The 144,179-nt window shown below is 34.2% G+C and overlaps 11 protein-coding genes across 15 annotated transcripts; 8 read left to right on the plus strand and 3 right to left on the minus strand.

Moving 5' to 3' along the window:
• Positions 1–5,305: 5,305 nt before the first annotated feature.
• LOC104904415 (glycerol-3-phosphate acyltransferase 7) lies at positions 5,306–7,840 on the plus strand. Its single transcript, XM_010692662.4, has 2 exons — positions 5,306–6,260; positions 6,537–7,840. Exons 1-2 carry the CDS (start codon positions 5,694–5,696, stop codon positions 7,479–7,481), a joined length of 1,512 nt encoding a protein of 503 aa, XP_010690964.2. The 5' UTR covers positions 5,306–5,693; the 3' UTR covers positions 7,482–7,840.
• Positions 7,841–22,686: 14,846 nt separating this feature from the next.
• On the plus strand, positions 22,687–24,795 carry LOC104904405 (probable E3 ubiquitin-protein ligase RHC2A). The gene has a single exon (XM_010692651.4). It carries the CDS (start codon positions 22,991–22,993, stop codon positions 24,368–24,370), a length of 1,380 nt encoding a protein of 459 aa, XP_010690953.2. The 5' UTR covers positions 22,687–22,990; the 3' UTR covers positions 24,371–24,795.
• Positions 24,796–51,085: 26,290 nt separating this feature from the next.
• LOC104883553 (aspartic proteinase PCS1) lies at positions 51,086–52,915 on the plus strand. The gene has a single exon (XM_048639586.1). It carries the CDS (start codon positions 51,256–51,258, stop codon positions 52,576–52,578), a length of 1,323 nt encoding a protein of 440 aa, XP_048495543.1. The 5' UTR covers positions 51,086–51,255; the 3' UTR covers positions 52,579–52,915.
• Positions 52,916–59,146: 6,231 nt separating this feature from the next.
• LOC104904394 (E3 ubiquitin-protein ligase SDIR1) lies at positions 59,147–64,801 on the plus strand. Of its 4 annotated transcripts, none has more exons than XM_010692630.3 (9): positions 59,148–59,444; positions 59,871–60,009; positions 60,238–60,292; positions 60,376–60,428; positions 60,528–60,756; positions 60,920–61,034; positions 61,963–62,008; positions 63,594–63,713; positions 64,230–64,801. In XM_010692630.3, the coding sequence occupies exons 2-9, from the start codon at positions 59,935–59,937 to the stop codon at positions 64,323–64,325; spliced, it is 789 nt and encodes a 262-aa protein (XP_010690932.1). In that variant the 5' UTR covers positions 59,148–59,444; positions 59,871–59,934; the 3' UTR covers positions 64,326–64,801. The 4 variants fall into 4 exon arrangements, with proteins under 4 accessions (XP_019107245.1, XP_010690932.1, XP_010690940.1 ...); XM_010692638.3 differs by having other exon boundaries at positions 59,151–59,444; positions 63,597–63,713; XM_019251698.3 differs by lacking the exon at positions 59,148–59,444 and having other exon boundaries at positions 59,451–60,009.
• A 3,080-nt stretch (positions 64,802–67,881) lies between these two features.
• On the plus strand, positions 67,882–70,816 carry LOC104904387 (laccase-17). Its single transcript, XM_010692622.3, has 6 exons — positions 67,882–68,065; positions 68,204–68,355; positions 68,569–68,813; positions 68,941–69,069; positions 69,212–70,189; positions 70,456–70,816. The coding sequence occupies exons 1-6, from the start codon at positions 67,952–67,954 to the stop codon at positions 70,584–70,586; spliced, it is 1,749 nt and encodes a 582-aa protein (XP_010690924.1). The 5' UTR covers positions 67,882–67,951; the 3' UTR covers positions 70,587–70,816.
• Positions 70,817–83,842: 13,026 nt separating this feature from the next.
• LOC130589372 (laccase-17-like) lies at positions 83,843–85,810 on the plus strand. Its single transcript, XM_019251696.3, has 4 exons — positions 83,843–83,956; positions 84,088–84,239; positions 85,064–85,308; positions 85,565–85,810. Exons 1-4 carry the CDS (start codon positions 83,843–83,845, stop codon positions 85,699–85,701), a joined length of 648 nt encoding a protein of 215 aa, XP_019107241.3. The 3' UTR covers positions 85,702–85,810.
• Positions 85,797–86,822, plus strand: LOC130590551 (laccase-17-like). Its single transcript, XM_057393055.1, has one exon. The coding sequence runs from the start codon at positions 85,797–85,799 to the stop codon at positions 86,820–86,822; it is 1,026 nt and encodes a 341-aa protein (XP_057249038.1).
• Positions 86,823–93,447: 6,625 nt separating this feature from the next.
• LOC104904359 (laccase-17) lies at positions 93,448–96,145 on the plus strand. The gene is made up of 6 exons (XM_010692589.4): positions 93,448–93,639; positions 93,770–93,921; positions 94,071–94,315; positions 94,442–94,570; positions 94,644–95,621; positions 95,725–96,145. The coding sequence occupies exons 1-6, from the start codon at positions 93,526–93,528 to the stop codon at positions 95,853–95,855; spliced, it is 1,749 nt and encodes a 582-aa protein (XP_010690891.1). The 5' UTR covers positions 93,448–93,525; the 3' UTR covers positions 95,856–96,145.
• LOC104904368 (peptidyl-prolyl cis-trans isomerase FKBP20-1) lies at positions 96,058–100,320 on the minus strand. The gene is made up of 6 exons (XM_010692600.4): positions 100,161–100,320; positions 98,246–98,382; positions 97,212–97,345; positions 97,041–97,120; positions 96,538–96,630; positions 96,058–96,441 (listed from the first exon to the last, which is right to left on the minus strand). The coding sequence occupies exons 2-6, from the start codon at positions 98,352–98,354 to the stop codon at positions 96,291–96,293; spliced, it is 567 nt and encodes a 188-aa protein (XP_010690902.1). The 5' UTR covers positions 98,355–98,382; positions 100,161–100,320; the 3' UTR covers positions 96,058–96,290.
• Positions 100,321–102,791: 2,471 nt separating this feature from the next.
• On the minus strand, positions 102,792–107,870 carry LOC104904344 (protein CHLOROPLAST IMPORT APPARATUS 2). Of its 2 annotated transcripts, none has more exons than XM_010692568.4 (3): positions 105,629–107,870; positions 104,886–105,062; positions 102,792–103,099 (listed from the first exon to the last, which is right to left on the minus strand). In XM_010692568.4, the coding sequence occupies exons 1-3, from the start codon at positions 106,706–106,708 to the stop codon at positions 103,049–103,051; spliced, it is 1,308 nt and encodes a 435-aa protein (XP_010690870.2). In that variant the 5' UTR covers positions 106,709–107,870; the 3' UTR covers positions 102,792–103,048. The 2 variants fall into 2 exon arrangements, with proteins under 2 accessions (XP_010690870.2, XP_010690879.2); XM_010692577.4 differs by having other exon boundaries at positions 104,907–105,062; positions 105,629–107,845.
• Positions 107,871–136,091: 28,221 nt separating this feature from the next.
• LOC104904325 (hypothetical protein) lies at positions 136,092–137,037 on the minus strand. The gene has a single exon (XM_010692548.4). It carries the CDS (start codon positions 136,760–136,762, stop codon positions 136,490–136,492), a length of 273 nt encoding a protein of 90 aa, XP_010690850.1. The 5' UTR covers positions 136,763–137,037; the 3' UTR covers positions 136,092–136,489.
• Between the last annotated feature and the right edge of the window lie 7,142 nt (positions 137,038–144,179).

Below are 144,179 nucleotides of genomic sequence, written 5' to 3' on the forward strand. Positions count from 1 at the left end.
AAAACTATATATTAAACAGCCATTTTCAGAGCTCTGAGTACTCTGCACAAACACTTTAAAGAAGAGAGCAGTAGAGATATTCTAAAATAACTTAGGCCTTAGCTTGTTTAAGTTCCTAGAACCTTGGTGCCACTTATAAAATGTTGAATAATACCTACTCTTTTTTTTTTTTTTTTTTTTTTTACTTTTGATTTTGATTTTCATGCTTATTAACATCGATAATATACAACTTTAACTATTAATTTGTCTTATTATATACATATAAAGATTATTAAAAGTTTCCATCACATTAAAAAAAAGTACTGGTTTGGGTGGCAATTTTCCGCTTCAGATTCCCAGATGAAGTGTGTGGCGTGGTATCCTAAAGCTCAAATTCTAAACCCTCGTTCGTGTGGATAAGGAAGTACCTTAATAAATTTTTAGTGTCTACAAATTGCCCCTCGAGAGTCGAGACTATGTCATGAACACGACTTGTTGTGGTTTGATATAATGGGTTCTCGAATTTGAGTTTAGCAATTAGGTGACAATCACCGTGTTGCTAAAATTTGTTGTCTATTTTGTGTATACACTATGAAATCTTGTAAATATATTGATATATCCAAGTCGATTTTTGGATTAGGCTAAAAGTACGTACGTCAAATATACTTTAAAACAATATCATTACCGAATAAAATAAATAGGTGAGGGTCAAATTCGGGCTATCTGAATTCAGGTCGCATTGAATTTGGATCAGGTAAGAAATCAGTAGCTCCGAGATTGAGTAGTATTATTGATTTCTTCTCCTAATAAAAAGACTAATAAACATCTTTTGTTCTCTTAAGCTCTTTCTATTTGTATTTGTATTTGGATGTTACAGCCCACTGATGATGAAGTGCATGATGGGTTAATATATAGCCAGTTGGGCCTAGTTTTAGAATAGTTCTGAATGGCTAATTTGCCGAGATTGGGCTTTAACAATGTGTGTTTGTCCCACATTCCAATAATGATGCCATTAGTAATTTAAGTGGACTTCATCGTTTCCCCACCAACTACATTGTAGTCCTGCCTAATGTAAAGGGTTTAGGCCCAATATACATACATAGTCTACTCGAGTTAAATATAATTTGTTAAAAGGCAGTTTCTTGAACCGGGTCAACATTTTTGATATCCGAATTCCGAAACCGACCCTAGTCCACTTCAATTTGAAAAAAAAATCCGAGTCAACTATGACGAAAAATAATCCGAATTCGACTCCGTTTAAAAAGTCCGACTCCGAGTCGGAGGAGGATCGTCGGAGTCGATAAAATAATCCGACATCTGAATCCTAATTCGACTTCGACTTTAGGTCAATTAATTTTTTTTCTTATTTATGATAAAGTATTATTTATGTATAACCTGACTTCGACTTTTAACCCAATTGTATTATATAAAATTTTCCCATTGAAGAAATGATCGTTAAAAATAATAGTAATATTTAGATTATTTGTACGACATAAGATTTCCATATGATAATTAGAAAAAATTATAATGATTAAATTATTGTATTATAGAAGACTAATCTATTATAAAAAATGGACGAAAAATAAGTCGGATCGGGTTCGGATTCGAATGTCCGAATTTTTAGTCGGCTTTTCGGGGTCGGATGTCGGAGTTGGAGCTGGACTCGGACTCGAATTCAAAATCCGACTTCTTATAGAGTCGGAGTCGGATTATGCATAATCCGATTTCCGGTCCAAGTCCCTCCTGTTGTCATCCCTACTTACAACCCTGCCAGACAAATTTTTTCTTTATTCAACCATTTGACTTTTAAGTTTTAACGTTGAAACCGTTTTCTCATTGCAAGTCAATATATCGAAGAACATTTCAAAACTATACGTACAAAATTCCCAACGACTGTACCAACCAGTTTTATAAAACTCTCCCCTAACATGTAAAGCTCGTAAAATGGAGTATAATAAGATACAAAATCACGGCAGATAAAAAGCTTTACTGAAGGGTTGAGCAAACTTTATAAGCTTCTTATTCCATGTTAAAGAGTGATGAATAAGACCAAAGAGGGTATTGCTTTTTCCAACCTAATTTGCATGGCATTTTAGAAAAAATGTTTCTCTAATAATGGACAACCAATTTGAAGCAGAAAATAGGTTGTGAAAGATTTCATGGGTACCAACTTTAGCCAATCAATGAATTTTCTAACCTACTCTGTCAATTTAATGTCTAAATGTCGGTTATTATAGTGAAATGTGAGATTTAAATTTGAAATTTATATTCGGAACTTGTCCACTAAACTACTCCCTCTGTCCCAAAATATAATTCCCATTTTCATATTTAATTCCACATTTTTCCGTAATTTGTCTAGAAAAACTGTGTTCCATCATTTATTTGCTTCTTGAATTTTGTTTTTTTCCTGTTTATTCAACCAAAACGTTACAATTGATGCTCTTTCACCAATTATTCTCCATTCTCTATCCTAAAATCATCTTTTTTTCATACAACATTTATTTAAATAAACAAAAAATCTTTATTATCCATCTTAGATTCTACTTGCATAAATTACCGATAAAAAAAGAAATGAGAACTATACTTTGAGACGGAGACGGAGGGAGTAATAGGAGTAATATTTATTTATTTGAGTGACAAGTCTTAGCTATCTTTGAGCATTGTGGGAATTTTTATATAGTTAGAGCTTACAAAGGGAGTATATACGTACTGCACTTATGCAATTACATGCATGGGCTATCGGGCTCCTAAAGATACAAACATGTAGATAATTAACTAAGTAACCAAAAGTTACGTTCCAAAAAAAAACAAAAAAAACAACTGTTAAGGTTAGTTTCACTCACAATAAATATTTGTTTATAGAAGTATAAGAAAAAGTAGCCATTGATTATCCACCTTCAATCATTAATTAACTTAACGGCTTTATTCAAGTCGTTATTTTTGGTGCGTTTGAGCAATTGAGGTCATGGTTGGAACGACCAACATATGATTCTATATCATTTAGCTATATCTGCACGTCAATAAATAAAATAATTTTGATAAATCAATACTTGATTGTGCATGGTTCTCAATTTCTCATATGCATCCATGTATTTATATCGGGAATTTTCTAATACAATTATTATACCACGTGGATCTTGATAGAATTTGTGGGGCACACGGAAGTTTTGATGGATCCGAATAGTATCATAAAATTGCATTTTCATTGATAATTAATTGTATAAGTGTGTTTGTGAGAGCTCATGTCTCTCATTCACCTTGGTAGAACTCTTTGAATCTACCTTTCCTAATATCTTGTGTGGGGTTCACTTGTTTGACTCGATTTCAACTCATGCACATACAACACATATTTATAGTTGTTGTAGTTCTAGTTTCTAGATTTCTCTACACTTACTTGTCTAATATCTTTGATTTGTAGTTTTGTACAAGATGTTTCTAGATACATCATTTCATGTTTCATTACACATCTAGATTTTTCTAGATTAACCTCTAACAGATCTATAAATCTTCTTATAACTTTGGAAAATAGGGAGAGTTTTGAAAATTAATGAAAAAAAAAATTATAACTTTTTAGATATTTTGATTGGTTGTAGGAGATATGATGGTAGCACATATCATTTACAATCATTGTCAAAGGACCAACTCAACCAAAAATGAAGTGTGGATGCAGCAACCAGGTCTCCCTCGTACCTGGCGCTAAATATTCCACTTAGAAAGGATCGAGGGGGTGGATGAGATCATTTGAATCTGTGACCTTTATGTCACACTGGCTTTGATACCATGATAAATTTGATATGATTGAAAATGGGCCTGTGTAACCCAGTACAGAGGAGGAGAGTTCGATCCATTTTATAAGCCCAAAGGAGGTTCCATACTAAAACCAATTGGTAATAGTAGGAGTAGCTTCTCTAGCTTATATTGTGGTACTTTCTCTTCACTTTCTCCAATGTGGGACATCTCACATGTGCACAACATACATGAGGTTCAACACTCCACCTCACATGTGAGTGTCCTTAGAATTAAGGCATACTGGTAAGACAATCCTTATTAGGAATGATCGTCCAATAGAGGGACTTATCCAGTTGCATGATAAATTGTCAATATGAATGGCCCAACAACCTTGGGCTCTGATACCATGACAAAGGATTAACTCAACCAAAACCTTAAGCTTATAGTTGGAGTCCCAGGAATAGTTTGATACTCGATCGACCATTCTAAGAGATGTATATTTGGATACTTATATATGGTCACAAGCAAGAATTCAAAGTTTTCCCAAACATTTTCCATGGACAGTAGTCCTTTTTTAATCATACTCCTCATGTTTGTATGCAATTGATAAGCTTTATATTTGGGATGACACAAAAAAAAAGTCTAGAAAAAAAGATTGAAAGAAAAACCGACTCCATTGTAGTAATAAGAAAGCAGGGAAATACAGAAACCAATTCAAAATGAAGTATAGATTAAACTTATTACGAAATAGAAAGAGTATGATCTGTATATACTTTCACGTTAATGAAAGACACTTTGTTAACAGTAAGTAAAAAAGATAATATTAATGGAAGACACTTATAAAAAAGATTTTTCTTTATTTAAAGTTAAATTTACGTCTTTGGATTGGATTATTATGAATTATAGCTAGCTTAAATGGTAACTTCTAAGGTGCTGTCTTTTCAATGTTTTTTTAACACTTGAATTCCAATCATATCAGTCATTTGTATATCCATGTAAATAATAAAAAAACTTATTATTTTTGGTTCCAAAGTCAAATATAATAATCAGCTCCTAGATATGTAATCTTGTATACTCCATATACATTTTTCTTTTTTTGGTAAGGAGAAGACGTCCTAACTGGATTGGAACCTCGCTCAGATCAACCCGATCCGGGTTTGTAGGCAAGGTTCCTTGGGAGTAGGGAGAATGGCAAGGGAAAATCCTCATCCCCAAAGTACCTCAGTGGAGTTTCACAAGACCAAGTACTATTTGGTTGTATACTCCATTTTTTTTTTGAGCCTCCATTGGGGACCCACTAGTAAGAAGGACCCTACTGGATCGCACAGGTCAGCCAACCCAGCTACACAGATCAACGCTTGAAAATAGGGGGAAAAAAGAGAATCCCTACTCCCAAGCATAAGTAGATAGTGATGTTCGAACTTATAACCTACAAGTCACAAGGTGAGTTCCCCACCACCTCTACCAAAAGAAGCTTGGTTTGGTTGTATACTTCATATACTAGTAACCTAATACTAGCTTCTATAGTTCTTCCTTTATACGTATAATACATACCCCTGAGCCACCACGTGGACTTAGATTTAATCAAATCAAATTTGATAATAATTAAACTATGGTTGTTGAAGTTAAGTAATCAATATATGTATGTTAGCGTGGCGTACTCTATTTTCATTCAATTCAAGCTCCAAAATCTTACCTAAGAAAACATGGAAATTTCATACTTAGAATTAATATCTTAAAAAAAAGTGGTGTGAAGAAGAATATATAAAAAGCAGGGGAGCCATGCAAGGAAAGATAAGAACCTAAGGTAGTTGCATACTGATGAACTGCCTCTTTTTTTTCAACAATTGAAAATTTTCTTACTTTCACACACCATTAAAAACCATCATTTTCATCAAATCTAGCCAAGAATTTAATCCCACATTTCTTCTTAGCTTAACAAAAGAAAAAAACCCTAAAAAAAAAAGTCTCTAACACAAAAAATTATGAAGTTTCTACCAATGGAGTCAGTAGTATCTGAGTTAGAAGGAACACTTGTAAAGGATCCGGACCCGTTTTCCTACTTCATGCTTATTGCATTCGAGGCGTCGGGTCTTATCCGATTCACTTTACTTCTCATTTTTTGGCCCATTATTCGTTTGCTTGATCTAATGGGTATGAATGAAGTCGGGTTCAAACTTACCATTTTTATCGCGGTTGTAGGGCTCCGGATACCCGATATTGAATCCGTGGCTAGAGCGGTCTTACCCAAGTTCTATATGGATGATATTGATATAGATGCTTGGAGGGTTTTTTATCAATATGATAAAAAAGTTGTGGTTACCAAAACTCCTAGACTTATGGTGGAAAGGTTTGTTAAGGATCATTTGAAAGCTGATGAAGTTATAGGGAGTGAGCTGGTTGTGAACCGGTTTGGATATTTAACGGGTTTTGTATATGATTTCGGGTCAGATTCGGATCGAGTTTCTAAGTTGTTTGGCGATGAGAAACCTTCTTTAGGTTTGGGAAGGTCTAGTAGTAATGATTCTAACACATTCATGTCACTTTGCAAGGTAAGCATATAGTATAATACTAGTATAATTTAAGAGTAAATTAAATCAATGTTTCACCTTAGCTAGCTCATATTATCGATCATGTGGGTTCTAGATGTATTAGTACGTAAATATCTCTATTTTTTTTACTACTACTATTTTTGCATGGAATTTCATCCAGCTTAGTTTTAATTTACGTAACAAAAACATAGCTAACATATATACTATCATAAAATTTTCTAGCTAGATAGTTACAAAAATAAACAAATTGATGAATGTTACGTGACCATATTGCAGGAACAATGTCATTCACCATTCACCACAACAACACACAATCATGACCTAATTCGTCCACAACCGGTGATCTTCCACGACGGCCGCCTAGTAAAGCGGCCAAACCCCGCCATCGCCCTCCTAATCCTCTTATGGATACCAATTGGTATAGTACTAGCAATAATCCGGTTATCAATCGGTCTAGTGTTCCCATTTTGGTTGGTTCCTTACATGACGGCTATCTTTGGTGGCCGTGTAATAGTGAAAGGCAAGCCACCAACACCACCTTCCACCACCACCACCAGCACCACCACCACCACCAACGGCGGCTTCCTATTCGTATGCACACATCGAACCCTAATGGACCCCGTAATTGTTTCATACGTTCTAGGCAGGAGAATACCAGCTGTTACATATTCAATTTCAAGAGTATCAGAAATGCTTTCACCAATTCCAACCATTAGACTAACACGTGATCGCCACGTGGATGGCGAAAGAATAAAAAAGGAGTTAGAAAAAGGAGATTTGGTGGTTTGTCCTGAAGGAACAACTTGTAGGGAACCATTTTTATTAAGGTTTAGTGCCTTATTTGCTGAGTTAACGGATAAAATAGTACCCGTTGCTATGAATTATAGGGTCGGGTTATTCCATGCAACCACGGCCCGTGGGTGGAAGGGTTTGGACCCGTTTTTCTTCTTCATGAACCCTAGACCTATTTATGAGGTTACATTCTTGAACCAACTACCCGAAGAGGCTACCTGCTCAGCCGGTCAAAACCCTCATGACGTCGCGAATTACGTGCAACGTTTATTGGCTGCTACATTAGGGTTTGAATGTACTAACTTCACTAGGAAGGATAAGTATAGGTTGTTGGCTGGAAATGATGGAACGGTGTCGTCTCATGCTAGGAAACCATGGCTTGGTAGCTTCAACAAGGTTGTCACCACTTTCAAGCCTTTCATTCGCTAATATCTTTTGTTGGTGCAGAATCAGTTAGTTGACTTTGCAAACAAGTGAATGCACATTCAGTAGTAGATACTGAGCGCCACATGATCTGAAAATGGTAGTAACAACTTCTAAGAGATATTGTTTAATTACAACCTCTTATTCTATAAATCTTTATGTGCTCATTTTAATTGATTATGTACTGCTACTTAAGGCCTAAGGGGGATCATTAACATGGTTTGTACTTTGTATTGAGGATTTGGGAACTTTTTTTTTTCCTTTACACCTTTTTTCTCAAGAAAAAAAGTTCTTATTTAGATTTTTTTTTCTTTCTATTTCGATGTGAATCAATGAATGTATATTAATTAAGGTGTGTATTGTAAGGACGATGTTGGAGATGATTAGATGTTAATTTATTCATAATCCCATGTCGTTATTAATTTCATGCAATTTGAATTTTTTAAATTACATTAGCATTTTCCAGTAATATAACGAGATGGTAAAAAAAAAATACTTGAAGTCGTTGGAAAATGTGAATTTGTTGGAAATTTTTTAAATCTCGTAGTCCTTCAATGGAGGAAGTGGAAGGGATGAGAGAGAGAGTTAGAGATGAGAGGGAATGGAAGAGGTGAGGAAGGAGGGGGATGATAAGGGAATGGAAAGGAAAGAGAAGAAAAGGCTCTCGTATTTTTATACAAAAATACAGAACGTTAGTAGGAAAAAATAAAGCGATATATAGCAATCCAGTTTGGTTAAGGCAATCGAGAATAACATAACAATTGCCGCCTTCTCAAGGATCTTACCTTAGCTTAAACACAAAGCCAATGTAGCCATTCAATATAATGGCATTGTGGTGCCCTCAATTCGATGGGCTAGAGGGTAAAACAGACTATATTCTCTACTTGGGTCTCATGTTTGAAATTCTAAAAGAAGAGTTTCTCCCATACGGCTATCTTGATTTTATTATAGAAGTTACACGACTCTTCAAAATTACTATAATGACAAGAGATTTCATATAATATATATCATTATTTATCATTATTAAAATCGTCAAAAAATCGTCGAGCATACAATGTAATACATATGTAAAATTGTTGTCAAGTATACCTACCTTATTGTTCGTACTCAAGTGTACAACAATATCCATCATAAACAAAAAGGGTTACTAGTAAGATTTTGTTAAAATTGTACATGAACTTAGTTAATTTTTACTTCTATAAGAGATCATAAGTATATAATAATAATAATAATAATAATAATAATAATAATAATAATAATAATAATAATAATAATAATAATAATAATAATAATAATAATAAAGTATTAATTATTAATATAATTTTCAAGTATAATATAAAGCTAGTATTATAATGACATTGTAGATGAGACTTGAGATGATCAACGTATTAATTTTCTCCCTGGTTTGGTGAACAATACATGGAAGTTAAGAATTACAACGCCGTCACTTAATTAACTTATGTTTTAGCATATATTGTCGTTGGTGAAAGTAGCTATGACCGGCCGCAAGCATCATGTTGCGCAAGTTAGATTTTGGTATGACAAAAACAACAATATGAAAACAAAAGACAAAATAATCACCTTTTCTACTTCGATATATATATTTTTGTAGATGACCTAATTACATAATCAATTTACAAGTAGTATATAATCCCTTTATTTTATTTAAAATAAAGGCGAAGCCAAAAAAAATAAAGTCGAAGTCAAATAGTTTTCACAGGGGATCAATAAATAGTAATTCTTATACATCTATTGAAAAATAATAATATCCTATTATTAAATACGGGTGTGGACCGGTAGATCGCATTCATCATAAGGAGAGTAGTATCTTTGTACTATATAAATGAACTCAGCTCTCTTCTTTTATTTACACTCACATGTATTGTACAATATACATAATATAATAGCTTCAACACATATAAATACCAAACTTAGAAAAAAGAGGGGGAGGAGGAAGAGGAGCGAGGCCGCCGGCTTCGGCAATGATGTGGAATAAAGACTTTATTATTAGTCTTATGGTAACCTCGATGTGTGTTACTCTGATCAGCATATTTTTTCAGTTGCCTAACCTCTTTACGACACACAGCTATACAATTACCAAAATAGAACCTTATTTAAGGGATAGTGGTAGTTGAGACTTTAATTATATCAAATAATTTTTAACTTGTTTGATCAAAAGATGATAAATTGGTCGTGTCATCTAAATTATACAGTAGGTGCATAAAATATAATACTGTAATGAAAATATACCACAAACATGTGCTTTGATTGGATAGTTAATGTTGGCCATTTAGTTGATTCTAGCTTAAACTGTTTCACCTTGTACTTATTTCGCTACTTCATAAAATTATTGTAAACGATATGTTAGGATCCCCCTTCATGTGGAGGGGTTCCTAACCTCTTTTCTTCTTTCCTACATAAAAAATTATGCTTTTTTCCCATAAAATTGCGTTACCAATTTACCATCGAGACATCTATGATCATAATACTGAGTAGAATATTTTTTATTTGCAAATTTTCTACGCGAAGATTTCCCTACCGTTATAATCATTTTATACCACCTACCAAATTGATTGTTAGTATTGATGAAACTTATATTTGTCATACTCCCCTTAGAACTTAAAAAAAAAGGTTTCTATTAAACTTTTCACAGTGGATGCATTTGAGGAAACTTGCTCAGTGTATCTTCATAAATTATAAAAGAAACGGTCTAATTTTAATATAAAAGTAGACATAATCACTGAATGAATTAAACTAGTCACTGAAAGAAATTAACCTAATCATTATTGAGGTAATTCTCTTTTTGATATTGGACTTACCATTACCTAATTTTAATTTAAAAATAGACGGTCTTTTACAAGACAAACTCTTGTATCTTCTACTGGGACGAAGATTGTAAAAGCAAAGTCTAATGTAATACGGTCAAATATGGGCTAGACTTGTGCATTCAAAGCCCAAAAGATAACGCGGGTCCGCTAGTGTAAAGAAAAGGCTCTCGTCGAACGAGCTAAAGTCCTGTCAAGTCTCAAGTAGTGTTGATGGGCTTTTTCTCATTCAAACAATGAATTTCTCATACACCAAGTAGCTCATTCCAATCAAAGCAAATGATAAATATAGGCATATGACGTAGTTAATTAAAGATATTATTTATTTATTTATTATTTTCATAATAAATAAAAAAAATAAAAAAATTGAAGTACCAAGATAATTCTATAAAATACAAATTAAATATCAAAACCACCCAATAAGTAAACATATTTGCAGCAAAATATATTTCTATCAGCCTCAATAATCTTCATTTTGTACTGAATTATAGTATTAGGGTGTTAGTACTAAGCATGAAGGCCTTGAGTTACAATTGTAATCTTCTTGGTTGCACCACATAGATTCTACAACAATTGTAAAGAATATTTGTCTTGTGACAGACACTCAATTACATAACGGTTCGTTGATTTTATCTAAGGAAAAACATATTGTTGCGTTGTTGGGTAAGGTCCCGTTCTTTTGAACAGGAAAAATCTAAATTAAATTGAACTGAAAAAAATAAAATTGCAGAGAGAAATTGAACTAAACTGATGTGGACTAGAATAATTAAACTGCAGAGAGAAATTGAATTGAACTTAATTGAAATGGACTAGGAAAGATTGAACTGCAGAGAAAAACTGAATTGAACTCAAAATAAGTCCAAAAAAAACAGGGTCTAAATTTTACAATAAAACCAACTAAAATTCCGACTAACTGATTTTTTTTTAAAGAAAATATTTACCAAATATCCACTAATTTTGAGAAGTTAAAAAAAAGAATTAAGATAGGTGGCGCCAAGCAATCATTGAAAAATCCTCTAAAAAAAAACAACCATTCATAAATCACCACGAATGTATGAGTGATTCATTGTTTGAGAAATGTAAAACATAACACAACTTCTGTAATCTTTCATAATTGTGCACAAAATGCAACGTTTCATTCTTAGAGAAATGTTAAACATAACACAACCTCGAAAATTGATTGAGTAACCTTACGGGTTTCCAATCCTTTTATTATTGAATTTTCATTGCTTTTTCCCTCATTTATTACATACATATCTCTATTATATAAGGGAAGGGGGGAGCAATGGTGTCCTCTTTTGAAATGCCTATTTTGCCCCCCTTCCCTTTCTAAATTACAAAAGGAATGTCAAAATCATACTCCATCTGTCCCAATTTAGTTGCTACATTTGCTTTATTACAGTTTACGAGATGCAACTTCAAACACCAATATCTTGAGTTACATATATGAAAAAATTATAAAAATTATATATTTGAAAAACACAAATTGGGACGAATCAAACAAGATCCAACATGACTATGTTTTTTCTTATGTATATGGAGTAAAAGATAGTCAAAGTTATGACGTGAATAGTGTCTACGGTCAAAATGTAGCAATTAAATTGGGACGGAGGGAGTAATCGGCAGTAAAAAAAAAAACTACCGAAAATTAATTTACAACACTCACTCACATATCACTTAAAAGAAGACACTTTACAAATCACTCATGCAATTGAGAAAATCACGTTATAAAAATCACGCAAATCACTCAAATAATCAGGAAACTTTACTAAAACTTAAAATTAGCATACAAACTAAAACTAATAACCTAGAACGTCAATACATACAAAAACATTTACAAAAATTTACTTACAAATCACTATTCTCAAGAACCATTCACAATTAATGGTGGGTCATGATAAGAAAAATAGAGGTATATTTGTAGTGATATTGAAATTTAGAAGTTAGACAAGGATATAAATTATTTACTTTTTTATAGTGTTCCCTATATATAATGAAACTTTTACATATATTTGGACCTATCTTTTTCTATTATATAATAGCGATTAATTATCAAGGTAAAAAGGTTTATGTAAAATATCATTCAAGAATTAAAGTACAACATATCTCTATTATATAAAGGAAGGGGGAGCTATGGTGTCCCTGAATGAAGAGACTATGTTACCCCCTTCCCATTCTAAATTACAAATTCACTTACAAATCAAAGGGGGCTTCAAAAAAAAAAACAAAAATATAATTATAACAATCACTCACAAGTCAACTAAAAAAATTGCATAATTTACGGTATGCAAATCACTAAAATGAGAAAACTTTACAAAAACTTAAAAATTCACTTACAAACTACCACCTATGAAAAAATTGACTTGAAATCAAAGTGTCCACTTTCTTTACAATTTATGAAGTACTGTACTTAATTTAAAAATCAACTAAAAAATTATAATATTAGAAATAATAAATCAATTCAATAAAATTTATATTTTGTTCATAGAATTTAACTTTGAAAAGTAAAAAAAAAAAACAAAAAGATTGGTGAGAGAACTAAACCAATCAAAAACAATTATACTTCGTATCTCTAATGTTCAAATTTTGACTCTTATGCCGAAGAAAATCAAGTTTCTGTTTCGAAAAAATTCAAGCACGCATCGCGTGCGAAAAATTCTAGTCAATATTATATTTTAACGTGTCTAGTAGAGTTGACAACCCTAAGGATTACTCAAATATTTTCCCACGAATTCTATAATCTTTCATAATTCTGCACAAAATGCAATAAGTTTGAAATTTGAAGTCCTCACCTACACTACCCCCAATCACTTTGTTTAATGCTTCTTTTTGTGCATTATATTAATTCATATCAACAAAAGTATATAGCAAAGAAAAAACATTCAAAAGATGAGAAAAGTATTGTCAAACATATAATAAAGGTAGCATAAATTCCTTAAATGCTCCCATTCCCTCACACAAAGGGGACAATAATATCACATAAAAATAGATTCAAAAAAGATAATTGTAAAATAAATAATATTATTATTTTAAAATGTTCTTTTTTTTTTAGTGTGTCAGCAACTGAAGATTATATAGTTAGAACTTTCTAAGAGGGTCATACAAATTCATGAAATTCCAAAGAGAAAAAGACACCAAAATTTGTTGAGAAAGTGATAGACTTTGCAAAAATGTTGTAAACATATGATGAGTAATGGACCACACGGCCCAGTTCCCCGGGCTAATGGGCGTTGCCTCTACGTTGTATTTGCATTATGCAGTGCCGTTGTAAAGAATGATGACCACTTAAATTACATCTCAACAAAGTAAAGTATAAAGGGGTCGGACCACATTAAGTAAAGCATTCATACCACTTTTTCAAAAGTTGTTCTAGGACAAATTATTCATATTGTGATTTGGAGAATCAGCTCCCATCTTCCAACCTCATGATCGGGAGTTCGACTTCCATTGATTCCAAATTTAGGGTGTTTGTGTGGATATTTACTTGTGGGTATAAATTTTCACTTTCCAGTCTCTGGAAGTTTCCTTATGAGTTGGGATCCCCTTGTTACCCCCCTAACTCATGAGGGCTGAGCTTACTTGACCAGTTAATTACTGAATAAAAAAAATTCATAGAGTGATTTGATTGTATCTACAAAGAAAAAGGTGTAAATTATTTGGCTTAAGTAATTTTGTTAATTAGAGGAAGTTTCATGTGTAAAAAATTTTCTTGGGGTAAGTTTTTACAAAAGATGATATTGTGGTTTTAGGGGGTTCATTTTAGAAGGTTTATCGGACATCTTGAGAATTTAGGTGTAAAGTTGTTCATAATTAATATAGTTTTGCTTATCCGAAAAATGATATTGCCGTGAGTAAATTGTGTATGTATGTCAAAAACTTTCGTATAAGGACTGCACAAAAAGTTTGTTTAGAAGTTTGTTGAAACCCATTAAGTGCCCACTTGTGAGTGTCCCACATTGGAAAAAGAGGAGAGAATAAACCACTTTATAAGATAATGAGTTACTCCTCCTATCACCAATTGGTTTTAGGATGGAACCTCCTACCTTGTAAGTGGGCTAAACTTTCCTCCTCCTTAATGGGTTACCCAGACCCATTTTCATATAAATCTAAAAATTAACATGGTATCAGAGCCCGGGTTGCGGGTCTCGTCTAAACTGGGTGTTTGATAGCTACTGGATAAGGATTTACCTCGACATACAGGAAGTGCCCACTTGTGAGTGTCCCACATTGGAGAAAGAGGAGAGAATAAACCACTTTATCAGATAAGGAGTTACTCCTCCTATCACCAATTGGTTTTAGGATGGAACCTCTTAACTTGTAAGTGGGCTAAACTCTCCTCCTCCTTATTGGGTTACCCAGACCCATTTTCATATAAATTTAAAAATTAACAAAGTTGGATAGCAAAGAAGAATTTAATTGTAAAGTCGCTTTGACTCAATTTCATTGTCATTCTATTCTTCTTCAACATATAATAATTTTCGGTGAAGAAAAGCATATATTGGATTTTTGAAATTTTATCTAACACTTTTGAAAGTCGTTAGGTACATAATAAACTCCATATATATATAGTTGCTTTAACTTATTTCTCGACCCTTTATTTAAGAAATAACACCCTTGTAACTATATGATGATGATATTGTCAAATATCTTAGTGATTGATCATTGATGTTAATATTAATATGTGTACCAGAAACCTCGTTTAATTTTTGTTAATATTAACATGTGCAAGATGGTGAACTTATAGTATTAAACTAAGTCATTATACTCATATTTTAGAGGACAAAAATGTAATATCATTCAAGATACATCATAATGTTTTTTAATTGTCATGATCATAAAGCGAAAAGAGGGTAATTTGTTCAACAAGCTTGTAAGGCATATTTAAAAAAACTCTTTTCTCCAAATTATTGAAGAACAAATGAAATTGATTAATGACAATCTTTGATACTTAAACCAAAATCACATAATATAATGTCAATTCTAATTTATATTATCAATTTAACATATTTCAATAAAATCAAAACACCCCAAAATGTACAATATTACATTGCAATGAATCATGTATACTAGCTTATTGTAGATCACGTTAGAAACCTAGGATTGTCTTTGTGTGGCATGTCACACGGATTACTCTCATACTTAACAATGCTTCACAATTTGAGTATTATGATAGTTTCCACTTTTTTCCTCTCATAGACCGAAAGTCAAACAGACTACATGAATATTCTTTGATGAAGTTAAGCTGTGGAGCTACTAATACAACTCCATATATAGAAGTTCCTAACTCATAACATTTCTAAACAAAATATCAAACTATTCAATTTTTGTATATTTAAGCATAAATGTTATATATTCAACCACAAATGTTGTGTATAGAATATAGAATTAAGTTGTACATAAAAATCAATTACTATTTCATCAATATTAATAATATAAGACGGTAAATTTTTATATGCAATTAGCATTTGTTATTTGATGAACACATTAGAATTTTTTTAATAAGGTAAGGAGAAATCTTGACAAGTTTGGGGGAAATAAAGGGGATCCCGACTTGTTTAAGGTGAAAATCGATCCCAGTACCTCTTGGAATTGGGAGAGAAGCTCTAACCACTAGACTATCCCTCACTCTCAAACACATTAAGAGATATATATAATATTTATATGCTTTTGTACGGGAGCGTATAATCTCTTTGACTGGATGACCGAAAAGGATGGGCATACATGCCGATCTCCCATCGACTATAGGCAGCGTTCTGTCGACAAAATATCTGCGACCGACAAAGTCGTACTTACCGGCCTGACATGCATGCTGAACAATAACGCTTACATGTACAGATCTGATCATGATATCCACGTGTATGTAGTAGTAGATCCCATTTATGGAAACCGACCTATTGTTCAATGCTTATAAATAGACCGCCTACACTATTCTTAGGGTAAATTGACTAAATTCATTTTAACTCTAATTATCTTATATGCACTTTACCTTGACGTCTTGATGAATCTTGTCTAACTTAGGCATAGTAGTCGGTTTCCTCATCAACCCCCCAAGACTAATCATTCTTGTTACTTGTGCAAGTATACCAGCAAACGGACACCTTCAACTCTCAACGACGCCAAACCTAGTCATCCTCTTCACAATTGTCAACCCTTAACGTCTCTGTTTCACACCAAAAACAATTTTGAACGAAAATTGTTCATAACATCTCAAAATTAGGAATATCTAGACATCTCGTATAGTTGTTATTTCCATAGTCTAAAAACATAGCACCCCAGCCTCCCAAGTTCCCCTAAACCAAAAAAACGCATGCAATTTATGAAAATCATTGATTCATGAGTTGCTTCCAAATTGCCAACTTCTTATTCATCTATTTTAATGTTTAAGCACCCAAATCTCGCGTGCTAAAATTCGAGTGTCACTAGGAATTGACTAAACCAGGCAGTTCACCCCCACCGTGATCTTCCCGGTTTTCTTTTAGCCGTTTATACACGCTTTTGATGTCACATTGGTCCGACCATTTTTCTAATGCATTTATTTTGTCTTTACTCTCTATTCTTGCATTCTTGCTCTATTTTTTAATTTGGTAGGAAATTTTCTTGTAAATTTCTAGTAACTTTCGTCAAAACTTCCTTAGTCTTTGTCACGAAGATCCTTAACATGGATTATAACGCAAGAAAACGGATTAGTAAAATAAACAAATAACGTTGAACTTATATAAATTAAGAGTATTTTGACTCATGCATCATGTATGATGTATAATTTAGCTTATCTTAATTTAACAAATTATATCATTGTCAAACTTCTAATATAGTAGTAGGTTGCATGATGGCTTTCGCTTTTATCCACTCACCAATTTTTTTTGGGTACAATTGGTATACCACAAGAAAAGAAAACATACACAATTGTCAATAATCTCTTTTAATTCTCCTTGTTTATTTAGGAAAAATGGTAGTGAAGAACCGACCTAGCTATGTGTTATAGGTGAGAAATTAGGACATAATATCTTTAATAGAATAAGCTAAAGGGCAATTGTGTAATATAGATTGTAATCCGAAATATTTTTTTGTGTTTGCACCTGGTTCACCTTTCGGGCTACATCTGGATCGATGCCAAATTCGGGGTGGTTATGTTCAATTCCTCTTCCAAGGGTGTTGCGGGGATTCGAACATGGGTCCGTCCTATCAAAGCCTGTCCCCATCACCACTGGGTCAACACTCACTTGGTGTAATTCGAAATTTATAAATATAGTGTTAGGACTCCAATATTTGGTGAGTCGCCTCATTACTTTCACAATCTTCATTACATTCATTGTATTGACAATAATTAGTATCATATTTAGTATTTAGTATACTATTGGTGTGCGTTATATCAAAGACATGATATGGGCATTTTCTTACAATAGTAGTTTTGCACATGATTTCACATATTTTAAGGGGTATTCTTTTGTTGTATCCCTCATTTTGTTTTCCTTCTTTTTTATGACACATGCTAATAACTAATAAGCAAAAACCCTACTATCGAACTCTCACTTGTCATCGAAGGTTGTTGATATACTAATAATAAAGTCTACTATTCATTTTCACAATGAAAACAATGAAATACTCCATCCGTTTCCTAAAGATCTTCCCTCTTTCCGTTTAAGAATGTTTCCAAAAGATTTTCACTCTTTTGCTTTATTCCTTATTTGGCAAAAAAAAATTCCCTATTTACCCTCTCATGTCACTATCATATGGTCCACCATTACATTATTAATTCAATTTTACTCCCTTTCTCTCTCTCCTACTTTACTCACACCATGCCCCACACAACTTGATTGGTATCTGTAGGAACAGTAAGTGGGAAGATATTTAGGAAACGGAGGGAGTACTACATAGCTAGGTGTCTTTTTTAATTATGCCATCACTCTCCTAAATCCATCACTATTAGTTTGCTATAACATATCATTATGCTTAATTAATCTATATGTACAACAGTAAAAGTGTATAATAACAATATCACATTCTCGTTGGCTTATCCATAGTTATCAATGCTTCACACTTTAAATTTAATTTCTAGCTAATAAGTTCATAACTAAAAATCCGTTGAAGATAGATACCAACCTGACACGGATTGAAACCCACCCAGTGCACATTAAACACCTTACTTACAAGAACAAAAATCAAATATGTGCTTTGTTTTTTTAGTTACGAGGTTTTAACTTTTGACAATGTTTATATAATTCAAAATATTACTCCATCGATTTCAAAATATAAGGTCACACACGATGTTTGAGATCGAATTTTGACCGTTAATTGCTTTCAATATATATTGATAGAAAATTTTAGAAAATAATATTATTATAGTATTTTTCAAGATGAATCCAATGGAATAATTTTTATAATTTTTATTTATCATATTATAAGAGATATATGTGATCAAAGTAAATTTTCATAAAACGTAAATCCCTTATATTTTGAAACAGATGTAGTAATAATAATAAGGACCTACTAGGAACAATCTCATGTGTCCACTCATTTTTCCATCTCACCGTTAACGTTGTCCTTTTTTCTTAATGGCTATTCTTCTAAAGACAATGCAAGTGATGCAAGTGGATCTTACCTAATCATATGGGTTTAAGGCACGACCAAGGCACATGCATATATATATACAAGTCTAGCCAAGCCAACCATATATACGCTTTCAGATAATGTAACATTTCGAACCTGTATGTTATCTAATGCATTACTTTATGTATTAATATATTATCTATGTTAAAAAATTAGTATTATAAAAATATATATTAAGACGAATTAAATAAGACTACACTTGATTATATGTTTTTCTTATACATTTCATGAGAAAATATTAGATAAGGTTGGTAGATGAATGATGGTTCATGGTTACTATACAAATGTTTAAAATATGTACTTAGTAATGGAGGACGCTATGTATCGATCACCTTAACCACAATCAAACTAATAAAATTGGCTTCAACTGACATAAATCAAAAGATGATCAGCATATTTTTGCAGTAATAGTTGTGGAAGTACCTCTTGAATAAATGTATAGTTTTGGATTTCTTCAAGATGCTAAGTTAATAAATCTCTTGAGATATTTTTCTTTTTAAAGAATCTCTTGATGAGATATTAATTACTATAAACCGCCAAATGTTTAAAAAATATATTTTCTTACTTCATGAAATTATAATTGAACAATAATAATTACTAGTTTGTTTTAAATCCAATTTTAAAAACTAATGTTAGTATGATCATCTTTAAATCAAGCACAAATTTTATCTTACATTCAAATGTCTTGAAGAAAATACACTCTCGACAATTTTCTCAATAATACATGTATTCATGAACATGGTATATAATTAAAAATAGGGGGGGCTTGGGCATTAGAAGCCAAAGACTTATGAATAGAGCGTACATGGCTAAGCTGGGATGGAAATTAGCGCAAGACCGACCTAATCTCGCACACCAATGTATCCGATCTAAGTACATGCACAATAATCGGGTAACGAAGTTTCAGAATGGGTCAGTCATTTGGAGAACTATTGGCCAGGGCTGGGACCTGATTCAGGAAAATAGCTCTTGGAACCTGGGGGATGGAAAAAGTATTAGATTCTGGCACGATGACTGGCTTTCCATAGGCCCGCTTCGGGGTTGGGTTCAGGGTCCTCTGAGTGAGGAAGAGAGTGCTAGAAGGGTCCATAGCTTGGTCCAGCATGAGAGATGGGATTTATCCATGTTAACTCTTCTTATTCCTCAGGAACTCAAAAATCGTATCCTTAGTACTGTCGCCCCTACCCCTTCCTCACAGTCTGACCTCCTTATCCCTAAGTTTGTCGACCATAAAGGTTTTGTGTTACAGAAAGCATACATGGCCCAAATCCCCCAGGCTCCATGTCAGGAGGATACTTCCTGGATCTGGAAGAGTGACTGTGAACCAAAAATTAAGTTCTTCATTTGGCTCATGTGGCATGATAGACTCCCTCATAGATTTCTACTAGCGACTAGAGGAATGACCATTGATACTTCATGCCCTAGGTGCCATGACCACCCGGAGGACTCTATTCACGTTGTCCGTGACTGCCAATTAAGTAGAGATGTATGGGAGTATGTTGGGCGGGATCCTGACCCGGATGAGGACTTCAGACTTTGGACTAAGAAGAACCTGCATGCCACTGGACAATTTAGGGAGGTTGATTGGCCTTGTGTCTTCCCGTATATTTGTCATGAGATTTGGAAGGATAGGAACCAGTGTGTGTTTAAAAACCAGAAAGCCTCCACACCTCAGGTTATCTGTTGTAGGGCTCTTGGAAGAGTAAGGGAACTCACCCGTGCCATGGGTGAGAAGATCGGGAGCCATATCCCTCTGGCCTTCGTTCATCCTCGTGATTTTCTAATGATCCATGTTGATGCTTCCTTTGTTAATATTCTCCAGGGGGCTGGGATTGGAGGAGTTATTCGTAATGTTTCGGGACATTGGATTGGGGGGTTTGGTAAAAAGATATATACTAACAATTCTTTTGCAGCTGAGCTTTTAGCAATCTCGGAAGCACTTCGATATGCGGTGTTGTATAGCCTCCCCAAGGCTATTATTTACTCTGACTGTAAAGATGCAACGAACCTCCTCACAGGAGGACACTCTGATCTTTATTCAAATCTGATTAACATGTGCAGGCAGTGGCTCACCCAGAGACCGGATCTTCAGATTAAACACTGTAGCAGGAAGTTCAATCTAGTAGCTGATCGGATGGCAAAATCGTCTAGAATCATGGATGGAGATAGTGTTGTAACTAGGTTTTTCCCCAACCCCCCTAGTTATTGTTCGGAACAAATTCTCGCGGATTTTAATATGTTTGACTTTATTAATTAATGAATGAATGATTGGCTTTGTTTACCAAAAAAAAAAAATTAACGTGAGTGCAAATCACACTCTATTTAAATATTATATACTCGAATGTGCCATGTACGTATAATATATCATCACTTAAAAACGAGTTGATAAGATATGTTGAAAGAGAAAAAAAAAAAACAGGTAGAATCATTCATCTACGCATGGCTTTTTACATGTCCTATTCAAAAATGTCATCCCACCGCAAAAGCTCTCTAACAATGCCAACTTTTCCATGATGTATTGTATCCCAAGTATTTTTTACCACTACTAGATCAAATCCATGTTTGTCTTGTAATTTTGTTCGGCAAATTTTGGTAAATTGGACCCAGTGGAGCGCCAAACAGTCCCTCTAAAAAAAATAACTACCATACTCTCAGTCTACCAACACGTGTCCTGCAATCGCTCCTTTTTAATACTTTTTCTTTCCTCTTCTTTCGGCTCTCAATCTATTCCTCTTTTAACAGCACACCACTAACGCCCTTAATAAAAAGCTTAAGGCCTTATTTGGTAATTAATGGATATTTGTCAGCTGTTAGCTGTTAGTTGATTATACTAGCTAATGTTAATACTTCATCCGTTTCATAATATAATATTTGTTTCTTTTTAACACGGTCTTCAAGACGTATCTTTGACCTTTAATAGCTTCAATTTCGTATTAATATAAAATATAAAAGGTTTATATTATGAAACTACACATTGAGATGAATCTAACAAGATCTCACATGAATACGTTTTTTTTATATATACAAATGAGAATATTCAGTCAAAAAATTTGAAGTTGGACCCACCAAAAATGAAGTAGGCACTATATTATGGGACGGAGGGAGTACTTGTTAGCTGATTTTACTAACCGATGATATTAACAATTTATATAAAGGTGTTTGATGAGTAGTTGATAACTGACCAATAAGCACGTGTGCATAATCTATTATTCTATCTTTTATTATTTATTAATGTAATTTTTAACAATTTCAAGACATAAAAGTCTGTGTCCCACTCATTCCAAACTTATGATGTTAAAAAACTCATCCGTCAACTTTTTCAAAAAAAACTTTTCGAGCTCAACAAGCTATTTGAAACCTCTTTTTTTTTTTACCAAATACTCAAATTAGAGGATTGATATGAGCTCAAACCTTTATTTTTGTCCCAAAGATCTCTTTACCAAACAAAGCCTACATGAATCTGGTTTACAATATTATACACCAAAAATTATATGATTTTTACAATTTCATTTGATATAGTAAGTTATTATATTTATATAGTCAGTTGTTTTAATGATATAATCAATTTTCTAATATCGTCTGTCAATGTTATCTTAAAAGTACTTTGGGTGCGCAATAAATTATTATAAATTCGGACATTTTAACGCCGTTAACCCCCTTCTCTAGTTACATCTCACCACGTATTCTTCTTACGTCGTGTTTGTCACGCTCACGCGTTTACTATAGTCAAAGTGTCAAACTCTCATCCTCTAGTCTTCTTCTTTCTCCTTCTTCAACCTTTCATTTTTATTCTCACATTTCATTTCTACTTCTCTCTCCTCCAACCACCTCTTTCTCTCTCCTCATTTCTCCCCCCCCCCCTCTTTCTCTCTCATCGCCGGGATCTCTCTCTTCCCGGCGTTTTTCTCTCTCTCCTCAATTTTCCACCAATTTCTAGGGTTTCATTTTCAAAATCAAGAACTTCATCTCCTTCATTTCAATCCAATCGAACTTTTTTTTGATTTCGATTTCAGTTTTTCTGGATCTGGTTCCATTGAATTGAGGAAATTCAATTCGATTAAATTAAACTAGATTAAAATTCCGATGTCATCGGCAACGATTACATCGTCACCTCTTACATCATACTGGTGTTACAGATGCAACAGATTTGTTAGGGTTTCTTCAAATCCTTTATCGATAATCTCTTCAATCTCTTGCCCAGACTGCCATGGCGGATTTCTTGAAGAAATCGATTCTCCACCTGCACCTCCACCTCCTCTTCCTTCTCACCTATCTTCCTCCCCTCTTTCCGACTCCCGACGACGTCGTTTTCCTACCGCCGCCATGTACATGGTCGGAAACACAAATTCAACCACAAACAACACAACCAACACAAACTCAAACACAACTTCATCTCGAGATTCTCTCTCCTCTAGCCCTAGGCTTCGTCGTAGTAGGCGAAATGGAGGTGACCGGTCACCGTTTAATCCGGTAATCGTGTTGCGGGCCCCGTCGGAGTCGGAAAATGGTGGTGCTGTAGGTGTTGGAGGTGGTGGTGGTGGTGGTGGAGGGAGTTACGAGCTTTACTATGATGATGGTGGAGGATCTGGTCTTCGTCCTTTACCTGCTAGTGTATCTGAGTTTTTGCTTGGTTCTGGTTTTGATCGTTTATTGGATCAGCTTGCTCAGATTGAGATTAATGGGATTGGTAGAGCAGAACAGCCACCTGCTTCGAAAGCGGCTATCGAATCGATGCCAACGATTGAGATCGTTGAGGATCATATTGAAGGAGAGTGTTATTGTGCTGTTTGTAAAGAGGCATTTGAGTTGGGTTCAGAAGCAAGAGAAATGCCATGTAAGCATATTTATCATCATGATTGTATTTTGCCTTGGTTGTCTTTGAGAAATTCTTGCCCAGTTTGTAGGCATGAGTTGCCTTCTGATAATAATAATACTAGGGTTGATCCCAATTCACCTGACTTCAATTTGGGTTTAAATAGTAATAGTACTACTACTGCTCAAACTAATAATGCTCAACCTGGTGGTGGTGGTGGTGGTGGTGGTGGTGGTGGTGGTGTGGTTGAGAGTAATGAGGATGAGACTGTTGGGTTGACGATTTGGAGGTTGCCCGGTGGAGGATTTGCCGTGGGGCGGTTTTCGGGTGGGAGGAGAGGGGAGAGGGAATTGCCTGTTGTTTATACTGAAATGGATGGTGGGTTTAATCAAGGTGGTGTGCCGAGAAGGATTTCTTGGGGTTCTAGAGGCGGAAGGTCGAGGGAAACTGGCGGAATTCGAAGGGTTTTCAGGAGTTTGTTCTCTTGTTTTGGTGGGAATAGGCATCGATCCTCGATGGAGGATTCAACTAGCTCGAGCTCTGATTCGAGAGGTGCTAGCCGGAGGAGTCGATCAACATCGTTTTTTAGTGCCTCTTCGAGAACACGAAGCAGGGGTTTGGGTATGGGGAGTCGGATAAGAAGATGGTGATGTTGAAAGTTTGGTTCAAGGGGATTCAATGATGATAATTGCCAATGTGGGGGTTTAGATTGGGGGCTACTTTTTGTACATAAAACATGGGATTGAAGGAGAGTCAGGAACTGGATTAGGAGATGAAGTTATATAGGAAATGAGGGGGAAAAAAAGAGAGGTTGAGAAAGGAGAGGGGGGAGGGGGGGGGGGGGGAAGAAAGTGGAGACCTTGGAGAAGTATATTGCAATTTGGATTGCATACTTGGTTAAATTGTAATGTCATGTAATCCAATATAAATCTGTTTATTTTCATCATTCTGAGGTACCCTTTTTTGATAATTTGTATTTAGTTGCTTATTACTTATCATTGTTTTATCTTGAATCAAATTTTTGTTTAGAAAGAATCAAGTTAGTTCAATAATATGTTTAATTGTTTAGATATCATCATCCCATCTCCAATTTGCTCTATTTCATCCAAGTTTGCATCTTTTTGCTTGGGGGAAGAGGGGTACCTAATTGTGCTTTGAATTACTTGGGAAATTCTTTGATCACAAATTCAAGTTTGCATCTTTTTGCTTTGGGGGAAAAGGGGTATCTAATTGTTCTTTGAATTATACATGGAAATTTGGCTCACTGAATTGGTACATTGGCTTTTCTGTTGGAATACATGTCAGGAAGATATTTTGGCATTGCTAAGTTAGAACACAGTGTTTGAACTTCAATTGAAGCATGTCTTGTTTTATTTTGCAGCTTATAGGTAAGTTGTCAGATCACTTATGTTTGGCATTCTTTTGTAGATGTGTACTGTTTTCTAGTTTTTGATATGGTCCAACTGTCATCAATATCATGCTATATATACTGACAATCATACATGTGCAATAATCACCTTTATACCTGTTCATGATCCTTTCCCCCTTCGTTTTTATCCTTCTTTTGGCCTCATTATAACAATGAGTGAATAGTTACTTGAATTATCCATCTTTCACTCACCCTGATTGTTATAGGTTCATCCTTACTCTAGGAGGTGGAATGTGTTTTCCTATTGTGTTTGTTACAATAATTAAACCCTGTTCCTGTACGCAATTGAATTTGCGGTAAGCTTGTTTCTACAACTGTTATATTTGTGGTATTAGCTTGCTGTCTTGAGCTGATCAGATTATATTAGCACTTCTACATGTTTGTTTCTTGCTGTTGTCTCGACGGTAGCTGATTTCTGAAGAATCAGCTATCGACGATACAACTTACCGCAGAGGTTGGATGCTCTAACTACGAAATGAAAGGATAACTGATAACACGAACCTTACTCAACCTGATGATTCTCGATTTCTCGTTGGCCCCTACTCAATCTGATTTGGTCCTTGCTTTATGTTTCTACATGACAGCTGCTTCCAGAAAGAGTAGTTCCATGCTTAAGTATTTTTCATCAAATAATTGAACCTACATTTTTCTTGGTAAGTGTCACTTTAATATGCATTTCTGTTATTAGACTGATAGTGATTTAGAGGCTGAAGCAGTCATAGGGAGGTGGTTGGTACCAGATCAGCGCCTTTTGTGATGATCTGACTGTTTAATAGAGTATTGTGATTTCATTGGATTTATGATTTGGTCTTTAATTAATTTGCTAAGACAGAGCTAGGTGATAATCAGATCAGCCACCTATGTTAGCTCATTTTTTCTTGTTCTTTTATCATAATATCTTTCTGATTACTCTTTACCAATTACTTTATTTAGGAGTAGTTAGCAGTGAAATAATACACATTACTTTAGCTATATATATATATATATATATATATATATATATTTGTTTTTTGGATGACGAGGATCCATCCACTTAGTCAATGGTAAATCACGGGCTACATGGGTGAAACCCACACCCCATGTAATCGGGCCAGTATGGAGTGCAAGGAGATAGCAACTATCACATGGATATATTGCTATGGCGACAAATCTCGAACTCGAGACCTGATATATCATTTGTGACGCTCAAACCATCTTGTTGTGGCCCTTGTTCAGGATGGTTACTTTAGGAGAAAGGCTTGGTAACCAACGGTTTGAGTCCAAAAAAGACTCAAACACCCAAAATAAAACACAATGGTACCATTATAACCTGACATTGGTATCAAATTGTTATCAGGACTGGTACCAAGGTATCAATATTTTCGGAGAATGGTACCATTATAACCTAGCATTGGTACCAAGCAAATGTCAGCCACACGCGCGTGAAATCTTCCAACGCATAAAATGACCAAATTACCCCCGTTTGAGTCCCCTAAGAGACTCAAACGGTTGGTTGCCAAGACAAGCTCGTTACTTTAGCTATATCATCTTTGGCAACCAATTATACATTATACTGCAGTATGGGAAGTGGTACCCTTTTCCAAGAATGGGAAGGAATCCTAGCACTTTGCATTGTTTCGTTCTAGATATAGACATATAGTCCTGCATTTTTTTGACGTATTATACTCGAAAATTCCATGTATTTTTAGAGACCTGTGCATTTTGGGAATGGGGGGTTATTTTTTTTTCTTTCTTTTTGATGGGTTGGGTGGGTGCGAGGAGCTGTAGGTCTTATTAAATTAAACAAATTCTGAAACTACACGTTTTTATGTAATTTTTAAGAGAGTTGGTAAGATAACTTAAGAATTAATGTTTCTCACAGACCTTTAAATCCTGAAACCCTTTCTAATGAGTTCGAGTCCTTGACCAATATGATACAAGTTGGATTTTACCTTACATTAAATTATTCTTTACGGAACTATCCTTTTAACCCTAAGAACATGATACCGAAAGAAGGAAAGAATAGCCGCTCTAGGGTAAAATATGTATTCTAACTTGTAAAATGCTATTGTAGTTCAGCTCAGTTTAGTTCCGTTCGGTTTTGTTCCGTTTTTCTCAGTTCATTTCAATTTCTCTTGGTCCGAAAGAACGGGGTCGAGTAGTAGGTAAGTTGCAAATTGGAATAATGCGGAATTGATTGAGTCCAGCATATATTAGGTGAGATATATATTATTGAAAATTGATGAATGTGGCCTGGATACATTAACTTAAAGAGCACGTATTATAAATTGTTGTGACAGTATATATTGATTCTACAAAGGGGAACCAACTGCCTTCAATTACTCCTCTGTATGTGCCTGTTAGATTCTTCGTTTATTAGCTTTTTTGGGTCATCTCGTCTGATCTCATGGCAATATGGTCCCTTTTAGGCGAATGTGACTCATATCATATCTTCAATTTGCATATTTTGAATTTAGTGTTGTATAATTGTAAGAAATGCCAGCTAAGTTGGTCGATACATACATGGATCATTTTAGTTGGATGTATATTGTGATAATGAAAGATTTCCAAGTATTATTGTGATTTTTCGTCTTGTTGTGTATAGTTTTGTATAAAGTAACTTGTAACTTATTGTGTATAGTCCACTACTGTTTATAATATTGCTTGTAGTGTAGAGGTTTGATTCCAACCTGTCGTGAAGTGTGGTTCTTGGGGAGTTTTTTCTTATTATATTTCTGTTTTCTTAAGTAGAGGTATAGATTTAAGAAATTTTTTGGATTGAAGAAAATGTAGGGAACGAAAGGGGGGAGAAATGGGAGATTGAAGGATGGATTTTCCTCTATCTGAATACCAAATGATGAGGGAAGAGAATTGGAGAGGAGGGAAATGGAGGGACGGATTTTATGAGAAAGAAGTCTCTTCGATAATGGAAAGATTTAGGCATGGTTCTGTTCAACTTATGTTAACTTATTTAAGATTTTATAAGATCGGATAAGATAATATGTTTGTTTAACTTGTATCAACTCATTTCAGAATAGAAAAAATCAGATGAGATAAGATCAGATAAGATAAAATCAGTTCGATTACGATAAGATAAGACAAAATAAGTTGAATTAAACGGATTTTTAGAAGGAAAATTCATTATTCTTCTCCCTCCTTTAATTTCCTTTTCCTTCCTCTTTCTCTATCAAAACAAATCCTAGTACTTTGCATTTTTTCGTTGTAGATAATAAGTTGGATTTTATTTGGACTTCTTCTTTGAAATTGGATTTTGAGATTTGATTTTAAGTCCTATTTTTCAAAAATTTAAACTTCTATATTGGATAAAGATACGACGTTCAAAGTCTCAAAGAAAGTTGAAATTATATTTAACCTTTTAATCGAGGGTTATTTATATGGATAAAGATTACGATGTTCGAATTGGAAAATTAAAATCATATTTGAACCTTTAATCATGAGTCATTTCTATAAATTTAGCACATATGTATATATAATCTTCATTGTTATTTAAACATGTTTTGACCTTGTCACCCGTCACCACATTCTTATCGAAGTTGAATTTTTGAATATTTGATCCGGTTTAACTTATTAGACGTTGACGTCAAGTTTTGAGACTTAAAAAAAAATATTAGTGATATGGTTATATATTAAGTGTTAAATGTTGCAATACGGCATACGGTACTACATGGTTAAGATTTGTTTAACTCCAGTTTTTTTAAAGCTAGAACTTGTAAAAAAAATTACATTGGATATTTTAGGTTGGTAGTTCTTATCTGAGTAAGGCTAATAGATTTCCAAACTCATAATATGAAAGGAGTATAATCACTCATCAGCTCAATCTTGTAGCTTGCATTACTAAATCATTGTGAGATACTATTATATCCTTACATTAATCACTAACATTGATAATTCTTCCACCATTCCCCCCAAAAAATTAAAACCATAGTTTATAACAAGGAAAGCAACATAGTACAAATAATTTTTGTAATATATTTAAGAAAAGAAGCTCCAATGTTATGTTTCACATGAGGAGGTGATCAGCAAAGCCATATCTAATGGAATATATGGTACAACATGATTGATTTTATAACCAAAACTATGTTATAAGTTATGCTTTTCCAATACTTAGCAATGTTTGTTTGAAGATCCACTTTAAAAGTTAGTTGGAAATTGTTTCTTGTGTACATCGAAATTAATTTATGGCATGTGATATGTCCAATATTCGACAAAGGGAACATGCAAAATCTATTATCAGTTCATCACTATGGCAACTTTCTAGAGCTGATAAAAGAGCCCGGCTCAACCCGAATTTTGGGCGGGTTTGGGCAGAATTTTTTTGTCTCGTGGTTGGGTCCAGCCGGGTTCAAATTTTTCTTTGCTTTCAGACGGATATTGGATAAGTCAAAAATGTCTTTTTAGTCTAATTTTTAACCCGACCCCCTATTTGGCCCGAAATGACGGGATTTAGGCACAAAAAAAAAATTTGATATCCGATTCCACCAATGGGCGATTTTTAAAGTTCGATCCGACCTGGCTCATGATCACCTCTAAAACTTTTAGAACGCTGCATTTAGGATTTTAGACTTTATTATCAGTTTATCACTATGGGAACTTTAAGAAGGCTGCATTTAGAATTTTAGACTTTAACCAAGTTGTATGGGTCATTGGGAGTTTGCGTGAATTACAGTGTTGGGCAACCATGAGTTACCTTGTGAGCGTCAAAAAAACTTATATGTACTTGTGGACCTAAATATCTAATGTTAGTAAATGTGATATAAAAAAAAGTTTACTATGTTAAAAAACACTAGATATTAAAGAGTAGCTATAAATTGTAATGGTTATTATGTGACAAAAAAGAAGTTATTGTATTTTTCATTATAATAAACTAGTATAAGAAATGGTAACTATATGAAAAGAAAACTATCACTATATTGGATAATGGTAGATTAGTGTAATTTTAGATTGTAAAACGTGACTATATGACAAAAAAAAAGGTTACTATATCGTATGTGTGACCATGCTAATATTATTGTGGACCAGGTACATGCAAGACTGAAAATTACAAGAGCTTTTAAATTCAATTATATTTTGATTCATTGTGGGGATTCAGATTTCAGGAATTATAAGTTTTTGACAGAAGGTGTATGTATCACATATTAACTTATTTGGTAAAACCAAAACTAAATAATCAAAAGTAAAATAGGAAAATAGAAGAAAAAATTTCTTTCTTTTTTGTGTAAAATTTGTAAGGATGCGTCTAATGCAATGTTATAAACTCTTCTCTATTTTATAATCGAAAATTCTGGTGTATGTTTCCCTAAAATGCCTAAAATACCTCTATATAATTAATAATTAAATTTTTAACAATGGTCATTGTTTTAATGACGAAATAGAATTTTAAAGCTATTCTCAACCAATTATCGTTTTTGTATATCAATTTATGTGTTGCGTGTATATAAGACTAGTACACTGTATTCTACGGTGTTAGGAGGAGTCCTGCTTGTGGAGGGATTGGGCATATTAGTGTGTAGCGTATTGGGTCTATTTGTGCTATCTTAAGTATTGGGCCAAATAATATGATATCCACTTGTTAAGAACTTGAGCAAGAGACTTTAGTCGAGGAAAGAGACAAAATATCAAGATGACAAGATCTAAGCAAAGTTGTCTATTTTTCGGTGCCTATGAAAGGGGGGACAAAAGACCCTAAACGAGAAACAACTAAACGGTAGTAGGTTCCTCTTTATCATCACCCATCAGTATATGTGGGTCCATTATAATTTACAAGTTTAGCCAAATATAAGAGGTTTACCACCTCAAGGCTCAAGTCCTTAAGCTTGTTAGTTGTTATTAATGCTTACCGTTTTTTCACCAAATATCCCAAGTTTTTAAAAATTTACGAATATCCCTCAATTTTAATATAGTACATCCAAATGCCCTTACTAACTTAACCGTTATAAGTCATTAATTTTAATTTTCTATTTTAAACCCTAATTAACCACTAATCCTAAATCCTAACCCTAACCCTCTCCCGCCCTCCCACCACCCCCTCCCCTAACAACCCCCTCCTTCCACCACCCAGCAGCCCCCTTCCCCAACCCCTGCATCCCCTCCCCTCCCTTACCCCAGCACCCCCGTCGCTTTCCCAACACCCACATCACCTCGTCGATTTCCCCACCCTTGTCGATTTTCGCACTCAAACCCCTCACCCTCGTCGATTTTTGGGCTCGCGTGGGCTTCTGGGTTGTTCCACTTCACAAATATTGACGGGGGTGGGGGGTTTGGGTGCGGAAGTTGACTGGGGTAGGGGAGGGTGCGAAAATCGACGGGGGTGGGGGAGGGGTAGGGAAATCGACGGGGTACTACGGGAGGTAGAGGTGGAGGTGGGGGAGGGGGATAGGCTGCAGGGGTTGGGGAGGGGGGATGTTGGGCGGTGGTGGGGTGGGGATGTGGGGCTGCTGGGAGGGTGGTGGGGAAGGTTATGGTTATGGTTTAGGGTTAGAAGTTAAATTTTACATATGTTAATTAAGGCTAATTAGGGTCTAATTAGGGTTAAGACAAGCGACGGTTAATGTCGTTAGTCAATAAGGGTATTTAGGTGTATTATGTTGAAACCGAGGGGTAACAAATGTATTTTCAAAAGTGCAAGGGTACACGGTGAATTTCGTGAAAACTCAGGGATATTTGGTGAAAAAACCGTAATACTTACTACTAATTAGAAGTAATATTTCAAGTTTTAGTGTTTTTTTTTTTTTGCTTTGAGAGCTATATATATTAATTTTTAGGAGAAATTCACAAGATAGGGTCCAACTATTACCCATTTTCTTTTATAGGTCCCAATTATGAATTATTCTTTGTAGGTCCCAAGTTTACCATATTGTGATTTTTATAAGTCCTGAATTAATTATAAACGATTTAAAAGGTAATATTTTTAAATGTTCGCCCCATTTTATAGGACTTTGTCACTTGCTGAAAGTGTTCGAAGATGATAAACATTTAAAAATCTTACCTTTTAAACCGATTATAAGTAATTCAGGACCTATGAAAATCACAAGATAGTAAACTTGGGACCTGTAAAGAATAATTCATAGTTGAGACTTATAAAAGAAAATGGGTAATAATTGAGCTCTCTCTTATAAATTTTTCCTAATTTTTAACTTTAAACTCATATATTGCCTTTTTAAGATAGAATTATATTATCGTCTAACAGCCATATGTTTTCAGATAGCTTCCAGTAGTGTTACATTCTAAAATATAATTATACATCTACTTTAGATACTTAGGCTATCTTTTTTTTTTTTGGACTGAATTTATAATATGTTCAGTTTAGTTTAAACTATTTCACTCTAGATCAGTTTAATTCAATAAAGTTAGTTTCCTCTAACAATTTTAATTTAGTTTTGTACAATTCAGTCCAGACGAACTAAGTTTAGTTCAATTTCGTCTAGAAGAACAAAGAGACTGATTTTAAAAGGCGAGAAAGTTATATTCCCTCCGTCTCAAAATATAGTCCCCATTTCTATCTTTTCATGAGAATTAAGGTAAGTAGAATTTAAGAGGGGTATTCAAGTTTTTTGTTTATTTAAGTAAATGTTTTTAGGAGAAAGAATGGTGAACTATTGGTGAAAGAACTTTAATTGTAACACTTGGATTGAAGAAACAAAGCAAAAAAACAAAATTCAAGAAACAAATAAAAAATGGAGACATGATTTTTCTAGACAAATTACGGAAAATCTGAAACTAAATATAAAAACGAGAATTATATTTTAGGACACCTAAAATAGAAATGAGAACTATATTTTAGAACGGAGGAAATATTATATCGAAGAAAAAAATATATGATATGCGATTGTTTGCTATTTAGAGGCTTTAGAGCAAGTGACACCTTCCGGTATGTTGGAATCTCAGGCATGTTTTAAGTAATCAAGATATGAGAAAGAATTTAGTCGGTGTGAAGTTGTTTACCTCTTAAAAAAACGTGTTTGGATCCTCTAGAGTTGTAAATTAACTCTACAAGGTAGAGTTTGAGCAATATCAACTATTGAATAAAAAATCAATGACTCATATATTCTCTTTCCAAAATCCCCCTATTTTATCTCATCAAAATCTATTCCTAAATCTTTTCATTCCACCAATATAAGCCTTTGATTTTAAAATGTATGGCTCAGATACAACTCTACCTTGTAGAGTTTCACTATAATTCCAGAAGATCCGGACTAAAAAAAACAGACTACTCGTGGTAGTTATAACCTAAAAAGGAATGATAGCAGAAAGTTGAATATTATTTAATTACAACTTAATTAAGTAATCAATTCAATAAAAAGATCAGTGTCAACAACCACCTCCATTAATCTCCAAGTTATACTATAATACAACAGTGTAGTGGACTTAAACGCGGTTCTATCTAAGACAATACTAAAAACTGTACCTTCGACTTTCGGCCACCTTTTTAGTCCAATAATAGTGGCCCTTTAGAAGTTAGCAATTCCGATAAGTTTTTTTTTTTTTTTGACATCGAGAAAACTTGCATTGAGTAAAAGAAGAAAGTACAACCTAATACTAATACAAAGAAATAGAAAACAAAGCAACCAAAGTGAAAGGTGCTTCGGTTGCTCTTACATACCCTATGAAACGAAAACAAACTATTACAAGTCTAGTCCAACTTGTCGCTGACTCGATATGAGAGGGAACCTGTTGCGGGACAAAACCAAGACGATCTTCAGGAATGAATTGCCGTAACCTATCTAACAGACACCAATGGCTGCTAGGCGTCAAATCCCAAGGTCCTTGATCGAAAACAACTTCCTGGGATTCTATTGATTGAAGTAACAAGGAAGCCTGTAATGACTCCAAAAGTTTAGTCTCATAAGACTGAAACTCAAAATGCGTGGAGGTCGTAACATGCCCTAAATTAAATAGGAGAGCCTCCCACAAGATGCATTTTTGAACTGTAATGACTCCAAAAGTCATTACATGAACTGAGGGCAAATTAGAATGAAAAAATTCACCCGAACTACGATACTTAAAATCCAACCTTGCAATCTCTAAACCAGAAGATCGAACCACAATAGAGAGAAAATGACAACCGCCTCTCGTCGGACCCAACACTCGAACCTCTACCGAAGCATAATTAGTTGTGGAGAAAACAAAACTAAATCGAAACCAGATAACGAAAAGGAAACAAACTAAACAAACTACCACCTGAGTCATAACACCACAACTGCAACAATTCCGTTAAAATCAGAAATACGACACCGTAGCTTTCACGAACCCAACGAACACTTACTGGGCCAACTAACCAAACAAACTTCGACTAACACTAGGGGGAACGAGGAAGGGGAACTTAAACTAAACTTGAACCTAAACAGGGGGACGGGAAAGGGGAAATTAAGAGTTAACCACCTTGAACCTAGACTAGGGGGGCGGGGAAGGGGAACCAAGACCTAAAACACCTTGAAAAACCTGGAATCCGGGGACGGGGAGGGGAAACCTAGATCTAGAACCACTAAACCTAAACAGGGGAGGGGAAACACTTGGCCAAGTAATCTGGGGAGTGGGTGTCGCGCTAGCCTAACAGGGGTGGGGAACTAGGACGCTAAACAAACCGACGGTAGGGGAGGAGGAAGACAACGGACAGGGTGAAGAACACGAGAAGGGGACGAAAAGCAAACGACGAGGGGGGGGGGGGTTAACAGACCCGAAAAGCAAACGACGGAGAGGAGGGGAGCAGGCTTGCCGGCAACCCGGTGAGCTGCGCGCGCTCTGGCCGGCCACCGGCAAGCCTGCTCTGGAGCGGCGCTTGAAGAAAAAGGTTTTAGGTTTAGGGTTTGTAGAGAGGGTTTTTTTAGAAAGAAGTTGATATTTGTCTAGTGTTTTTTGGTACGATAAGTATTTAAGGTCAACATTCAAGTCATGAAATTAAGATACCAAGGATGTTTTTGCCTAGTGGTTAAGATTGAGGTGTTGTGAATGATATGTCACAGGTTCGAATCCCCTATCCCCTTAGGTTCAAAATATGCAAGGTCGATTCAACAAGAGATACTATAACGTAACATAGTCACGTATATACTCCTGACCTCTTAATATTATACATGACACAATTACCATTTCAACAAACTTTTAATTATGCTTTAAGTATCCACATTATTATATTTGTACCTTTTAAATGTTTAATATTTAGTTTCTAGACGAGTAGCATCATTAGTTATGCAACGTGTTACAAACACTTCTATGGAATAAAAGTCTTATAATTCTAAGCAAGTAGTAGTTTTTTTTGCAAATAATCGAAGTGATTAGCATCAAGCTCGGGTATTATATGCTCCATCATGTTCTGCTAGCTAGAAGGAAAAAAAAGTAGGGTATGGGAATGCTTTGTGTTAATTAAAAACTCATTTGCTAAATCCCGCCCTAGATTTTCCTACTAACGCCCTGTATAAGTACATATACATGTATATATACTTTAACACTCACTATCCCACTCTCTTTCACTCTCCCTCACTCTTTATAACTCCTTCACTACATCTCTTTCATCAACAAGGATCTCCCTTTAAAAACTCCGGCAATTTTTCCGGCGACAATCCCGCCCTAGATTTTCCTACTAACGCCCTGTATAAATACATATACATGTATATATACTTTAACACTCACTATCCCACTCTCTTTCACTCTCCCTCACTCTTTATAACTCCTTCACTACATCTCTTTCATCAACAAGGATCTCCCTTTAAAAACTCCGGCAATTTTTCCGGCGACAATAACTCCGACAACTTTTCCGACTACTTTTCCGGCCACTTTATTGCATTATTAATATTAATGAAATTTTTAATTCTTTTAGTACACAAAAATCGGACTATATTAAAAAAAAAAAGTGTCCAGGCACCTAAATTAGGTGCCCAAACCTGTGGTCAGGCACCTAAATTAGGTGCCTGTACCTGTGGTTGGGCGCCTAATTTAGGTGCCTGACCACAGGTTTGGGCACCTAATTTAGGTGCTTGTACCTGTGGTTGGGCGCCTAATTTAGGCGCCTGACCACAGGTTCGAGCACCTAATTTAGGTGCCCGACCACAGGTTCAGGCACCTAATTTAGGCGCCTGTACCTGTGGTTGGGCACCTAATTTAGGCGCCTGACCACAGGTTCGGGCACGTAATTTAGGTGCTTGGACACTTTTTTTTTAAGTCAATATAGTACCATTTTGTGTATTATAAGAATTATAAAATTTAATTAATATTAATAATGTGGCCGGAAAAGTTGCCGGAGATATTGTCGTCGAAAGTTAGCCGGAAAAATTGTCGGAGACTTGATGGGAAAGTTAGCCGGAATAATTGCCGGAGTCATCTCCATCACTCCCTCACTACATCTCTTTCATCAACAAGGATCTCCTATCAAAAACTCCGGCAATTTTTCCGGCGACAACAATTCCGACAACTTTTCCGACTAATTTTCCAGCCACATTATTGCATTATTAATATTAATGAAATTTTATCATTCTTTCAATACACAAAATCGGACTCTATTGACTTAAAAAAAAAAGTGTCCAGGCACCTAAATTAGGTGCCTGAACCTGTGGTCAGGCACCTAAATTAGGCGCCCAACCACAGGTACAGGCACCTAAATTAGGCGCCCAACCACAGGTACAGGCACCTAAATTAGGTGCCTGTACCTATGGTTGGGCGCCTAATTTAGGTGCCTGACCACAGGTTCGGGTACCTAAATTAGGTGCCTGTACCTGTGGTTGGGCGCCAAATTTAGGCGCCTGACCACAGGTTCGGGCACCTAATTTAGGTGCCTGGACATTTTTTTTTTAAAGTCAATATAGTCCAATTTTGTGTATTAAAAGAATTATAAAATTTAATTAATATTAATAATGCAATAATGTGGCCGGAAAAGTTGACGGTTTTATTTTGCAGGAGATATTGTCGTCGGAAAGTTAGCCGGAAAATTGCCGGAGTTCTTGATGGGAAAGTTAGCCGGAATAATTGCCGGAGTTATTGTGGATGAAAGAGATGTAGGGAGGGAAATACAACCCATGTATACAAATACAAAAATACAGGGCGTTAACTGGAAATTCTAGGGCGGCATTTAGCAAGACCCATTAAAAAGGGGCAGTAAAAATTAAAATGTCACGTAATCATCTTACCACCTTATATAAAAATAGTTGACAATACACAGTATATAGCTAGCTTGACGGAAATTGAAACGATTCTAAAATTAATTATACTAGTATAAATTAAGAAGATACTCATATTAATAATAGTATTATTTTTAAAAAAAAACTTTATACAAGAGTAGTATGGTAATTACTTATTAGAGAAACAAACAAGAAATCAGTACAAGTTTTGAAAAAGTTCAAAATTCATACATCAAGGAAATTTTGTCTAAATATAATTAACTTCGCAAAAAGATTACAATTTACAAGGTTGGATGTTTTGTCTTCAAAATTGCAATTTTACATCTTAAAATGGACTAAAATATTCCAACTTTATCCTAAATAGTTATCATAAACTGTACGTACCAATCATACATTAAATATAATTACATAATTAATTACTCATCACAAGAGTCAATTCCTCAGGAAATATTTATAAAGTAACCATTTAAGTCTTTAAGCCATTATTCTACATACGTCAAACTATCAAATGTCAATTAAGAATCATAATCATACAATGGACCCTATATATTATCGTCAACAAACACAAATCTGATAAGTTAATCAAAGGAAAAATGTCAAATCTCGACAAAAACATATCGTCATAAAATTCTACGTGTTAGAAATGCCGCCATTTAAGAATTCACTAAGTTCACCATCCCATATCTTGTATGTTTCCCCATGCAACTTTACCTTTTAATTTGCCGAGGGTAAATCTATGTCGAGAGCACAACCGACATCAAATTGTGTCAATTTTGCTTATTTGTCTGTTAATAATTTACAAAATTACAAGCAATATTCTTGTGATATATTATCAAAAAAAATATTCTTGTGATAAACATACTTTGTTTTTCTTATATTATGTGTAGCCGATTATGTTCTATTGGGATTAAATTAATACATTAATTATACTGTTGTTGCTACTTGCTACTGCTCTCTTATTTCGTGTATATGAAGTTTTTTTGTGGCATCAATTATATGGAGATATATTTGGAGTAGATATAGAGGTTTTGTGTAGGGAGTAAATAAGACGAAACAATTCGTAAGTTACTCGAGATCGACTCGGTTAAAGCTCGACTCGAGATATTAGCGAGTCGAGTTGAGCAACTCGATACTCGACTCCAGAACTCATGAGAAGCTTGATACCTAAAGACACTTAGGTCCATGGATCCATATTGTGGAAGACCTATTACTGGATAATTCATGGATGGAGCCAACAAGTTTGAACTATACAAGTTATCAATAAGATTCCGGAGATAAAAGGAAACTTTTGGAACACTAATAGGCATTAAATGAAATAAAAAATAATTAAGTACTCTATTTTACTTTGATGTAGAAATGTAATTATTAGGATTTATGATTATTTTCTTCATAATATCAACTTTCTTTTAATTCTATTTTTTGCATAGATTAGAAAGGTTTATTGAGTTGATTATTTTCTAACCTTCTAAAACCAAGTTGAAGTTGCAATTAATTTTTATTGAGTAGGGCCACAAGGATGATAATAGTGATGTACTTATATTAAAGTCCTATATCGATCATGATCAATGTGAATTCTTGCACGCTTAATTGGAAAATGAAGTTCAAATAGTAGAAATAGTACAAATGTTCTAGTAGATGATAGGCTTTAATTAATTCTGAGATGAACATGTATCACAGCTTCATATATCTCTCAATCAATCCCTACTAAACCCCCCCCCCAAAAAAAAAAAAAGATAAATCATTGTTATATGTATGGTTTTGTTTTGGAAATATTGACAAGGCCGGACGATCTCAGCTACATTCCCCTCCATATAACTTCCCAACTTTCGATATTCTATAGTAGTTTCGACTTTGGAGGTGCTTTATAAAATAGTCCTAACAAGTCACCTAACTTGCTATACAATAGGTAAACATGTGAAACTATCCTTGTCACCCCTGCCACCCTCTCAATTACACTGTCACGCCCTCTCCGACCCTCAAAACCTCCTGTCTTCCCCCGCCACCCCTTCTCCCTCTCCTGCCCTTAAAAAAAAAATATCCCCCCCCTTATCGCATGTCCCATAAAAACCATCCTGTGTCCTTGAAACCTCTCCCTACCTCGCCACCCTCTCCTCCGCTCCTACAACCTCCGGCCTCCTCTTCACCACCACCCTCTTCCCTGCCCTCAAAACCCCCACCCCCCTCCCCCTCCTAGAAAAAACAACCCCCACTCCTAAAATACCCCTCCTTTGAACACTCCCCCCACCCCCCTCGAAACTATAAAAGAAACTCAACAAATTTACCGATTAAATCGGTAACTCATCCACTTAGACTATTTTTGTAAATAATACTCCAAAGTTGGGATTGTTGTAGAATAATCGAAAGTTGGAACCTTTTATGGAAGGAGGTTATAGTTGGATCCGCCCATGTTAATTTTCCTTTCGATAATAGTAGGTAAACTACTAGTTTCGCAATCCTGCTTTTTACAAGTAATCTATGTTCTTAATTAGGTGAATCACTATTTTTTTTTGGTCTACTACGAGGAGTTTCCCACTGCCTTCGACGAGTGAACTAATCTCCTGTGGGAGTTTGCATGGGTACCTCAAAGGGCAACATCTCCCCCCCAAATTGGGATTTTTTTCATGCCCGCCCAAGGCTCGAACCCGAGACCTTGATTAAGGAGCAAGAGACTCTTAACCACTCACGCCAACCTAGAAAATCATTTGTCTCGAATTAAGTACCTATAGGCACAATCCAAAAAATTGCGTAACTTGATTTATTTCACCTTTCAAGTTTCAAGTGTCCATATATGAAAACAACAAAAATGTATTAGTGATTTTTTGGTGGTATAAAATTGCCAAGTCCCTGTCTATAGTACATATAATAAAGCAATCAACTACACATGGCCAAAGAAAAATAGAAAAGGCTAGCTAAATGCTTAAACTTTGGATGAATAAGAATTTAAAGATGATAGAATCATACAGTTGTTTGGTATACAAGTCTTTGGAGACTTGGGAAACTCTAAGACAAGATGAATGTTTGCATCAGTACATTTAAAACTTGTATTTTTAGTCACTGCATTTAAAACTGGCATTTTTTGTACAAGACTGATGGCTAAAATAGTTTCCTAAGGTTCCATCTAGAGAAGGATTTTCAAGTAGTAGCACTAGCAGCCAGAAATGACTATCGAACATACTTATCTGACTATATCTAGAAACCGCCTATTTTTAAATTAGAATTAGGTAATGGTAAGTTCAATATTAAAAGAAAATTATCTCAATAGTGACTAGGTTAATTTTTTTCCAGTGACTACTTTAATTCATTTAGTGATAGCTCTACTTTTATATTAAAATTAGATCGTTTCTTTGAATAATTTATGTACTTGTTTTAAAAGAAGGGACTGAGGGATTATAATTGATGTGACTCAATCTTTTATACTCCACTCAACTTAAAAATGCTATCATCGAATCATCAATTTTTTGCAGAGGAGAAGACTACTTATAAGTTATTTCCCAACCATTCATTTTATTTGCATCATCTTCATAGATAATTGAGACTGTCTTAGCCACTAATAGTGGGAGGCCATACTAAACACTAATATGGGAAATTTTGGTGTTTTCGCGAATTGGAGGTGAAATTTGTGATAGTATATTTTGGTTAATAGGATTATCAATTAAATACTTTCGATTACAAAATCATAAATTTTGGTTTCATTAGAATTAGGGTGCGTTCTATTCAACTTATTGGACCTGAACTTATTGGAACTTATCTGAACTGAACTTATTGAACCTGAACTGAACTTATTGGAACTTATTAAACCTGATTGGACCTGATTGCACCTGATTCAACTTATTGGACCTGATTGAACCTGATTGGAACTTATTGGACCTGATTGAACCTGATTGACCTTATTGGACTTATTGACCCTATTGAAACTTATTAGACCTTATTGGACCTGATTGAAACTTATTAGACCTTATTGAACCTGATTGAAACTTATTTGACCTTATTAGACAAAAACATTGACCATGAATAACATAAATATTACCACTAACCTAAATACTACCCCTCAAAATTTTTTATGGAATAATAATTATTATAATTCGTCCTTTAAAAATAATGATTATATTATCTCTTATGATAATTAATTTAACAAAAAAAACTATTTATATATTTGCCTATACATAACTTTCATCACTAATATATCTAATAGTGTTGTTTTAATTTTATAAAACACTAGTAGAAAATCAAAAAATTAATAATCATTATTATTATTGTTAACCTTAATTATTATTATGTAATTATTATTATTATTATTACTATTATTGTTAACCTTAATTATTTGACCATGATTATAATTATTGTTAACCTTAATTATTATTATGTAATTATTATTATTATTATTATTATATTATTATTATTATATGTAATTATTATTATTATTATTGTTAACCTTAATTATTTGACCATGATTATAATATTATTCAATAGCAATATGAATAATCAAATAATAGACAATAATACAAGTATAATACTATACATTGTGGTACTTTAATAAAAAATTCTAATAATAACATAATCAGCTAATAGTAATATGAATAATAAATAATAGACATAATACAAATAAATAATAAAATAATAGACATAATAAAATAAATAATAAAATAATAGACACTAATACAAGTATAATACTATATAATCATTGTGTACTTTAATTATAATTCTAATAATAACATAATCCGCTAATAGTGATATGAAATTATGAATAACAAAATAGTGGACAATAATACAAATGTTTATTAAACATTGACTATTTGGACCTTATTGGACCTTATTAGACCTGATTGGAACTTATTGCACCTGATTGGAACTTATTGCACCTGATTGGAACTTATTGGACCTTATTAGACCTTATTGGAACTTATTGCACTTATTAGACCTTATTGCAACTTATCTGAACTTATCTGAACTTATCTGAACTTATTGGACCTGAAACTTAATTTTTTAAGTTGAACAGAACGCACCCTTAATTAGGGAAATTTTCAATGGTAATCTGAATTATGACTTTTTCTCTTTGGTAGTCAAATTTAATTTTAATTCTCAATGGTAACGTCATATTTATGGTTATACTTGAGAAAGTAGTATTAATAGTCATTTGCTGTTATAAAGAGTTGGTGAAAGGGTTGTTTATAAAGTAATTAAAGTTCTTTAGACTAGAATGACATAAGTTCTCTTAGAAAAAACTGATTGTCCTCATTCTCTCATTTAAAACCTATTTAATTCCCGTATTTGGAAAAAGATCACTAGTAGAAAAAGGTCAATTTGCGTCGCCCCATTTGCGTCGCACAAATACGGAAACGACGCACAAATACTATTTGCGTCGCATGCAACATTGAATCGACGCACAAGACGAATGATGTGCGTCGTATGAGAATGTGTCATTTAAAGGAAAGTTATGTTTATCTACACTCTAAAATACTTACTTAGTTTGAAAGCAATCCTTTTAGCAATTGTATATAACGAAAAATGGCTAAGAATACCACTTTTTCAAGTATAACCATGAAGACGGGATTACCAAAGAGAATTTAAATTAAATTTGGCTAGCAAAGAGAATTTCCCTATTAACCAATTAATTATCAATCCTTAAGAGTATTTTTTAGAACCATTAAATATGGCAAGAATATCAATTGGACTACCTTTCACCTTTTGTACATATTTGATCACACTTGAAATATTTTTTTTAATTATTGATTTTAGATTTTCTCACACGATTATTTTTTAAAACATTTCTCATATTTGAGTACATCCGAGAAAAGAAGTTGTAGTAGTGTTGGACTGTTGGTATACCTCTAAACCTCTTAGGCTCTTACCTCAATTCCAAAACCAATTTTGGAAAACAAAAATCAATTTCATCTAATGATATTCGAGTTTGTGTGACGTATTAGACTTATCAATACTTTTACTAGTTTTATCATTGTCCGTGATTAAAAATACCAAAATGATGATTAAGTGTAGAACAGTGACGTACTATTCCTTTAGCGAACTCTGTTGATGGTTCAAAAATGACATTATTATCCTTAATAACTAGACGTGGGCATGGGCCAGGTTGGGCCTATTCACAAGCTCGGCCCGCGGGCTTGGGGAAATGGCGGAGCAGGCCCGAGTCTGTGAGTGGCGGGCCGTGCTGGGTCGGACATGAAATTTTCAAATTTTGTCCACGGCCCATCCCATGCCCGCGGGCCGGGTTCGTGTCTCCTGCGGGCCTGACACATGTTTAATATTGTTTTTTTTTAAAATTTTTGACAATTTTAGGCTAAAAAACAAAGGAAAGGAGTGTCTGACCCGCGAGGCGGCCCACGCGGGCTCATGCCGGTGCGGGCCTCAAATATTTTTTTTTTACCATAACAGGCCTGCGGCCCACGTATCGGACAACGGGCCGGACCGACCCGCGTGCTGGCCCGACCCATTCCCAGCCCTATTAATAACTCTATTATAATTCACAAAATAGAAATAAATGTCAATATATCTTCTACTTTAGTGATGAATAAACTTTTTCAGAAAGGCAAACTCTTGGTAAGAGCAATAATGGTTGGAGAATGAAATGATTTGTCGACGTAGAGAAAACGAATTGATTCGCCATCAAAAAAGAAAAGAAAATGAATTGATTCAAGAATTGTCATGTCGATCATGTAATGGAATGTGATTTACTCATACGTATGTTTGGTATATCCATTCATGAAAATACTGTAGATGATTTGGACTCCTAATCTTTTGACTTAAAAATTACACGTTTACATGTCACAAACACAAAGGCAATTTAGTTATGTTGCAAAAGGCAAAGATGAAGCTACACCAGATAATTAGCTTTTAGCTTAGTGAATTCTTGTGGCCAGAAACATTCTAATAGCCCTCTTCTTTACGCACGCTTTGGTTGAATTTCCTTCTAAAAATATTAGTTAGACTTCGAATACAAATAAGTTTAGTTTGTCTTTCTAAAGATATGTTCTTTTGGAATGAGTTATTGAAAATTTAGTTAGTTTTCTCTTATAATTTTCACTTGCTTCAGTTCAGTTCAGACAAATTAAGTTCAGTTCATTTTAATCTAAAGAAATAGAATATCGGTCTACATAAAGTATAAAAGCACTCTAGTTAAATTAATATGTTTTTAGGTTAGATAGTCCCTTGTATAATTTTTTTATATCATACACCAACCATCAGGGTGAACAGGAGTATGGTACACGCAATGCTATTTTTTTTTTTGCTCATTGCTCATTTGGAATAATCCAAATGAGCAAAATATACTAATATTAAGAGTTTCAAATGAACAAAAACTATTCTTAGGTCATGCACATAATATGCTTAGGTATATGAGAAATGAAACTCATCAGTTATATGCACCTTCTATCGACTCCAAACAATTGAGGTCAAAATAGACATCTCCAAAAAAAAAAAGTTCCAACCCACTATTATCAATTGTACATTTTGATCTTTGTCGATCTTTTACAATAAAGTTAAATAAAAACCAATTTACACAATAATTAGCAGTCCCATAGTTCATACTCACTAACTCATATACAGTGGCGGATCAAGCTCTATTATTAGAAAAACTTGCCTATTATCGATTACGTCCTAAAATAGACTATACAATAATATATACTTCCTCTAGCTAAGTTATTAGAGATATTAGAAAATTATAGTATAAGTCACTTGTTACTAAGGCTTTGTTCTTTTCAATTTATCTTCAAATAATTTCAGTTCAGCTCAGTTATTTTCTGCTCAAATAACCTTAGTTAATTTCAGTTCAATTTCTTTCTGCAATTATGTTTCTCTCAGTTCAGTTCATTTAATTACAATTTGGTTCCGTTCAATTGTGTTTCCCTTAATCTAAAAGAACGGAGTCGAACTCCCTAGATTCAGAAGTTTTTTATTTATTTTTGTTGAAGAAAGCAACAAAATTAAATTCTCAAAAGTATTACTCATGTTTTATTTCTTGACTCAACTCACGCGTGGAGAAATATAAAAGAAAAATCCAAGGCAAACTGCCAAACTTGGGTACCATATCAGTAAACTGTAGAGTTTACTGTACGCACCCGTGAAGAAAGTGCATGAATCTTAAAACAGTAAACACCAACTCTATAAAGAATATTAAGAAATAGAAAAATCCATTAATTGTTTGAGCTCAATTATTGAGTTGCCTATAATTTTTTAAATCCTAATCAGCTTTAGAACTAATTTGTATGATTAGAAATTTACGATAGTAGTTAGCTGAGTACTATGTTAGTCACCAGTTAACTAATCAAAATAATTTGTCATGGATTTAAAGTCACGATATTGAGTTATTGACAAGCCTATCACTTATCAACTTGTATAGAACTTAGCTTTTTCTTGATTATACTTTCTCCGTTTCATAATATGGTGTTTGTTTCTTTTTTATATGATCTTCAAGATGGACTTTTGACCTTCGATATTTTGCATTTCTTATTAATAAAAAATTATAAAAAGTTTTGATTATGAAACTACATATTGAGTCATTGCGACGAATTTAACAAAATATCACATGAGAATGTTTTTTATATACATTAATGAGAATATTTGGTCAAAGATTTTAAAGTTTGACCCACAAAAAATGAAACAAACACTATATTATGGGACGAGAGGGAGTACTAATTATCATTCAAAGCCGGAACATTGATAAAAATTGATTTAATCTTATTTGCTCCCAACCACAAATTTTGATAGTTGTCCTAATAAGTTTGTGTAGTTCAGATAAGTTAAAATAAATAAAGATAAGTTTAGAATAGTAAAATTTACTAGTTGAATAAAGTACTCCCTGATAATAAGTTTGTAATTGCATAGTATCGACTTCTTTTATCTTTTATTAATATAAAAATGAAGATATCGAATGTTCAAGATACGCCTTCAAGACTGCGAAAAAGAAACAAAACTATACTATTATTGGAGGGTGAAGTATTTTATGAATCCCATTTTCAATATGAAATAAAATTACAAAATTACCCTTCCATTTGTTTTCACTATTAATTAGTACCAAAGAAACATAATACAACTGTCAAATGTTGGTAGAATGGAAAATACTTGTCGGACAGCTTGACATACAATTGACGATGTTGATCATTGCACAGGGTTCAACCAAAAACATGCTACTAACATTACTATGATTATGAATGTACTCTATCATCAGCAAAAAGGCTATCTTACTTCTAAACTATTTATACGTAATTTGCACGTTTGGAATGTAGTGCAATCAAATTAGGAATCATTTAATTAATAACTATCCCTAAACACAAAGTGTGAAATTGATCGATTCTCTCTCCTCATAAAAAACCCCTGCTTCCCAAAGCTTCTACCCCCAACCCCCTCCCCCCAAAGTTGCAGCGCTTGGTTCGCCGGCGACCGATCTACCCTCTGGTCGCCGGCGAGCCTTCAATTTCGGCGACCCCAGCATTAATTGGTGCGTACAGTGTTCGGTGGTGCGATTTTTTTTTCATCAGTCGGAGGATGAGTGTTGATCGCACATCGGCGGCAGATCGGTTTAAAGAATCAGTGTATGCATCTCTCTAGTGAATGCGTTTTCCTTGTATCATATTGTTGATCTCAGGTGTGTTCTTCCCAAATTTGTTTTTTTTAATTTCTTAAAAAGTTGGTTTAAAGAATCAGTGTATGCATCTCTCTAGTGAATGCGTTTTCCTTGTATCATATAGTTGATCTCAGGTGTGTTCTTCCCAAATTTGGTTTTTTTAATTTCTTAAAAAGTTGTTGGGGGTGAATGTCATCCTAGTTATTAGAGTGAAGAGGTTACATCTTTGTGGTTTCATATCTGATTAAAAAAATAAGTATGTTTTCATTAGAAGTTTGTGAAAGGTTGAAGGGAGAGCTCCATGAACTCCTTAATAAGGATTGTAATTTAGGACTAGATGATAATAAGTTATTGCATTATGTTTCTTCATTAGATAATCCCAAGACTTCATTGGATCTAGTTAAGTCATGGAAGGAAAAAGGAAATTCCCTATTCAGTCATGGGCATATTGATGATGCTTTAGAGTGTTATGGTTTTGCTGGTGTGATGCTTAGCCTAATTATCTTGGAGGAGAAAGATGCTACAAGGTTTTGCGAATTAGCTTTCTGCATCTTGCTGAATTTAGCTGCTTGTTTCCTGAAGATAGATGAATTTGATCAAGTTGGTCTTCTTTGCTCTGTTGTTTTAAGCTTTGACCCGTGCAATGTAAAAGCTTTGTTTAGAAGAGCTAGAGCATCGGTGGGAATAGGAAGGTGTGATTTAGCTTATTGGGATTTGCTACAAGCCTCTAAGATTGACCCATCAAACAAAGAAATTGCTAAGAAACTAATTGAAGTTCAAAGTTCAATTATTAAGCACAAGGTTCATCCCGTTGGTTTAGGGGTGGAACCATTGCCACCAAGGAAAAAGATGAAGGAACAACATCAGGACGAAGGAGAATGCTCTACTAAGATGAAGGAAGGAGATAATAATGAGACCCTAAACTTATTGCAGGCATGCGTGGATAAGGACCAAGTCACATGTGAAGAGAAAGATGTTGAAATGGAGTGTGTAACTGAGAGTGTGAGTGACTCCAAAATCAAAAATCCAAATCAGGCAGAGCCTAAACATCGGTTTGTTAACCGAAAAAGGCCAGGCTCCTCATTACAATTGTCTAAAAACATTACTCAAATGCTGAGGGACGGGAAATCAGTGCAATTGTATAATCCAAAATCAGGGTCATATATGGTAGTCCGAGTTCTTCAATTATCAAAGGGAGGCGTTAAAGGGAAAACCACAATGCAAGACGGTCAGTTGCAACAACATTTTTTTGGTCTTGCGAATGAGCATTGTCTCCCTAACAGAGTGGATGAAGTCATTAATCCCATCTTAACCCACCATGAAAGTGAAGATCTATTGATGAGCAATATGGAGTCCAAGTCCAACAGCGATATGGAAAAGGAGATAGCAGCTAGTGGGATCCACATGGCCCAGTCGAGCCCATTTGTTCCATCTAGACTTCCAATTAATGGATGTATTGCATTAGATTCTAAGGAAACTAAAGGTCGGAAGAAGCGTAGCAAAACCCAACCACGAATAGGGAACTCCAAGAGAACCCTAAAGAATTATCACAATAAAAACTCCTATTTCCTTCCTAAGTTTGATTCTATTGGCAGGTTACGTGCTGGAATAAAGAGGAAAGCTGGTTTCGGTGCAGATCCCTCCCAAAGCTCGAGGAAAAAGCATGCTTCCAGTTCTTGTGTTGCTAGCAATAATTCAGATATCAGTAATGTGTCAAGTCCTAGTTTGCAATCAGATGTTAGTAGTGAATCAGAGGTCAGTATTGTTTCATGTTCTAGTCTAATGTCGTTTAGTCTTGTAAGTCTATGTTCATCGAGTCCCAAAATAAACGAAGCCCACAACCTATCCTTAGAAGGTAGGGGAACGGGCTCACTTGTAATTTAATGTTTTTATTAATGTATGTTCTTGTTGCCAAAAAAAAAAAAAAAAAAAAAAAAAAAAAAAAAAAAAAAAACTATCCCTAAACACAAGAATCCAATTATTAGTTTTTTTCTATAATTTTTAATTTGTAGCTATAAATTAGTGTTACATCTAACTTCTATCAACTTCAATAGTTTAAAAGGGTGAAGTATATGATTAGTAGAAATTCCAATAGAAGTATATTGCAATAAGCTGACATAAATGAAGATAAATTCATACATTGGAACATTTTAATGATTTTCTAGTTTATATTATGAAGAGACATGCTAATCAGTTAAGATTTGTTAAATTTTAGATGATCGAGCTGAATTGGATAAACATCGTTACAAAAATCCACATAAATCAAGATAAATTACACATTAGTAGGTGTTATGAATACATCTATATAAGTGTACAGAGCTAGACTAGTAGGTGATGACCTATTGATATCGACATCACCTCTGATTCGGAAGAGGTCGTGGAATCAAGTCTCATTTTCTTGCAAGAAGAATCTCCAAATTTCCGTCACATGTAAGGAATTTCAATTTACCTTATTCAAAAATAAAAAAACACGCATAGCTACGCATTTTTAGCTGAGTTGGATTTCACTTTACATTTATATCTACTACAATACCAAGCTAAGCTTGGGCTAGTGTTGGGATTTTGTCCTTCCAAATCCAACTTCAAGGTTAAAAGTTCAATTTCCACTAGGGACACTCTGAAGATTGGGATTTCTCTTACCCTCCCCCTACTCTCATAGTGTCTAGCCTGCTAACACGAATCAAGTTGACTCGTGTCACTAATAAAAAAAATATATAATTATATATATATCTACTACAATATTGTTGTTTCTCTTGTCAAAATTAAAGTAATATTATTGTCCTCTAATTTTTTTTATACACGTAAGTTGAAATTCCTTGCAAAAAAAGGATAATTAATGACCTCTCTTACAAAAGGTAAGAATCGATCGCATAGGTGATCCGAGTACCACCTATTTCTCGTTATCCTTAAAATAATGTTAGATCAAGTCTTTCAACGTAAACGATATTTAACATACTTCCTCCGTTTCTTTTTACTCGCTACACTTTCCATTATGGGAAGTTTCACATTACTTGTTACACTTCTTTTTTGGGCAATAAACTCTCTCTATCTCTCTCCTCCCACATGGGTCCCTTTTCTTTTTACTCTCTACCTCTCTCTTCTCCAAAAATTACCTAGGAGTCCGTGAAATGAGAAGTGTAGCGAGTAAAAAGAAACGGAGGAATTACATGTTATCAATAAAGCTGACTTATTTCACAGCAAGTTACCAACTTACCAACACACATAAACTGATCACAATAACTATTTTTTTCAATTAAGAATCACAATAACTATTTTTTTTCAATTAAGAATCACAATAACTATTTTTTTCAATTAAGAATCACAATAACTATTTTTTTCAATTAAGAATCACAATAACTATTTTTTTCAATTAAGAATCACAATAACTATTAATTACTCGCCATAATTGTGACATCGCTAAACGGATCACTAGTTTCTCACCGAAACCACCGATTTCTAATTTGTCAGTTGTCACTTCCTTTCCCCCCACTATTCCAACAGACCAACACACATACCTTCTCCATAAAAATTTTACAGTCTTTAGTACTTGGAAACATCTGCATCATAGGAGGCAAAAAAGTCACTCACCTTCCAAGAATAACAATATATTTTAAAACATAAATTTGTGTATTTTTACGCGAATAAAAATATAGTCAGCTGTAATCTTGTTAAATTCGTCTTAATATGTATTTCCTTCGTCTCATAATATAGTGTTTACTTCATTCTTGATGGATCAAACTTTAAAATTTTTGATCGAATATTCTCATTTACATATATAAAAAACATATTCATGTGGGATCTTGTTAGATTCGTCTCAATGTGTAATTTCATAATATTAACTTTTTATATTTTTTTATTAATACTGAAGTGAAGATATTAAAGGTCAAAGTTACGTCTTGGAGACCGTGTAAAAAAGAAATAAACACTATATTATGGGACGGAGGAATACTTTTTATGATTTTTTCATATACAAAATTAGACATATATATACTCGAAATTTTTTTACATTGACATGCGTAAAAAAATAACCGTGTCATAATTAATTTGAAATGAAGAAATAAATTTTATTAATAACCCAAAATTTAAAATTTAAATTAAGAAAGCTTTATTTCTTTGTTTGCAGATCCCTAACTTTTACTTTTTCCTTCCTTGGGAACTCCCAAGTTCTTTTCCCCCACTTCATCACCAGCTGTTTTATTTTTTGCACCTTTCTTTCCTCCTTGGACCACCCTATATATACATCACCAAACTACCCTCTTTCCCTTTGTATTTATATTCTATTTTTCACTTCCTACTTCATTGACGCATTTCATCAAACACCTTTCAAACATTCAAAATTCCCAACAAAAATTCTCAAACTTTTTTCTTCCCTCTTCAATTTACAGTCCTAAAATCACTGTAAAAACCTTTAATTCCTTAAACCCATTAATGGGTACTTCTAAATTCAACCAAATTCTTCTTTTATTCTTTCATCTTCATCTTCTACAAATATCATGCTCTGTTTTTGTTCATTCAAAAAAACAGAGTAATCTCTCTCCTACCATTATGTTTGAACTAAAATCTCAACAAATTCCATCTGGGTCAATCAGACGACCAACAAGCAAGCTACCATTTCATCACAACGTTAGTCTTACAGTCTCTCTCCTAGCTGGCACACCCCCACAACGTGTCACAATGGTATTGGATACAGGTAGTGAGCTTTCATGGCTTCACTGTAAAAAAACTCCTAATGTAAATTCTTTATTTAACCCTCTTCATTCCACGTCTTATTCTCAAATACCGTGTTCTTCACCCGTTTGTCAGACCCGAACCCGGGATTTTACCATACCCGCTTCGTGTGACCCGAATAAGCTTTGTCATGTGTTAGTATCTTATGCTGATGCATCTTCTATGGAAGGTACCCTTGCAATGGATAATTTTCAAATGGGCGGGTCATCCATACCCGGAACTTTTTTCGGGTGTATGGATCAAGGTTTTAGTAGTTCCGAATCCGATTCGATGACAACCGGGTTATTGGGTATGAACCGTGGGTCGTTATCTTTTGTTACCCAAATGAATTACCCGAAGTTCTCGTATTGTATTTCGGGTCGAGATGCTTCGGGTGTGTTATTATTTGGGGAGGTAAATTTTGCTTGGCTTAAACCAAGAAGTTACACCCCTATGGTAAAAATTACTAGTCATTTACCGTATTATGACCGTGTGGCATACTCGGTACAATTTGAAGGGATTAAAGTTGGTGGTAAAATTTTATCTTTACCTAAATCTATCCTTCAACCCGATCATACCGGGGCGGGTCAAACTATGGTCGATTCGGGTACTCAATTTACTTTTTTACTTGGGCCGGTTTACACCGCGTTAAAAAATGAATATTTAGCCCAAACGAGGGGGAAATTAAAGGAATTAGGTGACCCGAATTTTGTATTTCAAGGTGCAATGGATTTGTGTTATCGGGTTCCCTTAACTCAAAAAAGTTACCCCGTTTTACCTACGGTTACATTAATGTTTAAGGATGCCGAAATGAGCGTATCAGCAGAGCGATTGTTGTATCGAGTACCGGGTGAAGTAAGAGGATCCGATGGAGTACATTGCTTCACATTTGGTAATTCGGATTTACTTGGTGTAGAGGCTTATATTATTGGGCATCACCATCAACAAAATATGTGGATGGAATTTGATTTGGTACAATCAAGGGTTGGACTAGCTGAAGTTAGGTGTGATTTGGCCAGTCAGAGACTAGGATTAGGTCTCTAGAAACAGAAGGAATTTTGTCCTTGTTAAATATATAAAGAAAATACATGTGGAAATGTGAAAATTGTTTGTGGAGCAAAGATATGGTGTTGGTAGGAGTTTTGGTTAGGTTGTTTGACCAAACATAGATTGATAAAAAAAAAATATCTAAAGCTAAGGTCCACTTCTTCGAGGTGTACCGTGTGGAGTGGGTTTTTTTTTGGTTTAGATGAGTACATATAGCTGTCTGGATTTGGCATTTGCCACATCTATGTGCTTACCTTTTTGTACATTTCAAGTATTTACTTGTATATAAAAAGGTTCGAGTGATTATAATATACTCCTAACTTTTCTTATCTAACTTTACACTGTTTTTTTTCTCATACTTCCTCTGTTTATAAATAGTTGCACCATTTTTACTTTTCACGTATGCCGATACATGATTTCAACCATTAATATCTTTAATTATCAATAAGTAAAAACTATAAAAAAATTATATTAAAAAAAATTTACATTGAGACGAATCTAACAAGATTCCACATGACTATGTTTTTCCTAAAATATAAATCACTAAAGACAATCTAAGTGTAAGATGTGAACAGTGCACAAAATAGAAATGATGCAACTATTTCTAAACGGAGGAAGTATATGTTAATTGTTATATCGAGTAATTTGGTTTGTATCTCACAATAAGTGTTGTTTCAGTGGTGATGGAGACTGGTTTTAGTAGGATGGATTCGTGTTTGAATCCCGTAACACCTTTGTGAGAGGAATGAAACCTAACCACCCCGAACTTGGCCTCGATCCGGATGTAGCTCGAAGGGTGAACCGGGTGCAAACATAAAAAAAACAATCTTGAAGTTGTAGGATATTAGGATTAAAATTTAAACCCTACTAGAAGCACTTTGGGGATGGGATTTTCCCTTACCATTCCCGTCTACTTCTAAGGGGCCTTGCCTACAAACCTGGATTGGATTGACCTGTGTGAAGTTTCGGTCCGATTAGGGCCCCTTCTCCTTACCTAAAAAGAAAATATATGTTAATTGTTATAAAATACTACTCTCGTTACTAAATAGTAATTATACTTTTTTTTTCACATGTCCATGTAAACTTTTGATAAACTAATATTTTTAATTTTTGTATTTGTAAAAATTATAAAAAGTTGATATTTTAAAAGTATATATTGAGATAGATCAAATAAAACTCCACATGAGTATACTTTTTCTTACCCATAAATTACCTATGATGGTCAACTTAAAATTTGTAAGCAGTATATAAAGTCAAAATATAACGATTATTTAAAAATAGAGGTAGTATTTTCTTATATTAAAATAAATGAATATACTTTTATTTGGTCGATCAAGTGCAATACCAATTAGATACATTATCTTTCTATGAAGTCATATACTAGATTTTCAGATGGATCTTTTGTGTCCCTTTCACATGTGACTAGCCCCTAAATTTGTCGATTCATCATCTTTTTCACCTCCAATATACAGGATACTCTATTGTAGATTATTACTATTTATCAGATTTAACAAAAAAAAGGGTGTGTTGCTTGTTATCGTGGCATGCAAACAAAGCAATTGTACATTTTCATGTTCATTGTTCATCACATACATCTTGTGATTTCTGACCCAATTAAGACCCCTTCTCACTCAACCACCCATCCCCCTCTTCCCCCACAAAAGAAAATTAAATTAAAAGAGAAGCCTTCTTTTCATATAATCAGAGGTGGTTCTTGATCCATGCAATATGAATAATAGAATAAAACCCTAAAGACACAGAGGGTCCGAATATATTTATATGGACTATTTGAAAAAGAAAGACAACGACAAAGCATTGGATCAGTAATAAAGTGATAAGGGAAGGGTAAAAAGAACGCAGGTTCATTTTATGGTATTATTTAATTGATCTACATACATTGTGTAATCACGGTAATATCAGATATCTATTAATTTTTTTACTTTTGTAATAGTAATTACGGTAGTACCTTTAACACTTTTAATTATTTTTATAATAGTTTTAGTTGCGAACTACCCTTTCAGATAAAAAAGAATGGGATGGGTCCAATAATTTTACTTTACTCACATTAAGTCATACACATTAGGGTTTAGCAATTAGGAACGCATAAACTTATTTTTTCCTGTTCAAGTCAATAAGATCATGAAACATTCCAATTTTTTTATCTCTTCTTTTCCATATAATGGATTTACCTGGACAAAGATAATAGAAATTGATGGATGATAAAAAAAATTAGATTAAGATAAATGCAAAACTAATTCACATGATAACAATTTATATTTATATTAGGGTTTCAAAAAACTACCCTTTATAACCAACTCTTATCAAAAAACCACAGTTGAAAAATTTTCTTTCAAAAAACTACCTTGTCTAACAAATTTCTTTCAATATACTATTATTTTACGTTTATATTTAGTTAATCAACAAATGACAGTAGCCGATAGGGAGCAAGAAAAGAAGATAGAAACGAGATGGAAATAAAAAAAAGGCAATTGACAATGACTCAATTATTAGTGATTAAACTTCATTTATGATAAAATGGTAGTCTATTGAAATAAATTTGTTATATAAGGTAGTTTTTGAAAGAAAATTTTTAAAAGATAGTTTTTTGAAATTTTTTTATTATAAAAAATAGTTTTATAAAATTTTCCCTTTATATTATTAAAGTACGATCAAAATATATTTATGAGTGCTAAGGTGAGTCAAAGTAATTTTGAAGTACAAGTACATGCCTTGCGTGCCTTGCGGAGTTGGGGGCCTTGCCATTCATGGAGGCCTTAAGTATAAAGTCTTATTCTCTCACCTAAGAAAAAAAATGCTATTAAGGGGCGTTTGATTCACAAAATAGTATAGGTTTAGGATAAGGAATGAAATCATGGTGGTATGAGATCGGAACTTGATACCTGATTCTATGTATTTGGATTTATCTTGGAGTGAACGTTTTCCTTTTATTTTTATACTTGAAGATTTGGTATGAGTCATACTCACCTCACCTCTTGGGTTTCTAAATCTTATACCTTAAAAATTTGGGGAATGGGTTTAGAAGTTTAAAGTTTTACAAACAAACACTAAATATTCGTATAAATTTTAGTCATTTTAAACCCATACCTCATACCTTATTTCTTTGAACCAAACAAGTCATAAATGGTTTAAATTGGTATACACGTACCTTGACAACTTGTTAGTTGTTCCTTTAATATGGAGTCTTACTGTCTTGATAAATTGATACTCCATACTCCATTACCACTCCATAGTGTACACTCATCAGTCACGACTCATGAGCGAGAATTTATGTAGGCAGACCTATCAATATAAAGTACATTGTTGCACTATTTTAAGCTATGTTTCTTCACCGTAGATCCTTATTTAATTTAACAAACTTATTACTTATGTTTTTCAAAATTGGATTAGAATAATTCACAACAAATCTTTATAGTTTCATTTACTGAGTATCAAACATCTTCAATTTAAGCTCCGTTCTTTTAGATTGGGAAAAATTGAATTGAACTGAATTGCGAGAAAACTGAACATGAGAGAGTATCTGAACTAAAGTGAATTGAAAATAAATCCAAAAGAACAAGGCTATAAATATAAAATTAGATATTTGAAAAGTTCGTGACAAAAAAAAAAATCAACAACTACATAAATATGTTTTTTTTTATTATTATAAAGTAGCATCAAAATACGATCAAATATTTAAATGGGTTGGGGCCAAACCTGTATATGAAGAAGAGTTTGTCAAACTTAAAAACCTAATAGAGGTTCTATCCTAAAACTAATAGGAGTAACTACTCAAGCAATCAAGCATATATATCAAGTTCCTCTCCTTTTGTTCAATGTGAAACAACACTTGTACTTGCATGTGGGTAGTTTGTGAAATCTTAACATGAATATTTCACATTAACAGGAGGAGTAATCAGTTCAGTTCAATCCATTTCATTTCACTTAGTTTATCTCACAGTTTTCATTCATTTCGGCTCCGTTTGGTAGGGCGTAAAATATTTTTAGTGTAAAATGATTTTCATGGAAAACAATTTACAATGGAAAACACAATTCCAAATTTAGTTTTCCGTTGTTTGGTTCGATGTAAAAAAAATGATGAAATGAAAGGAAAATGAAAGGGAAAGTAAGGAGGTAGTGAGAGGAGTGTACAAGAGAAAGAAGGAAAATAGTTTTCCCTTCATTTTGAAAGGAAAATGGTTTTCCATCCTTGGGAGAGTAATTTTACCCCAAGGGAAAATGATTTTACACTCTTTTGCCAACCAAACAATGTAAAACTGAAAATAGAGGAAAACAGTTTTCCGGGAAAACATTTTACGCCCTACCAAACGGAGCCTTCAATTCATTTCAGATCAATTCAGTTTTTATTTATATTCTGTTCAGACAAATTCATTTCAGTTGAGTTCAGTCCAAAAAAACGGAGCTTAACTACGTACTCACAAGCAATCAAGCCTATCAAGTTCCTCTTCTTATGTTCAATATGAAACAACATTTGCACTTACAGTAGTAAAGTTCCTGAGATCTTACTACTCAATTTTATCATTTTATGCAACGAGCTTGAAGCTCTAATGCTCTAGTCAACTGTGAAGAGAAGTTGGTCTTCATTGGACTGACTGTGGACTGGAGTCCAAAAAGAGAGAATGAAATTGATATGTCATAGACTCATAGTGCAGCTGCGGCCATCCTTGTTGACTGTGTTGCACTCAGTTGGCCCGTGGTTGCTCTTGGCCGCTTCTTGCTTTTTTATATTTACTGATGACTGGTGATTAAGAAAAATTATCTAATTTAAAATAGAACTAAAAAATTGATTGATATAAATGATCTAATGTGTATTTAATTAACGTTGGAGCTCCCACTTCCCAACTACCTTATAGTTGGGAGTTCGATTCTTATTAACTCCAAATTTGGGGTGTTTGTGTGGATATTTGCTTGTGGGTATAAATCCCCACTTTTCAGTCTCTGAAAGTTTTCTTATGGGTTGAGATCTCTTGTTACCCCCTAACTCATGAGTGCTGAGCCTACTTGGCCAGTCAATTACCGAATCAAAAATAAATAAATAATATGTGTGTAACTTTCTAAAGGTATGTTTTGAGCAACATTTATTATTATTATTAGGAAATTCATATAAAAAAGAAAGAAATTTGCATCACTTTAATACCTTTATTTAGTTTTCTGGCATTTTATTTGAGTAATTTTTTTTTGTTGGCTCAACAAATCAATATAAGTTATATACTTAACTAGTACTTGGACAGTCTGTGTAATGGAATCTGGAGTGACTTGTTAAAGCATAGCAGATGCTAGTCAAAAAGAGACAAAAATATAAAAGGCAGTTTTGAACACAATGATTAGTCAAATTCAAATATTGGTTAATAGTAGCATGTAGCCACTTTATAGTTTATAGTTAATCTCAACTTTGTAAATTAGAGAACAATTATTGAGAAAAATTAGCTTATACGATAATACAAGTGATACAACTATGGTTTCGATTTATACAACACCGATTATAACAGGTTTCAGCGGTAAATATTTTTTTTCGTTTCATCATTTTAATTTCTAAGAAAACTCATCCAAATATCCAATCCTTTTTATCGTTCTTTTATTTATATGAGTGATATGACTCTATATGATGTGTCATATGTTGAGCACACCTTATATTATCAGGATTGTTAGCTCGACTCGTGTTCATTTAAGTTTATTTGAACTCGAGCAGAGTTCAAAACTTGACGAACCGAGTTGTGACTGAGTCGAGATTTGACCAAGCGTTTACCGAGACGTTATCAAACTGTCACGAACAAGTTTGACCTATTATTTTATTTACTTGTTTTCTTTGAAATTCTTTTTTGAATATTTGTAATTTATGACTTTATTCGTTGACAGTAAAGTTGATAACTTATTATCGTGAATCATATAGAGTAAAAATATTTAAGTATACATGCATTATTGATGCATAGTACGCTATATCTATATCTAAAAAAGTAATCGAGCCTGCTCATTAGCTTTACGAGTCGAGCTTGTCTTAACTTAACTCCATTCGGTAAGACCTCGACCCGAGCCACAACGAGCCGAACTCGAAATGTTCACGAATAGGTCAAACTCATTATCACCCAAGAATACAGTGTACAAGATAAAACCATTAAATAATCAACAACATCAATTTTGAAATAGTCTAAAATGAATTCAAAATCATTACCTATAAGGAAAATCCATTTCTATTTAATACTACATCACTACGTATGTTGGAACTTGGATGGACTAAAAGTCACTAAGGTAACTTTCATAATCAATTAGGGTTGGCGTGAGTGGTTAACGACATCTCGAGCCTTGAGCATGGAAAAAATTCCAGCTAAGAAGGATGTTGTCCTTTGATATATCCATACAGATTTCGTAAGGGATTAGTCAACTCATCGAAAGCGGTGGAAAACTCCTCGTAGCAGGACAAAAAAACTATAACTTTCATGACTTTATCCAACACCAAACAGTACGTTGTAAGAAAAATCCAAAAGGGTAAACTTTTTTACACAAAGGATAAAAATCCTGCAATATAAAATTTTAACCAGTTTCTAGGACACCAGTAAAAAAAGTAAAAAAAATCAAAAACAAAGAAAGAGTTGACGGAGACCTGCCGAGTCAAAACGTTGGGCGTCGTGGGAAAATGAAGGGCGCAACTCGGTCTCTGTCCGAGTCAAATCGCCGGCTCTCTTCATCTCCGTCTTTCTTTTCCTCTACATTTTAAACCTCTCTATATTCTTTTTCTTTTTGCTGTTTTTCTAATTCATTTCTTTTAATAACACCCAATTATTATACAAATTATAACTTGATCAAAAATCATAATTTTGAGTTCCTTTGTTTTTTTTAACTCAATTATCGTAAGTTTCTTTTTTTTTTTTTCCATTTTAATTTTGTTTGGTTTTTGTCTAATTTTTAGTCGATTTTTAGGATTGTTGTTGTTATTATTATGTGAAGTGAAAATATTGGCGTTATGCGTTTTGTTTTTATTTATTCAATTTAGAAGCGTTTAAATTGTAGAATTTCTGAGATTTAGGGTTCTAATTTCTTCTTTTAATTCTATATTTATGTCTTGATGTGTTGAAATTTCATGGATTTGATGGTTTTTAGGTTAGAAATTAGGCTTTGATGAGTAATTACGATTGAAAATGCAAAATTTGGGGAATTAGGGTTTAAGTGGGGTATAATCTTGTTTGTAGATATATTAAGAGGTTGTGTATTGAGATAATTGTATTGATTGTTTTCGGCTTTAATTTGACTGTCTATTTTGTGTTGTGCATTTGAAGGGAAGCTTCTTATATTATCCGGAATAAGTTGTAATTGGGGTTGTTTTTGTGGAGTTCTACAATCATGAGTTTTGTTTTTCGAGGAACTCGGGCTGATATTGAGAATGCATTTCCAGGAATGATCCCAGAACGGCGTGTGGTACATTTCTTCATTGCTTGCTTTAATGTTGGATGTTTTTGCTGTAAGCAAGTTTTAGGATGAGATAGGATATAATCAAGATGGTTAGAGTCACAATAGTAAACCCATTTTCGCGTAATTAGTCTCCGTTGCTTATAAATGCATTGATAAATTTTGCCCCCAAGATCTTGTAAAACATTACCTTGTTCTATGATGTTGAAGCTAATTTTGTGTTGTTTTTTTTGTTAGCGCATTCATGCCACACGGCCAGTGAATACCAATTCACTTGCTTTCCTTGTAACTGGTACTTCCTTTAGCCAAATTCTGGACATGTTTCAGTTGATTAGTGATCTGGCTAATTCTCATACAATTTCTTTTTGTTGGCAGTACTTTTGCTCTTCATGATACTAAATTCGAATCAAATGTCACCGAATTTTTTGGTAGATATGTCTTCTGTTACGCAAGTTGATTTGTGTTATACTCGTAGAGTTTGATTATTTCAAGTGATATAATGGTTTTCCTTTTGACTATTTGTGAAGCTGTGGCTGGTATTTGGTTTCTTTTTGCTGGCTACTAGCCTAAGAATGTATGCCACATGTCAACATCTTCAAGCTCAGGCACAAGCACATGCTGTAGCAGCAAGTGGCCTTCTTCGCCATACTGAGCTGCGTTTACACATGCCACCATCGATTGCATTTGCCACAAGAGGACGTCTTCAAGGCCTTAGGCTGCAGCTTGCACTTCTTGACCGCGAGTTTGATGATCTAGGTATTGTGATCTAAGTTGGCTTTTTGTTGGATGATGTTATTAACTGCTTAACTTCTTTTCGAAATTGTGGTTACTGCATATTTCTTGTTTGCTTGTCTGTCCATTTGCTTATATTTCTTGCCTTTTGTGGTATAAATCATCGTTTTATGTTGTATCATTGTAGACTATGAAACATTAAGAGCACTGGATGCTGATAATGCGCCTGCAATTTCTTCAATGAGTGAGGAAGAAATTAATGCCCTTCCTGTTCACAAGTATAAGGTTAACAGTGCAGAAAGGTGAGAGTTCTTCTCCCCCCTTTTTGTTCAACAAGTATTTGTTAGAAGTTTATCTGTTCTGGGAAATTGTTTCCTGAATATGCAAGTTTCATGGGAGGTAAACTTCCCACTTCTTAATAGTGTTTTTAGCCTGAAGTTGTCATCCATGAGTTGATTACTACCTTCCGAAACATAGTATGTTGGCGGCCAAGCTTTACCTCTGCTTTAGGTAGTTCTTGGATACACCATCAATAAAAAAAATATCATTTTTCATCCTCTCTGTTGACTGTGTTTTTCAGCATGTGGTTAAAATATGAGAAACTAACTATTTTGACTGATATACAATGGTTATAGGTCATACCAACCTTTTTTCTTTTAATCTCCCCCTCTTCAGCCATTTAGTGATCTGTTTTTTGTGTTTTATCGTGTAATTTGATTGTACCATCGTAGAGGGTCGATAATAAACTATTAGCAAACCGTTTGATCACATGCTTAGAAGAAATATCAAGTCCTCTACCTCTAGTTTCGAATCGTCCGTTGTTTAGCATTCATTTTGCAGATATTAGGAGGATAGAGTAAATCATGCTGGGTCATGAAAGCTTGAGTTAAAGATTTCAGAAACTAACTCCAGCGCTGTTTACTATTGATGTCAAGATGTGTGATTTTCTTTTAATGCCAAATATTCAACCCTGCTCTCCCCTTATTTTTTTAGCGGAGGATCATAAATTCGTAACTTCTGCATTTTATTTGTTGCATAACTTTGTTTTCCTTTTGATTTCCAATTTCCCCCCTCTTGGATGCTCTTTTTGTCTCTCTTGTTAGAATTTACATGCCAATAACTAGGCCAAGTCCAACGTCTTTCATCTATGTTAATGTTGAAATTGTTGTTTCTAATTTGCTGGATAGCTTTTCTGGCTTATGCATATTTTCATTTTTTCTTTTGAGACAGTGATATAACAGAAAAGCAGCAGGCATCATCTTCAGCATCCCTGGAGGTACTCATTAATCTTTATCAGTGTGTTTCCTGTTGGCTTGATAGTCCGTAAGATCTTATGTGGGTTGCCACAATTCTCTTCCTTTTTTGGATTATGAGCGCGGTTAGTTTAGATAAGTACTATGGTAATAATAGATACAAAGTGTTCCTGTCGCTATGGTGGCCAACATGGGTGCATTGTTGCACCAAAATCTACTTCATTGTTTTTACTAATGTCAAGTATCATCTTCAGCCTTGCTGGCTGCTGGCCTGCTACGAAAGCAACAAAAATCACCTCCTATAACGATTGTCACAATCCAGATGGTGGATCACCTCTGTACCTGAGTTGTTATCAAGGGAAAGATTTAGCAACTTTAATAATTCTAAGTTATCATTATAGTATTTCAAGAATTGAACCCTTCACGGTCAGATATTATTTACAACCTTGTGAATGGTTCATAATTCATTCTACACTTTTCTCGTGCTGGTGGGTAAAACAAAAGAAATCACAACCTTTCTGTAACTCTTATAGATTTTTATAATTATTTCCTAGACCTAGCATTCCAATTCAATGAGAATCTGCAAAGTCTCTTCTCTCCTTCAGTTTAGTGGAACATCCTTGGCTGTTGTTTTAATATTCGTGTGATAGTTGAGTTCTGAGCAACTTTCAGCCTTTTCAGCATGGCTCTTTGTGCAGTCCTGACTTCTTTCTGACTGGCCCCCTTTTAAGAACTTAAGTAGTGCCTTTTTCTTTACCTTGTTTTTCGATAGCGAGTTGGTCAGAGTAGGGAGAGAGAGAGAATTACATCATTAGATGTTCTGACTCAATCCTCCCTAACAAGCCATTTTGCCCAGTTCCTTGGCTGACCATTTATGAAACAGCGCAAGTATGTTTTCAGCCCTTTGTTTACTACTTCAACTGATTATCTGTTTCTGGTTGGTAAGCTGTGCTCTTGTTTAAGGATGTGCCTTGCAATTGGAAAAGTTCCAGAAAACAGCTCATGAATATCTTATCTTGATCAGAGACAATAGATAAGGGTAAACTGCTGAGTCGTACCACCTCCGCAATACGTAGGGTAGCCAATGTAATGGCAGAAAAGGGATGCTTAAGGCCGAGTTAATGTGCTTACTTTGTATAATGATCTATGCCACTAAGATGGTATCGAGACCACCAGACTTTGAGAACCCTTAAATGAAATCCATTGTCGTATCCTCCCAGAAACTTGGGCAGGACTGGGAAGAGGATGAAATTATCCCTGATGGATTAAGCTGGAAGCTTTGTTTTGCTCACATGATGCACAACCATGCAGATATTAACCAATCACCTTCCTCTTATCATGCCAAAACCACTTCTCGCAATTCTTTTATCTGATTCATTTCACATTATATTTATATCTACAGAGTTGGAGGTTGAAGCTTTGGGCATTGGATTGTCTCTAGAGTCTTGTCCTTTTTTTTTTCTAATATAATTTGAAAGTTTATGTAAACATTAACAGCATCTGAGTTTAAACCAAGTATATCTGTTTTTGTTTCAAAATTCCAGAACATTGCTTTCTGCTATCATCTCCATGTAATGAATTTGTTTATTTTTGGTACTTTTATAATAGCAGAAGGGGCAGGAAATTTCGATCAATGTTGGCAGCTCAGAAGATGAACTAACTTGTAGTGTGTGCTTGGAACAAGTAAATGTTGGAGAACTTATTCGTAGCTTGCCATGCTTGCACCAGGTGAGCTGACTGAGCTCTATTGGAGCTCTTTTTTTTTGCTTATCATTGATATTTTTCATCGGTTAGTAATGGGGAAAAAGCTTGATTTGTTGTCTTTTAGGTAACATGTTCCACAAAAGAATCTGCTGTTTTTGTGGTAAATCTTCAATTGTGAAAATTGTTGATCCACGCGATGGTGTATTAATTTCTCTTTGTTGTAACTCGCAATGGTTGTGTGAGTCTTTATGTGGATTTATGGCAGTCTGTCCTGTACCCTTTCTTGGGGGGTGGGTGGGAGTTGAGGGTTATGTTGGTTTTTCTATCGCCATTCGTTTTGGCGGTTGTGAAATTGCAGTGGGCTTGGTCGCTTGGAGCATTGCAAAAACTTGGGTGTTTCCTTGTATCTTCTTTGCATATGGCTTGCTATCAGTCGTGTAACTGTTTTTTTGTGATTGTGAATAATGGTTGCAGACCTAGTTTTTGTTATCGTATTCACATAATATGAATTCTTATGCCCACTTTTTCTTGTTTGTGCAGTACCATGCTAACTGCATTGACCCATGGCTTAAACAGCAGGGGACATGTCCTGTATGTAAATTCAAGGTTGGGGCTGGTTGGCACGATGACGATTGATGGTTCATACACGGTTTAGGAAGTGGCTCTTACCACCTTATTTACATTTTTATGTAGCTGTAAAACTTGATGTCTCATCATTCATGTGAAGCTGCTGTTCTGTCAATTGTCATACCCTTGTATTAGGACTATTGGCTGGTACTGCAACTAGGTTTAATTTGGACTTTGGTAAACTATTTAGGAAATTTACCAACGGCTTGTTTGGTATAAGGTAATATATAAAGAGAATGACGATTGCATTCACATTTGATGTTTCATGTGAATATGAACTTTAAAATACCATTTATCGGCGTGCGTATGAGTGGTAATGAAGATGCGTTGGGAATAATGTTTGTTAATGGCGCTGATGTTCTTGGGTTAGCATATGAAGGTTACATGTAGAATTTATTGCCGTCTTTTGAAACATTATTATGTTGTACCAAACGAGTCGTTCGATTTGATCCCTCGATAGCTTGTAAATATATTAGTATCATTGATAACCTACATCTTTTAGCTCTTTTTTCCCCTACTGTAAACGTTGTCGAAATCTACTGATTTTGTTTTTGCTGCTTGGGATTTTATTGTTTAATCATGTTCAAAGTTGAGAAAGGATGACAAGTACAGTAAGCATTTATTCGTTTATGTACTGGATATGTTGATATGATGCATTTGCTATTGTTTTTGAAAAAATCACCAAGGAGGTGTCGAAGGACCAGAAACAGACGCAACTCAGAGACGAAGTAAGAAAAACTGGAGAGGGGGCAAGGAGTTGTTTGAATGTATTAGCCAATTCGTCCTGCTTTCTGTTTGCCAATTTTTCCTGTATTTTGTTTTTGTATTTTCCGGTTATCAACAAATGCATTCGGGTAAATACTCCATAATTTACCGAGGAAGAGATGGTAGCTCAGTTGAATACCACTCTAGATTCTAGGGTATTGTTCGGGGTTCCAGTTTTCATTCCAATAATATGTTGGTATTTCTCTTGTGGTGGCAGTGAGTTTTTAGGTTTGTTGTCTTTTGTGGGTAGTTTAGCCTTGCACCCGATTTCTGAGTTGCGGTTTGGTCTTTGTGTCAATATCTCTCCTAATATGAAAAATAAACTTAAGCTATGTTCACTTATCTTGAGAAAAATAAGCTTAGATGAACTTATATAGAACCAATAGCTTCACATAACTGGTTTTGCTATCTTATTTAGTTGTTGCAAAAAACAAACTTGAGATATAGGGCTACTGAAGTACTGAGGGCTATACAAGCTCAGCCTACAAGGCTACAACTATATAATAAGACTTTCTCCTCAACCTATCTATGCTGAGCTTAATATATGTTTGCTAAACTATGCTTAATTTCTCGCTTACTTGAACTTAGCTGTGCTAAATTTTTATCTTAGTTTTATTGAGCTTAACTAATTTTTACTTGGACTTCTTCCTGTTGAACTTAGTTGTTTTTACTGCAACTTATTTCTATTTTGACTGAAACTTTGATAAGTTGAGGAAAACCAAAGCTCAAATAAATGATAAGTGGAGTTCATGACAATAACTCACCAGACAAGTCATACTTAGGTGAACATAATGCACTCTAAATATTTAGACGAACCTATCAATAGACAATGAAAAAAAGCGAGGAGAAAGAAAAGATTACCACTTGATTATTTTCTAACATTTCATAATTGCAAAAATAGGGTTTTTGAAGATTATCTCAGCTCCACATGTTTCTGGTAAACTATTTAGTGTGTAATTAATTAATTTTACAATATTTAAATTGCAATACACGAGCCTGTATTCCTTGGTTGTAATTTGACCCTAATATTCATCTTTTGTTTCAATATTTTTGACATACTTCTCCGGACACGCTTGTTAATGAATAATTTTAAATATTTATAATTCTCTATAAGTACAATTATAAAACTCGATATTTCAAAAGTATATATTGCGATAAATAATCTAATAGGTTCCTACATAACTCTATATTTTCATTTTCAGAAATTACAAAAGCACAATAATTATATACTGGGTAAATAGTGCAAACCATCAAACCGTGTCAAGTATTTTGAAACAGAATTTTCGTCTCAAAACATGAGCTTCATATCTGTCTAATGTCTAGCTAGAGAAACAGTAGCAGTATTTTGCAATGCACTCTTTTATGGACGTAGACCTTGCAACTCGCCAACCATGCATGCATACGATTACAAGAAAAGCCTTGAGAACAGGTCTCTGGACTACAGGAGTGCCCTTCAAGTGACGGTTTTATTTGTTTTTTCTTTCTTTTATTGTTGTTGGTGTCTGAATTTAACCGTACAGCTGTGTATTGCATGTATGCTTCAATCCTTCAGCCTCATACCACATATGCATAGATCAACTCGGTAGTCATTAATCATATACCTAATAAAAGTCGTCTAGATGTATGTTTTGAACAAAAAATTAATATTATTTATGCACTTATATTGACCGAAAAGTTGTGAATAGTATACAATGCGAATTTTAGTATGAATGTGTTGTCGAATTTATCTCAATATATATTTACAAGATTTTCAACATTTTATAATTTTACAAATATCTAATTAGAGATATCAATGATCAAAGTTGTATATTGACAAGCGTGAAAGTCAAAGCGTTGCAAGTATAAAAAAACCTTGTCTTGAGACTGTTTTTGTACATTATATCGCCTTATGTGAGTATGTGACTCCCTTGTTTTTTTCTTTTTTGAGATCCTCCTTCCATAACTAAGCATTCAAAAAATTCTCCTAGAACATCATTAAGTAATTAAGATCATAATATACTTAGTACTTTAATTTTGTTAAAGTTTGAGCCCACAAGCTTCCCTATATCATGAATAATCCCTGTGAGTATCTTGAACCTGGTTTAAGCTAATATGATAATTTTAGTATGCTAAATATTCAATTAATACTCTTCGCAATGTAATTAACTGAAGTAGTCAACTAATACGCACCTGAGATAACCTTGCTGGTCGAGGTCCAAATCAATTACTACATTTGATCATCTCTTGTTTCCTTGCAGTATTAGATATATTCACTTAGTGAACAAATATATTACTAAGTTTTTAAACCGATGACAAAACTGATAGAGTATAAATCTAATTCTAGGGCCTCAACCATCAGTTTAAGTTTATGGTTGAGTTGGTTTCTTGACATGGTAACGGAGCCAACGTGACAAAAAAGTCACGGGTTCAAATCTCATATACCCCTCCTTTCTCAGTGGAATATTTAGCGATAGGTATGAGGGATGCATGTGTTGCATCCACACTTCATGCCTAAATGGCTCTTGTGTGAGGGGACGTGATAGAGTATAAATCTATTTCTAGAGCATCAACCATCAATTTAAACTTTTGGTTGAGTTGGTCTCTTCATAAAAACATCAACAAAAGAATTGCAATTTATCCAATAAATTATCTAAATCAGAAACTGTATAGACTTTGTCATCACTCTAAAACCAACAGTCTAACAAACAATTTGGTCCAAAGTTTTAGAGCTAGCTTCTATATCCATCTTTTTTTTCACCAAATCATCTGAGAAACACCCTATATAAGTTCTTCTCTTGCATGCAACTTTCACATCATCATTCTCAAGTTGGTAATTGAATTGCATAATTCTTTCAATTACACTTTCTTATTAGCTTCTAAGCTTGTCAGATATGGCAACTTTCTGGAGATTGCTGATCGCGCTTTTTAGTATTATTTGCTTCATGCTTCCCAACAATGCCATTGATGCAAGTTACACCGGCATCACTAGACACTACAAGTTTAATGTACATGAAAAATCTTCTTATGCTGCTTTTCAAATTCATCAGTAGTTTATTAGACTCTTAGAACTTTTATAACATTGTTTTACTATGCACATTATGTTATCCACACCATTCTTGTTAATTACTATATCATCATTGTAGATCAAGCTGCAAAATGTGACAAGATTATGCCACACCAAGAGCATTGTGACTGTTAATGGGCAGTTTCCAGGGCCTCGTGTTGTTGCTCGAGAGGGTGATCGACTTGTTATCAAAGTTGTTAACCATGTCCAGAACAATATTACCATCCATTGGTATCATGCAATCTTCAAGTTTCATTTATTTACTAAATATCTTCAATTTCATGTCAACCAAAAACGCTTGTAATAACCATTGATACAAGTATATATTGATAAACTCTACCTAACATGTAATTAGAAGGCAGAAAATGAAAGACTGATGGATTTTGTGGCATGGCTAAAATCATCAAAACAATTTTAAACTACTAATCTGTGTTGTCTGTGCAGGCATGGGATCAGACAGCTAAGAAGTGGATGGGCAGATGGACCAGCATATGTAACACAATGTCCCATACAAACAGGGCAGACATATGTATACAACTTCACCATTACTGGGCAGAGAGGCACACTTTGGTGGCACGCGCACATTTCTTGGCTCCGATCAACCCTTTATGGACCTATCATTATTCTGCCTAAGCGCGGTGTTCCATACCCTTTTCCTCAACCTTACAAGGAAGTTCCTCTTATCTTTGGTAAAACATCGAGCTATAGTTAGACTATGCTACACTTCTGTCTCAATGTCACTATTTTTGCTTAAGTACATTAAGGTACCGAACATTTAATTTCATTGATAGTTCTCATATCTTTTGGGGGTTGCAGGAGAGTGGTGGAATGCGGATCCTGAAGCAGTAATTAGCCAAGCATTGCAAACAGGAGGTGGTCCGAATGTGTCGGATGCCTACACTATCAATGGCCTTCCTGGACCATTATACAATTGCTCTGCCAAAGGTATATATATATATATATGTAAACAAGCATTGAGATGATTAAGAAAGCTCTTTGTCTCTATTGTTGAACTTCTACCTGTTACAGATATAGAGCAACTCCAAATAATATACTTTCTACTAATTCATCTCATGTGCATATGCAGACACCTTCATGCTGAGTGTTAAACCAGGCAAAACTTATCTCCTCAGGATAATCAATGCTGCACTCAATGACGAACTCTTCTTTAGTATTGCCAATCACACTCTCACAACAGTAGATGTTGACGCCGTCTATGTCAAGCCCTTTGAGACGGATACAATCATCATAACTCCGGGACAAACCACCAATGTCCTCTTGAAAACTAAGCCCTATCACCCTAAAGCCACCTTCCTTATGATGGCGCGGCCTTATGTTACAGGAAACGGAACCTTTGACAACTCCACTGTTGCCGGAATCCTTAACTATCAACACCCAAAACCATCAATTTCAATCAAGAAACTTCCTCTCTTCAAACCAACACTTCCAGCTCTAAGAGACACATCTTTTGTTTCCAACTTCACCAACAAACTTAGAAGCCTAGCAAATGCACAATATCCGGCTAATGTACCAAAGAATGTCGATAAACACTTCTTCTTCACAGTGGGATTAGGTACTAATCCATGCCCAAAAAACCATACATGTCAAGGTCCAAACAATAAAACAATGTTTGCTGCTTCAGTTAACAATGTCTCCTTTGTCATGCCAACCAAAGCTCTCTTACAAACTCACTTCATACAGTCACATTCCCTCCACCAATTACAACGAGTTTTCACCACTGACTTACCCTCCTCACCATTGATCCCCTTCAACTACACTGGCATGCCGCCTAACAACACGATGGTGATAGACGGAACAAAGGTAGTTGCGGTTCCATTTAACACGAGCGTGGAGCTAGTGATGCAGGACACTAGCATTCTTGGGGTAGAGAGTCACCCTCTTCACCTCCATGGGTTCAACTTCTTTGTTGTTGGTCAAGGATTTGGAAACTTTGATGCAGAAAAAGACCCTGCAAAATACAACCTTGTAGACCCTGTTGAAAGGAACACTGTTGGCGTACCATCTGGAGGATGGGTTGCTATTCGTTTCTTTGCAGACAATCCAGGTAAATACATAAAACTAATTTACGAGAAAGACAAATTCTTATATGTAGCGGACTCACAATAACTTATCGTCAAACAAAAAAGACCCGAGTGACTTTTCTAATTTAAGGGTCGATTCCTTACTATTCATAGAGATAATTTTTGACGTCTCATAATAAGTTATTGTAAGTCCGCCTCACCTAAGACCTGTCGATTCCAAAACATAAACATTTTTTTATTATTTGATTAGCTAATGCATTATATTACATTTTGGATATAATCAATATAGGAGTATGGTTCATGCATTGCCATTTGGAAGTGCACACAAGTTGGGGATTGAAGATGGCTTGGGTTGTACAAGATGGAAAGCTGCCTAATCAGAAGCTGCCACCACCACCATCTGATCTTCCAAAGTGCTGAAAATATTTTCACCAGAGAATATTTTCTACAATGACTAGCAGAATATTATTCTGATTATTTTTTTTTAGAAATTCTTTTTCCCCATTTCTATTTGATTGTATTTTATTTTGTTAACAATTCTTGTAAGGAAGAGTTAGGCGGATTTGGTTTGAAATTTCAGATTTTGTATTGCTTTCTCAATAAATTTCCTTGTTTTGATGACCAAGTAATGAAAGTTTCTGCATGAATTAATTTCATATACTTTTTGAGACAAATTCATCCAAGTGGAAAATGATATCCATTACAGTATCTCACATCCAATATAGCCACAAGTGCACAACGTATTCAAGTTGAGCCGACAATTCAACTTGAACCTTACCCATTTACGATTGAGATTGGAAATGTTAATTTTGACAGTTCTAATCTTAACCCGTTTAGTCCACTCATATCGAGATACAAAATAAATTCCAAACGTAAATTTTGTTTTTCATTGTCGATGCTCAGATAAATCAAAACATATTAAAGAACAAAAATGTTGAAGACAATATACGGTATACCACGACATTTAAAAGTAATGAAACATATATATAAAAGTGTTAGAAATCGGTAATTACTCGTTCCACCTCTTTTTACATGTAACAGTTTTGGGAAATAGATATCTATATATTATATCCATTATTTGGAAACCATGATCGATAAAAAAGTATCAAATCTCTTTTTATATTTGTCATCTTTTTATCCAATAACTCTCAAATATCAGTCATCTTAACATAAAATTACGATCTTGTTCATATTTTTCCTCGTGTACCATAAACTTGTACGTGTCTAGTTGACTAAAACAACATTGCAAATAGTTATAGACAGAGGGAGTGCTTTCAACTAGGCAAACCTTGATCCTCGCAATATCTGAACGGAGTACTAGAAGTCCTGGCTCAATAACTATTCCATATGGCATTGTTGCATTCATAGCAAACTATTATAATCTGCCTAATCTATCCTAGCTCTACTTTTTCATCTTTTCCCTATTCTTTTCGGAATTATCCAAAGTAAAACACCTTGCTCGGAATTCGGAAAGTATCAGTATTTTGTAATGCACTCTTGTGCGGAGATAGACCTTACAACTATTCATGCATACGTTTGCAAGGAAAGCCTAGGGCCCTAGAACAAGAGTACCCCTAAAGTGACGCTTTTCTTGATATTTCAAAACAGCTACTTGCTTCTATTGTGCTATCCACATACCGCCACTTGTTGGATTATGTTCTAAAACTAGTCAAATAGTTTCCTAATAGTTAGGACTAGTTGTTAATAATAATTAGTAGGCTAATAAGTAGTAGTCTATATAATGATCGATTAGTGGAATAGCAAGAAGTGGGTTACGTAATAGACATGTTATTAATAGTGATTTGTATGCCTATTTAAATGTTATTTTGTTTAATTATTTATATATGAAAAATATAAAAATATAGTCTTTTTAATTCTATTCATGTTTCTCTTTTTTTTCTCCTCTTAAAAATTCTACACCGCTTCCCACTAACCATCTACCAACTTAGTACTCTATATTGCTATAAACATTATCATAAAATCATACTAATATATTAAATATAATTATGTAACTGGGGAAGCTTATAAAAGTTGAGTAGGCTCAGTATCATTTTAATTGTTCACAAAGGTCTCAATCAATATACAAACTTTACTTAGTAAAGTTCCTAAAATCTGAGTATCTACATCACTGTAGATATCAGCTAAGCTTAATTAACCAAATTAGAGTTCCTTTTGGTTAAATCATTAACAGAAAGAATCAAATTCTATCCAAACTGATGGAATCAAGGCTTGAAAAGCCTTGTTGTCTTCTTTTCATTAAATTTCCCACATTGCTTCTGGGAGGGAATACTTCCTTTGTTTTATATAATCCATTCATCCTTACTCTTATTGAGTTGGTACTTGAGATGCTTTTGTGTAAGACTGACAATTAGGTCGGGTTGGGTTAGTTTCAGGTTGACCTGATTTATATTTCAGGTCACTTACCCCTAACCCAAACCCGACCTGATTTATATTTCAAGTCGAAAACCTCAACCCAAACCGGACCTTATATTTTTCGGGTTGACTCGAAACCAATCCAAATGACCTAAAATAAAAATCTAAATATCCAATGGTAAAAAACTGCCAACTTAATACTGAAAGGTACTGTACATGCAACATGTTTAAGTTCCAACATTCAAAGCCGGAATTTTTAGGTTGAACTTTGAAGTGAGTTGGGCTTGGCCAAATATTATAGCCTAACCGGCTAGGGGCTAACCTAACATAATATAAGTTATTTTTAAATCAAGTCATTTCGGGTTATTTTCAGGTTCAAAAGGTCAACCTGAACCTAACCCATTATATTTTCAGGTCGGGTTGGGTCGGTCGAAAATCTCAACCCAAACTCGTAATTTTCAGGTCAGTTTCAGGTCGAGTTATCAGGTTGGGTCAGTTTTTGCCAGTCCTACTTTTGTGGTTGGATGTCATGCTTGGATTTGGGCTTGCTATCACACACGCGCGTCGCCCGGACTGGGCCAGGGCCATGGGCCTTGAGCGGTATTGGGCCTTGGGGAATAAACTTAACTTAACTAACTTTTTGGACCCATGCCGGACGCGTGTGACTGATGAAGGTTTGTAACGTTTTGACCGTTATGGTATTAATGGCAATCCCTCGATATCCTCCCCTTTTACGGCCTTCCATTTTTTTTGTCTGATTTCTTCCTATAAAATCGGTGCTTCCTGATCAGTTCAAGATACACAAAAACATTCTCTTCTCATTCTCTTCCTGGGCTCGTACTACTCTCCAAAGTCTATACTGCTAGTGGAGGCAGTTTTAGCCTACTGTGTTAACCTTGGGGAGTTTTCCGGCCAGATCGATTGCCGTCGTCGGGCCGTAATTGTTTTCAAGTTAGTGGTCTCCTATCATGACACAGCCTTGAAATCATTGTTCCTCTGCCATTGCGATTGTCAGTTTCTAACACAAACTACATATACATCGTCTGTCAACCATCCATTCCTTTGGTTGACACAGTCGCGAGTGGTCTAATTCGAAGAGAAGGTCCGAGTAGAATTCATTTTGTTGGAAATCCACTATTATCTTCCTTCAATCCCACCTGGAAGACACCATTATGGAATATTGTCAGATATCTCTGGGGTGTATTTTACCCTGTAAATTGACTTACATTTTTGTCTACGACAAGTTCTATATAATTTTTGTTTAACTCAAATTAGCTAAAGAACTCCATTCTCACTATAGGTACATTCCAACTCATAGATATGTTTTCACATGATATGCTATGACCGCAAATGCATCCCATGGGCCATGAGTTTTATGTTCCACGCTCTAGGGAGATCCAAAAACATTTATTTCTTCCGTAACAAAATATAAATATTACACTTTCAAAAACATACTTTTTTAGGCAACTTTTTGAAGAAGAGAGAGATAGAGAGAAAGAAAAAAGAGACCATATGTGATAAGAGAAAGATAGAGAAATATTGTTTCCTAAAAAACAAAGTGTAACATCTATTTTGTTACGGAGGAAGTATATATATTATTCAGATTTGGCTATATGTTACGTTGGAGGTATTGCAAACTTTTCTAACTATGTCGATCTTTTTTTCCGAGACCTTATCCAATGCCTCGAGATTTCGTGGGATGATTCTTGGTCGTGGGAAATCCTCTCTATTGACTTATATTCCCTTCTATGACTTGTTTTGTATAATTCTTGTTCATTTCCCAAATAGTTTCAAAGACCTCCCTTCTTCATCATATGCATGTTACAACTCATGAATAAGCTTTCAAATGGTATCCATGTCCCCAAGATGCCTCTTACGAGGTTTGTTATTTGATCTCTTGGAAATCTCCCAAAAATTTGTATTATAGCCTTCAATTTAAACTATTTCAGGACTAATAACTATGAATATTTTCTTTTTTGGGTATCTTTTGATCGAGACCTTTCCTAGGGTTTTAGGAACCCTTGCAATGTTTTTCGTGGTTGTTGGAAACCTCTACGTCTATGTAAAACTTGTCATACATATAATTCTAGCTCGTTCAACCCCAAGATAGCTCCCAATGCCTTTATTCTCCACCATATGTGCGTCCCAACTCATGAATATGTTTTAAATTGAAATTCTATGACCCCATGATGTATCTTATGAGTTTTTTCTACCGGATTCCAGGAAAGTTCTAAAAGTGTGTACTTCCTCCGTTCCATAATAAGTGAAAACACTTCTGTAAAAAAGCTCTCACATAAAAGAGAGAAGTGTTTCACTTATTATAGAACGGAGGAAGTATTATAATCAATGTTCAGATTGACTACTTTTCCTACATTTCTCGAAGACATTGATTTTTTTGTCTGAAACCTTCAACTAGGGTCTTGAGATACCATTGGATAACTTTAAGGTTGTCAGGGCCCTCTGCATTTACTCAACTTTCCTTTTACAGTTATGTATTTCCGTGCAAAACAAGCAGCTCTGATTGTCTCCATTCCCCATCATACGCTCATCCAAATTCATAAGTATACTTTCAAATGGTCTTCAATGACCCGAAGATGCATCCATGAGGTATGTGATCGAGTATAAATTTATTCTTGGGACTTCAACCATCAGCTTAACCTTTTGGTTGAGTTGATCCTTTGATAGTATGTTGCCTTGACTCCCAAAAAGTTAAAAAAACGTGTATTATATCCTTGAAATTTGACTAATTTGGCCAAGAATTAAACAAGAGCATGCGGCCGATCGGACAAAATAAGAGATATTGTTGCAAGGAACTTGAACTGTGCACCTAAGGCCTCACATAAAAATCGAATTAGAAACCAACTCAACTACAAAATTCTTATATTCAAGGGTTGAGATGTTTAATAGTTATACGAATTTTTAATGATGGCCGGGCCAAAACCTGAATAGGCCTCTTGGATCTGCCCTTGATTCTATGTAATTGTTCGACGTTCGTCTTCTTGTAGATCATTAGGTTCATTGATAATAAAAACTTCACGTAGGCTGACATCGAGTACAAGGTAATGATAAAGACATCATTACTAATTAATTGGATGTCACGTTCCATATTTTTTTGCCTAAAGTTGACGTCGATTATATTTTTTTTGCCTAAACTTCACGTAGGCTGACATCGAGTAATAGACAGATGGGTATTTTCCGTCAAGCGGTTATATAAGATTATGTAATTGTCGGCTACGATTACAATGTTAATTGTATCTCTTTTATATAAGACAACACATGAGATACTCTAAAAAAATAGAAAAAGAAAAAAAGAGAATTAATTACTTGTTTTATTTGAATGAAGAAAAGGGAAAAAGTAGGACATTTAAACTTAGTGAAAGTATTGGGTCAGACCGTCTGACCAAATACTTACTGTCAGACGGGCTGACCCAGTGACCTCAAAACACCATCTCCTTTAGTCCTTCACAAAGCTCAATCATCACCATTTTCCCAAAACTTTTCACCTCCCCAAAACCCCTAACTTTCCCACATTCTCTCTCCTCCATTACAACCCAAAAAAATGGGATCCAAAAAACGCAGCAAAAACCCACCCTCACCGACGTCGGAGACTCGCCGCCGGTGGGCCCATTTGTTGAGTTCCAGAACGCGAAGACAACACATTTATTTTAAGAAAAGTAAGTTGTACTGTTTGAGAAAGAAATAGTGGAACATTGATATGGCAGACTTCACTTAATTTCCTTAGAAGGTGTCGATGATGTCAGCAACAGTTGAAGAATTTCATTCACATTTACATTCGAATGTGTCTCTCTCTTTCTCTATGCAAAAAGAAAAAAAACATACGAGGAAGCAACACATACAGAAACAGAAGAGAACAATGGTCGACGCTATCACAGACCATTATCTTAATTTCAGTCTTCATTCTTTTCCTATTTTCCAATTTCAGTTGGTTATTTTTTTGTTTCAGTTGGTTATTCTTTTTGTTTCAGTTAGTTATTGTTTTGTTTCAGTTGGTTATTTTTTGTTTCAGTTGGTTATTGTTTTGTTTCAGTTGGACTTTGTTTTCTTTCAGTTGGACTTTGTGTTTCTTTCAGTTGGACTTTATTTTGTTTCAGTTGGACTTTGTTTTTCTTTCAGTTGGACTACCTGAAAAAAAATGAAGACTACCTGAAAAAGAATGAAGACTACCTGAAAAAAACGAAGACTACCTGAAAAAGAATAAAGACCAACTGAAACCCAAAGTAAGTCTAACTGAAGTACAAAAACCAACTGAAAAAAAAAGAAGACTAACTGAAAACAAAATGAAGACTAACTGAAAAAAAATGAAGACTACCTGAAAAAAAAAATTAAGACTAACTGAAAAAAATTGGAACCACCTGAAAGTCGTCCGACCAAAGATTATGGCCGGACGAGTCCGACACAATACCTTCTCTTAAACTTAACATCATTTTTTTGAAAAATTAAATGTAAAGATAATTTTCCAGCCCAATTGATTTTGTTTTCTATTTCATATGCTATCACATGCTATTGCACGCATTGCGTGTAGTGATGACCACTGGTGTGGGTTGGGCGGGCCGGACTGTGGGCAGTAGTGGGCTGGGCTGAGATTTCATGGTCCAGGACTGGACCGTGAAATTCATGGGTTGGGTGGGCTGATCCGCAGGCTGAAAAATCTTGACCCACACCGGTCTGTTACCCGTTTTCACGGTTCGTGGGTCTGGTGGGCTGGACCGGGCTGACGGGCCGACATGAGATTTTTTTTCAAAATTATTTAATCATTGAAATTATTCATCATTGTTACATAAAATCTTTAAAATGAATTAAAAATATATACAAATATTAATATTAATGAATAATTTCATTATTTTTAAATTTAATTGAATTATAATATATGCAATTTAATTAAAATATATGCAATTTGATCAAAATATACACAATTTGGTTCAATATTTACTTGGATTTGGCTGGTCTGGTTCATGGGTCGGGTTGACCGAGTTCATGGTCCGTGCTGGGCGGTTTTAGTAGTGGGCTTTAATGGGCTGAGCGGTTTTAGTAGTGGACTGGGCTCAAGAAATCTGGCCCACGGCCCACACACCAATTTCACGGTTCGAGCTGGGCTGGAGTGGACTTTTTGCTGGCCCGACCCACACAACCCACGAGGTGGGATGGGTTGGATTGACCCGCACTGTTGACCATCTCTAATTGCGTGCATGTAAAACTAGTACTCGCTCGAAAAGAAAACCTACAACTATACAAGCAACTTTTCGAAGTCACAAAGCATCATTCATACCATGCACCTAGGCTGTATCATTACTTAATATGGCAAAACGTATAGCTAGTATAAATTGATTAATTACGATTTTGTTTGATTTATATAAATGATTGCGACGAGTCTAAACTTGTGTCAACCAAGTCTCTTCAATTTCATTAGTATTAAGTTGGTGAATAAGAACCATTTGTATTTGATATATAAATTTGAGGAAAACATGTACTTATTATACTATTTGTCTCTCGATCTTACAATGTCTTAATATTGAATTTAGTTTTGTATAACTTATCTGTTAAGTCAGAGAAATTACAAGGTTGGAGTGGTTGAACTTGAAAATATTGGTAGAGAAACAACAATTTAATTAAGGCAGAAAGCTCACTACAAAGTCATTTCTTTTTTTGGCAAATAAAGAGATGCATTACCAAAAGTGAAAGTGATTACAGAATATTCATCAGTCATCACACAAACTTAACAAACAGTACTCAAACTCTAATAGGTGCAAAAAATGCATCAGTATGATTGATCATTTGATCTCACACCTTCTAGCAAGAGTTTAGGCCAATCACTCTTCGTCTCTTCATATGCAGCACCCATGACAAGATTTTCGGAAGCTACTGATCTATAAATAATTACTCCCTCCGTAACAAATAAATGTTACACTTTGAAAATTGCATTATTTACCTATTATTACATTTGACCATGCATTTTTTAGTTTTAGATAAAATTAACCGTTATCACATGATATTTTGTTTGATTCATTTCAATATATACTTTCATAATATTAACTTTATATAATTTTTACTAATACACAATTAAAGTATCAATAGCCAAAGTACTGCATCGACGACTAACGTGAAAATCAAAGTGTAACATCTATTTTGTTATGAAGGAAATATTAATAAAAGCTTGTTGTTCCTTTGAAACAATTTTAATTATATGAGGAAGAGGTGAGGGGTATGGACATGTCACATGTGCACTTATTAGTAAAAGAACTAGTTATTAGGCTTGGATTATGCCCCGGGTAAGAAAAAATTCATTTATTAATATAATACTTTATTTTAATAACATTAAATGCAACTTAGTTTAGTGGTTATGACTTTAGTATATGTACTTGAGGTCTCGAGATCAAACCTTATACTACGCAATTTCTAATTTTTTTTTTGTACATGAATTACATGAACTAAAACTCCCTAAGGAGATCAGAGCACCAAGTGGCACAATTTTTTTTATTTATGTACGCCTTTTTAATATATTTATATAGATTAACTTTTCATAAATAGTCCTAACCCCGTTTTCATTCGTTAGCCATATTCATTGACTAGTAGTAGTGGCAGATCATCCATTGCAAAGGTGGTTGACATACATAAATGGTATGTTCGTCAGTACGTGGAAGAGAGGTAAAAGATAGTTGCGAGAGCGAGTGTTATAAGGTTATAAAATAATCATCACTAATGGTACTCATGTATATTAGTGAATTTATATAATAGTAATTAAATATTTAAGCAACTATGATTGTAATGTATCATTATATTAAATATATATAAGTCGAATAAATTCATGCATGATTGATATATTTTTTTTGAGCTATCCATGATTGATACTTGATGCCTCTTGTAAACGTCAAATGCCTCATTTTAAGGATCCCAAATAAAATACTCAACAAATATTCAAAATAGGCACTAAATGAAACAATGCCATGTTTTACGAAAAGATACGTAAAAACTCAAAGACGCACGTTAATCAGCACAAAGCTGCATGGACTACATGCTCGGGCAAAAAGTGCCCGCCTAATGCACCTTCTGTCTTTTAGGAATATAATAGTAGCCTAGTAGGCGCTAATAAATCCAACAATAAAATATGTATACGGAGGAAATAAGAAACAAAGTAATAAAGAACACACGAAATTTAACGTGAAAACCTTTTTAATAGGGAGAAACTCACGAACACTGCACTAGGACTTTTAATATGAGATGATGATACAAGGAGAAAAATCTTTAATCTCTCTACTCTCTAACCTCTCTTTATTAGGTTTTCTAGTCTCTCTAGATTTAAAAATAATCTCTCTCTTCACACTATCTTAGAGTAATATGTAGAATTAAACTCTAGAACCTATTTATATGTTAATGAGAGAAATAGGAAACTTAATAAAAGAAGTAAAACTAAGCAAGCCAAGCCCACAAACTTGGCCTAGCTGCTACACGCGGGCGCAGCCGCGCAGGGCGCAGGTTGTGAACCCGCGGGCTGTCAGATTTCTCGAGCTCTTTGTGTGAATTCAATCCGCTAGATTGAATTACAGAAGATTTTAGAAAAAAGTTTGGAGAATAGTATGAATAAACAAGAATGAAATCTTACTTAATTCTGTAAAATTTCACTTTACATTACAAGAGGGAAGAGTATATGTACATGATCTCAATAACAAACTCTAACTAACTTGATAATAACAGAAAAGGAGAAAGACTAAGCTTACAATAACAGTAGCTAAAGGAGCTAACTCACAGCTAAATCACAGTAGTTCAAAGTGTAATATACAACCATATAACTTAATATCCCCTCCTCAAGCTAGAATGCTAATCAGATACAACCATTCCAAGCTCGACAGTAAGAAATATGTGCTAAACAGAACCAAGAGCCTTAGTCATGATGTCTGCAATCTGCATTTGTGAACTGACCAGTTTATGAGAGGAGAGAAACAATATGATTTTATTAAGGTGTGTTCAATAATGAACGATGACTACAATATATATAGGAGTACATAGAAACTCCTATCTGGAAACCATCTCCAGAAGATATGTTATTCTTAATATTTATTTGAAATAAATCATAAGATAATATTTCCTTAAGATAATTAATATCTTAACTACTAATATATCCTAAAGATATTTATCATATCTTTAGTATCCTAATATATCTCTAACATGAACCAAACGAGCTTTACACCTTTCAACTGAACCATCTGGATTAAATTTTGTCTTATAGACCCATTTACAGCCTATAGCCCTTTTTCCTTCATGTAAGGCAACAAGATCCCATGTTCCATTTTCAAGCTAGGATCTCTTTGTTCATAGCCTCAATCCAATTAACATCTTGACTGACTTCTTTATAGTTAGCAGGCTCAAGAGTGGTTAAGACAACATTAAGACTAGCAAGACGCTCAGGAGCATAAGTAGAAAAAAGAGGAGAAGAAGAGACACATAAGCTATGAGATTCAGAAGAAGAAGAAGTAGTAGAATGATGAGCAGGCAAGTCAACAATAAAGTCTGCAAGTTTTGCAGGTGGTTGTATAGTCCCAGTAGATCTTCTAGGAGCAACAATAGGTGATGAAACAATAGAATCAAATGGTATAGGAGAATTAGCTTATGTAGAAGAAGTAGGTGGTGTAGAATGGTTAGGTTGAACAGAAGAAGAATAGACAAGAGAATTTGGATCAGTAGAGTTAGGCTGATGTGAAGGTACTGATGATGTAGGTGAGGATGAAGAAATAGAAGAAGTAGGAGTAGTATGGAAGATGGGAATGTTAACAGGAGAAATAGGAAGAGAAGAAATGGAAGGAGAAGTAGAAGCCAGAGGAGCAAAAGAAAAAACATGTTTTAGAAATTTAACATTTCTGCTAAGAATAATTTTGTGAGTATTCAAATCATAGCATGTATAACCCTTTTGAGCATAGAGATAACTAAACGTGATTATTGGACAGGGTAGCCCAATGGTTAAAGGGTTAGGGTCAATTTTACAGGGCTTTTATTGCACAGCGTTTTATTGGACAGGGTCATTATTGGATAGGACCATTATAGGGTAAGCAAATAAACCCAATAATTTTAAAAATTAAAATAAGTTTTGTAAAAACAATTACATATTCGGATTCGCATTCATTTATATACTTTTGGCTCTCTTTGTTCCTTGTTTTTCTTGCTCGTTTACCGACCCGGCCGCCCATTATCGGTCCGCTATAAGCCCTCTATCCATTTGGCCCGACCCGCTACCGACCCTTTATGATGCGACCCTCTTATGACCCAACATGCTTCCGACCCGCACTGACCCTGACCTGACCCGCCCAATAACCAGGTCTAGAGATAACCAAGAAGACACATTTAGATGCTCTAGGGGCAAACTTGTTTGAGATTTTATGTTCTACATAACATAAACAACCTATGACTCTTAAATGATCATATTAAGTTATATGGTTGTATATTGCACTGTGATTTAGTTGTGAGTTGGCTCCTTTAGCTATTATCATTGTAAGCTTAGTCTTTCCTTTTTTTTGTTATCAAGTTATAAGTTAGAGTTTGTTATTGAGATCATTTATATATACTCTTCCCTCTTATTTTTGTAAAACTTCACTTTACATTACAAGAGGGAAAAGGTATATATGCATGATCTTAATAACAAACTTTAACTAACTTGATAATAGAAAAGGGGAAAGACTAAGCTTATAATGATAGTAGCTAAATGAGCTAACTCACAGCTAAATCATAGTAGCTCACAGTGTAATATACGACCATATAACTTAATACTTTGGCTCGCCCAAACCTTCGAGCGCGGGTTTTGACGAGGCCAAAGCTTGTGGGATGTTGTGAGTATAAAGCCTTCGTCCATACTTCGTTTCACCACAAACATACACCACATCTTCTCCATCTACACAATGAATCTCACGCTACTTCATTCCTTCTTCTTCATCTTCCAATTATCATCCCCACACCCAATACCCAACATTGTCTCCTGACTCTCCTCCTTGCCATGATATGTAGAGGTACATTAAGCACGTGTTTGGATCCTTTAGAGTTGTAAAATAACTCTACAAGGTAGAGTTTGAGCAATATCAACCATTGAATATAAAATCAACTGCTCATATATTCTCTTTCCAAAATCCCCCTTATTTTTTATCTCATCAAAATCCACCCTTAAAACTTTCCCTTCCACCAATATGAGCCTTTGATTTTAAAATGTATGGCTCAGATAAAATTCTACCTTGTAGAGTTTCACTAAAACTCTAGAGAATCCGAACTCATGTCCAAGGGCTTTTTGTTAACCTTTTGAATACTAAAAGCCTGTTGAACTTTTTTTTTTGAATGAGAAATTTCATTAATTGAAGGCCAAACGGCATCTACAATAGATATTAAGGAAAAATAAGATACAATCAAACAAGGTTAAATAAAATTTATCTTCGAAAAAACTACAGTGAACCAGATCGAGCAATACAGCGCATCCCTCTTATATTTGCTGAATCAAACAGCTATTGATGAGGAAGTCTATCATTCTAACATAGTTTGGGAAGAACATTCTTGATCGAGCCATGTTTACCACATCCGAGATTCCAATACCTTCATGTTGAGTCTCGTACTTCAACCAATGAGAACAATTTCTCATACCTAAAAACAAAAAAACCCTACTCACAACTCCTATAGGGGAGAAGGAGATCTCCAAAAAAGAGACTAAAAATATCCCATAAAGAGATACTAATTTATTTAACAAAACTAAAAACTTAAAATAAAAGGAGGAGAGGGGCTTACCATGGATGAAAACATTCATGGCAGCCCCTAACTGATGAAAAAGAGATAGGGGAAGCTAGGGTTTAGAGAGAGAAAAAAGAGAGAGGGGGAGGGGGCGGCTATAGGTGTTTAGGAATATTGTTGAGTTAGAATGAGATGCAAAAGCCTGTTGAACTTGATGTCTCCTTAACGAAGAATACAACTTAGAAACAAACAAAAATTGCTTTATTATTTTCTTATTTACTGATTAACATACATTCATTTGACGACAAATATCTTATTAATCATAACTTTGACCTTTGAACAAGATTACCAAATCATCTAAAAAACCTCCACGAATTCATAATAGATTTTAGACTTTAGAATCACTCTAAAAAAACTATGTAACAAACAATTTGGTCTACTATTTTGGAACTTCAATGTCCTAATCCGCCCACCCCCACCTAATCATCAATTGATCCTATATAAACTCCTGTCTTGAAACTCCATCATCATTCTCAAGTTACAAGTAAAAAACTCTCTAATACAATCTCTAACTTCACACTTTGACAATTATGGAAAATTTTCATAGATTCCTCATTGTTATCTTTAGCATTTGCTACTTCATTCTCTCCAACAATGTTGTTGGTGCAACTTACACTGGCATCACTAGGCACTACAAGTTTGATGTACATGAAATAAACTTTCTAAGTTACCTTTAGAAATTACTATTAGTTTAGAATTTAGACCTTATATTTATACTGTTAGTAACATTATGATCTCCTAATAAGTCATGTTGTTACTGCTTTTATGTTTGTAGATCAAGATGAAGAATGTGACAAGACTATGCCATACCAAAAGTATTGTTACTGTCAATGGGAAATTTCCGGGGCCTCGTGTTTTTGCTCGAGAGGGTGACCGGCTTGTTGTCGAAGTTGTCAACCATGTTCAGAACAATATTAGCCTCCATTGGTATCATCTCAATTCTTTATGTAGCGAGTAAAAAGAAACGGAGGAAGTATAAATATCATCAACTTCACCCATTTCATTTTAGATATTTCCAATATGAAAATGTTCCGTACCAAAGATAATCGTACTAAACGCTTAGGTTGGAATGTTAAAACCATCAAATCAAGTTAAGAATTTTTTGCGGGATATATACCAGGGTAATAGGACAGTGTGGGGATAATATACCTCATTAAATTTTTTTTGTGGGCATATATAAGGGTGCTTATCGAGCGAGCCGAGCCCGAATAGCATTGGGCTTGGCTCGAGCTCGTTTAACTTTTCATGGGCTCGGCTCAGCTCGTGAGCTTGCCGAGCTTGGGGGAGTCGAGCTCGTGATTAGAATTTGCTGCTCGAGCTCGAGGGTTACTCTTCTCTATCTTTTTAATTGTTTTTACCTTTTCTTTTTATCTTTTTTCTATTATATACCTTAGTTAATATCTTAAAAGAAATACTTAATATAATTTTTAATATATAAATAATTTTTTAATATATAAACAATTTTTTAATATAAAATATTTTTTTAATATGAAATATTTTTTTTAGTATAAAATAATAATCAAGTTTTTCACGAGCTTTACGAGTCGAACTTTGCCTAATTCGGCTCGAGTCGAGCTTTGACTGAGCCGAACCCGAGCTGCTCGCAAGCTTGTCAGGCTCATTATCACCTCTAGGCATATATCAACCTAAATTTTTGTTTTGTTTAAAGGTACCAAAAAACACTATTTCCGGCGAGAAAGTCAATTTTCCGGCGAGAGAAAAAACTGATAAATGTTATGTTGTATGAGCAGGCATGGGATCAGACAACTAAGAAGTGGATGGGCAGACGGACCAGCATATGTAACACAATGTCCCATACAAACTGGACAGACTTATGTATACAACTTCACCATTATTGGGCAGAGAGGCACACTTTGGTGGCACGCTCACATTACTTGGCTCCGATCAACCCTTTATGGACTTATTGTTATTCTCCCTAAGCGCGGTGTTTCCTACCCTTTTCCTCAACCTTATAAGGAAGTTCCTCTAATATTTGGTAAATCATCCAGCTATATATAGCTACACTATTATACATTTGATTAGTTTTTCAAACTTTCAATGCCACTGTTTCTACTTGAGTATGTTAATATTTTGATAGAGTATAGATCTATTCCTGGGGCCTCAACCATCAGCTTAAGCTTTTGGTTGAGTTGGTCCTTTGACATAGTATAGGAGCCAGCGTGACAAAAAGGTCACGAGTTTGAATCTATATCATATTTGTATGTGTATCATATACTTATGGGGGCATGCAGGAGAGTGGTGGAAGGCGGATCCTGAAGCAGTAATTAGCCAAGCATTGCAAACGGGTGGTGGTCCGAATGTATCTGATGCCTACACCATCAATGGCCTTCCTGGACCATTATACAATTGCTCTGCAAAAGGTATTTGAAACAAGCTATAAAATATTTTATAGAGTAACACTCTTTCTCTTTGTTGTTAAATACATAATGCAACTCTAAATAAAAAGCTTTACTAATCTCTTTGATGTGTACATGTGCAGACACCTTCATGTTGAATGTTAAACCAGGAAAGACGTATCTTCTTAGGATAATCAATGCTGCACTCAATGACGAACTCCTCTTTAGTATTGCCAATCACACTCTCACAACAGTTGAGGTTGATGCCGTCTACACCAAGCCCTTTGAGTCGGATACAATCATCATAACTCCGGGCCAAACCACCAATGTTCTCCTCAAAACTATGCCCTATCACCCTAACGCCACCTTCTTTATGATGGCGCGGCCTTATAGAACAGGCAACGCAACTTTCGACAACTCCACTGTTGCCGGAATCCTCCACTATCAACACCCAAAATCATCAATTTCAATCAAGAAACTTCCTGTCTTCAAACCCACACTTCCAGCACTAAGAGACACATCTTTCGTTTCCAACTTCACCAACAAACTTAGAAGCCTAGCAAATCCACAATACCCGGCTAATGTACCAAAACATGTTGATAAACACTTCTTCTTTACAGTAGGCTTAGGTACTAATCCATGCCCTAAAAACCAATCATGTAAAGGTCCACAGAATAAAACAATGTTTGCTGCTTCGATTAACAATGTCTCCTTTGTCTTGCCAACCAAAGCTCTCTTACAGACTCACTTCACGCAGTCACATTCCCTCCAACAATCACAACAAGTTTTCACCACTGATTTTCCCTCCTCACCGCTGATCCCCTTCAACTACACTGGCACACCGCCTAACAACACGATGGTGATAGACGGAACAAAGGTTGTTGTGGTTCCATTCAACACGAGTGTGGAGCTAGTGATGCAGGACACTAGCATTCTTGGGGTAGAGAGTCATCCCCTTCATCTCCATGGGTTCAACTTCTTTATAGTTGGTCAAGGCTTTGGGAACTTTGATCCTAAAAAAGATCCTGCAAACTACAACCTCGTCGACCCTATTGAAAGGAACACCGGTGGTGTGCCATCTGGAGGATGGATTGCTATTCGTTTCTTTGCAGACAATCCAGGTAATATGAGAAGGTTATTTTCGAAATACTGAACTTGTGGTTGGCAATTCTAGCTGAAAATAAACTGAAACGAATAAGTTAACTGAAAGCGATAAGATAAAGTTGAATCTGATAAATGGAACTGATAAGGTAGCTGATTAGATTAACTGTTTGGCAAAATTAGCTGCTCAAGTTGATAGATTATTTTGGCGAAATTAGTTGTTATCAAGATTTAAAAATGATTTTTCGAAAATTCAGTCACCTGATTTTGAAAAGGTAAAAATCTTTAACTTATCATTAAATTAATCTTAACCACTTAAATTTTATTTTAAGTATTACTCTAACACTACTAATTATTTTAACGTGTAAAACATGTTAGCACACTACCATTAAAGGTAACTAAAATCCTTCTCTAGACAGAGCTAAAGTCATATGAGACGGAATCACAATAACTTATCGTGAGATCAAAGTGGCTTTGTGAAAGTATTGGGTCAGACCGTCTGACCCAATATTCTCGTCAGACGGGCTGAGCCCAGTTCTCTCCTCTCATCCATCTACTTACTTTTTTTTTTGACGGGCATCCTGCTACTACCTTACTCCCACAATCAATTCAATTTCATGGCAATTACGCAACTCCTTCGCAATCTTCATTACTCCTCTCAGTCTCACCCATCATCTTCCTCTCTCCTCTTTAAACATCTCTTCTTCACCTCCAATTCCCCCAAATTCTTTCACAACCCACCAAATTCACCTCCGAACATGTTTACGCCAACTTAGAGAAGAGAATATGTTTACGCCATTCTACATGTTCATTATCTCGAAAATATTACATAGATTTCACTGACTTGCATTTGCGTACAACACACCAATTGCAAGTCAAAATCAAGTTACAAACTCAAAAATAATCATACTTCCAGAGATATCAAAGAGACTTGCAATTGTTACTGTACATACTAAATCTGCCTTCAGAAGAACCAATAACAATGGCCATAGCTTGAAAGAATCGTCCTCACAATAAAATACCAACACCATGACAATCAAGAGATATGCCTAAACTAGCACTTCTATTGCAAACTTGCAACGAAAATAATATACAGTGGGTTGTACGTACAATTTTGTTAAGCTGGCAGAAGAGGAATGAAGAGAAAGAGAAAGTGAGAGAAAGCAAAGGTTAGTGTTTTATTTTCTTTTCAGTTGGACTTTGTTTTTTTTCAGTTGGACTTTGTTTTCTTTCAGTTGGACTTTGTGTTCTTTCAGTTGGACTTTGTTTTCTTTCAGTTGGACTAACTGAAACAAAATGAAGACTACTTGAAAAAAAATAAAGACTACCTGAAAAAGAATAAAGACCAACTGAAACCCAAGTAAGTCTAACTGAAGCACAAAAACCAACTGAAAAAAAAAGAAGACTAACTGGAAAAAAATGAAGACTACCTGAAAAAAAATGAAGACTACCGAAAAAATAATAAAGACCAACTGAAACCCAAGTAAGTCTAACTGAAGCACAAAAACCAACTGAAAAAACAAAGAAGACTAACTGAAAACAAAATGAAGACTACCTAAAAAAAATGAAGACTACTGAAAGAAAATTAAGACTAACTAAAAAATGAAACCAAAATTGAACACAGCCAGTCGTCCGACCAAGATTATGGTCGGACGAGTCCGACACAATACATTCTCTTTGTATTATAAGGGGTGGATTCCTTATCATTTACAAAGATAGATTTGAACGTCTTACAATGAATTATTGTATTAACATCTTCAATTATTTGATTAGCTAATGCATTATATGAAAATTGGAACATAATCAACGCAGGAGTATGGTTCATGCATTGCCATTTGGAAGTGCACATAAGTTGGGGATTGAAGATGGCTTGGGTCGTAGAAGACGGAAAGCTGCCTAATCAGAAGCTACCACCACCACCATCTGATCTTCCAAAGTGCTGAAAATATTTTCACTAGAGATATATAAGTTTTCTACAATGACTATATTGATTCTGATGCTTTTAACATCGAATTATTTTTCTATATTGTCAACAACCCTTTTATAAGGAAGAGTATAGCAGATTTATCTCGAAATTTTTCCATTTGTAGTAACTTATTTCTATTTCTCTCCTATTATATGGGACGCTTTTATTCTCTTTGTCTATCTCTCTATTCTTTAAAAATTGCTTAAGAGTACGTGATTTTAAAAGTGTCACAACTAAATTGAAACTGGAAAAATATTACATTTCACATTCAATCTAGAGAGCTTGTGTAACAATCTCGCAGATTTTCCAGAAGCTAACCATAACTAGCTAGAAATGACAGGTGGGTAAGATTTGGTGGATTGCGACAATATATAAACTACCGCCTGATTTTATATCCCTAACCAAAAATCAATTTCATTAGGCTGTTTGTCTTATGCGACAGTAAGCTCTTTAAATCAATATTGACAATTATTAATGGTGCGTTCAGCATCACTGTAATTTCCAGTTTTTGGATAAATATAAGTCATATGATATAAAGGGTATAATAAATCTTAAATTAGTCATACTTATACTAAACATGTCAAATTTGAAAACTGACAATAGAAAATTGAAAAACTACTTTATTTTTGTTCTTATATATGTGTTTTTGGTTTCAAAAAAGTTGAGAACAGAAAACGATAACGAACCGCCCTAAAAAAGGCGATAAATTATTTTTTTTTAAAAACAATCGGCGCTATAGTAGCGGCATCTTCCCTTAGCAACGCCACCTAAATAGGAATATGATGGTCGATGGGGGGAAGTATCTCATATGCCAATACAATCTTCTAACAACCTTTAAAAAGTTGAGAGAATTTTCAAATAAATAAAATGAATATTACAATTTCTGTTGATAGGTTGAAAAAAGTTTGGTGGTATCGCTTAAGGGGTCGTTTTTTGTTCATTATTTTTGGGTTTCAAAAATTGGCCTGGAATTAGATGTTGATTCTCTTTCTTCTCGTTTAATTCAACATTTAATCAATCCATTAATATTACTTGATGGTAATGGATTCCCCTAACTTTTTATCTTTCCTAACCCTCAAGTTACAAAATATAATTGTTAGTAATGGTTACATTCATGAACTTAAACCGAACACCCAATAAAAATAACTATATGAGAGTAGAGTTATACTTAGTAGAAGTGAAATATTTGATAAAGATTCTATGCTCAACCCCATTCCATTGTGACTCAGAAGAAAATGGTGATATTGATAAATAGGTGGAACTGTAAATCACTCTTGATGAGAGTGACTAACAGCACCAAGATGGAGAGATCAACAGGCTACCACATAAACTGATATGTAAGAATCTTCTAGTCACAAATCTCAATCATCAGAACGAAGTTAGTTCATGTAGTGAGTGTGTGCACAATAGCTTGCTGCAATGGGAGATGAGATGGAATAATTTCAAAATAATTTGAATTTAAGATTTAGTGAAACAAACTAAGGAGAGAAAAATTGTTACTTGTATGTGCGTGGGTCTTTAAGAAGAAGAATGATGTTTCACCTACGCAGGGTCTTTAAGAAGAAGGATGGAATTTCACCCGTGGTCATACATACTTCCATCATTGCTACCAGCAAAAGTTGCACATATAAATTTATAACTTGTGCAACTAGATGAGATGGAACAGGAGATTTATATAACTCAACCAGATGGGTTCCAAGTATTTGGCAAAAAAGACTATGTTTGCGACTAAAGAAATCCTTATACGGACTAAGGAAATCTCCAAGACAGTGGTGCAAAGATTTGACAGTTACATGATTGAGCTACGCTACTCCAAGATCAGAGTCTATATATGATTATTGTGTTTGCCATAACAAGCTTGGAGATTAATGATCTATCTAGGTCGGTATGTAGATGATATGCTCATAGCTGCAAAGGCTAAGTCTAATATTTAGAAGTTAAAGGGTTTTCTTAGTGCTGAGTTTATTATGAAATATCTGGATGCCACACAAAAAATATTGGGTATGGAAATATATAGGGAAAGAAGTCAGAGGAAGCTTATTTTGTCACCAAAAAGCTACATCTAGATGATATTGTCGAGGTTTAGCATGTCATCATCTAAACATACAGATACTCCTAGTGCTACTCACCAAAAAAAACAAAAATTCCGGTCCACCGGTCCAGTCCAATCCCGGATTTTTTTATGGACCGAAAACCCGAAATCATAAATTTTATGGACAACATTGAAAGATTCTGGTCCAGTCTATTCTGGTTCAGTCCGATTTTCGATCCTAGTCCAAAACTACACCCCAAAATGTGAGAATTTTTTTTAAAGGTCAGAAAAGAATTAAGTTGATGAGAGTAGGCCGGTACTACTCACAATAAACCTGCTGATATATTCACCAATCCGATCTGCTTGGCAAGTTCCAACATTGTTTGAACTTGCTATATTTTGTAAGTTGTTAATCTATTATAATTGAAATGTAGTTGCTATTATAATTCAAATGTATTATAGATTGGAATGTATTATGATTCAAATCTATAATATAGTTGCTATATTTGAGTAGTTGTGTAGGTGCGAAGTCTATACAATACATTTGGGTGTATAATACACCTAAGATTATTTTTTTGCTCCTTTCTTATTTTGCTCATATGGAACTCTAAAATGAGAAAAAAAAAAAAGAAATCTTGAGTGATCCTGAATTAGTAATATAAATTGCAGCATCAAATAGTACTTGGTCCAGTAGTTTGGTTTGTATCTCACAACCTTGAGGTTGTGGGATCAAATCCCACTAGAGGCACTTTGGGGTTACCATTCCCCTTACTCCCAAGAGGCCTTGCTTGCAAACCTGAGCCGGGTTAACCTGTGTGAGGTTCCGATGTGGTTAGGATGCCTTCTCATATACTCCCTCCGTCCTCGATTAGTTTACCCCTTTCTTTTGCACAGAGTTTTAGGAGGAATAGTATTGTGAGACATACAAAGAGAGAAAAAATTATTTATACTTAAAGTTGAATATATATGTGATGAAAAGTTTGTGGTCCCATTCCAAAAATAGCAAAAAAAAAGAAAGGGGTAAACTAATAAAGGACACCCTTAAAAGGAATAGGGGTAAACTAATAGAGAACGGAGGGACTATATATATTATATATAAAAAATACTCTTGTCACTTCCTCTAGATGTCTCAAGATAGCTGATAGTAGCCGTAGGTCAAAGATTTTCTTAATGTGATTGACGAAGTCAACCTCGCTCAATCAATTTCTTTTAGGAGGAAGGAAGAAAAAACTAGAGTTGGACATTATTAAATAAGAGGGGTATCCTTTATTAAGAGAGAAAATTTGACGCATGTAATCCAAGAATATTTAGCTTATTATAATAGTTGTTAATCTACTCAAATGTAGCAACTATTATGATTCAACTGTATTATAGATTGGAAGAAAGTCTATATTAATAACTTGCTAAACAATATTATCTTCCAAATTCCCTACTATGCAACTTTTCCTATTCTTTTCCCGACAAATGTTTTTCCGATGTATAAAACGCTTCGACAGGAAGTACCAGTATTTTGTAATGCACTCTTTGACGGAGATAGACATTACAACTATGTATGCATACGTTTACAAGGAAAGCCTAAGAATTTTACCAAAAAGAAAAACCTACAAAAACAAGAACAAGAGTACCTCTAAAGTGACGTTTTGCATGGTATTTTTAAAATAGCAATTAATTCCTTCTATTGTTCTATCCTTATACGTACCACACCATATTTCAATTAACCACTTACTAACTCAAACCATCAAGTAAGGTTTGTAGTGGTAAAGGTTTCGTCTCATGACTCCAAGGTCATTGAATCAAATCTCACTAAAGATTCATTGGGATGAGGTTTTCCTTACCATCCTCCTCCCTTTAAAAAATCTGACCTGCAAACTTGAGTGACTATATCTGTGCAAGGTGCCAGTTCAGTAGAACTTTCCTAAATACTACTAATCATGCTCATAGAATCACACTTATACACCAATAATTATTAATTTACTGGCCAGCCATGTATAAGAATAGGATTGGTGTCATTTTCTTTTTCTTACAACCACCTCAAATAAAATGCATAACTTTGAATTTGATTTAGAAAATATAATATATACTCCCTCTGTTTCTTATTTAGAATAAAATGTTGGAAATTTTTGCCATTTAACGGTGATTTTCTTAATTGAAAATTTTAACCATTTTTCCATATATGACAATTTCACCCACCATCCTCTATCTTACTTTTACTCTAATTTTCTCTACTTTATTACTTCGAGAACCATAATCATAATGCTTCCCCTAGTAGAGCAACTCCAAACTTAATCAACCAATTAAAACTTCAAAAAAATGCTTATAGAAGTGTTCTTCAAAATTTGCTTATTACTCGAGTTATTATAATTATCATAATATGTTAAATACAGTTTAACAGAGGTCAAATATTAAATTTACTTGGCAAGAAAAAATACAGATACCAATTTTAAAAATTGGTATCGTTTACGTTTTGCAGTATTACCATCATTTTGAAAACGAATAACTGATCATCACTAAAAATAATATTGCAAATATCAACCCAAAAATCTCCAAACATACTCAGACTTTAGAATCACTCTAAAAAAACAATGTAACCAACAAATTGGTACACAGTGCTGGAAATTCAATATACGTATTTTTTTCCCTACCTAATCCTCTGAAATACACCCTATATAAGCTCCTGGATTGGAAAATCTATCATCATCCTCAAGCTGGAAGTATCTTTCTCAAATACAGTCCCTTAATTCTCTCAGCTTGCCAAATATGGAAAATTTTCACAGATTTCTCATTGCAATTTTTAGCATCAGCTGCTTCATAGTTTCCAACAACATCGCCGACGCAACTTACACTGGCATCACTAGGCACTACAAGTTTAATGTACATGAAAGCACTCCTTAACTTGCCTCTAAAATACATCATTAGTTTATTGTTTAAGCCCTTATGTTATATTGTGAGCAACATACATTATGTTCTCCTAAGCATTCTTGTTGTAACATTATGTTTGTAGGTTAAGCTCCAAAATGTGACAAGATTATGCCACACCAAGAGCATTGTGACGGTTAATGGGCAGTTTCCAGGACCTCGCATTGTTGCTCGAGAGGGTGATCGACTTGTTATCAAAGTTGTCAACCACGTCCAGAATAACATTACCATTCATTGGTAATATTAAGTCTTCAAGATTCATTTATTTTAAAAATATCTTTAAATTAAAATACTCCATTATTTCAGACATGATTTGAAAGAAACATGTTTGATAACAAGATGAGTTGCAAGAAGTTATATACTTATCTGTGTTGCTGTATGAGCAGGCACGGGATCAGACAACTACGAAGTGGCTGGGCGGATGGGCCGGCATACATAGCGCAATGTCCCATACAAACTGGGCAGACATATGTATACAATTTCACTGTAGTTGGACAGAGAGGCACACTTTGGTGGCACGCCCACATTTCTTGGCTCCGATCAACCCTTTATGGACCTATCATTATTCTCCCTAAGCGCGGTGTTCCATACCCTTTTCCCCAACCCTATAAGGAAGTTCCTATAATCTTTGGTAAAACACCCAGCTATACTTACATTATGCTACACTTCAGTGTCAACGTCACTGTTTCTACTTGAGTACATTACCAAATGCACATTAATTCTTGTGACATTTGTTTAATTTTATGGGGGCTTGCAGGAGAATGGTGGAATGCAGATCCTGAAGCCGTCATTGCTCAAGCATTGCAAACAGGAGGTGGTCCAAATGTTTCGGATGCCTACACCATCAACGGCCTTCCCGGTCCATTATACAACTGCTCTGCTAGAGGTATATGCAAGCTGGCTTCGAATTGATTTAAGCTATAATAACAGTGACTAATTTTAAACAAGTGAATTTGCAGACACCTTCATGCTGAGTGTTAAACCAGGCAAAACTTATCTCCTCAGGATAATCAATGCTGCACTCAATGACGAACTCTTCTTTAGTATTGCCAATCACACTCTCACAACAGTGGATGTTGACGCCATCTATGTCAAGCCCTTTGAGACAGATACAATCATTATAACTCCAGGCCAAACCACCAATGTCCTCCTCAAAACCAAGCCCTATCACCCTGAGGCCACCTTCCTTATGATGGCTCGGCCTTATGTTACAGGAAATGGAACTTTTGACAACTCCACTGTTGCCGGAATCCTCCAATATCAACACCCAAAACCATCCATTTCAATCAAGAAACTTCCTCTCTTCAAACCCACACTTCCAGCTCTAAGAGACACGTCTTTTGTTTCCAACTTCACCAACAAACTTAGAAGCCTAGCAAATGCCCAATACCCAGCTAATGTACCAAAGAATGTTGATAAACACTTTTTCTTCACTGTGGGATTAGGTACCAACCCATGCCCTAAAAACCACACATGTCAAGGTCCAACCAATAAAACTATGTTTGCTGCTTCGGTTAACAATGTCTCCTTTGTCACGCCAACCAAAGCTCTCCTCCAGACTCACTTCATACGGTCTCATTCCCTCCACCAATCACAACAGGTTTTCACCACCGACTTACCCTCCTCACCACTGATACCCTTCAACTACACTGGCACACCGCCTAACAACACGATGGTTATGAATGGAACAAAGGTGATGGTGCTTCCATTCAATACCAGCGTGGAGCTGGTGATGCAAGACACCAGCATTCTTGGAGTAGAGACTCATCCCCTTCACCTCCATGGGTACAACTTCTTTGTAGTTGGTCAAGGCTTTGGAAACTTTGATGCAAAAAAAGACCCTGCAAAGTACAACCTTGTTGACCCTGTTGAAAGAAACACTGTTGGTGTGCCTGTTGGCGGGTGGGTAGCCATTCGTTTCCTTGCAGACAATCCAGGTATGTAGGAATTTATTTTAAGGATATTTGAAAAGTAATTCGCATCAACTTTGCACGTAACTAAGACTTCGAACTTATTGACATGGTTGACTAATCTCTATAGGAGTATGGTTCATGCACTGTCATCTGGAAGTTCACACCAGCTGGGGATTGAAGATGGCCTGGGTGGTTGAAGATGGAAAGCTGCCTAATCAGAAGCTGCCACCCCCACCCTCAGATCTTCCAAAGTGCTAACAATGCTCCGAAAATTTTGATGTCTCCCTCAGAAAGTTTTCTCCCTGATTTATGTTCAACAAATACCAGTGCCACTCATGTAATTTGTCAAACCCTTGTAGGAAAGAGTGGCCTGAATAGCAATAGAAAGTTTTTCTTTTAATTTCCCATTCTGCATTATTTCCCATTCAAATTTTCTTGTTTAAAGACGAAGACAAAGATGTTGTAAACTTTGAATCTCATGCATTTTTCAAGAGGAAAACATCAATAGTTCAACACTACAAAAGATTATTAAAATATCTGACACTGAATCCATAGACTTGCTAACAGAATATGTTGGATGAAGTGCTGGATCGACAGCACCCCAATAATCTATCCAGGTTATGATCAAAACTGAATATCAGTAAATATGTTCTACCTGTCGGAAGGAGGGCTACTGAAAACCAGGAACAATACCTATTTTGCTTTACCCTTTCCCTTCCCCTGGCCTTTTTTTGCGTCCAGCTTCGCCTGGATACGAGCAGCAGCTGCTGCTTTAGCTTCCTCCCTCTTCTTCTTCTCTTCTTCCTTCACTGCAGCTGCCATCTCTCTCTGCTTTCTCAACTCCCTAGTCATGTTTTCATACAATTGATTACACAGAATAATAAAGACCCAACACTGGAGGAAGACGAGAAATTAAGAATAGAATGGGTGAGCAGCTTACTCAAGCCTGGCCCTCTCATCTGCAGCACCGCCGGCACTCATACCCTTGCGTGGTCGACAATTGACCAACTCCACCTCAAATATAAGGGTTGCACTGCATCATACAACAAGGCCCACAGGATATTTATGATCACGCAGATGAGGTAGAACATTAGCCAACAACAAAAATAAATTTAGGAAGACTAATTCTAGACCCCACCACCACCACAAACACCCAACCCCACCCCCTACGCCCTCCCTCTTGAAATATATTGGATCATCTTCAGGTCATCCAAAAAGATTGCAAAATTTCAGCTTATATCATATTCTAGCAGGGTGCACAGGTTTCAGCTCAGCCTTTTGGCAGTTTTCTTCTGTCAAATATTACGAGGTGGATTACAATGATTAGAGTTAAAACACTGGTTGAATTTCAATAACAAAGGGATCAGCATTACAAGTCAATTAACAACAAAAGCAATATAGATTTGATTGGAAACAGTAAAGTTCAAAATAGTATTGACATACTCTGGAGGAATATCTGGGGGAGACCCTGCAGTTCCATATGCATACTCCGGCTTGCAAGTAATCTTAGCTATTTCCCCAACCTGAAAAAACCACATAATGACATTAAATTTGACAATACTGCTTGGGAACTGGTAGTATGGGGGCTTAGAAAGAAGCAATCAGAAGCCTAACCCTCATAGTTTTGACAGCAACATCCCATGCCTTGATCACCATGCCCTTCCCAATCTCAAATGAGAAAATAGTATTGTCTTCATGTGTACTATCAAAGATTTCACCCGTTTCAGCCAGGGTACCCTCATAATGTACTGTCACACCAAAAAGAATATACAAAATGATATTATGCCACAGACTAAAGTAGTAGCTAGCCAGCTACACATATCATTGCCATGTCAGCATTTAACCTAGCACATAATAAGTGGACAGTTCCGAATTTTGCACTGCCCCTTTTTCCTGGATAAATACTATCCATCCTATTTGTTCAAGTGCCAACTTATGACCATATCCTAATGCTATACTGAAGTTTGAGTGAGAAAGATTATCAAGCTCCTCGATATAGGCCCGGAGAATAATTGAGAGATTCTTAAGTCCATCTTGAATTTCCAACAAAAGTAATGTACAAAATTTATCTTACTATTGTACGGTTTGACATATTCAAAAAGAAAATACATGACATACTATAAAAGTAAAGACAAAAAAAGAAGAAAGTAAAATAGTCCCTACAACAGTCTGCAAATAGTGTCGGTAAAAAAAAGGAGTACTTGTGGCGTGTGAGCTACTAGAATGGTTTCATGAGGCATTGTTCTCCACTGTCCTTCCAAGAAATTTCTTGTAATGGAAGGTAGTAAATATCTCTATAGGGGGAATAGAGTATGTTATATATATGGAAAAAACAAAGGAGAATTTCATAAAATCAAGTAGTTTGTGTTAGTCCCAGCTCCTAAGTACTGAAGCAACTCAGTTCGGTGCTAGCAGACGAGTCATGAAAATATTTCTAACCATTCCAGGACCAGCTTACACATCTGTGATCTGTTCAAATTTGTCCAATAAACTTAAATAGTTATATAACTAATATTTTTCTATTGCTCAAAAATATTCCACCAAGACGACCTGTGGCTCAAAGGACGATATACAGGAACAAAACTATTCAGAAAAGCATCAGAATTTGAAAGAAATCCAAGATTATAAAATTTTCTCTGAGAATATACCATCCACAAGAGGAAGATCGTCTGTTGGCCCATCAGCATCATCCTTTGGCCGCCTTAAAATAGTCTTCAGAACACCACCATCACCAGTTAAGTCAATTGCATCCCCCATTGTTCCAAATTCCAATTGTTTCAAAGACCTGATCAAAAGAGTGAAGGTAAATTTTTCTTTTTATACCGTTCACAACATAAGTGATGGATTGGACAACTCAAAACACAGTTGAAAATTTGAGCTACACAAGGGCCAACTTGAAAGGGGCCAAGCTTCCAAAGATTTATAAATAAGAAAATCAGTTACTGAAACTGGTAAAAGAGCATCAAAGATAAAGATGAAATTTCGGCAATAAAATCTTTGATCTAATTTAAAAGACTAATTGTATCGCATAAGCTTTGAATTAAAGCACTCAAACAAAAGTGTGGATATCCGGAATAATCAATCAATAAAATTCCAACTGAGACCATGGGAGAAAAGATTATGATAACATTTCATAGGTAAAGCTAACATCATTATTGTTTCAGCAATAAGGGGAGCTCATAAGTCAAGATCCAAAGAAAAATAACAATAGTGCAAAGTTTACATTTGACAGGACACAAAAATTGCCTTGATCAGATTACACATAGAAGTATAATACAGTGTGTCCAACTCTGTCAAGATTACACCTCTAAACCCGAATCACTCTAAGGGTGTGTTTGGTTGGGAGGTAAGTGTTTTACAGGAAAACTATTTTCAACACTTTCCTCTGTTTAGTTTGGGTCGGATCAAGGAAGGGAAAATATAGGTTGAAATTCATTTTCACAACACAAACAAATGAAAATAGGTTCAAAAGAAAGTTACTTCCTTTGCAACCAAGCAAAGGAAAATCAATCTAGAATTGAGTTTTCCTTTAGAAAATGATTTTCACGGAAAACCACTTTCCGTTGGAATTGTTTTCCGTCCAACCAAACACACCCAAAGGCTCCGTCTGTTTTGGAGGAACCCATTTTCCATTGTTTGGTTAGACAAGCGATTTAAAAAGAACGACTAAGATAGAAAAGAGTTTTTAATCCCTTTCTAAACATTTTCCTTCAATATTTGAAAGAAACCATTTTCCTCCACTCTCTCACTCCGAAAATCTCCAGTTTTCCCCTTCTTAGCTTAATAAACTATTATTCATTTGCGTTTCCGCAGTAGCATATTTTCTATGAATAACAATTTTCCACGGAAAATGTTTTCCATCAAACCAAACGAACTCTAACGGTGTGTTTGGTTCATTTTTAGTAAATGAAAGAAAGGGAAGAGAAAGGAAGAGAAGAGAAAAGAATGGAAGAGAAAGAAAAAAAAACTTAATTTCCCATGTTTGGTATAAATTTCTCTTTCCTTCCGAAATTCCCCGCTTTTGGGAGGAAAGGAAAATGAAATTTTATTAAAGAGTCTTTCCTTCCCATTCCTCCCATTTCCTTTCACTTATTTTTTATTAAATGAACCAAACATTGGAAAGTAATAAATTTCCTTCCACTTCCTTTGTTTTTCTTCCAAATTCCTTCTACCAAACAAATTGTAAAAAGAGTCCCTATATCAAGGCAAATATTTAAACTCACATTAATTCGCGAGAGTTACTTAAATTAGTAGGCAAAAAATTGAACAAAAATACAACACTTCGTAAACTTTCACACGGAAAAATAATTCCAAATTTCTCAAAGTTAGTCAATCAATAGCAAAAATTAACTTATACTATACTGAAATTCATCTCTGTGACATCCATCCAACAGCCAGAAATTCAACAAAAACAAAAACAAAAAATTTAATACAAACACATGCAAATTAAACTTGAAACTTCACAAAAGCAATGATAAATTAGGTTGAAAATTATTATCAAAACTATATAATAATTTCATCGATCGAATGTTACAATAAGAACCAAAAAGAAGGATTGCAAACCACAGAAGAAGTGAAGAGAGCGACGAATGGAGACGTCGGCGTTAGCGGCGGCGATTGCGGCGGAGAAACAGAGGAGAGAGAATTCAGATGAGCCGAGAAATTGGTTGGCCATAGCAGTAGGAAGAACACGATTTATGTGAGAACTAATGGGTGTTGAGAGTATAAAAAGGGAGAATATGTAGATTCCAATTAAAAAGAAGATTAATCTTATCTTGTTATATTCTTAAAGTCAAAAGTGGTAAATAAATTAAGCAGGATATGTAATGTAACTAGTTATTAGGTCCGAGCTATGCCCCGGGTAAGAAAAACTTCATTTATTAATATTGTACTTTGATATGATAGCTCTAAATTCAACTTGATCTAGTGGTTAAAACTTTAGTACATGAACTTGAGGTCACAGGATCAAAACCTATACTATGCAATTTCTAATTTTTTTTCATTACACATGGATTACATGAACTAAAACTCCCTAGGGAGAGCGCCACGTGGCACCGTTCCTGATTTACGCACGCCTCTTAATATATTAGTATAGATTAGAGTTTTTTTTTTCGAAATATAATAGGGCATTTTGTGGGAATATACCTTAATAAATTTTTTGTTAGGATATACCAACTTAAATTTAAATTTTGTTAAAAGGTACTAAAAACACGATTTCTGCCAAAAAAAAAAAAAATTGTGGCTCGCGAGTTCATCAAAGGTAGAAAATAGTGTTTTTATATCTTCTAACAAAACTTAAATTTAGTTTATATATATCCCCACAAAAAAAAAATGAAATATAATCCCACAAAATGTCCTGATACTCTAATATATTCCCGTAAAAAACTCATGTAATTATATATGTACTCTTCAAAAATAAAAAGGAGGGAATCATTGTTTTATAGTGGGGCTAAAGTTGCATTTCTAAACTTTAGTAGCCCAATTAGCAAACTTCATTTTTATTGATTTATCATTGTCCATCTTAAAAAGTATTTGTACCTTTTTAAAAGTCTTTTTCTATTTTATAACTTCATAAATGTAGAATTATTCATATTTCAAGTTACTTAAGTGGTGCTTTCTTTGGTTTTTATCACTTTAACCACTTATTTGGACACATAGTTTTATGAAAAAAAGTAAATGGGTCTTTAGATAGAAAGAAAAAATATTAATTTATCATATATTATAGTATAGTTAATGTTTTGGCCAAGAGAAGCAGAGTAAGGAGTATAATATTGGTAGAACCATTTCAAAAAAAAAGAGAAAAAAATTTTATAATGTTTTAAAATTTTCTCAATATATAAGAAAAAACATACATGTAGGCTCTTATTTCATTCATCTCAATGACCAATTTAATAATATCAACATTTTATAACTTTTTACCAATACATAATTACATATATACTAATATATTAATAGTCAAAGATGTGAATTGGCGAATTGAAAGTCAAACTAAGAACATCAATAAAGAAAACGAGTACATATAAAATTTACGTCAACATCTTTAGAGACTTAGGTTTAAAAAAAATTGCAATTGTATGCATAAATGCTTTCATGTAGGGTCATAAATTAAATGCATAAATAGTCAAAGATATGTATCAGAAATCATGAAAAAAAACAAGGTCGGATCGATTTAAAAACGGGAGTAAAAAAGAAGAAAGAGAAGGCAAGTTCATAAACTAATATTGCAAAAAATGTAATCCAATAATTAAAATGTACACCTGAAACATGTCTTCTTTGTTTATTTTTATTTCTTTGACACGAATGTTGTCTTTTTTTTTGCAGCACATTATTATCTTCTTTAATTGAATATACACTGATTATATTTCTTCGGTCCAAAATATAATTCATGTTTTTATTTTTGAAGTAAAAAAACTTTGACAATATATTCTCACTAATTTTATACTAATGTATACTACCTCCGTTTCTTTTTAATTGTTACACTTTGACATTTTATACTATTCACAAATTGCACTTTGACCCTCGTTTGTGATTTATACGTGAATAAAAACATAGTCATGTGGGATCTTGTTAGATTCGTATTAGTATGTATTTTATTAATATGTAGTTTTTATATTTTTTACAAATACAAAATTAGAGATATAAAAGCTCAAAGTAGTGCATCGGCATGCGTGAAAAGTGTAAGTGTAACAATTAAAAAGAAACGGAGGTAGTATAAAACATACTCATGTGGGTCATCTTTCGATCATTTAAATATGTCGTGCTTCACATAAATCTCCATGTAATAAACAAATATTTGTTTTTTGTCCATATAAACATTCTCATTTAAACGCATTTCTTCTTAACCAATATAACACCAATCTTGTTAAACGCATGTATTTTAGTCTTTTTATATGGACACTGAACTTTTTATATTTTAATTTTGAAGAGTTCAGTGTCCATATAAAAGACTAAAATACCCTTACTAACATAATAATTAAATTAAATCTATTTAAGGATTATGCAAACGTTATTTAATCAATGAATTTCACTACATATGAACTTAATTATTTACTGTTTGCTAAATAAAAATGATTCTTTAGGAGAACTTTGTGAACAAGTTTTGTCAACAGTTATTTGAGATTATTAAATATAATAATACAATTCTGCTTTCTGTTTACTTCCATATGCATTGCGTACATAAACCCTGGCATGGCCTTGTCACCAACATATGTCTTCTTATTTATTGAAAGAAGCTGCTAAGTACAAAAGATGCAATATACCACCATTGATTAAGACTACAAAATTGAGGGAATAAAAACACTAAAACTCTTTAATCATCCCTGTTACCTAGCCTTAGCTACTTTTTTTTGGGTATCAATTTGCCAAAATTCTTACAAAAGTGTAATGTTTTCTCCTATACGGTAAAAAATAGAAGATAGACCAACGGATCAAGCTTGTAATATACCAATTCGCTACTTTACTTCTTCACTCCTAGATGAATTCGGCCTTCTTACAAATCTTCCCTGCAACAAAACACGTATCCTTATGTTAAAATCGGAAGATGAAATTTCGGTAATAAATGCAAGATATCAACCTTTAACTTAAGTTGATCACAGAATATGGATGCAGAACATTTAACATATGTTAACTTATTCATGTGATAAGGTTCACGGTTGTACAAGAGTAGGAAATTAAAGAAAGCCCAGCACACGTTACATAAAATTTTCGATGACAGGAAATGAGGAGATTGGAAAACGGAGAGAGAATGGGGTAAGAATGATAAGTGTAAACATGATCTAGGATCTAGCCATCATTAGAAATCTTGGCAATTGAGAAAAGAACCAGTTGTACATCAAAGAACAGAATGATATGGGCATTATGAGACTTGAGAACTCAATACTTCCTCCATTTCATCTTACTCGCTACACTTTTCGATTTAAGAATTCCAAGGCAATTTTTGGAGAAGAGAGAGGTACAGAGTAAAAAGAAAAGGGACCCATGTGAGAGGAGAGAGATAGAGAGAGTTTATTGCCCAAAAAGAAAGTGTAGCAAATAATGTGAAACTTCCCACAATAAAAAGTGTAGCGAATATTATGAAATGGAGGAAGTATATCAGATAGAATAATGAATCGGAAAAAGTTGCAACATGTCTCCAAACCAAGTCTACATCAACATAAACAGGTCTCAACTCTCAAGTAGTATGATCCCTAAAGTAAATAATATGCCACATTTTTTTGAGACAACACAAGTGGCGCTTTTTCTTTCGCTAACAACAATTGACCCAACTCAACAGCCCAATCCAACTGAAATCTAGCATGAAATATAAGCGAACTAGGATGGAGATCACCTTAACTCACTGACTAAAACGGATTAGGTTAAAATGACATTTCTAAACTAGAGATATTGCTTTGATCTTCCACTCATTTAGAAATTCCCGAAAATATGTTGATCGATGTGAAATTCGGTCAAATAACATAAAAAGCTTTATTTATATTAGCTTTTAAGAAACTTCAAATATGCATATTTTTTCAGTAACTTTGTTCTTCATTTATTTCCTTAACAGTAAATCTTACCCAAGTAATAATGATTATGATTAAATTGCTTAATAAGTTTTACTAGTAACATGTTTAATACACAAGTCGGATTATCGTTGAATTTTACAACCCGCTTATTTAAAGTGTTACTAGTCTTATAAGCGCGCGACGCGTGCGAAAACAAATAAAAAATTCGATTGTGTAATAACATGTATGAAAAATTATTCATAACGTTCATTGTATTTCCTTTTTTTTAGACTAATAAATAAGAGATGTTATGAATGTGACTGTTAATGGAGAATATGATGGTAAAAGAGGGGTGAATTTGTATTTTGTTAGTTAAGGGTATAATGGGGTTTATAATTTTTTGGTGTCCCCCTCTCTTCCCTTATATAATAGAGATAATTGCATCAAGGGATTTTACTATGAACCTACACGAACTGTAACCAACTTGTTATCAACTCTACTCTATGTTCAATATTCATTAAGATAATTAAGCAAAAGGACATGGTCAAGACTTAAAGTTTTGCCAATATTTTGGGACCGAGGGAAGTATGTACCAGTTTCGAAAAAACAAATCATCAAATGGTTGAAATATAACCCACTACTGCAGACAAGCATAATCTGCAATACACAACTAATGAAAAAGCATATTTGCAACTCTTCACATCAATCATCAATTTAAGGAATAAGATCCAGTAAAAGAATACAACACATCAAGAACATATTCCAACTCTTAAACTCAAAATTGACATGACTGAAATTGAACACTGACCGGATTGTCATAGTTGCATACCTTCATTCTCGGTCGCTGATCAGCATTAACCTTTCTCACTTGGTATCTTATCTTCTTTGAGAAGAAGCGCGTTCGACGTTTCTCCTTGTACCGCTGAACACTTGCTTCTCTCAAGGCTCCAGATTCACCAAATAAATCTATTTGTGCCAATCTTGCCTGCCATTTTAACACTTCAATCCTTTAATTTTCTTTCGAATGTTTATGTTTCCATCATAAGTGAATACGAGGACCATAGAGAAAGGCTAGACAAAACATGCAATACGACAATTTCACAAGTATCATATTATGTTCTGGAATTAGGCCTAGCACTATTGTAATAGAAAAAACAACTTTTGGGCCAGAGCAAATTAACCAATATCTATGTAGTAACGGAGTACAAGAGTATCAATAGTATATGATGCATTTTTTATAATACTTCATAGAGTATAATATAGCATAAACATTCTTCTTTTTGTCTCACTTGATATTAATTTAATCATTTTGCAACTGAGGTGACGCCCAAAGAAGAAAAAACCAACTGAGAAATTCCAAAACTGGAGCTTCCCTATTGGGAAAGAAAAGTTTGGTTAATTACCGTTTAATCCAGACAGAAAACATCAACTAACATTAGGCGCCAAATTGTGTCAATTAATTTTCATTTTTCCCTACTAAGCACCTTATATTGAGTAGTTATAGTCTTATAGATACTAATAGGAACATGAGTAAATGAATATAGAACTTACCAAGGCATCAGTTCCAGAAAACTCGGAGCCTGGAATGTCATCGGAGAAAGGCGAGCCCCGATCCGACCAGGCATCCAACACCTCGTCATAATTAAGTTTTAAGAGCACCCCAGGGCTTGATTTAAAATTAGGGACCGAATTTTCCTTGCCTGATGTTGAACTAGACTTAGGACTTGAGGCCAAATTTTCCTTGCTTGAGGATGAACTAGACTTGGGAACTGACACTGAATTTTCTTTCTTCGGGATTGAAGAAGAGGATTTAATGTTTAATTTTTCTAACTTTTTCTTCTTCTCAGCTGGCAAAGGCTTGTTAAACCTTGGTGAAATTTCAGCAACATCAACAGCAGGAAATCTCCACCAATCTCCCTCATCATTTTGTCTAAATGCCTTAGCCACTCCGCCTCTCATCAATCCAAACCCAAAATCAAATCTCCCACCTAATCCTAGTCCTAATCCTAATCCTAACCCCACAGGATACCCATAACAAAAATTAACGGGGCCAACACTACCATTCTTGGAGCAAGTAGTTGACTCGCCTTCAACAGACACACTTAAATCATCCCCCATTATGCTGTCTATAACCCCCTCCCCGATTTCTTCATCAAGGATAGATTCTGTATCAAAATCCTCATATCCATCACATAACTTAGAGGAATTCATTTGGCAACCAATTTCATCCATGTCATTTAAGCATGACTTACCATATACAGTAGAGTCTATCTGGAAAACAGGTTTCTCTACTGGGAAAGGTAGGAGCAATTCACCAGAGGATTCTTCAAAGGAAAAGGAAGAATACTCACGGGGCTTGATGAATTTGCAAGGCTTACAGATGTCCTTGGCGGAGAAGATGTTTGGATATGCCGTAGAGAGCAGAGCAGCCGCCTCATTGTAAGTCTGATTGGGTCGTTTTCGTGGAGTCCTTGGTTTTCGGGTTGAGATAGCAAGCGGGGAATTGCTTGATTCTGATATAGTTGAAGAAGGTGATGAAGAAGAGGTACGGGTTGAAGTTGAGGGAGATTTAATGATATCAAGGTCAAGTGTATATGCTGCCCGTCCACCTCCACTCAAGCAGGAGCTCATTGTTGTTGGCTATTATACAATAAAACAGTCCCAATTCAACAGAAACTCAAGGCTGATAGAGAGAAGAAGAGAGAATTTGACTTCATAAGCCTTGGAAAGTCAAAGCAGCAATATTTAAATGAAGATAGAAGATTTAGTTTAGAAATTCTGATTGGCAAGCAAGGAGAATTCAAGCTTTAGCAAAGAAATGGCAAGGAAAAAGAGTGGGAAACAAGCTTTAAGCTTTGTGCCACAACAAACTAGGAAAAAGGCCAAAACCCAGAACCCTTAAAAAAAGAACTTACTATCAATTAAAAAAAGGTCTGCTGAGGTTATGTCAAGGTGACAAAAGGCAAAAAGCTGCAAACAGTAAACAAGAGAAGTCTAGTGCAAACAGACCCAGTTTCATAAACAAGGAAAGTCTATAGACTCCAATGTTTTATGCTAAAACCCTGAAAAACCCCATCTGAATTGACCACAAGAAGCAAATTCTGAAAATGTGGATTAGACTTATGTAAGAATGCAATGATTTTCTTTCCTTCTTATACTAGACAAGGAAAATCTCAAAGAGATGGGGTTAAAGAATAAGAAGAGGAAAAAAGAAAAAGGCACAGAACTCAAAAATCAGTGTGGGTTTTGCAGTAAAGAATCAGAAGTCAGCAAAATGAAAATATACTACCCGCTGAGAGTTTAAAAGAGAGATTTAGCCCCACAAAGAAAACCAAGGGTAGGGGAGAATGGGGAAGAGAAAGAGAAAGAGAGATATGATGGGCGATTTGTGTAAAGGAGCAGGTCACGAGTAGGGAAGAGATAAGAGGTAAAAATCCGTTAAAAGAAAGTCTGAAGATAGCAAGAGCGGAACAGTGTGACTCTCTGAAACAGAGGTGGGAGTGTGTTCTTATGAGTAATGGGACTGAAGGTGAAAGAGAACAGGGCAAGCAGAGACAACCTTTTCTTTCAGATGCCAACAATAGTTACTGGACCACTATTCTCTTACACCCACCACCTCTCTCTCTTTAGCAAAGTAGTATTCAATAATTTAACCTGTGGCATTGACAACAATACCCCTGATTTTCAAGTAAGTACTTTCACAAGAGTACTATGTAAACATCAGAAAATTCTTTTTCACTGCAGTCTGCAGGCAATTTTCAACACATTAATCAGGTAGAGAGGAGTATTATAGACATCATTAAATCCACATAATCTGGTGTAGGCGTGTGATCAATACTACTTAAGCAAATTATTGACTCGTTTGTTATTTTTTACCCTCAAAAAAGGAAAAAAAACATTTATTGATATATCATAGAAAAGAAATTACTTAAAGATGTAATATAAAAGAGTATATTTGAATTTGTGGCCCTCTAAGTTTCCAAAAAATTAGCTTGCAGCGTAGTAGAAATATGAAAGATACAGCCAAAAACCATGCACCGTAGCATCTGAATACTGAAAATACTAAAGATATTTTTGAAAGAAGAGATAAGTCTATATATTCACCAGATATTTCACTCAAAAAGGAAAAAAATATACAGAAGTTTCTTGTTTTGGCTATTAAAAAACTCTCCAATGTTGATATCATGATATAATATTTCAAAATATACTTTTAATCTAATTATCTACAAGATTATCATTTACTAATATGGAAATTGGAAGCCTAAAAAATTGTTCAAATTTCAATTTCACTGGAGAACATTTTTTTTGACATCGAGTTCACTGGAGAACATTGATGAAACCGTTTAAACAGTTAGTAGTGTGTAATAATTAATTCATAACACTATTGTTACTTATTTTTCTTTTCTGTTAAATGGAGTAGGAATCTACAAGAAGCCATAAAGCACTGCAATATTATTTTTCTTAAGACACCAAGAAATTTGAAGTAAAATGATAGACGTACAACAATAATTGATACAAATGATATCGAACCCAAGCCTTATTGCCTACCATTAAAAGACCCTTAACTAAATCAATTTCAGTATTATCAACCAAATGATTACAAATGGAAGGCCCCAGTTTTATTTTTCAAAGTTTTTCAAGGTGATTCATGGAAAATAATAAATATTGCAGGTATATTTATTAATTTTTGATAAATTATCATTTTAAAGATTAATAATATTTTACCTTAGAAAGTTTAAACACCACATAAACTAATGTATGCACAAGTAATGAGAATAATAAAATTTTCAGTTTAACGCAAAGGAGAAAAAGAAAAAGGGCAATCTGAAATCTTCAGTGGCATATTCGATATTGTGCCTCTATATCAATCTATCCTAATCATGGGCAAGTATGGTGGCTTGATAGGATTTTTTCTCAGAGTTACAGTACAGAATTAGCTACCCAACGGATCTACTCTAAGTAATCCTCAGTCATTTATTGCCCATTTATATGGGAAGTTCCCTTATCCAGTGACGTGGCAAAATACTATAGGATGTTCTAGATTTTGAGGCTGACCTGGAGGATACTTTTATAGGTTGGTGGTACTTTCACGTGTATCTAGAAAGGAGAGAGAGAAAGGACTTTTGGGAACTAAAATAAAAAAGAAAGATAAATTTTCTCAACCCAGCAGCAAAATCATTTGGAACTTTATGGTGTCTTCTGCCCAATTTATGTGTGGCAGATGACGCATTAACGTTGCACTAAAACCCCCCTCCAGATTTCGGATTAGAATTTAGAAAAAGCCAAGTTTCGTGCTATACTACTTGCAATCGTTATCCTTTTATGCTTACAGCGAAGCCAAGAGCCATATTTGTGCGGCTTAGTATACAATTACTCAATTAACATGTAACAAAATTCCACCACTCTTACACCCGGATGAATCTGTTGGATGGGGACACAAGATAATTCCAACCCTACCATACAATGAAATAACATTTTCTAAAATATTAACCATTTGATATCTCAAGATAACAAAATCCCACGTAGGCTCAAATGTTGATTTTTAATACATGGTCAATTATACTTAGTGACAAATTTTAGTGATTTTATAAGGATGAAAACAGATTTAGCAAAATTCAAATGCAATGTGCTCATCATGTCCATTCCAACCACACATAAGAAGAAACAATATAGAGAGATTTACAGATAGTAAGGTAGGAAGTTTGAAGGGAAAGTGAGGGAAAGGTGAGGATTTTATGATTAATGTCTGGAATCACTTTTTCTTTCCATTTAGAAACAAAAAGTTAAGCTTATTTTTCACCTCACACTGGTTAATTATAAATATTTCTAATTTCACGTATTTAATTTCCAATCTATGTTTGGAATTCCTTTCTTTTAATTTTTCAACAAAGCTAAAATTCTAAGAAAATGGCTTGCAAAGGGTAATAAGCTTGTATGAGATTAGGCTCCTTTTAAAAGAATTATTTGTCGACTTGCTTGAAATATTGCCACAGGCTTTTCCTTTCCCAACTTCTCATATATGGTGTTTCTATAAAGCTCCATCATCTAGTGGCTAATGCTTCTAGTTTCATATACTTGATCTCTAATTCAATATAAGAAGTTTTATCCCTACAATTTCTCAACAAAACTATATACTTCCTCCGTTCCATAATAAGTGAAACACTTCTCTCTTTTATGTGAGAGCTTTTTTAGAAAAGTGTTTCACTTATTATGGAACGGAGGAAGTATAGTGTATTAATTCCTTCATTTTCAAAAGATTTACACGGTTACCTTTGGGGGAATCAAAGAGAGAGAGAGAGTCTAAAAACTGATTATTAAATTGGGAAAAAGGAAAAAAAAAAAAAAAAAAAAAAAAAAAAAAAAGAACAATAAAACAATGGAGAGAAAGTATATGAGTGAAAAAATGGGTTGAAAAGGTGGAGAAAGATGATGGGAAAGGTGACAATTCTTAGATATAGTGAAAGTGTGCAGATTAAAAAGAAACGGCCTATAAAGAAAAGTATGTAGATTAAAAGATATGAAGGCAGTATTACAGTAATGGCTTAAAAATGTATTTTAACTTGCCTAATATTAGGCTCCACCTAAAAGAGTTGTCAATCAACTTAACTCCCTTTGATTCTTCTTAAAGGTGTTGTTTGCCCACTTCTTGTGCCAATTTTCATTTTTTGTCTATTTCCTAGTGTATCTATATGCTAGTATATTATGATTCATCCTTCCAATAACATACATGATTCTCCAGTTTGAATTTCCCTTAATTTCACGACAAAGCTATATTGCTAAGGGCTTGAAAAGGCAATTTAATTTGTATGAGACTTCCACCTGAAAAAGTAATCTGCACAATATCGATTCAATCCTCTAAACGAATTAGACATTAAGGTTAAAATTATTCATTAACAAGGCTTGGTTGAAAAACATTCTAATCGACCAAGCTTAAGATTTTTCTCCACAGTGGAAAGGTATATAAGAAATTCTTTATCATCTCCTCTCCAATGAAATTTGGAAATTACCTATTTACTTCAATGCCAAACACACCAACATCACATTATTGAAACCGGTCTCATATTCCTTCCCTATGGAATTGTGCTTCACGCATATTGACCTCTAGCTTAAGAATTAAGGTAGGTGTAGTTGGTTGAACGCCCTCCTTCCACCCTTTTGACAGGGGTTTGATATTTGCCTCTTGCAAAGTGGAATCCCCAAATTTCCTCCACTGCATTGTATCTCATTAATTTACTTCCTGTACTTACTTTTCAAAACCAATATCCTGCACAAATTGTTGAATTCTCACCAACTCAAAACGTCTTAATCTATCTAAATCCTAAGGCAAACACAATTATTCAGGTCATGCATGTCAATCATAGAGAGTGTAAGTGTCACGGTCCTAGTGTTAAGGTGGACTCTAACAATTATAATACCCATGCTAAAGCTCTCAACCACCCAAAACTCCTTTCCCGCCCTTGAGGCACGGTGCACCATAGACCTCCCAGCCATACTGCAACATTTGTGCCGACCAAACCTGCCCAACATCACCACTCTCCACCCAAGCAGCCCCCTTTTCCTGCCACCTCTTCCTAGCCCATAAACAACTACCCTCTCACCTACTTCCCACATTGCCACCAAACCTATACAAAAAATGCTCACCATGTCAGCCTTCTGCGAGTTCCAATCAAACCAAGAACAGTTGCTCAAGAAATCAAAGACCTTATCTAGCGCGAAGCCATGCAAGACACATGTGATGCCCTTACCCTAAATTCTACATGGCAGTTTGTCCCTCTCAAATTCGCTCAAAATATTGCTGGGTGCAAGCGGATATTTCGTGTACAATATTAGATGGAACTGAAGAACAATGCAAGGCTAGGCCTATGGCCAATGGGTTTCACCAACGACCCCGACATCGACTACTCCGACACCTTTTGTCCAATCATCAAACAAGCTACTCATGCTCCCTTTACCTGCCACTAGTGGGTGGTGTCTCCAACATACGTATCTACATGCGGCAATCCCGCAGGTTCATTGATCCAACACACCCTACACAGGTGTGCAAGCTCACCAAGGCCATTTTTATAGCTTGTTTAAGCCCATATATTCTAGGTTGTTTAAGCCCATTTCTTGAGCCAATTTTTGCAGTTCTGTTTATCTACTACACAACCTCATTTCTTGGCATTCAAGAAAGCAACGAGCTCTTGCTTGAGCATCTACTGAGACTAAATTGAAGCATTGTGGCTGACACAACAGCAGCGGTCGTATAGCTCCCTCACATAATTTGGAATCTCTCCTTGGTAAACACATGATTCTATTCTCAAATGAAGTATTTTAGCTTTTGGAATTCATTTTGTTCAAGAACCACTGCATCTTGTTATCCTACAGCCTATGGGTCACTCACATTTTCAGGGATGATTAACTTGCGGATACCATAAGCCCCTTCACAAAACTAGTATTTATACATTGCTTGACAAGATTGGTCTTGCCCTTCAAACGCCCATCTTCGAGACCATGTTAAGAATTATTCCGAATCTTCTCCGAACAATGGTTGTACAACTGGCGTAAATAAAATGCTATGAACTGACATAGCTTGGACAGTTTAATGGCAGAAATTAAAGAAGAAAATGAGTGTTTGATTGAAAAACAGAAATTACAACAATATAAAACGATAGTTGCAAGCTTTCGAGAGGCTTGTTCTCTCCCATTGAACTTTAAAAGCTCACCCAATTTTTCCTAACAATTTTCAACCCCCTTTCTTCTCTCTAATTAACCCTATATATAGAGTAATTTCCTTAGCATAACTACCTAGCTTATTCCCTAAGCTACTCATTAAGATAATACCTAAATTACCCTTACCCTAAAATATCAGTTCATAGCATTATGGGAGAGAACAAGCCTCTCGAAAGCTTGTAACTATCATTTTATATTGCTGTAATTTCTGTTTTTTAATCAAATACTCATTTTCTTCCTTAATTTCGGCCATTAAAGTGTCCAAGCTATGTCAGTTCATAGCATAATAATGCTTAATTCTTTATCGACTTAGCTTATACATAGCTTATCTTTGTTTTTAGCTTTGTGAATAAATGCTCCTTTGATGCAATGGTAGATATCAAGCCCTCAATCATTTACAAACACAACCCCCCCCCCCCCCCTTCTCATTCCTTCCACAATCTTCCTGTCTCTAGTCTCTTCTAAGTCCTAACCATCCATAAACTGTTCTTGTCCCCCTGATTTCAAGAAAACCCCAACTGTTAAATAGATAGCTTCCACTTTATCCGCAACATCCTAAAATTCAAACCTTAAAGTACTGCAAAAATGTTCTCTCCTTTTTCAATTGCAACTTTTCACATCTATGAAAGTTCAATATCGTTTGCGACATTACTAAATCTGGTTAAAATTCTTTGTATCTCGCCTTTTTAAACTATAAGTGTGTCGACCTTCAAGGTTATAATAGGAAAAATATGGAAAAATGAAAGAAAGGGAAGGTAAAGTCCCCAATTTAATTCTTTTACTGCAAAAGCTGGATTAAGTTTTCAAGTAGGAGTAAAATCCATTGCCGAAAAATGCAAACAGAATTACAGAAACGAAATTATAGTATGATTTTTTAATTTAAATAACGAAAATCACTACTTGTGTTTTTAGTTGCAACACTTTCCGATTTTGATGTTTCCAAAGTATATTGGTTCTTCCTCTCCTCACCACATCAACGCCTTTTTCTTATATTCCATATCTCTCTATTTCTCTCCTATCTCATAGGTGATAGGTCTCCTAATATACCATGCATCTTCCTATATTAATGATTTGGTAAAATTTTAGACGTTTGCAAATTGTTAACTAAGTATGGCTTTATACATACAGGTTGAAGCTTAAAAGAAATCTTCTAAGCATCAGCTAGGGGTTTGCTACTTTGCTTAGTCAAGAACAAAAAAAAAAACCAAAAGAGAAAAAAAAGGTTTTTGGTGAACGAGCATGATTGTTAAAGACCACATGAAAAATATAGGGGAACCATAGAGAAACCTCACAATTATCTGCTGCTTTCTATCCCCCCAAACAAAAATTCAACATATGTCGAACAAAAAAAAAAAGCAGAGAAAAAAAGAAAAGCTGTGTACCAGAGAGCTTTATTAGTCAACATACTATATAAACCCACAATACTCCAGCGATGAAAGAGTAAAAAGGAAGCCTAGCTTACCTCAATAGAGCATAGCTTATGAGCTTATCGCTGCTGTGTGTTGAGACTTGAGGTCCATTGCTTATGAGCTTATTGCTGTTGTGTGTCGTAATGGAGACAGTATTATTCAACAACTTTTCCAGGTTCTGAGTAATCCTGAAGATACAATGCTTTAGTATACTTCTGTATATGAAAATAGAAGTTGATGATAGAACTATAAAAAACAATTCCTTGCATCACTTTGATAAAATCAGTAATAATAATCACGCCTTTAAACTCACTTTGTCTAAGTAACAATCTTTTTGTTCCTACAACAGTCATCATGAGAGATGCAAAAGCAATCCACTCAAACAAACAAATGAAAATGATGCAAATAAACAGGACTCTGTGACTTGACAATTTACCAAATGATGAATTGATTATAGCAACACATGATGGATCAGAAGCATTACTATTTAGATTAATTGTGCTTGAGATAAAAAGGTTATAAGTTATAACCATCAAAAAGGATGATAAAAAGTAAAGGTCACAATGTCATCATTTCAAAATTAAGCAGAGGTCCGAGCTAAAAACAGCTAAAAAGATTAAACCTTTTGGTGCAAGAGGTGAGGTCAGGATATCATTCTTTGCACATTTTTGGCTTAATTAGCCAACTCAAATGCTTATGTCATCTGGCAACTAGTGTAAGTGTTCAGGAGTATCATAGATTGACAGTAACTAAATCTATGAACCCCCTAATAAAGCAACGTATACAACTTCCTACTAGTATAGTAATAGTAGCCTGTTTGGAGGACAAAACTATATTACATTATATGGCAATGAATTTATAATAGAATATGTAAGAAAGTCTCATCCCAATTTCTACGGGATTACTTGTTCATCCTCAAATATTTCTTTTTCTTCATAAATTTTTATTACCACTTCAGAGGTAGGAGTGAGTAATGAATGAAATTTGCAAAAAAGTATGGGATGAAGTATTATTACCATGATGAAAATTGGCAATTTGGCATCATTATGTTCACAAAATTCCATATATAATTATCAATTACTACCATTTATTATTGTTATGGACTGTTTTAACTAGACAAAACGAGAGCAAGTTGCCCAAAGAAATAACTATATATCACAAAAAAAAAGGTCTAAAAGTCCCAAGTCCCTACCAATCCTCCCAGCTACACCCAACCTCAAAGGAGGGAAGGGGGTGAAAGAAATGAGTACATATTAGACCTATTCAATGGATCGGGTCCTCCAAAAAAAGCCCTTGACCCAACCCTATATTATAGGGTCATGACCCAACCCAATTAAAATAGGGTCAGGTCATACAGGTCTGACCCTAATAATGCATTAGCGGGTCAGGTCGAAAAGGGGTCAGTTTTGCTACCTCTCTTATCTCTCTCTTCTATTTCTTTCAAAATTGAACGTATTTCTCCCTGTGAATTGTGGAAAAAAACAGTTTCAAAATTGAACATATTTCTCCCTGTGGTGGTAGAATCTCTAGGATGGCTAACGGAATCCTCGATTATGCCCAAGAGACACAAGGCCATTGAAGGTGTTGGAGCTTCTTCAATCTTAGAACTCAAAGCTGAATTCTACAAATCTCAGGAATAATCCAAGAAATCTAAGGAACTTTCTGGCGCCGATGTTGAGTATCACCGCGCCAAGAAGAAGATCACCTACAATGATGGTTTTTCTCGCTGAAACTCTGGCGTTGAAAACCGTACTCACCAATGGTTTCTCTCTCCTTTTTTTCAGGGCTATTGTAATGTTGGTTGATCTTTGTGGGAGTTTGTGTAAAGATGGATTTTTGTGGGTGTTTTGATTTTATATTTTGTTCGATGTTTTTATGCTAAGTTTAGGATTTAGTGCTTAAGTTTGTATAGAGTATGAATTTTTGTGCTTAATGTTGGTTGATGAAGTTTAATCCAGTATTGACGCTTTTGAATAATTTTAGCCATTGCTGGTGCTTAATTCTTCAAGACTATTAAGGTTTAAGAAAACCGTGTTAGTGGTTTAAATTAGTAGATGAAGAAGATTGATTGCTCCTGAGTCCTGAGACACAACCAAATGAATCATGAGAACTCCATTGAGATTATTCTATATTAATATTATCTCCTGTTGCATAAAGAATGCCATATTATTCTCACTACTGAAGAGATTTCTGTGTTGAATAAGCTATCAATACACAAAGATATAGTTCTTTTCATCCGGCAAAAAGCAATTGGTTTTTCAATAGGAAAATGCAATTCTTTTACAGCACAAAATGCATAACGTGAGAAACAGACTTCTTATCCTAATTTTACTCTAGAAGATAGGATCAGGGTCGGGTTAGTCTGGCCCTTGACCCGACCCGTTAACAACTTCAGACCCGACCCGACCCGTCCCCTTGAACAGGTCTACTACATATACAATGAGATTACCTCTTAAATAGCCAATTCTTTATTCTGTCAAGCAGTTTGACAAGAATCAAGGAAGCAAATTGGAAGATTAAGCTAAAGTAGAAATGTATTAATTTCAAAAAAAAAAAAAAAAGAATTGTTTAAGCTAGAAGTAAAACTAGACATATGTTACAATTACTTGGAAAATTTATTGTTTGAGCAAGAATTAAGGAGAAATTGTTGGCTGTTGCTCTTGAATGAACACCAACTAAAAGTATTTGGAGAGTAATCAGAAACATCTGTCTTGCGGGAAGACTCTCCAAATTGTGTGTACTTTTCTTTCAAAGAAAAGTTATGTTTAAATTTCAAAAAAGTCTGAGTTTGTTAAGTGTTGAAAACCTTTCGGAGAGGCAACATCAAACTTTAGTTGACAACAAGCAAGATCGAGCAAATTTCCTTTAGAGTCCAGAAGAAATAAATATGTTTTTAGGTTTATTAGATATTAAATCCCCACCATTCAGCATCCTCAAAGAAGGAGATCCCAAGCATAACCTTGACTACACACAAACAACAAAAGAAGAATAGGAGACCATAAATTTTCTATGGGGTAGGAAACAAAACCAAGCTCTTCTGATCAGTTCAGACGCGTGGCTCTTCTTAATAGGTACTGTACAAAAGTCATCAGAATCTTTGTCCTTTCCTAATATCTAAGTTTATTAGAAGAACATAGATCTTTTTACGTAAAACTTGCCTAAAAAGGTTTTGATCTAATGACAAGTAATGTAATAAGAGTATATCTCTAGATATGTGTTTTATGATGTGGTAGTTACGAGAAGTCTGCTACATGGATCAAGATGTCATTCCCATGGATAGTTTGGATGAAGCCTTCACCTGCTTCCACCCAATGCAATATGATCTCAGAACTTTAACATTATGTGTTTCAGATTCAGTTCATAGTGGTGTGACCACCTTCTGTTATGATGCATTTGCATCCTGGATGTGTTCCTTTTGAGAGAATAAGCGTAAGAATGCCTTTGGAGATTAGCATGCATAACCATTCTGGAGATTCTGATGACTGGAAAGAACAAAAAACGATATTTGGAACAGAATTCAAGTCATGGATACCGTAATGTAGTACAGTTTTCTTTTGATTGCCTTGCTGTTTGATTTTAGGGTGATTTGCCCAAAATTATCTTTCGACAGTACTAGGCTTGAATGGCAAGAAATTCTCCCCGTTGACTTTTAGAGGACTAGTCCTACAGATGTATGCTCTGTTTAATAAATTGCAGTAAGATTATCTTAATCCCCAAAAGGTTAGAAAATTATTTATGGGGAGTATGAGAAAGAACAGAAGACAACATAACAGAGGAGGCAAGCTGTACATTTAATGGTTAGACGAGCAAAGGGAAGCAACTACAAAGATCAAGGAGTAATATCCATCAAATAGGGCAAACCAGCAATTCTATACATTTTAGCCCAAGTCCTCAGATTCTGTGCTTTGACAGAAATCCTGAATGCTTAGAAGACACCTAGGCTGATTTCTTCCATTCAAACATGACAAAAGTTATGTGCACAACCTAAGAAGTGTTTACTTTGAATCTTTTATAAACCCAAACCAATCAATAATGAGCATTAGGCAGGATATAGACGCAGTGAAGAGCAAAGCAATAGGTTTTGGAGGAAGAAACACAGCGAATTTATGTGCATCTTCCTAAAACCACTAAATAATGTGGAACAGAACAATATTAACTTCAGACATGTATAATGGACTCATGTTAGAACAGTATGAAAACAGTGCTATAAGAAGTCAATTATAGCAATGCTAGCAGAACTAAATAAAATTGTCTTCTGAAAGGAATCTTCATCCCCCCCCCCCCCCCAAACAAAAAAAAAAACACTTTCCTCCATAATAAGATGGTCAATAAAATATCTGCTTCTCCATATAATTCATTCCTCATAGACTGATATACTCTATATGACACTCAACACTGTCTTCCTGGTGCTACGGGTTCTATGGCAAAAGCAGGGATCACGCAAAGCCACCTCTGCAATCTACTTACACTAGGAGGAACAAGAATAATATAGTAACTAGCTCTGTAAGTCAGTTATAATCAGCAGCATCAATGAGTAAAAGAGGAGCTCTCTGTGAAAGTTAGTGTAGATCAGAAACATCGATGGGTGAAGGAACTCCCTGTAAAAGCTAGTCAGAAGGAGCGGAGAGCAAGAAAGAGGATAAGCATGTACAAGGGGGATTCATTCAGAAATGTGGAGAGAGAAACAGTTGTAAGTAAACTGCTGGAAATCAGAATAACAAGATTATCTAGGAAATAACTCAGGTAAATATATTAGCTTGAAGTAAGGAAAAACTCCTGGTCTAATACAAAGGCTGACTTCCGAGAGGTGAGTAGCTCTCCAAAGTAGTCCAAACAGAAATGAAATACTCAATATTCTTCTATGCCTTAACATATTTCCCTTCTCCTATTCCTTCCTTACATCATATCATTCTTAACCCTCCTGTAGCTTCTAGTTGATATTCAGTTGAGCAGATAAGCTGGATAACTAAATTGACACTGGGGCATACAATGGGAACCTATTAGAATCCTATCCAGACAAGGTTTAGAGTGATCCAGATATAATCAATAAATCAACCTTACCCCTAAGTAGCCAATTACCGTTAGAGAATCTAGATATGTAGATGAGAACTGAAAGTAAATTCGACTAACAACCAAGGCAGAAAGGCTATGTATAAGTCATATGTTCCAAAAAAATCATGAAGATTAAAAGCAAACAATCATGAAGATTAAAAGCAAAAAAATTTATCATCAACCCATATACTTTGTAATATTGGATTTCTATATTCATCAAACAATCACTCTATAAAAACACCTCCGATATACAAAGGGTAAAAAGAAGACCGGCATTGTTGATGTAAGAAAAAAAATCCTGTGTACTGTGCTCAGGATCTATATCCAGTCCCCACGCAATAGCAAAGTGAAGTTAGCTTCAAACCCCATAGATTCTGTTGGAATATAGTTTTTCTTTTTTGAGGAGGTGGTTTTTACTTTTTGATATAGATAAAAGTCAATTTCAGTATATCAAACAGTTCTCCTTCGTTATGCTTTGTATTAGCATGGGAAGCATTTCACTTTTCTTCTGCACCCTACTAGTCCTGGATGGTAAATGGCAGCATTACATACTTATGCCTAAAGCCTAAAGTTATTGGAGAGCAGAAAAGGACATGCTGGACTTATGATGGTGGTTGCTAATATTGTGGCAATTTGAGCCAAATGAATGATGTAGTTACATTTTGACAGCTAGTCTCTTGAAGCACCAAATCAACTTCTCATAGAGTTACCACACTCTTAAGCATCCAGATCTATGAGTTATAAACCGCCCAAAGTATATGTCATCTCAAACCTTGATTTCTATAATGTTGGAGATATGTTCCAAATCATGAAGAACGGCTTATGGTGAATTCCAGGAATGCCTAACAAAATATCAAAATCCACTAGAAAATAGTGTTGTGTAATAGAGCTTACTTCTTATGATTGGCATCAAAATGGATAACTATCTTTAGATATCTATCTATATTCTACTACATTAAGTTTATGATATGAAGAGGGCACAAAAAGCCTCAATGTTACTCAAACTCTGCATTTTATCTCAGGTAACCAAGTCAGATGCTCGACACTCCAACATAGGTACATGCACTTTGGCACATCATTTTGGGCCAAAATACTGGAATTTTTTGAAAAAATATCTGAGCCAAACACTAGGACACAAGCTCATATTGGACCCAAGCACCCGAGTCCAAGTAACATGGTTGATCCTTAGCTCTACGGATAATTCCACTTGACTATAGGCTCATAACGCAAGGAGCGATTATCAATATTGCTCCCTGTAAACATCTAAAACTCTGCTTCAAGTTACCAAATAATCGAGTATTCTCTCCATCCAAAGATAATTTCCCCTTTAACGCTACATTATTCGATCAATGCTTTATCACTATATTTCCGTAAGATTTTTAAAAACGCACTTCTGTAGAAGTACTCCTTAATAATTGTAGCTATAGCAGTTTCATATTGTGAATCGCTCCGACCTCAAAAGTGAATAGAGAACAGCCTTGGAGTGTATTAAAGCAAATTATGCTCTACATAGTATATGCTATACAAACAAATTCACATTCATATAAGACGGTGCTATATCGCTGTAGTAGCAAATAGCATAGAATGAAGAGCAAATAGGAAGACAATATTTCCAAAAATCTCTCATATCATAATTCATAACGCAATCAATGAAATTCCTTCAATTTCTACCTTCAGCAATTCAACCTAAACCGAAAGTAACGAAAAAATCTCAAATTACCGCAAATTTAAACCATTACCAGAATAGAAACTCAAAATTACGCCGAATTCGACTCTCATTTAGTTGAATTTCCGAACGAACAATGTAAAACCGTTCGAAATCGTCAATTAAATTGACCTAAAAATCAAACGATCAAATTAGCAATCCCTAGTTACCGAAAAAACAGCGTAAAATTGAAATTGAAACAATACATATATAAAAAAAAATTAAGAGAATCGAAAAAAGATAGAGAGAGAAAAACAACGAGATACCTGAATTTTCGCCATTAACGATGAGAGAGAAAACTCGATGATAAATCTAAAATGTTACGAACTTAAAACCCTGCAGAAAAATGTACTGGAGGAGAGAGAAAGAGAAAGAGAAAGAGAAATTGAGAGATACATCCATGCGAAGATGAGAGGGAGAGGAGAGAAATAAAAGGTTGTGACGCTTTTGTTTGCGTCAGCAGGTGTCAACCAATTGGATTGAAGGAAAAGATCTTCTAATCTCTGATGTGGCACTACGAGCGGGGTATGCCACACGTGCTTACGGTGCTTTCTTTTTCTTTTTCAACTTCTTTTTTTTTGTTAGGGGATCACTTAAATGGAGAATCTTGCATGACGAATGATGAATTCGGTATTCCCAATCTACAAGATTCTTGGTGTTACGGAATAAGGACCTATGATCATGGCCCATGGGTCATATTAAAGTCTAGCTTTATTGTCTAATTTTAAGCATAATTTCGTACAATTTTAGTTCAATTCAGTTCAGTTATTTTTAGTTATTGGAACTTGGGAGAGTGGAGTCTAAGTGGATCCTGATGATATCTTAAGATCATTTATAGTGATGAGGCGGCAACATATCTATCCAATTATCTATATTTTTTCTTCTTTCATCTATGTACAATAAAAGGTTTTAGATTCCTTATTGATGTTAACCAAATTATAAAAGTTGGAGCATAAGTGACAAAGATCATGGAGGTCAACTATGATTATGAGCTAACCAGGTGGATAGTGGTGAGACTCCATATTGGAGTACCAGGAAGGTCTGTAGTTGGGAAGGGAATCCCTTGCACTTTCAAGATTAAATGCATGTTCGGCAACAATAGTTGCAGTAGTAGCTTTTAGCTGTTAAAGTAGTTGTTAGTTGTGCTGGTAGCCGTTAGTGGTTGGTGTGTAGTTGTTAGCTGTTAATTGTCTAAATAGCGGTATAAGATATTGTTTTTTGGTAAAAGAATCTGTCAAAGTAGTTGTTTACAAATAATTAATTAAAAACTCAAACAAAATTTTAATATATAATTTATGCACCACTAAAGCTTCCCCAAAAGCTACAAAACGTAGCTTTTCATAAACACTACTAAAACACTACTTGTAACACTAAAAGCTACTTACACCAATGCCTTGTCAAACACTACTATTTTTCTTAATTAGTGTTTTGACTTAGTCAAGACACTAAAAGCTACTTAAAAAGCTTGTGCTGAAAACGCCCTAAATGTCTTGGTAGAAATTGATTAAGATTTGTCAGATCCCAACAATGGTATGAGGTGATGAACTGAGCTAATTTCAGATCCATGTCAACAGTGTTACCGTTAATATTTAGAAGAGAGCATAGGTTGGTTTGTCCTAACCAATAATCTAACCAAAAATTGATTCATTGTCCATTACCAATTTTTCAACGGATGCCCTTTCGCATAAGGTCTCTTTGAGCCAAGATCTTTTTCCAAATGTATGAGTCATTAGCTTTTGGGTTGTATTCAAAGAAGGATGTAGTACGCATATATTTTTCTTTTTTCAGAGTCGACCAAAAGCAGGACTCATTTCAAATCAAGTAATCGACCAAAAGCATGACTCATTTCAAATCAATTTTCAACCAATTTTTACTAGGAAAGCTTTATCCAAAAGCATGGTGCGTCCGAGATCTAAGCCTCCCTGAGACTTAGGATAGCATATAGTATGCCATGCTATTAGAGGAGTATTATTTTTATATATCTTTGGTTTGTCGCCAAAAAATTTGTCGATGCATTAGCATGTTTAAAAAATTAACCAATAACTTCACTAAGTACGTATAAACAAATTATTAAAAATTGATATTTGAAAATACACATTAACACAATAAAAAAATTCTACATTTTGAAAAATACCCATGAAGAAATGAAGATTTATCAAAAAAAAAAAAAAAAAACTTCCACGGTTCTGTTAAGTGAGTTAAGAATTTATTTGAAGAGTAATACGTGTATAGTGGGCCACTGGGCCTACAGAACAACTTTTATGATTGGGACGAGGCCATGTTAAAGAATTATGAGATGAGTTGACCTGGACTTCACGTGAACAACAAGCTCATGGCGAACAAAAGAGGCAAAAGCCTAGATTGTGGGCCTTGTTTTTAGTTTTCTCTTTATGCAATTTTGAGATCAGCCATAATAATAGTCTTCATAATGAACAGAAAAGGAAATGAAGTTAGTTAGCTACTTAGCTGGAGCTTTTGAAGCTGGGCGCTGCTTCCCATGAACTTCTTCCCTGGTATCAAACAAAATCTTCAAGAGCTTTATGCCTTTATCAATATATTGTTAGTATAGCTAAGAGTATAATTATAACTCCATAGTCACATTAAGCGGTGACGAAGAAAGGCGAGAGTCATTAGCATTTCGAATTTGAGTTCACTCGAGTCGAGTTATAACTGAGCTTTGACCAAGTTGCGTTTTGATCGAGTAGATCTCGAGTAGCTAAATAAATGTAGCTTGCAAGTGTATCAGGTTAAAAAAAGCCATAAGGTAGAAAATATGTCGAATTTAGATATTTTGCTATAGATAATTGGGTAATCGCGCTTCTCGCGAGTTTTCGAGCCAAGTATCGAGTTGCTTAACTCAACTCGCCAACATCTTGAGTTGAGTTCGATTCAAGCTCAATCGGGTGAATGACCTTGTGAGATGACAAAACAGAGGAAACTCTTCTTACCAAGTGATTCCCGAGAGGGGCAAAAAAACATTAAAGAGCTACTAAAAAAAACAAGTGTTGCGATAACTTTGAAGTGGATAAATTATTAACATTATTAAAAATGTATCTTATACATGCTATAACTCAAAAAGGACCTAATTTTGTATATCAAATTAACATTCACACTAACAAATTATTTTATTTAAAATTTGTAATGATTGTGGTTTAATTTGCTTCTTAACGCACAAAACTATAAGGTTATTTGGTGAAGTTAAAAATCTGTTTTGGATGATTATTATGTATAATTCCAACAAATTAAAGAAGTCCTATGCTACAGATATTATCTTCATACAGTACGATCATTTTCATTTGTTTATGACAATAATAATGTTGGTTAGCTTTTGACTTCTATGCAACCTAATTCTGTTCATACCGATGCTAACTGAGAACATGTCACATTGGTTGTACTTGCTATTATCTACCATGGCACATTGGCATGGTTATAGAATTTGGGCATTATGAACTTATCGTGACTCATAAGTCTAAGGGCCCCTTAATTTGGTAGTCTATCTTGTCTTAGTTATGATTCTGTATTTCTGTATAAATAAAGTAGTGGTTTTTTTTTTTTTTAGGTGATATAGTAGATATATTGCCCCACAAGTTATTACTCAGTAGTCCATGATTTATATGATAAAGCTCCCGTTATATAAACGCACATCTATACTAATATATTAAAAAGCGTTCTTAAATAAGAAACCGCGTCATGTGATACTATCACTTAGGGGACGTTTGATATGATTAATGGAAACGGAATGGAAAAGATTTGAATAAGGAGTGGAAATGAAAATAATAATTGTTACTTTTAATAGTGGTTTGGTATCCTAGTGAAATGGAAACAATTGAGAGGTTTATGATTGAGGAAAGAAACGTGATTTGTTTCCACTAGTTTGATAAGGGTAACAAATGGAGGGATTATGAATCTCTCCAGAAACGGTATTTGTTACTTAACGCTCATACCAAACAATTAGAAATGAAAACGCTTATTTGAATTTGTTTCTTGCCTCAAATTTTTCTATACCAAACACTATCTTAGTCTATTAGAGTGTTTACTTCATGTACTCAACATATAATAAATTTTAGAAAATACATGGTATAAGATTTGATCTCATATGACTTCAAGTCATGATATTAAAATATTGACCAGTAAATCAAATAATGTTTGGTGTTATAAATTTAAAATAAAAGATTAATAAATGAATTAATAGATAAACGTATTTGTTACTTAACACTCATACCAAGCAATTAGAAATGGAAACGCTTATTTGAATCTGTTTCCTACATCAAAATTTTCTATACCAAACACTCTCTCAGTCTCTTAGAGTGTTTATTTCATGTACTCAACATATAATAAATTTTAGAAAACACATGGTATAAGATTTGATCTCATATGACTTCAAGTCATGATATTAAAATCTTAACAAGTAAATCAAATAATGTTTGGTGTTATAAATTTAAAGTAAAATATTAATAAATGAATTATAATTATCCGAGATATAGTCCGAACCTAAAAACTAGTATGTACATTATATTCCGCAACGTCTCAGAATAGATATCTTGTACTAGATGTCTCCAGTATTTGGTGAAAGTAACAATTCTTTTTGGGGTACTCTTCTTTGATCCATACTTATTTGTGGTATGACCGTATGAAGATGAGGCTGTTGGAGGAAGGGGTAAGGTAAGTACTAAGTAGGCAATAGTCTTCCTCACTTTTCACGTGGGTCGGATATGCACCTTTTCCACTTTCCCTTTCGAGATAATCCGATCTCAATATGTACTCTCATGAGTTGCGAGAAAGGGGCTATACGCCTCTATAAAGTCCTGTGTTACTGTGTACCTAGATATATTTGAATTGTTTGATATCTATTTTATATGGACTTGAGTTCGTTATTAATATATCTTGAGATAAGGACATACTTTCTCCGTTTCTTTATATGGTGTGTTCGACACAAGTCGTTTAAGTAGATTTTAGTTTTTTGACTCGTTCAAAACACTAATCAAAAGAATAACAATGCTTGACAAGGTAGTGGTGTAAGTAGCTTTTCGTGGTACAAGTAGAGTTTTAGTAGTAGTTTTGTTTGAGTTTTTAACTAGTTATATTGTAAATAACTAATTTGAGAGCTTCTTTTACCAAACATCAATGTCTTATACTGTTACTTAGGTAACATAGTTAACTGCTACACACCAACAGCTAACAACTACTCTCACAACTAACAGTTACTCTCACAGCTAAAAGATACCATCACAGCTACTATTGCCGAACACACCCATAGTTTACTCACCTCATTTTGGGAGGGGGGAAGGGAAACCAAGGAGGAAGTCCAAAAGTATGAGAAAGAAACTAAAAAGTTGAAGAGAAAAACTAAAAAGGTGGATAGATAAACTAAAAAGTGAATTAAAATATTAAAAATGATGAGTAAGTGGGTTGGGTTTTACTCAACTCGTTTAAGTAAGCAGGTTGACCTGACACGACCCGATTATAAAACGGGTTGGGGTAGGGTTGAACATTTCAACCCGATTTCGACACGACAACACGTTTAACTACTATTTTAATATCAATATTATCCGTTGGGCTTTAAATAGTTTGAATATATTTCATAAATACATAAGATTATTCTTTGATTGTCCATTTTGGTTTATTCATGGGTTAAGAAATACTTATATGACGTACATTTGTTTAGTTTATGTGCATATGCGTTTTTGATAAACGGATTAATAAATGTGTTGGGTAACACATTTAATAAACAGATCAGGTTATAGTTGAGTGTTGTTGACCCATCTAATAAGCAGGACGATTTAGGATTGAGGGTGTACAACCCGTTTACCGTTAGGTACAACACGAATATGACACGATACGAGCATACGACCTGTTTAGTAGCTCTATTTATACATGATGTGCAGTTTTCCACAAAATATTTGGGGAGCCTAATCTTAGTCTTAGATCAATGGACTGCACCATAAAGTGTCAAACTCGACTCGAGTTGGAAATAATCTTTTGAAATATGCCCCACCAAAAATCATGACTCGATTAACAAAGAAAATAACAAGAATCGTGACTCAAGAACATGTGATCGTGGGTCCCATGGTGCTTCTCAGTTCTTATTTAGCAACCTGAAAACTAGCAAAGAAAAATTGAGATATGAAGGGCAAGAGCTCATTAGCGAAAGGAAAATAAAAAATTATTAAAAGAGACGGTCTAATTTTAATATAAAAGTAGATCTAGTCACTAAATGGATTAAACTAGTCACCGAAAGAAATTAACCTAGTCACTATTGATATAAGTCTCTTTTTAATATTGGACTTACCATTGCCTAATTTTAATTTAAAAATAGGCGGTCTCTTACAAGACAAACTTGTAATATAATTTTTAGTTCGATTTATATGTAACTAATTTAATTTTGATTCTGTTTTTTCTATAGATAATCCGTTAATATGCTGCTCAACATGACCAATGTGGAATAGATATCATTAAAGCTAGGATTACTCTTCAAAAGTTTACATTTAGAATAGAGTAAAAAAATCATATGGGCCTAATTTAAATTAAATTTACAATAGATAAAAAAGAGGAGTGATTATAGATTGTAATTTGTAAGGGTGATTATGTAAGAAAAAAAGTTACTATATTACAAAGGATAACTTTCATTATTATAAACTAATGGAACAAAGGGTGATTCTATGAAAAAAAAAAATTGTCACTATAATAGGTAAGGGTAGATTAGTGTAGTTTTACATTGTAAAAGGTGACTATATAGTTAAAAAAAAAAAAAGAAGGAGGATTACTATGTCAAATGAAAGCTTTGGTCCACACTAATATATATATATATATATATATATATATATATATATATATATATATATATATATATATATATTAACGACGAGAAAATTTGAATTAATTAGAGAACAAAATTATATCCTAAGGAATAAGGATAGTACATTCATTCTAAAAACAAAGAAATTAAACTGAGCGTACGTGCACTTATATAACAAGTACAATAACATAGATAACGGAATTTGGATAAATCTGTTTGATTTGGAGGTCTCTGAATTTGGATAATATTATTGCGCTGCTACTCGTGGATGACGATTGCTAGACACTTGATGAAGGGATTGGGAGAAGTGGACCGGTTTATCAATTGGGTGAAATGAGACTATTCATTTATCAATTTTAACTCCAATTTATCGCCATTATATAAAGGAAAACATAGTCAAATGAGATCTTGTTAGACAAATTATAACTTTTTATAGTTTTTACGTGTACACAACTAAATATATATATGATTAGAAATGTGTGTTGAGTTACGTGAAAAAGCAAACATTTCATTTAAAACATAACTCCGTTTTGTTTTAAATGAAACATACAATATTGACACGGGAATTTATGAGGAAAGAGTAGGTCTGGCAAACAGATCAAGTCGTGTCGTGTTCGTGTTCGGGTCATACCTAAACGGGTCAGCTAGACAGCTACCCCCCAACTCTAACCTGACCCATTTAACTTTTAGATTGTGTTCGTGTCGAAAACCTCAATCCTAACCTGATTTTTTTAGGTCGTGTTCGTGTCGTGTTATCATGTCGTGACAACTTTTGCTAACCTTAGGAAAGAGTAATATTTTTTTTGAAAGAAAAAGGGGGACATATATGAGGAAGACAAAATTAAAGGAAAGTAAGTACTAAATATGATAATTTTTCATTTATATTAAAATAAACTAAAATATAAGTATTTCATTTATCCTGGAATAAATGAAGTATTACTGATTAAATTTTCTTTAATCTAAATTGGCCAGTCTTGTCGTACAAATAATGTGGTAAATAATATAGAGGTGGTGATGGTGAAGAATGTGGGAAGGTAGGGCCACGAATGGGTTAGGTGGGAGTACACATGATGTGACCGTTGACCAAACAAGAAGGCCCCTTGTTGATGGTGTTGGGCTACTCGAATATCATATGAAAAGCTTTGATTAGCCCCTCCTGTCCTTTCTTACAAGCTTTAGGGCTCGACATTTGGCCCACCAACAGTTAGTAATACGTGTTGGATAAGGATTTTGGATTCTCTTTGATTTCCTTTTCATTTTCAAAATTAGCACTTCACTTCAATTATTTCTCATAAATCCATTTTTTGAAAAAGGAATTTCTCCACTCATGTGGAATTTATAAGTGGATGGTAAATAATTACCTTTTTGAGAACAAGTTTAGACTAACACCTTAGTTCGGAAGCCAGGCTAAAATATCCTTTCGGATGATAAGGGAGAAATTCATACAATAAGGAAGAAACCAATATAACAGGAAAGGGTAGTCATGCGCCTTCCTAACCATGAAATAAACAGTCTTGTTAGCTTCACGTGAGCAGTGACGAAACTCGCAGATTTGGAATCGTAGAGCATCCACACCTGCATCTTTAACAATATTAGGAATCTCCCACGGAAAATGCCAAGAATTTTTCATAGAACTAATGACCTCTAAATTATTGCCTTCTACGATGAGCTGGGAGATATTAAGGAAAGAGGCTCCCTTAATGCCTTCACTAAAATTCCAAGCCTTAGCTTGGATAATAGAAACGTGAGACTCCAAAGACTTAACACCAGCTAGAAGAACTTCTCCGGCACTATTTATAATCATAAAGCCCAGAGAGGCATTACCATTACTAAGTTTAGAACCATCAAAATTTAGCTTGCAAAAATTGGAAGAAGGTGGGACCAGATGAGATTAGTTCCCACTCGAGAAATGGGGGGAGGATTATTCTTAAGAGAGGAAGAAGAAGCAGAGGATAAGTCACCTACATCAATGTCCACTCTAGACCACTAAACAAAAAAACTATTAATTTCGAAACTAGCACGACGAGGGAAAAAAATAATTACCCATATGATTCCCCCAAAAATATATGAGAGATAAATGACTTATTACATGGGAAGTCAAATATAATTTTCATGAAATTGCAGTTTATTGGAAATAAATTACTTAATCAATTGATGAGAAATTAGCTAAATTGTTTTGTTGACAATGGGGGAATCAAATTACCACGAGAATTTCTACTTACTTAGGGGGATCTGGACAAGTAACTTTCTCCATTTGTGGAGACTAAAAAATTCTAAGAATTTCTTATTCCTTTTTTTTTTGTTATTTTATTGTCAACCAAACAACTTATAAAATTTCCAATTTATAGGAATTTTTATTTTTCATGTTTTTCCATATCAACTAAACAAACATTAAAAAAAATGAGTTTTATACTTGATGAGGTCTGGTAGGTCCAATTAGGTGAAATATAACGGTAAATCAAGGTTAATTAGAGCTAATTTGATCTTATAATTTCAATTCACGCAATTTCAGGTGGAGTGAACGTAATAACTTTTCTCTTATTTGAAGTTTCATATTAATTGCAACATTACTAAATCTGACTATGTTTTCTCTCTATTACTCTCCTCATCAATAGGTTCCTTTTCCATCTCTCTCCGTTTCTATCATCTTTTAATAAAATTTACAACTCATACATATTGCAATTATTAAAGAACATATGAATTAGTAGTCAGGTAAAAAAGACCAAAATTTCCCTATACTCTTGAAGGGTAAAATGGAATAACATCAAAAGCAAAAAAGAAAAAAAAGAAAAGAAAGAAAGAGTACATATTTTGATATGCTACCTGCCACATCTCTAGTTGATGGTGCAATGTCAATTAGTGAATAACCTGAATTTATCAATAATGAATTTATTGAAAGTCGATATCAACTTCTTAGCTAGTAAAAAACTAGTAGTACTAAAATGTTTCATATGAATTTATCAATAATGTGTACCATCAAAACATAATTTAAGAATCATAAAAAGACGGTATACATTGATATCGGCACACAGCCACACATTGATAAAAAAGATTAAGTTTTAAGTTTCATCCCAATCTCCATATGACTTTTTGAGCTATATAAGCAAGTTAATTAACATGGATAAACAAAAAAAAAAATATAGGCCTTTTTTCTTTATCTATATAATAAATATATATTAAGGACAAAAATTATGACCAAAACCTCAACCCTCTCGATTTCTTGATTTTTTTTAGGCCAAACATTTAAGAGTGAGGGGAGGAGGGCAAGATAAGAGACCTCCAACACCTTGATCACTTGATAGGATTAAGACCTCATATCAATAGAATCTAAAGTAAGAGAATGATCGGTAGTTTAGTTGGTTATAACTTTTTTCTCGATTTGAAGAGATAGTTTGATCGATTCTCATATCTTGTCCTTGTGGCCTATTTAAAATAACTAATAATAGTGTATTATTAAAAGAGACGGTCTAATTTTAATATAAAAGTAAACCTACTCATTAAATGGATTAAAGTAGTTAATGAAGGAAATTAACCTAATCACTAATGGATTTATTCTCTTTTTAATATTGTATTTATAATTTTATAATTATAATTTAAAAGTAGGCTGTCTTTTACAAGACAAACTCTAATAGTGTTTTAGGAGTTCAAGAATAATTTTTTTTAATAATAATTAACTAAACACATTAATATAAACGGGATGAAATCTCAAATCTTAATTACCCATTTTATAATACTTTACCAATTAAATTAGATGTAATGTATCTCAAAAATGTCATCTTCCTCATTTTCGTTTCAAATGTAACAAAAGAATATTATATCTCATAAGTCATAAATAATACTTCCTCCGTTTCTAAATAAGTGCAACATTTGCATAGTGTTTACTATTCATAGTTTAAATTTTAATTAGCTTTGGTGATTTACATTTTAGGAAAAACATAGTCATGTGGGATCTTTTTAGATTCGTCTGAATGTGAATTTTTTTAATATTAACTTTTTATAATTTTACTTATTGATAATTGAATATATTAATGGTTAAAATAATGCATTGGCAAACGTAAAAACAATAAATGTTGCACTTATTTAGAAACGAAAGAAGTATTTCTTTCTTGTACTTCCTCCGTTTTTATTTAGATGTTACACTTTTCAAATCACGGACTCCTAGGTAATTTTTGGAGAGGAGAGAGATAGAGAGAATGAAAAACAAAAGAGTCCCATGTGAATATGTGATAAGAGAGATATAGAGAGAAATTATTACCTAAAATAAAAGTGTAACATATAATTAAAACTTTTTAAAATAAAAAGTGTAACATCTAAAAAAAATCGGAGGAAATATTTAAAATGAAGCGGAGGAAGTATGAAATTTTTAGATAACTTGTGGAGATTGATTGGTTTCGGCAAGTGTGAAACGCCTTGACTAAGCCACACCATGTGGAGTTCTCATGCTGCCTTGTCATTCCCAAGGAACTTAAAAATGTTAATCAACACCTTTTATTATAATAACTTACCTCCATTTTTCCATTTTTGTTCTCAATCTCAGAGTAAAAAATAGAAGAAAGAAAAGAAAAACCAGCAGAAAAACCAAAATTGTAACATAACCTCTCGAAATATGCAACATTTCTGGGTTTTATTATCAGAGAGTTCTGTTTATTTGCATCAGACTGTATTATCTGTTTAAGTCTTTTATGTAAAACCGACTCAATTTCAAAGTTTTCACATACCCAAATTTTTTAATCGAGTAGTCAGACTCAGATCTACGTGGAAAATTAAAACAGGGTATGAGACAGAAAGTTAGCTGTAAAATTAAGGAGACCATTTTAGCCCATCCCTTATTTTATAATTACACCATCAAACAATAAAAGGTTTACTACTTTAAGGAGCTAAAGAAGCAAAGAGAGCATCTTGTAATCACTCATTCACTTGCATGGGGTTGCATATCTAAAATCCAAAGATCGTAATGGATGGTGGCCAAATTGTTATTTTATACAGAGTGAAATATTCATTAGATTATATATGATTTTCATGGTCAACTTGTATTCATCGTCCTGAAATCGATTCAACTATCATGTAAATATACCATTGTATTTTTGGCTGTTTTTACAACTCTCTCCTACCATTTAAAATCACTAACCACCAACTGCTACCTCCACCCATTGTCTAAAAAAAAAAAAAATTGCTACCTCCAATCCGCCGACGATCACCACCGCCGACAACAACATCTTCCAAAGATGTAATTTTTTTTCAACCAAGGTAGTTTTTTTTAAAATGAATTTCATGGGCTAACGTGTGGCTTGTGCTGTGTCCATGACATAGACACAACGTCCAAGCCACACGTTAGCCCATGAAATTCGTTAAAAAAAATTACCTTGCCGGAATTTTGTGCTGGTCGAATTTTGAAATATTCATTAGATTATATATGATTTTCATGGTCAACTTTTATTCATCGTCCTGAAATCGCTTCAACTATCATGTAAATATACCATTGTATTTTTGGCTGTTTTTACAACTCTCTCCCACCATTTAAAATCACTAACCACCAATTGCTACCTCCACCCATTGTCTAAAAAAATAAAAAAATAAAATTGCTACCTCCAATCCGCCGACGATCATCACCGCCGACAACAACATCTTCCAACGATGTAATTATTTTTCCACCAAGGTAGTTTTTTCTAAAATGAATTTCATGGGCTAACGTGTGGCTTGTATTGTGTCCATGACGTTGACACAACGTCATTGACACAACGTCCAAGCCACACGTTAGCCCATGAAATTCGTTAAAAAAAATTACCTTGCCGGAATTTTGTGCTGGTCGAATTTTGTGTTCGGCGGTGCTCGTCGGTGGTGATGAGAAAAATGAGAGAGAATATGAATTAGTGGAGGAGTTAAGTTGGAATACAAAATAAAAAAAATATCATAAGGGTATAATAATACTTTTAAAGAGGAGCTGAGGAGATTTTAAGTAATTTGAGGTGATATTTAATAATGATTTTCATGTCAATTAATTATAAGGAGGGTCTCGATCAATCATTATGCACAACACATAATCTTGTATCCCATAACTCTTAAATAATTATGTGTCAAATTCCTATTTTTAGTTCACTAACTCCTAAAAATATTCATTTTGTTTCGCAATAGTCTTTTGAATTACTTTCATGTGTTGACTAGATCGAACTTTTGTAAATTGAAAAAAAATAGAGAGTAAGATAGTGCTTTAAAATAGCTTCTATATGCTAAAATAACGCTGTGGAAAAAGTAAAAATATGAAGTATATCTATGAAGAGCAAATGTAGATTGGATATTTTGATAGGTTATAGATAAGTTTAAATTATTCTTTTATCCAAAACAAAATAACCTATAGATCTCAATTTTCAACTAATTCAGAGAATATCCAGTAATTATACTAAGTAAACATAGTCTTGGATAGGTTATCGATAAAGTTTAAATTCTTTTATCCAAAAGAAAATAACCTGTTTATATATTTCAGCTAATTTAGAGAATATCCAATAATTATACCAACTAAACATGAGTTGCAGTCAAAGATCACCATGATATTTGGCGTGGAACTAATTTATGTCTTGTGACATCCACAACTTACAAAATCTAGTTTTATTTCAAAGATGTCTTGACCTAGTTGTTAATATTGAGGTACTGTGAACGATAGATCAGAGATTGGAATCTCCGTTCCCCTTCTTTGTACGGCCTTCGTGGCTCAGTGGCTCATATGGATAAAAAAACAAAAAACAAAATATAGTTTTATGGTTTCTGGGCAGTGGGCACCAATGCCATGATATTGACCCACTTGGCCCAAAAGGCTCAGAGCTAAGGTGGCCAAGGAGAGGTCAAAGTGGTCCATTTGGTGGTCAAACCGCCACCCCAAATTAAAGAAGTTAAGGAAAATGAAGACGCCAAGCTATTTGACAAATGACAAACCAATGTGCCACAAACATTTTCTCTTTTGTTAATGAGAGTTAATTTTACTCCCCAATCTATTTTCCTATTTTCTTTTTCAATTTCCGATTTTACATATTTGATCAGGATATAATATTGTGAAAATGAATGTAACTAATTGGTACAAATTCAACCAAGAATATCTTGATCTAGTGGTTCATGCTGTAAACGATAGATTACAGCCTTACAAGTTCGACTCTCTCTCTTCTGCTTTATAATGCCTTCGTGGCTCACATGGATCAAAAAAAATTTTGGTCCAAATTCATGCTCAAACTTCTACCTTATTGGTGAAATATTTTTTTATGTTAGAACTTTTTAAGAAGAGTATTTCATTTATTTCAAAACGCAAGAATTACTGGAATTAAAATTAAATGACAAAGTTTATAACTAAAAAATAATCACATTAATTTTCTTTTTTCCTTCAAAGACAAATTTATTTCTAGGCTTTTTTGGCCACAGTTTGAGCTCAACTTTATTTAACTATTTTCTTCTCATAATTTTACTTTAGTTCAATTCAACTCAAATTTATAATATTGACAAGAAGGACAAGGACACCTATTATTATTGTTATTTCACTCTTAGCACTCATGTCTGTTAGACTACAACTTAACCATTAATATATTTATTGTTGAATCAATAATATGCAAATTAAACAAAAGTCAATATCAAATCTCATTAAAATCAGATCTAATTAGAATTTATCCAAACTTATTCAAATTCATCAAGACTTATTGAAACTCAATGCTCAATCTCACTTTTAGTTTAGGGCGAAGGAAATGCTTCCTCAAAAAAAAAATTGGATCCATATAAATCACGAAAACCGTACAAAAAAGAAGAAGAATCAGGAGATTCGAACATGTAACATATTGTTCACTAAGGAGAGAAGTGTTTCCTCAGATGTTGTAGTCAAGATTCATATACCTCAAAAAAGATGAGCACCTTTTCTTCCCCTTTACATGCATTAAAAAGAAACTTTCCTTGATTAACAAAAATAATAATCTTGGGGATAGTAAACTTTAGCAACAAAATTTAGTATTTTGAGAGAAACTTAACAACAAAATTTAAGGGCATCTCATTTCTGCCACCCTTTTAGGCATCCATAACACTCTCTCTCCCACGTTGATCCATATGCACAACTTCACATTTCTTTATTGCCATCTCACGAGCCATTACATATGACTGATTTCATTTCCATCTTAATTAATATCTTAACAATGATTTAATTAAACTACTTAATTAATCAACTGTATTAGTCAGCTGAGCTCATCTACCAAATTTGCGGCTGCAAAATAGCTTCAAATTTTTATCAAGAAAATACCCATCAACTCAAATTTCCACCATAACAAAACCCAGAAATTCAATCATAAAATTATCAACAAAAAAAAAAATTATGAATAACGAAAATAGAGGTTTTTGAGTGTTTCCTTTTGTTTTCTTGATGATTTTTCCAATTTCTGGAAAATGGGAAAATTACAGAACTTACTATAAAAACCCAAATATGAAAATTTAGGTACAAAAAAAAGACTAAAAATCTACAAAATCAAATTTAAAAAAAAAAAGATGAAAATATAGATCTGTACAGTATGATCTTTTTACCCTAATAATTCCTCTTCTGCCTCGGACGCCAACAAAAGTGATAAATTTGGCAATCAAAATCTTGACTTTCTTCCTTTTTTTTTTGTTCCTAATCCAAAAAAAAACATCTCGAAGAAAAAAAAAAGAAGTAAATTTAGAAGAGAAAAAATCTCTTTCAAAACAAAATTACTCCTTAATTATTAATTTTTTCTCCAGAATTAGGAATCAGCATACTCACGCCAACAAATTAACATAGCAACACAACGTCTCATAATATAAAACTTTGCTCTTTGTTCTTTAACAAGTCTAGCACACTTTCTTGAAAACGCACATCTTCTGTTCGACGAATTGCCTGAAAGAAACGAAGAAGAAGATCTAGAACTTACTGTTCTTCTACTACCTTCTTTTTTTGAAAGTTTCCATTTTTCATCAAAATAAATCGTTGAAGTTGTTGTTGTTGATGTGGGTGTTTGAGTAATTTCTGAACCCATTAAAAATAAGTTTCAGAAACAAAATTTCAACTGATTTCTCCAGAAATTTTTCTGGGTAAATTTTGAGATAAGAAGGGTGATTTTTTTATAATCTGGGTTTTGTTGAGAGAAATTTGGTAGGAGAGAGAAAATAAAGAGATTGAAATTTGATGATCAGATGAGAAGAGTGTGAGGAATTTTAGTTTTTCTGGAGAAGAAAAAGATGGGGTCTTGGTATTTATTTAAGGGAGATGAGGAGAGAGAGAGAAAGAAGGAGTGACAGAAGAGTGTGGCAGTGGGTATCACCTGGGCCTCCATTTTGCTTTGAAAAGCCCACTATTATTTATTTCGTTTAAGTGATTTTATTTTTACTGCTAGTACTACTGGAGTACTGTTTTGGTAAAGATGATGTAGGAGTAGAGTAAGCACTTCCAAAATTTTATAATTTTGTTTTGTGTTGAGATTTTTTCAAAAATTATTAGTCTATTTGTGGTTAAGTAAATTCCCGAGGTAACACGTCATGTTGGGGTGGTAGTGAGGTGATAGTTTGATAGATGGAAAGGAAGAGGGGTTGAAACTTGAATGGGGGAGTTAGGCCCTGTTTTTGTTGACTTAGGGTCTGTTTTCTTCGGTATAAAATAGTTGAATTGAAGTAAATTAAACTAAATTGAAGAGTGATATGTGAGATTAAGGACATGTTCTCCCCAACTTATTTTCAGTTCAGTTCAGTTCTTGACAATACTTTTACTCTCACATATCACTATTCATTTCAGTTAAGTTCAATTCAATTCAGTTCAGTTCAGTTCAATTCAGTTCAGTTGTTTTATGCCGAAGAGAACATGCCCTAAGAGTATTGTCCAGAGCTGAACTGAACTGAATTGAAATGAAATGAACTGAGCTGAATTGAAAATAAGTTGGGGGAGAACATACCCTTATTTCGGTTCAGTTTGAATCAGTTTAGTTAATTTCAATTTAGTTTACGTAATTTTAGTTCAGTTCGATTAAATTTAATTTCTTTTTGTGATTCAATTTCTCTCAGTTGAGTATCTTTTAGTTAACGCCATCTTTTGTTTGATACAGCTTCATTTTAGTCCAATGTAGTTCAACTCACTTTAGTTCAATCCAATAGATGCTAAATCATAGTCATGGTTTAGAAATGGCGAAATTGACCTATTTCAAACACACGTGCAATCACTAGACCTGATTAAAGCAAATTTCTCGACTTAGAAATTATTCAGTTCAAACTAACATAACTGAAAATGGACTTCACAAAATTTAATTTAAACGTTAATGACAATATCTACAATAATGTATGGCAAGGCACTATATTTTCTTTGTTATTTACCTTTTGAAAGATCAAAGTTTTCAAATCTTTGATTAATATTGGTAGTAATTCTTTAAACTTGTGACACAATTGCTCTAAAAGTTTGATGATATATATATGATTGTTATTAATATGTAATTGAAATTATTAATGGTTAAAGGTAACTTTTTTATTTGTAAATAATGAAAAACATATATTTAAAGTTTATTTTCGACTTCTTCCATTTTGATTTACTAATTTAACCGTAATTTTTTTTATCATGTTACTCCCTCTGTTTCCTAAAGATCTTCCCTCTTTCCGTTTAAGTGCGTTTCCAAAATATCTTCCCTCTTTTGCTTTATTTCTTATTTAGATTTTTTTTTTTCCTTTTTACCCTCTCATGTCCCTATTATATGGTCCACCATTACATTATTAATTCAATTTTACTCTCTTTCTCTCTCTTACTTTAACTTCTTTTTATTTGTTTATTTATCTTAACCCATTTATCTTCCCTACTTTACCCACCCCACACAAATGGATCCTCCTTGATATATGTAGGAATAGTGACAAGGAAGATTTTTAGGAAACGAAGGGAGTAGTTAATTGTTAAGTACGTTTTGATGATTATTCTCAAGATATAATTAACGAAAATCATAAAAAAGCAAAAGGCAAAACTTTTTTTTAAAAATTAACTTTGAAACTTTTTTTTTGGAATTATATAGAGTAATTAATGGGAAGGAAATCTCAGTTGAGAAAGCTGATGATGTAGAGAGATGTTTGCAGATAGCAGAAAGAAAAACTGAATCAAAAGCATATAAAAAAAGATAAAGTAAATGAATATGGTAAGAGGGACTTCATAAAGCTATATTTCTGAGTTCTGTTTGGCATCACATGATGTAATGCAAAGGAGGGAGAAGGGGGACAAAATGAAGAAGAAACGTGAATGTATGTAACGTTTTCGAATTCAATGTACATGTTAACATGTCAATCTCAATATTTGATTTTTTTTTCTTCCATAAGTTGCTCGATATCATAGCATGTGTTTAAATCTACTAGAGTTCTAAAATACTTTTTTCGATCTTTATTAGTTTATCCGCATTTTTTTATGGGATGTCCCTTATTAGTTTACCAATTTTTGTTGTTTTTGTTTTTGGAATGAGACCACTAAGGGTATGTTCTCTTCGGCATAAAATAGCTAAATTGAATTGAACTGAACTGAACTGATTTGAAATGATTTGAACTGAATAGTGATATGTGAGAGTAAAAGTATTGTCCAGAGTTGAAATGAATTGAATTGAATTGAACTGAATTGAACTGAATTGAATTGAACTGAACTGAGTTGAATTGAACTGAACTAAACTGAAAATAAGTTGGGGAGAACAGACTCTAACTTTCCATCACACATACATTCAACTTTAATATAAAATATTAGTTTATCTTTCTTTCTATATCAAACAACATTATTCTCCTAAAATTTTGCACAAAAGAAATGGGTAAAATAATAAAGACCGGAGAAAATAATTCTACAAGTTAAAGTTTGAGTAATATCGATTATATATTGAATGAAAAAAACTAATGACTCATATATTATCTTTTTGAAATCCACCCTTAATTTTTCCCTTTCCACAAATTTGAGCCCTTGATTTTAAAATATATGGTTCATATACAACTATTTATTGTAGAGTTTAATTAAAACTCTAGAAAATCCAAACTCGTTAGAGTTCGATAGAAAAAGAACCAAATCTGTTAAGAGATAGAAAGAAGATACTATATTGCCAGAAATATAAACTTTGCGAGTAAAAGAATTGTCAAATGAAAATGTTGCGTGTAAAAAACGGAGAAGTAACATTTTTTTTATAATACTCCAACGTAAGTGAAACTTTGCAAGTACACAGGAATATGGGATCTCTTTTTTGTGTCTCTTATATGATACTCCCTCTGTATTTTTTTATCTTTCCTACTTTGACTTTGCACGTTTGCCAATGCACTTATTCTACATTAAATATCTTCCATTACATATTAGTAAAAATTATAATAATTGAATATTAATAAAGTACTCATTGAGACGAATCAAACAAGACCCCACATGACTATATTTTTTCTTATATATCGAGAGAAATCTAAAAGATTCTCTCTACTTGTGAATAGTGTCAAGATTCTATGTGAGAAAGATAAAAAAATACAGAGGGAGTACTCCATAAGTCATTTTAAATTAACATACCCCGTCTATTTTTCTCATATTACATTATATATATATAATTGATCATTAATATCTCTAATAATCTACTAGTAAAAAGAATTAAAAATTAATAATATTTTAAAAATGTTCGCTCTAATGAATCGAACATCTTAGTTACTGATTTTTTTTTTGTATACATTTATATTATTTCATAAAAATATGTGTAAAGAAGGTCAAAAAATGCAATAGGAAAAAAAAGTTACATTGATAATTAGCAAAAGTTACATTGATAATTAGCAAAAAAAAAGAAATAAAAATATGTGAATTTGTGAATCAATTGGAGTACTGAAGAAGATAAGATGGATTGGGAAGTTAGCTAGCAGGTAATAAGAAAACCACAACTATAAATGCATCTGAAAAATTGAAATGACTAGCCATAACAAACATGACATGTCGTCTATCACAATTCACAGGCTTTTGACATCATTTCTTAAGCCTAGACTTTGATGATGAGTTAACATCTTTGATAACAATAGTAGTAGTAGATTATTACTACAATCTCACATTGGCCATAAAAATTTGAAGGTTTCTTAAGCCTGGAGGTTCTGAATCAGCAGACCATGCATGGACTTTGGATGTCGGTTGATCCAAAAACGTGAAGTGCTGCTGCATACCTTGGTTTACTAGAGAGCGAATACCTGTCAAGTCCTGCACCATTCCGTTAAACACAACTTTATTCCTACCCTGCCAAATGCCCCATAAGGTAACTCATCATGATATATACGGACTGTGAACTGCTGGTCCAAGGTTTACGGCATCAAGGCTCTCAAACAAAAACAATTGCTTGGACCCTGGACGACATTCGAACAATTGGACAACAGTTTCAATGGTGTAGGATTACAAAAGTTTCTCGTCTACTAGTTCAGCAGGCTCATGAGCTGGCTACTCATTTCCGGAAAGGCCAACTTCCGTTTACGGCTTTTTAGATTTGTTTGCTTGTTTTAGATTCTGTATGTTTTTCCGGTGTCCAAAAAAAAAAAAAAAAAAAAAAAAAAAAAAAAATAAAAATTTGAAGGATTGATCATAAATTCATACTTCCTCCGTTTCTAAATAAGTGCAACATTTGCATAGTGTTTATTATTCACAGTTTCAACTTTATTTAGTTTTGGTGATTTACATTTTAAGAAAAACATAGTCATGTGGGATCTTGTTAGATTCGTCTCAATGTGAATTTTATTAATATCAACTTTTTATAATTTTTACTTATTGATAATTGAAGATATTAATGGTTAAAATAATGCATTGGCAAATGTGAAAACAAGAAATATTGCACTTATTTAGAAACGGAGGAAGTATTTCATATCATATCATCATCAGAAACTCTATATGATGTATCAACCAATTACTATAATTCTATATGGACGCTACCACGCTATACTCTAGGATTGGTTAATGGTTACGCCTTTTTTGGTTGATTACTTTTTCTCTTTTTATGTGTTCATAAGCGATCAATGAATAACAATGATCATAATCAAGTAAGCATGATTTATAGGTCGCACAATTACCTAGAAAGATTTTTGGTACTCACTTACTTTATCCTAACTTTGTTCATCTTAATTTTCAACCATGATGAAAACTTTCATCATTATATTGGAGTTTATGTTGCTTTTCGCCACGTTAAATGGTTTTTTCATTGGATTTTGGCTTTTCAATTTGGTTAAAAAAAGTTTTGGTTATTGACTTTTTCGATTGGCTTAACAACCAGTTTTTAAGCCAAAATAAAAAAAAAAACTGTCTGAAGCAACTTTTTGGATTGACTTTTGGCTTACTAGCTCACGAACTCTCTAATAAACAACTAACAACCACAATTAATTTTGCCAAACACTTTTGCAAACAGCTAGCTTAAACAATCAACTTAAAAAACAAATACATACAACCAAATGACCAATGCTTCCAGCCAGCCAACCAAAAGCCAACAATCAACCGCCGATTGCCAAACAACCCCTTTATATTCACCTTAAACTATCAACTTCCTCAGTTTCTTTTTAAATGTGACAATTTCACTTTTCACGCATGCTAGTGTAAAATTTTGACGATATATATCTCTAATTTTATTTTCAAACATTATAAAAAATGCATATTAAAAAAATATATATTAGGACAAAAAATCTAACAAAATCACACATGACTATATTTATATTCACGTATGAATCCCAAGCGATTGTCAAAGTGAAATTTGTAAATAGTGTAAAATGTCAAAGTGTCACATTTAAAAAAAAATGGTCAAAGTGAAATTTGTGAATTTAAATTTCTTGTCTCTTCAATACGCATAATACCAATGCACGTTTTGTATCGATAATATCAATAATTATGTAATACAAAGAGTCTATTTATTATGAAAAAAATTAGCTTTATAAATAATACAAAATCTATTGAAATGTGTTAAAATTAACAATATATTATTTTGTTCTTTCCAAATGATTCATAATATTGTATCACCATGATTAGTACACGGTCCATGCTTTGTAAATTTTCAGATTCCATAAGTTAAGTCTAACAATCAAGTTGATGGTTTGACCCGTCAGAAAAAAAGCTTGATGTTTGAATTTTTAAAGTGCGAGATACTGATAAATTTCAATAATGCACTGCAATATCTGTTATTAAATTGCTTATGTTGCAATATCACAGCGAAAGAGCGTACCAGAATACAAAATATATACATGTTTGATTAATATAGAATTAGTTTATGTACGTGTTTGATTAATTAGAGCACTACTTATATTCAAAGAAAAATGTTATAATCAAAATATGGCACGTGAACAATTTATATGGTCATTTATTAGTGATCTTGTGCATATTGAAACTTTAAAGGAATTTAATCACTAGGAATCCTGATGTGAGTTTAAGCAGAATTCTACCTTTAAAATGCTCTAAAGTAATTTTTGTTGTTGTTTTGTTAGTTAAATATGAGAACAGGCTAACTAGAATTAGTTTGCCACAATAAAATGTTAGTATAATTCGTGTTTGAGACATAATTATGTATATAAGATATAGTATAAGACAATCGTACAATAATTTACCGTCAAAGCAATAAAGTAGTTTTTTTTTTGTAATTAAAAACAAGGATGTGTTTTGAGTGTAACACTAGTTAGTGTCCCGGGCGATGCTCCGGATTGTTTCTTTTCGTAAATTTTTGTCTTGTTATGGAAAAATTGACGTCATAATTTAAAGAATGCAAGAAATTGGAGTAAGAGTTTATGTCTACGATAGTCTACTATCATTACCATTAATGTGTTAGGTATCCAACTACTTGTATATAGTCTTTTAATGAGATATAATTATAAGACTTTATTATATTTTATTTTGAAATATTAAACAATGATGTTATGTTGGATCAATGGTTAAGCTTTCACTTTCCATTTCAAAGGTCCCGTGTTCAATACCTTCTAACCACACAACATAATTTTTTTAGTTGAGGGGTTTGACATGAAAATAGAGCATTTGCATTAAAACCTTAGAGGAGAGTGCCACATGGCACATAGACATTCTTATGAACGCCTTTTAATATATTAGTATAGATGTTATATCACAACTTAATTATTGTGCAAAATGCATAATAACATTGAATTCAATAAAAATGACATGAATCTCATGTCTTTTTTTTCATTTATTTAATTATTTCATGTCATTTGAGTTTTATTATAAAAGAAACGATGATTTGTATATTGTTACACAATTATTTATAGTCTACTAGTTACACCCAATAATTTATGTAAAAATGGGTCTGAAGGTAGTACACATTCTAATATTCTATCAATCTTATAGAGGTTGAAACTTGAAAGTCTATATTGAATAATCATATAATTTCAATTATAGAAAGTTTAAAACCTTATTTGATTGTACAACTCATAGTAACAATTTTGTATCCATAATTTATAATTTATTTTTTTTAAAAA

Source organism: Beta vulgaris, chromosome 2, assembly GCF_026745355.1.
Source record: "Beta vulgaris subsp. vulgaris cultivar EL10 chromosome 2, EL10.2, whole genome shotgun sequence".
Taxonomy (NCBI): domain Eukaryota; kingdom Viridiplantae; phylum Streptophyta; class Magnoliopsida; order Caryophyllales; family Amaranthaceae; genus Beta; species Beta vulgaris.

Bases quoted from the DNA above. Each gene is read 5' to 3' on its own strand.
- LOC104904415 (XM_010692662.4), top strand. From the start codon at position 5,694: ATGAAGTTTCTACCAATGGAGTCAGTAGTATCTGAGTTAGAAGGAACA. The intron at 6,261-6,536 runs GTAAGCATATAG...ACCATATTGCAG, and splicing joins CATTCATGTCACTTTGCAAG to GAACAATGTCATTCACCATT.
- LOC104904405 (XM_010692651.4), top strand. From the start codon at position 22,991: ATGTCATCGGCAACGATTACATCGTCACCTCTTACATCATACTGGTGT.
- LOC104883553 (XM_048639586.1), top strand. From the start codon at position 51,256: ATGGGTACTTCTAAATTCAACCAAATTCTTCTTTTATTCTTTCATCTT.
- LOC104904394 (XM_010692630.3), top strand. From the start codon at position 59,935: ATGAGTTTTGTTTTTCGAGGAACTCGGGCTGATATTGAGAATGCATTT. The intron at 60,293-60,375 runs GTACTTCCTTTA...TTTTGTTGGCAG, and splicing joins ACTTGCTTTCCTTGTAACTG to TACTTTTGCTCTTCATGATA. The intron at 62,009-63,593 runs GTACTCATTAAT...CTTTTATAATAG, and splicing joins CATCTTCAGCATCCCTGGAG to CAGAAGGGGCAGGAAATTTC.
- LOC104904387 (XM_010692622.3), top strand. From the start codon at position 67,952: ATGGCAACTTTCTGGAGATTGCTGATCGCGCTTTTTAGTATTATTTGC. The intron at 69,070-69,211 runs GTATATATATAT...GTGCATATGCAG, and splicing joins ATACAATTGCTCTGCCAAAG to ACACCTTCATGCTGAGTGTT. The intron at 70,190-70,455 runs GTAAATACATAA...TAATCAATATAG, and splicing joins TTTCTTTGCAGACAATCCAG to GAGTATGGTTCATGCATTGC.
- LOC130589372 (XM_019251696.3), top strand. From the start codon at position 83,843: ATGGAAAATTTTCATAGATTCCTCATTGTTATCTTTAGCATTTGCTAC. The intron at 84,240-85,063 runs GTATCATCTCAA...TTGTATGAGCAG, and splicing joins AACAATATTAGCCTCCATTG to GCATGGGATCAGACAACTAA. The intron at 85,309-85,564 runs GTAAATCATCCA...GGGGGCATGCAG, and splicing joins GGAAGTTCCTCTAATATTTG to GAGAGTGGTGGAAGGCGGAT.
- LOC130590551 (XM_057393055.1), top strand. From the start codon at position 85,797: ATGTGTACATGTGCAGACACCTTCATGTTGAATGTTAAACCAGGAAAG.
- LOC104904359 (XM_010692589.4), top strand. From the start codon at position 93,526: ATGGAAAATTTTCACAGATTTCTCATTGCAATTTTTAGCATCAGCTGC. The intron at 93,640-93,769 runs GTACATGAAAGC...TTATGTTTGTAG, and splicing joins CTAGGCACTACAAGTTTAAT to GTTAAGCTCCAAAATGTGAC. The intron at 94,316-94,441 runs GTAAAACACCCA...GGGGGCTTGCAG, and splicing joins GGAAGTTCCTATAATCTTTG to GAGAATGGTGGAATGCAGAT.
- LOC104904368 (XM_010692600.4), bottom strand. From the start codon at position 98,354: ATGGGGGATGCAATTGACTTAACTGGTGATGGTGGTGTTCTGAAGACT. The intron at 97,346-98,245 runs GTATATTCTCAG...TTGGTGTGACAG, and splicing joins CGATCTTCCTCTTGTGGATG to TACATTATGAGGGTACCCTG. The intron at 97,121-97,211 runs GTTAGGCTTCTG...TGGTTTTTTCAG, and splicing joins TTGCTGTCAAAACTATGAGG to GTTGGGGAAATAGCTAAGAT.
- LOC104904344 (XM_010692568.4), bottom strand. From the start codon at position 106,708: ATGAGCTCCTGCTTGAGTGGAGGTGGACGGGCAGCATATACACTTGAC. The intron at 105,063-105,628 runs GTAAGTTCTATA...TTAAAATGGCAG, and splicing joins TTTCTGGAACTGATGCCTTG to GCAAGATTGGCACAAATAGA. The intron at 103,100-104,885 runs GTCAGTGTTCAA...GTTTTGTTGCAG, and splicing joins TATGCAACTATGACAATCCG to GGAAGATTTGTAAGAAGGCC.
- LOC104904325 (XM_010692548.4), bottom strand. From the start codon at position 136,762: ATGGGTTCAGAAATTACTCAAACACCCACATCAACAACAACAACTTCA.